We start from the raw sequence: 108,957 nt of genomic DNA, 5'->3' as shown, positions 1-108,957 counted from the left end.
TCCGGCTGCGGGCTCGGCTCCGTGCGGAGAAAAGGGAGGCAGGAGCGGGGTCCGTTCCTCCGCAGGCAGCGGGCGGGGAGTCGGGGCTCGGTGCCGCTGCGGGAAGTTGCCAGCGGGATGCAAACCGGCCCCTGACACGGCAGCGATGTCCCAGCCCGTGCAAACACCAGGAGTGAGAAGCAGCCCCCCTGATGGGTCCTGTGGGAGGTGGGGGTTGGCATTCCCACTGGAGAAGGGGACTCACGCGGTTGCTCAGGTGCTTGGAGATGCAAAGCGTTGCCTCGCTGGGTCGTCAGGACTCCCAGCCTGCCTTGGCTGGGTACCAGCGCCCCGAATTCGGGACCAGCCAGGTCCAGCCCTCTCAGGAAACCTGCCTGGGTGCTTCTTTGCATTCACGGGCAAACAGATACGCTGGGAAAATCACCCTCCCCTGCAGCTCCCAGCGGCCCTTCGCTCCTTTCCCGTGTGAGAATGGGAGAAGCTCCCTCACAGTGCTGGGCTGGGGGATGGAGGATTCCAGAAGATGCAGCAATGGCTCTTGGCAGAGGTGTTTTGGAGCCTCCTGCTCCCCCCTGTGCAGGCTCAGGGCAGCCCCCTGCCCACTGCTGTGCACACCCAGCCGGGAGGGCCGTGGTGTTGGGGCACATCTGGCTTTCCCTGGTGCATGGAGCCTTGGAGGTGCTGGCCTGGGCACTGCAGAGATGCCATTGTGGTGACGTGGTGGTGAGAGAAGGTGTCACAACCCCTGGTGACCTGCAGGGACACCTGAGTCACTGAGCTGCACCCTGGACACCCACAGTGCCTGAGGGGGGAGAGCCAGAGGCTTGTGCAAGCCTGGGGAGCCCCAGGAGCAGCCAAAGGGCTGGGATGAGGGGCTGTGGTTGGGGACACACCGTGGCTCATCCCCACACCTCTGTGCTCTGCCCACAGCTCTTGGTGCTGGGAGGGCACCAGGGACAGGGACAGCAGGGCCATCCCGGACCCTCTGGGAGGCCTAGGGGCAGCAGGACCCCGAGAATTGGGGCAGTGCCTTTGGCCTGGCACTGGATGACACTGGATGTTTCAGTTGATGTTTCAGTTGATGTACACTTGGACCTGCTCAGAGCTGTGAGGGTGACAGGGCTGACACAATCCAGCCATGGTCTGTCTCAGCTGGTTGGTCCCTGGAGTTCAGGAGGTTTGAAGGGAGGGGAGCAGAGGGGCAGCTCCAATCTCTACTCTCTCCAGTGACAGGACCCGAGGGAACGGCTGGAGCTGTGTCAGGGCAGGATCAGGTTGGATCTCAGGACAAGGTTCTTCCCCCAGAGGATGGTTGGGCACTGACCAGGCTCCCCAGGGCAGTGGGCACGGCCCCAAGGCTGCCAGAGCTCCAGGAGGGTTTGGACAACACTCTCAGGGACAGGGTGGGATTGTTGGGGTGTCCTGTGCAGGGCCAGGGGTTGGATGGATGATCCTTGTGTCTTTCCAGCTCAGGACATTCCATGATTTGTGATTCCCTGCTCCTCCTGGGTGGTTCTGGGGTCACAGGGCTCCAGGACACAGTTGGACCCCCCCAGCCCCCCTCGGCTCCTATCGACCCGTGAGTCCCGTCAGCCCTGGGAGAGCCCCTCGATCAATTATTTCTCTAATCTTATCTAACTGTCTTTCTCCTGTTTTCCCTTGTGTGCCTTCCCCTCCCTGCCTTCCCCTCTCTCCCCGGTGCTTTGTAGCCTCCCGACAGCCCCACTTCCCCCCTCCAGCCCTCTGCTTTGATCCTCGGAAGAAGCAATTGATCCTCCTTATCTTTATTGTGGTACAGACATTCCCAGCGCTGCCCTTAATTAAATTCCTCTTCATTTTCCTCCAGAAGCCTTTCTTTGCCCCAACCCCCAGACGAGTATTTATTTTTAAACGTGCAATTAAATTATTAGGGTGGCCACGAGTGTGACAGCGGCCGGATCCACCGGGGCTCTGCTTGGGTTCAGGGGGTGAACTTGGGGTTTCCCTCTCCCCACACAGACCCCCCAAGGGGCTGCAGGGTCCACACCAGCTCGAGGTGCTGCTGGTCACTGGTCACTGTGCACAGTGGTATGGGCACAGGAGCACAGGCACTGGCCATGGTGGAGCTGGCACTGCTCACAGTGCCACTGGCACTGGTCAGAGTAGCACAGGGACTGTCCATGGTGGCATTGGCACTTGCCATAGTGACTCTGGGACCAGCCACGGTGGCACTGGCACTGGTCAGGGTGGCACAGGCATGGCCCACAGCAGCACAGGCACTGGCCATGGGGGCACTGGCACCTGCTACAGTGGCATTGGAACCTACCGTGCTGGCACTGGCCATGGTGGCACTGGTGCTGGTCACGGTGCCATGGAGATGGACCACAGTAGCACAGGCACTGGCCACGGTGGCACTGGCACTTGCCATAGTGTCATTGGCACTTGCCATAGTGTCACTGGCACCTGCCATGGTGGCACTGGCCCTGTCCCCTCCAGGTGAGCGCCGGTGCCCCCCGGCTGTGTCTCAGCACCGCTTTAAGCTTTTCCGCTCGGAAATTTTTCCTCCTCCAGACACTTTGACCTCGGGGGCAGGGAGTATTTTTCATGTGGAGCAGCCGAAATTCCCCCGGAGACAGCGCAGGAATGCGAGGCATGTTATCCTTGGTACCAGCTCTTTCTTTTTACGGCCTAAGCTTGGCCACGCCGGCGGGGGGGAGGGGGCGGCCGGGGTCCTGAGCCGTTCCCATCCATGACTGCCAACATCCCCCCCCCAATCCCCTTCCTCCTCATCCCTCTCCTCCTTGGGAAAACTCCCCCACGCTGCGCCAGGTTCCCGGGTGGGTCTCCGTGCCCGGTTTGGCAGCGGGCCGAGCCGGGGGTGAGGCAATCCTGGCAGCACCCCCAAAATGAGGGGAGCACCTCTGGGTCCCTCCAGGGCTTGGTGCTGCCGTCCTTGGGAGATCCCCGGGGGATATTCTGGGAGCTCTCCCGGCAGAGCAGAGGGCAGTGAGTGCGTTGTTTCATCGTGCCGGGCTCGTGCCGTGGGAGATAAATCACTGCCCGTCCGTCTCCTTGAAGTGCAATTACCCCCGAGATACCGAAGCAATTTATTAGGATTACTCCATCCCGGGCTCACCGCGGTGACAGCAGGTCACACACACACCAGGCAGGGCAAGGGGGGCAGTGCCCCCGCGGGACCTGGGCACCCCGGGGCACCTTTGGGTGGCACTGATGGGACCAGCTCCAAACGGGGAGCAGAGGGAAATCCTGCAGAGGGAAGGGCTGCGCCTGCAGAGAGGTGCCACCCCAGGTGCCCCTCGTCCCCACACCCACCCCTGATGCCCCCAGCGATCTCTGTCCTGCCCTGAGCGCGGTCCCTGCGTGTGCCCAGTCACCCCCTACGATGCCACACCAGGGAAGGGGTGGCTGAGCCCCGGGGGCCACGAGGGTCCCCGTGCCCGGTGGCACCAGCCTGGCGTGTCCCGCAGCCCCCGGCCCTCGGCCTGATCCCGCTCTCAATAGCGGCGCGGGAGCCCAGCTGCAGCTATTACATAAAATGCAATTAGCGCGGGGCGAGGGAGGCCTGAATGGCATTAAGGAATTCCTCCCGGGCTGACGTCAAAGCTTCACCTCTCCTCCCAGCGCCCGCACAAAAGGGGCCCTTTATGAGCCCCCCCGAGCCCGCTGTGCCGGTGCCCGCCGGGAGAATGCGAGTCCTCAGGGAGCCCCGGGCTGCACATGCCACGCGGGAATTGTCCCCGCGGCCGGCACGAATGTCACCGGCGGCTCCCCGGCTCCCAGCGCGGCGTTTGCTGGCTCCCACCTCCCCCTCGCTGGGCATGGGAAGGTGCCAGTGGCCCCGTGTGCCAGCTGCTTGCCCGCCAGAGGGGGGGGGGGGCTCGGCCGGGTGCCCTGCCTGGGGAGTGGGAGGATGCTGGAGGGGCAGTGAGGTGACATTCCTGGCTGGCACAATCCATCCGTGGGGCAGGATGGAGGGGAAGTGAGGAGCAGGGAGAGGGACGGGCAGGTCTGGGAACGGGAGGTGCCGAAATTCCCGCTGGGATGGCATCACCCAGCAGGCTGGAGGAGCTCTGACGCTGCCCCAGCACCGGGGCCTCCTCTGGCTGCTGCCAAGGAGGTCACAGGGACTGGGCAGTGCCAGGACATGACCGTTCTGATGTGAATGTCCCCAAGTGTCACAGGCTGGGGGGGGTGGCAGGGCTCACATGTGTGGGGCTCCTGCCCCAAAATCTCCACACCGATTGTGTGACAGGACAAGGGGTAAAATGGTTTTAAACTAAAAGAGGGTCGGCTTAGATGGGATATAAGGAAGGCATTTTTTTAAATAAGGGTAGTGAGGCCCTGGCACAGGTTGCCCAGAGAAGCTGTGGCTGCCCCATCCCTGGAAGTGTCCCAGGCCAGGTTGGACGGGGCTTGGAGCAACTTGGGCTGGTGGAAGGTGTCCCTGCCCATGGCAGGGGGTGGAAGGAGATGAGCTTTAAGGTTCCTTCCAAGTCAAGCCATTCTGGGATTCTCTGGCTGCTGGTGCTGAGCTGTGGCGCTGGGGCAGCGCTGCGCTGAGGGCAGGAAGGGGTTAAGGCGCTAATTGGGGTTGGGGACTCCACCCTGGGCCCCCACCCTGCCCCTGCCCCAGCCCGGCGGGAAGGGAAGACGCTCCTGGATCTGCGGTGGGGACCGGGGGCCCTCCTGTGGCTGCAGGTCCGCGGTGCCGCGTCCCCCTGCCCGCAGCCCCCCTCTGCCTGCGACGCTGAGAACCACCAGCAAAGAGGGTTTTTCCCCATCCACTTCCCTCCCTCCGGGCGTGGGGCTGGCAGGGTGGGGGCAGCTGCACCCCTGGGGTCCCCCCAACGGGCTCTCAGGGTCTGGGCTCAGCGGATGGAGATGAGTTTAGGGAGCTCTGGCTTTGGAATTTAATTACTCTCTGCTTTGTTCTTACAGGTGTCTCACGGAATAAGGGCTGACCTGGTGCAAGGTGCTCCTGGCTGGGATGTGGCAGGGCAGGGAGCTCTGCTGGACCCCAGGCTGGGGCAGGTCCCCCAGCTCTGGGCAGGCCCACCTTGCTCAGATGAAGTTCACGGGGATAAATGTGACTGTTCTCCCCAGAGAGGGGGTGCCCTGGGTGTCACCTGCAGCAAGGGGCCCCAGGGAGCCTCCACAAAGGTGTGGCCTGTCCATACCTGTGTGTCCCACCTGGGCCCAGCCCTGCTCCTGCACAGGGGCCTGGCTGAAGGTCCTCTCTGATCCCAAACCCGTGTCACCTCCCAGATGCCAGAGGAGCTGTGATGCTCAAGCTGTGCTGGTGTGAGAGGTGATGCTCAAGTGCTGAGGGGATGCAGGGTGGGCTGGCTCGGCCCTGGGAGCACAGAGGAGGTGGGAGAGGACATGCAGCTTCTCCTCCACGTGCATCTGTGAGACCCCCAACAACCCTCCCCAGCTCCCTGTGCTCTGTGCCAGCCCTGGGAAGTGCCATGGAAAAATGTTAAGGGCCAAATTCTCAGCTGAGGCAAAGTGGTTCAGGGCCTCAAAGCCGGTGGTTTTGCACCAGAGGAGGACCTGGCTGTGCACGTACTTATATATATATATTTATATATATATGTGTGTGTATAGATATATTACATAAATATATATGTATGAAATAATTTAAGAAACATCCGAGACAGCATGCTGTGCTCTGGGGTGGGGCTGGGAGGCAGCTGCTCCCCCACCCCCGTGCCCCACCAGCTTTGATTCACAAATGGAAACAGAGTCTGGAATTAAATTAAAAACCGCACACACGCACACACACACGACACGGGGCAGAGGCTGCAGAACTCAGAGGCGTGATGCCAGAAAGTCCAGGTGTCCCTGAAGAGATTGGATCAACTAAAGCCAAAGAACTGGGAAATAAATAAATGAAACCAGCGGAGGGGATCTCGCTCGTGCCGGTGCCGTCGGCAGCACCGGGTCCCCTGTGTCTGCCCAGCCCCTGTGGGGACACCAGGACATTGTCACAGCCCTGCTCTGTCCTGGCTGGGCTGGGCTGGGCTCGGGAGAGGCTGGTGGGATGTGTGTGTCCTGCTGTGTTTGCCTTGGACCCGCTTTCTCCATCACCACGTGCTTTGCTTTCGCTCCATTCCAGAACTGAGCTTTTCCCACCTTGATGGTCAAGGACGAAAGGGAAAACCCAGCCCCAATTAACCCCTCTCCTCTCTCTGCAGGAAGCTCTCCTGGAGCCAGGCTTGGTCCAGCTCAATCCTTCCCACCACCTGAAGAGCCCTGCAGAAGATCTCCTTCCCACGGACTTCGGGGTAAAAAACCATCCAAAACCCCCCTAGAAAAACCCAGCGCCCCATAAACCAAAAATGTCTCCCACATCTCCTCCTCGTTCCCCATCCCACCCTCCCCAAACACCCCAGAGGACTGACTGAGGGATCCCAACTCCAACTCCAGGCGGTCACCGAGGGCCGGGAAAGCAGCCGGACCGAGCGCGTGAAGAAACAACCCCGAAGGCTTTTGGACCCCCGTGCCCTCCTCCCTCTCCTCGGTGGGAAATGGAAAGCCCCCCCCCTCGAGCTGCGGGATCAGCTGGGGAGCAGGACGTGCTCCAGGAAGTAGCTGATGGAGTCCCAGTGCTTCCAGAGGAAGAAGAGGAGGAGGACGAGCAGGGCGGTGCTGAGGATGCGCATGCGGGTCTTCATGAGCGGCGTGATGAAGTTGGCGATGGTGGAGACGAAGACGAGCAGCACGGCCATGAGGGCCAGGATGACGTTGATGAACTTGCCCAGCAGGGCCCGGGCGTTGGCGTTTTCCACCCCTTCCAGCTGCACCACCTGCTGCTGCTGCTGCTGCAGCTCCAGCTTGGTCACCCGCGTCAGGCAGGACTCCACGGCCTCCTGTGAGGGGCGGTGGGTCAGCGGCTCCAGGGATTCCTCCCCCAGGGATTTCGGTGCCTGTCCCACCCTCCCGGACTTTGCTGCGGGGAGGTTTTGCTCTGGCTGGGCTGGAGGGTGTTGGGAGGACCCACCCCAGCAGGGAAAATGAGCTGAACTGGGACAGGGGGACTGTGGTGGCCTGGAGCACCCGGGGACACCAGCACAGCAGGGACTCGCTGGGATTCCTCTTTGCAGGGGTGTGGGAGTGACAGGACAAGGGGGAAAGGCTTCCCACTGCCAGAAGGCTGGGTTAGAAGGGATACTGGGAAGGAATTCTTCCCTGGGAGGAGGGGGAGGCCCTGGCACAGGTTGCCCAGAGAAGCTGTGGCTGCCCCTGGATCCCTGGAAGTGTCCAAGGCCAGGTTGGATGGGGCTTGGAGCAACCTGGGCTGGTGGAAGGTGTCCCTGCCTATGGCAGGGGGTGGAAGGAGATGAGCTTTACTGTCTCTTCCAATCCAACCCATTCTATGGTTTTGGGGACATGGTTTAGTTACCTGCTTCTTGCTGTGACCTGGAGGGTGGCAGGAAAAGGGATCCCCCTTCCCCACCCTCTATCCCAGTCCAGGGTCTCTCCCTCTCCCCGTGGATGGAGGGTGCAGTGAGGGGGCTGAGCCCTCACCCTGCCCTACCTGGATGTCCCGTGCCCTCTCGTAGGACTGGTAGGCCACCTTCTCCTCCATGCTGGCCAGCTCCTGCTTCAGGTTGGTCATTTCGTTCTGGTGCAGCTCCGTGAGGTCGTTCAGCTGCTCCTCCAGGCGCTCGTACCTGTGCAGGAGGGGCACTGAGCTGGGCAGATCTCCCTGAGACCCCCCTGTGCTCCTTCCCCCGTCACTGGGGACTCCACCCAGCCCCTCCAACCCCCCCGGTTGTGGCTGCTGAGGGAAAACACCACAAGATCCTCCATGAGGGTCCAGCAGCGAGGAGGGCAGTGGGGACATTCCACGTCCCTGGAACGCAGCGCTCAGCTGGGCAAGCCCAGGACGGTGGCTTATGGTCCCCAAAGAGCCCCCCTGGGTGACACAGGCCCCCCCTCCACCCCTACCTGTACCGCTCTTCCTGCAGGCACTGCGTCATGTAGGTGTAATCGCGCTGCAGCTGCGCCTTGAGGTCCTCCATGGAGTCCTCCAGGTGGGACTGGCTGTCCTTGATCTCCCGCAGCTCCTCCAGGATGGTGTCGAAGTTGTTGTGGTGGCTGTCCAGCGTGTTGGACTTGGGGCTCCCCAGCCCGCCGGGCCCCGCGCCGGAGTTGCTGCCGCCGGCGGAGCCCGACGTGGCGCTGGAACACTCGTCGTCGCTGCCGTACTTGGGGCTGGACACCAGCGTGGCGCTGCCGCTGAGCGCCCGCGAGGCCTCCTCGGGGTGCCCGTCGTCCAGCGTGTCCTTCAGGTGGGCGATGTTGTCGGCGCTGCCGAACTTGTTGCGGATGAGGCTGGCGAACTCGCGCGGCTTGGACACCACGGCCGTGTGGGTGGCCTGGGAGAGCCCCGAGAGGCCGCCCTTGACGCCCTCCACCACGCCGCCGCTGAAGCCGCTGATGCTGGAGCGCACGTTGGCCCCCACGTCCTTGAGGCCCTGGTGCATGTCCCGGAACACATCCTTGGGCTGGCGGGAGGGGCCGTTCTGCTCGATCTCCTTCAGCTTCTTGTGGTAGTGCTCCAGCTTCTTGTGCAGCTGCGCGATGGTCTGCGCCGACTTCTGGTTCTTCTTCTCGAACACCTGCTTGATGCGCGACGCCTGCTGCTTGTCCGCGTTGTTGGCCAGCTTCAGGTACTCGGCCACGTTGTCATCCCGCGCCTCCTGCTCGATCTTGATCTGCTCCGTGATCTTGAGGATCTTCTGGTGCAGGTGCTCGATGGCGGCTTTGGTCCGGTGCGGGTCGGGGGTGCCATCGGGCACGTCCAGGCACACGGTGCCGTCGGCGTCGCCGTGCCCGGCGCCCGGGGGCAGGTTCAGAGTGGTCACGTCCCCCTTGTCCAGCTGCCAGAGAAGAGAGAGCGGGGTCATGCTCAGGGGAGGGAGAAGACACCCCGGGGAGGGGACAGGGGGCACGGAACAGAGGACAAGCTGGGCAGGAGAATAGTTAACCAGAGCGACAGCGAGGTGTGGGGTTGTTTTCCAAGGTGTTGGGTTGTTTTCCAACTGGTTGAACATTTCCCGGCCACACCACCCCTGCTGGCATCCCGGGAATACACCAGTGAGGGAGCACAGCAGCCAAACAATCAGGGCTTTGGGGCTGGGTTTTCCCAGTGGTTTTCACCAAGGAGCATCTGCTGCCACCGGGAGCTCGCCTTGACTTTCTGCCCTTGTCCTGTGCAGGGACAGGGACCTGCCTTTCTGGGCTGCTGGACTTGCCAGCCAGGGAAAGGAGAGAGGACAACTGGAATCCATCATCAGATCTCCCACCCAAGCAGCGGAGAGCACAGGGATTGAGCAACCCAGAGGTATTTTAGTCTCGCTTTCAGCCTGGCTTTCAGCCTGGATGCCCCCGGGAGTTCAGCCCAAGAGAAGCTCTGCCCTAACCCCGAGCTGTGGGTGACTTGGGATCAGCTCCTGATCCCAGAGCTGCAAGTGCAGGGATTCCTTGGCTTGCTTTTCCAGTCCTCCTCACCTAGCAATGCCAAACTCCTCTCAGAAACACGAGCTGCCACCCGGGAAATTCGGACAAATACCGAATTCCTTTTTACAGACAGAAAAAACTGGAGCTTTGGGAGAGGAAATCACTTGCCCGAGGCCACATTTAAAATCACTGGCAGGGTTTGGACTGCAACCCAGGTCCTGCCTCGTGCTCTCCAACCTGGACTTGCTGCTTGGCCACTTGGGGGAAAAAAAAAACCCATAAATCACTAAATCTTTCCAGTTGCTGGGTTTTATATGCAGATTCTTATGCAAAACCTCCCTGGTTGTATAAATGGCTCCTGGCTTCTAATTAAGAGCTGCTTGAAAGTTAAATACTGTTGGCAGACCTGAATAATTTCTAATTTCCATCACACTTTCCCCGAATGACCCCTTAATAGGGATAATACTGCGAGATCATTGCTTAGGAGTGTGTTATCTCCAGGAAATGCCGGGTGCAGGAGGGAGGAATGTTCTCAAGATGCTGCTTGTGAACATTCCCATCTGCAGCAGGTCCCCAGGGGGCTTGGAAAAGCCAGAGCCAACACTGCCCTCCTGTTATTCACTTGCATCTCCTCCTTCCCTGTTGTCCTGCTGGGAGTCTGGGGGTGTTGGAACTTCATCTGGAGTTCTCAGCTTCCTCAGGAGCAGCCCCAGCCCCCTCCCCAAGGGCTTTTGGTCTCTCTCCACTCTGTAATTTGGGGCATGGGCTGGAGGATGAGAGTAAAAGGCAGAAACCAGCTGGACTCACTGTCTGGAGTGGTGATTTTTAAATAAACATTAATTCCCAACAAATTAACTGCCGAGTTTTCAGCCCCTGCTGCCAGGCTATTCTTAGCCACTCAGCCAGGCTGGGCCCTCCACGAAGGGTTTTGCTTTGGTTTCTTATCGAGAGGCAAAAATTAGAAACAGCAGGAAACAGACTTTTTGTCCAGATGTGCAACTCTGTGCAGAGAGAGAGGGAAAAACTGCCCCTGGCAGAGGAAAAGGCAGGTCCGGAGATACCGAAACGGGAAACCCTGGCTGGGCCAGCCCAGGGGGGAAGTTTCCAAAGAGGGAAAGGTTTGGGAATCACCCCTGCAAAGCCAATCTTTTGGATTGGAAAGAGAGTAGGTTTAGAGGGGATAGTGGGAAGAAACTCTTCCCTGTGAGGGTGGGGAGGCCCTGGCACAGGGTGCCCAGGGAAGCTGTGGATGCTCCATCCCTGGAGATGTCCAAGGCCAGGTTGGAGCAACCTGGGCTAGTGGAAGGTGTCCCTGTCCGTGGCAGGGGGTTGGAATAAGATGATCTTTAAGGTCTCTTCCAACCCAAACCATTCTGGGATTCTGGGATTTATTCAAGGGATTATATTTGGGAGCACAGGGGGGAGGGAGGGGCAGGATGGGTGGTGAACTGCACAGATCCAGTGCTGCCCATCCATGCTGACAGGGCTGGGATGAAATCCTGTGCCCTGCTCTCTCTCAGACACAGGACAGATCATAGGAAAGGCACATCAGGTTATTGCTTTGAAAACAACAACCAAAAAAACCCCACACTACAGATCTCTGCAGCATTAACAGACACTGCCTGCTAAATCCCAGCAAGCCTAAATGACTGTGCAGTGGATTTAACAGGGGGATTATTAAAAGCCACACTTTCCCTACATGCAGAAAGCCCTCTGGTAGGCACATCAAAATGAAAGTGCTGTTTTCCAGCACTTGTTTTCCAGGCAGGCTCGGAGGGGAGAGCCAGGGGTGATGTGGGATGCGGGAGGAATGCAGGACGCAGGGAGGGAAATTATTCTTATCAACAGAACTCGGCCCAGGAGAGCTGAGATATGCAAAAGGCTCGAGCTAATAAGCTGAGCAAACAGTGCTTAGAGGGCCATGGCCTGGCACAATTATGCAATGCTGGGTTCTTTGGTGCTGCAGGTTTGGTGGAGGGAAGCCCAGCAGGCAGGTGAGGAGCTCGGGGCTGGGGCCCTGCAGTGCAGCCCCGGGTCTCCCTCCCTGCACACCCCTGGCTGGATTTAAGCCCCTCCTTAAGAAATTGCACAATTATTGCAAAGTTCAGAGCGAAACTCTCGAGGCACTTACTCATACCCTGAACTATTCTGTTTTCCAAGCCCTCCAGCCCACTGGGAAGCACGGTTGGATGAGTTAATGCCGCGGCTCGTGCTGCATCCCCCCCTGGAGCGAGGACTCTCCCTGCAAAGTGTGGCTGTGATTCCTGGCTGGGATACAAAGGCCGTGGGAAGGACCACGTGCACCTTCAGGCATGGGAAAAACAAGGGCCACTGGGCTGCTGAGGGATGCTGGATGCAGGGCACATGCAGGGAGCTGCTGCGCTAATCCGGCGGCTCCACAGCAAAGGTGTCACCGTGGCTGGGTCCCTTTGTGGCTGTGGAAAGCCACGGGGGAGAGGCCACGGCCAGTAGGGAAATGCAGGTGGGTAGTGCATGTGGGGAGGGTGATTTTGGGGCAGTCATTAAATGTGGCCCCTCTTCCCCAGAGCACTTTATCCGTGTAACTCAGCACGGCATCCTGTGAGCCAGTGACTGCCCAGCGTGACCAGGGACACCCAGAGTGTCCCTGTCCCCATCCCCACGTGCCTTCCCAGCCCTGAGCCTCCCGGAACAGAGCTGTTATTCCCACCAGACCCACCCCAGCTGTTGAAAATAGAAGCAGGAGCCCTGACTCACACTTCCCACCCTGCTTTGGAGCCTGCAGCAGTGCCCGAGGCGGGCAGCCCGTGTCCCCCTCCAGCCCTGCCCGCTCCCTGCTCCCGTGCCATCCCTGGATGGGCACAGCGGGCTGGCAGCAGCTGCCTCCGCTGATTTACCAGCCTGAGAACCATTTTCCTTACATAATGCAGGGAGGCACGTTCGGGGATTCAGCTCCCAGAGGAGTTTCCCACCCGGCACGGCCCTGGTGGGTTCCGTTCGCCGCGCACCAGGAGCGGAGGTACCGAACCCCCCCCGCGGGTCTCTCTGCCCATCACCATCCTCCCCATCGCCTCACTCGGACCCCAGACAGCTGCCAGGACCTACCTCCATGGCGGGCAGCGCTGGGGTGCCCCGGGGCTAGTTGGCGTGGGTGGCTCGGCCGTGTCCCCGCAGCGATGCCCGGGCAGTGCCGGCTGCCATGGCCCGCTGCCCGGCCGGGGAGAGAGCAGCAGCTGATGGCAGCGAAGTTTTGGGGGAGCAGCAGGGAGGGAGGAGGAGGAGGAGAAGGATGAGGATGACCCCCCCCTGCAACCCCGGCAGGGCTGGCCCCAGGCGCTGGGGGAGCGCGGGGACGGAGGCGATGGCTCCGCCGGGATTGCCGACTCAGGAAATCTGCCGGAGCTGTTTACAGCTCCCAGCGACTGGAGCTTTCAGGGCTGTAACGCAAAACCCCCCTCTCGTCCCCGTGCCGGGATATTCACACGCCTCCAGCCCCATACGCTGCCTGGGCCCTGACGCAGGGGGTCGGGACGGGCTCCTGGCATCTGCTGTGTCACAGAGCAGCACGTACAGCCTGGCAGAGGCAGGGGGAGGGCATCCATCAGGGAAAAACCCCGGTGGAACAGGCACACGGGGAAAACACAGTCATTCTGCACGGAGCTGGGCAGCCTGAGGCAGCTAAATGGGAACCAGCCACCCCTGCCAGGACCAGGAGGTTTCTTTGCCCTCGGTGGGCACTGGATGGACCTGGATCTGTCCTCTCCCATGGAGGGAAAGGCACTGACCCGATTCTGTCACGGGAGAAGGTGCAAGGCACAGAAAACACACCCAGCTGGCTGACCAGATATAGGTGTTGGAGATTCATGTGCAATTCAAAAAGATATTAAATGGGATGTCTGAAAAGCAAGCGGGGACGAGCACAGGCTCGGGTACAGCAGAAGCCAGTGGCAGTCTGGAGTCACCCCCTGGGCACTGCATTTATTCCTGGGCCAGCAGAGCTGCTGAGGAGCCAAAGGGTGAGAAGCAGACCTGGAGCTTGAGTGTTTGAGTCACCCCAGACCCGTGGGGCTGCACGGAGCAGGGTTGATGGAACAGGCCTGGATAAGAGCGATTGAAGGAAGCAGAGTTGAAGCCCAGAGCTGTGCCAGACCAAAGCCCTGCTGATGCTGAAACCTCAAACCCACCGTGGCCACAGACACGGGGCTAACTGGGACAGGTTCCTTTGCAGCTCTCTGCTTTAGTTATTCCTCAAAAAAAAAAAAAAGCAACGAGGCAACAAGAGCTTAGGGAGTATTTGCAGCCGGCCGTGGAGCGGAGCAGGCCGGAGCGATGAGCTGACCGTGACCTAGATCCATGTGTAATGGGGAAGCCTGTGCTGCTCCCACAGCTGAGCCGGCCCAGCACTGCTCAGCCTCGTGCCCTGCATCACCTCCCAGGCTGTCCCACAGCCATCTGTGCCCTGCAAGTGCAGCCTGCCACGCTGGAGAGCAATGCTGCACCCCGAGCTGTGCTGCTTGAGACCTGGGCAATGCCAGGCCCTCCTGGACCAGCACTGGTGCCTGTGCTCCAGCTCTCCGGGCACCACTGGGTGCCAGGAGCAGGGAGAAGGCAGAGCTGGAGCAGCCTGGCATGGCCCAATCTGTGATGTGAAGCTGCCAACACACAGCTCAACACCAACAACTAAAATCCTTGCCCGCTTCCAGCCCGGGCTCCCACCGCGGCGGCACCGGCACCGACCATCCCGAAAGGCACAGAGAGAAGAGCAGATTCCCTGGAAAATTAAACCCAGCAGGAGCAGAAACCAGCTGTGCCTACCATGTGGTGCTCAGCCAGGCCGGGGAAGGGTGAGGACGGGGCAGAGCTTCCTCCTGGTGCTGCACGGACGCTGTGGGGCCGTGGGGAAGGGCCGGAGCCCACGGTGACGCCGCGGCGCTGCCCACGGGGACGGCGCTGGCAGCACACGGGGCTCCTCGCCAGCCTGGGTAGGAGCAGTGTGTCTCCCGTGGGCTGGCACTGCTGCTCAGCCGTCCCCCTGAGCCCAGAGGGTGGATTCAGCAGCCTGGCCAAGCCTCGGGCCGTGGATGCCTCGGGCATGACACGGGGCAGATGAGGAGGGACGGTCAGCTCGGGGTTGGTATCTCTCATAGCATCACTTCTCCTTTTAGCACAGGAGTCAAAGGTCACTTCCCATCACTCTTCTGCCGTCTCAGCAGGACAGGAACATTACCCAGCTGCACAGGACACTGTGCAAAGCACCCTTCCTGCTCCGAAATCTGCTTTCCACTTCCCTCCTTTAAGGCTGGCCCCGAAACCCATCTGCTTCCCTCAGCGGTTTTTGGGGCTGCCAGGCACTGCCCTGCCCTGGTGCTGTGACACAGCCCACCCAGCAGTGCCCCCCACAAACCCTGCCTGACCTGCTGGGCTGTCCCTGGCCTGGGGAAGGACAGAGGAACATGGATTTCCCCAGAGGACGCTGATGGAGCGAGGACTTGATAAAGGCTGGGATGTTCAGGATGAGTCTGTGCAGGCAGCGAGACCTGGAGAGTGTTTTGGGGATTTACTGGGGATCTCAGGGGCTGGATTCCTAGGAAACCACCTGCCCTCAGCTTCCCAGCACAAGAGGAAGGTTAACAAACAATTGCAGAAGCAACAGCATCGCTCATTAATGCCCAGCAAAGCCAGGGGGAGCAGTGGTGCAGCATTTCCCCTCCCAGGGGCACAGACTCCCTTCCACACGATTCCAAACCCCTCCTGGCACAGGGAAGGTGGTGGTTTAGCAAGGGAATTACCCAGAACATCCCAAGTCCTGGCCTAGGAGTGGGAATCCCATCCCACAGGGCTCATGGCACCCGGAGAAGGACAGACAGGCAGATCCCAGGAACCTCCCTTGGGAAGTCCCTGAGCCTCTGTGCCCGTCCACCCCACACAGATCCCAGTGTCCCCTAATTCCACACCACATCCTCCAGGCTGGGGACTGTCCCCTGTGGCCTGGGCCTGCAGGTCACACCTCTGCAGGGATGATTCAGTGACCAGCCCTCCTGGGTGAAGCTATTCAGGGCCCTGGAGAGTATTTAGAAAAAAATTCCTGCTGTTGTTTCTGCTGGAGGGAATAACCCTGGGGGCTCCAGCAGTTGTGACCCAGCCCTAAACCCACCAGCAGCTGGGTTCCACACCTCCAACAGGGTGTTTGTGCAGCCAGGAGGGATTTTGGGGAGCTTTTGCACGGAGGATTTGAGGGGGAAGCAGGGAGAGGTGAGGAGTCCCAAGGCAGGACCCTGCTTTGCTCATCCTGACTCAGGAGGGTCAGGATGACGCATCGCACCCCAGCCCAGTGGCAGGGATGGCTGGGAGACATCCCAGCACACGGACATGAACCCTGCTCCCCAAACCCTGCGCCCTGGGCATCCATCCCACACACCAACAGACCCCAAATCCCACGGGATCGTGGCGCTGGCAGCGCTGCCTGACGGGAGCAGGAGCTGCTGGTGGGCTGGAATCAGCAGCCATATGTCAGCCAGGCTGGGGAACGCGGTGTCTTCAGCACGGGGTGAATCAGTACCACAGTCTGATATTCTTCTCCTGAATTAATTAAGCAGCAATCTCGCCTGCCTTTGTCTTCACAGCTATTATCTGCTTGTTGCAAAGCGCTCCTGGAAGCACCATCCCGATGGGAGTGTGGGAACGAGTTCCCACCGCCCCCCCCCCTTGGCTGGCAGACTCATTCCCCTGCCACACGTGGGGAGGTGGAGGTGGGGAGGTGGGAGCTCCCCTGGGCACAAAGGCTCTCACACCTCCAGCTCCGGGATGGCCTGGGGGGAGCTCAGTTTGCAGCCAAGGTCAGTAATTCCCCCTCAAAACCCTGGGCACTTGTAGGGTCTCCGCACCCTGGTGCTTCCCAGCTCACCCCCCTGGGATCCAGGTGCCCAAGGGATGCCCAGCCACGGGGCTGAGGGCTGCAGGGAGGGCAGCTTTACACCACCATTGCCTCTTTTTCCCTTTTGCAGCCACCACTGGCCTGTTTTACCTCCTTCCCTGGGATTTCAACACCAGAACTCGCTGGGAGTTTGGGTGGGAGGGGAGGACGTGCTTTGCCTCTGCCAGCAAATCCTCCCGAAGAGATGCACGAGACTTCACCGACGCATGGATGTGCTGGCTCCGGTTCCCAGCTGGGGAAACTGAGGCAGGGAACGAGGGGAAACCCCCTGCCTGGGAAACTCCTGCCTGGGGTGGATGTGGGGACAACCACAGGTGGGTTGTGCAGAGTCCCCATCCCTGTCCCAGTTGTGGACTGAGACCAGTCCTGGGAAACCGGAGCCGTAGGAGGGAGAAACCCCATCCTCCCCCTGGAACTGAAGGCAGCTGGATGCCAGGAGGGCTGGAGGGAGCCCAGGGCTGAGCTGGACGTGCCAGAGAGCAGATGCCAGGGCAGGGACAGTGAACTTTGCCTGCCATCCCCAAGCTGCCTCGGCGAAGGCTGAGCTGTCCCACAGCCCCTCAGCCACCCCAAATCCCTCTGCCCCCACGGGCCACAGCCATCCCAAGGGGGTGCCCAGGAATTCCAGGTTTCTCCCTGCTGCCTGTAATCCGTCTGGCCCTGATATAGCCACTGACCCGGGGGGAATCTAAATTTAGAGGGATGAATCCCGCCCTGTGTCCAGGGGGTTGGTGCCCTTGAGGCAGCAGGACAGCAGCGTTGGGGGTGTAAGGACAGGTCCCCCCTGCAAGGCAGAGCCCCAGGACACTGCAGACCCTCTCCTGCAGGGCTGGGGCAGGGAGAGGGCCGTGGGGAGAGGAGATGGGAGCAGGGAAACAGCCCGCTTGGGTTGTGATCCCTTAAATAAGTGTGGCTCACGGCCGGTGGGAGCCCGAAGCTGAGACACGGCACAAAGCCCCCCTGCTCCCCCCGTTCCTCCAGCGTCTCACAGGAGAAGCATCTGCTCCGGGAGGCCAAGGCGGCCGCGGGAGGGGCCCGGGGGGGCCACGCGGGCAGCGGTGGCAGCTGGCGCTGTCACTTGCCGAGGGACACCGAGGGCAGCGAGCCCGACCGGGGTCCGGCCCCTCGCACCCCCCGGGGGACGCTCGGCGGGTCCGAGCCGCGCTGAGCACCGGCACTCGCGACACTTGTGATGGACCCCCCCCCGTGGGACGCGGGGAGAAGGCGGACAGACGGACCGACAGACGGACGGACGGACGGACGGAGCGCAGCGCTGCGGTAACGCCGCCCTCTAACGGCCACCGGCCCCGCCGCTGCCCCCGCGCCGCTCCCCCCCCTCCCCGGGGGGACCCCCCGTGCCGAGGCGGGGCTCACCTGCACATGGACCATCCCGCAGTCCCCGCAGGCGTCCGCGCAGCTCCCCGGCAGCACCAGGCACAGAACCCCGCGGCCGCCCCGCTCCAGCTCCGGCGGCCCCGCGGGGGGCGAGGCTCCCCCCGGGATGCTCTGCCCCGCCAGCACCGGCGCTCGGCTGCGAGACCCGCGGGGAGCCTGCGGGGAGACCCCGCCGGCCGCGGGGATGGGGGGCTGCGGGGAGACCCCCCCGGCCCCCCACAACCCCCGGCGCCGGGGCCTCGTCGTCCGTGCCAGGCGGTAATTCCCGTGTGCCCGCCCCTGCCGGCGGCCTGGCGGGTCACCAGCGCGGGGATTAGGGAGATCAGGAGAAAGCTCAGGCTCCCGCACGCTCCCGCAGCCTCCCCCCGGCCCCGCCGCTGTCACCGCCGCTGTCACACGTGCCACCGGCGCGTCCCGGTGTGTCGGGCACATGGACAGCGATGTGCGCCCCGAACGTGCCACCTCGGCCCAACAGGAGAGCCGCGGGAGGCGGGAGGGGAGGGGGGTCTGGGATCCAGGGATGCTCCCGCAGCTCGCGGGTGAGCGGAGACCTCTGAAGCGCAAACCAGAGACACACACGGGCTCCCGGAGCAGCGCCGGCAGCCAAACCCTTGGTGCCGAGCTGCCAGCAGGAGGCAGGGGATGTCCGAGTCATCCCAAACTCATCCGAGCCATCCCAAACTCATCTGAGTGCTCCCAAACTCACCCGAGTCATCCCAAACTCATCTGAGTCATCCCAAACTCACCCGAGGGATCCCAAACTCATCTAAGTGATCCCAAACTCATCTGAGTGATCCCAAACTCACTTGAGGGATCCCAAACTCATCCAAGTGATCCCAAACTCATCCAAGCGATCCCAAACTCACTCGAGGGATCCCAAACTCACCCGAGGGATCCCAAACTCATCCAAGCGATCCCAAACTCATCTGAGTCATCCCAAACTCACTCGAGGGACCCCAAATTCACCCAAGGGATCCCAAACTCATCCGAGTGATCCCAAACTGACCCGAAGGATCCCAAACTCACCCGAGGGATCCCAAACTCACCCGAGGGATCCTAAACTCACCCGAGGGATCCCAAACTGACCCGAGTCATCCCCAACACACCCACGCACATGAGATGGGCACAGGGGGGGTGGAAGGCTGGGGAGGGGGGTGGAGGAGACCACGGAATACACACTCCAGGTGGATATCACAAAGCAAAGCTACGTCTTGTCCCCAGTGTGTGGCACAGGTGACAGTCCTCTGCTGGCCCTGGGAGGGGGTGAGCCCTTGGCACTGCTCCCCAGGGCAGCACAGGGGGGCACACGAGGCACCTCTCGGGGTACACCACGAGCCCTGGTCGGAACTGGCACCCAGCACCGAATTCCCAGACTGTTCCATGGGTCCCTCTCCAGCCACCCCAGCTGCTCCCTGCCACCTGGAGAGAATTAAGGGGTTCAGGGGGGAGGAACTGTGTGTGCCAGGACCTATATGGGTGGAAGGTGGCCTGGTGCCATCAGGGACCAGGGGGTGAGGAGCCATGGCAGGTAAAAGGGAGAACTGCAGGAACTTAATCAAGAAAAAAAAGAAAAGGGAAAAAAAAATCACTAGGCACTTGCTGAGGGATCCCATGAAGGATTCATCCAGTGTGTGCTCCTTATGCAATGGGGGGAAAATCCAGCATGACATTTTTTGGGGGGTAAAATAGCCCTTTCCCAGGAGCCCCTGAGGGTGAGACAGGGAGGAGGTGTCAGATCCCTGAGGACAAGGCAGGAGCGATGCCAAGCAATCCTGGCCCAATGTCACCCCCCCTCCTGGGGGTGCTGGAGCCCAGGGCACGGCCACACCAGCCATCCCTGAGGAAAAGGAGCTGGTTTGCTGTGGGCAGGAGGCTCCTGAGGGCTATGGAAAAATAATCCGGCACGAGAATATCACGTAGCTCTTGTTTCTCTAAATAGGTTATTTTTCCACTGCCTCACAAAGGCCCCAGTATCTCCTCTCTTCTTATTACTCTTTGTGTCATATGCAGTTAATTATTCATCCCCTTTCTGTGCTGCCCTGGGAGTGGACACGGACCTGCTCTGCTCTTGCCTCCCTCTGGGGGCTTCTGTCCCAGAGGGATCAAAGCTTTGGCCATAACCCCAGAGGGCTCACTGGGACTGGGCTCCTTGCAAGGCAATGCCACAGGGAAGAAATTTTGGCTCCAGTTAACAACCTGCTGCTCCTGCCCCTGCGTGGGCACTCGGTCCGTGTGCCACATTCCAGCGGGGAGGAGCAGGGAAGGGTCAGAGTGCCCTGACCTGCACACAGTAAAGCGGGGAGAGGAGGACCTGGAGGGGGCAGAGGAGGACCTGGGCAGTCATTTCTTGCAAGGCTGCTGATATAATGACGTTGTTCATCCTCTGGGCCCAGATTCCCACGTCCTGGTGGTGGCAGGGGAGCAGGGCTGGCACCCGCCGCACACCACGAGCGTCAGCTGCAGCTTGGCACTGCCACTGCCCAGGGAAACAGAAAGAAAAACTATCTGGTTGAGCCTTTTTCCATTAGCTCAGAGGGCAAAAGGAGTGTCCAGGTTCAGATTTCCCTCCAGGAGAGCAAGCAGAGAGGAGTGTCTGGGTGGGGGGCGCGTGGGAAGCATCGCTCCCGTCCCCTGCACCCGCTGGGTGCCACTGCCTGGGGGAGCACGTGGATCTGACACCCCACTGCTGTCCCACCCTGGCAGCTCTGCCCAGCCCCTGCCACCCCATGGCACAGCTATTCCTGACAAAGCCACCCAGCAGGAGCCCCCGTGGGATGCCAGAGCCTGCCTGCCCACCTCCCCATGCCAAGCTTTGCCAACTCACGGCTGGTATTTCCAGGTAAATTATAAAAAAAAAAAAAAAAAAAAGAAGGATACAGAAGTATCCTCTGGCCCTAAGGGCTGCAGAGAGCAGTTTTAGAGTGGGACACCCCCTGAGCTCCAAAGGGCAAGGAGAGAAGCCAACATGGAGAATCCCACTGGCTCCTGGAGCACCTCTCCCTGCCTGCCCTGTGAACTCAATGTGCCTGCTGGGCTAATCTCGGCTGGTTCATAATTAATGGCACTAAACACTAGATGGAAACACCATCCTGTCCATCAGCTGGGCATGGACTGCTTCAAAAATCACTTTGGATGGGACAATTCACAGCTCAACCCTTACAGGTGCCCAGCACTGGGCTGCCAGGATTCCTTCAGACCCCGTGCCAGGGGTCCCATCCCACTGGCACAGAGCTCTTGCCAGGTCCTTTCTTCTTTCCCTCAAATCCCTCTCTGGGAACCAGACCAGTGCATGTCCCTGCCTTCACTTCCCCACAAGAGAAGCATCAACCCCAGCAGCTCCAGACCCGACTGGTTCCCATCTGCTGTCTGGTGCCACCAGCGCTGCCCCGGGGGGACAATCTCATCCCAGCAGCACTTTGGGGTGCTCTGCACCCAGCCCTGCCCCGGCTCCGCAGTGTGTTCTCAGCCCAGCCCGGGGGCAGCCACAGAATCACAGAACCACTGAGGTTGGAAAAGCCCTCCAAGATCATCCAAGTCCAACTTGTGACCCCTCCCCACCTCCTCACCCAGACACAGTGAGTGCCACACCCAGCCTGTCCTTGGACACCTCCAGAGATGGTGACTCCACCACCTCCCTGGGCAGCCCATTCCAACGTCTAATCACCCTTCATGCAAAGAAATTCTTCCCAATGTCCAACCTAAACATCCCCTGGAGCAGCTTAAGACCGTGCCCTCTTGTCCTGTCGCTGAGAGGAGAGCCTGACTCCCCTCTGGCTCCCCACTCCCATCAGAGCGGGAAGGTCCCTCCTAAGCCTCCTTTTGCCCGGGCTGAGCCCCCCCAGCTCCCCCCCAGCTCCCCCCCAGTAGCCCTACCTTATCTGCCAGGCCCTCGGTGTCCTCGGTGAGCAGGTAGACGGCCCCGCTCTCGGCCAGGAGGATGGCAGTGTCCGTGGTGGAGGAGGACCTGGGCCGGCCCTGGTGCTGATGCAGGATGGCCGTGAGGCCGCTGTCCTGGGGGGCCTTGCGCCCGAGGTGGGGGCTGCCCTTCTGGGGCTCCAGGGAGCCGCTCTTGGCGCGGCGGCCGCCGCTGTGCAGGCTCGTGCCGCGCTTGATGGAGGGCCGGGAGCGGATCTGCTGCAGCACGCGGTTGAAGGCGGTGGGCCGGGCGGGCAGGTCGTGCAGGGACACGGCGTAGGACACGCGGTGCATCTCCGGGGAACGCTCCTTCTCGTCGGGGGACTCGTGGTCGGACGCGCCGGGCGGCGGCGGCGGCGGCAGCGAGTCCTGCGGGTTCTGCTGCTGCTGCTGCTCCCGCTCCCGCGAGCGCCGGCGGCTGTGGAACAGGTGCTTCAGGCCGTGGCCGAACATGGAGCCCTCGGACAGCTGCTGGATTTTCTGTGGAACAGGGGAGAGCAACTCCCGCGGCTGCCGTGGCATCGCCCCGCTAGCGGCGCCCGCGGCTCCGAGGGACGGAGCTTTGCGCCGGACCGAAATCGGCTCCCGATTTTGAGGGGGTAAAAAGAGCTCCTGGAGGGTTCTGGGGACCCCCCAGGCCGTCCCCCAAGGGATCCGTCCCCAAGCCCTGCTGCCAGCACCCTGCGGAAAATCCTAAATATCAGTGGCCGTTTGTTGGCGCACAGGGCTGAGCACGGTGGCTCCACCAGCATTCCACGTGACAGGGGGTCTCCAATGAGCCCTGGTTATCCCTAAATTAGCAAGAAGAGCAGAAAGACCCTCAGAGTTTGGAGGCAACACGCTGCACAGAGACCCCAACCCCACAGGCAGAGGGCACTGAGCAGCCTTTTCCTTCAGTAGGAATGCCAAGGTTATTCCCAGCTTTGGAGCCTCACAGGAGCCACCTGCTCCAGGAAGGATTGGAGGGGTGGGGGGCTTTTCCCTGTGGGATTTTCTATGGTCCAGGCTGGCCTTGCCTCACCTATGGGGGTAAAACCACAGCTCATGGCCCTGTGCCACCAAATGCAGCCCCTGAGGTGTCCCTCTCCCAGGGGTGGGAATGCCGTTCCCACGGAGCACGAGGCTGTTCCCAGGAGGGCTCCCGGGAATGGGGGTGGCCAGGGCCACACTGCAGTCATGCAATATGGATGGTGGAACAGATCCTGCTCCCGATTACAGCCCGCACAGGTTTCCCTGCAGCCACTGGATCGCCCAGATTTGCATCCCTGGCAGGTTTTGGCCGGGTGCCCTCTGCACCGTGTGCCCAGTCAGGGGGGGCAGCAGCGCGGGCAGCAACTTCCAGCAGCTCCAAAGGGCTCAGCGGATCCCAGATCCCCCGATCCCTGCTCCATCACGGCTGCCAGGCAGCAAGTAAAGGCTCTTGGGACACCCAAAGCTCCTCTCCCCTCCTCGAGCAGCCCCAGGAACCCGGCGGATCACAGGGCACGGGGCTGCCCCGCTGTTCCCTGCCTCGACTCTGGAGCCAAGCCGAGCATTCCCCGTTCTGAGGACGCCAATCCTGACCCTGCTGACGTCCTGGGCCACTTCACCTCCGATTTACTGTGCCAGGACTGTCCCCAGGGACGCTGGTTCCCGTGACAGCAGCTCCTGCTCGGAAACCAGCGGGAGCTGGGAGCTCTCTGCAGCCCCAGAGGGCACTTGGCAAAGGCTCCGGGAATTTTGGAAAAGCTCTGATGTTCCAGACACGACCTCCAGGAGCTGCAGGCTGAGGAGGATTTCACGGCCATACAGAAAGGACCCTCCTTCTCCTAAAAAATCCCAGATATTAAAGCCACAAGGTCCAAACCCAGCAGGGCCTAATTCTCATCCCACCTGCAACGCTGACAAGGAACCAGCAACGAGATTCCCGTGTCACTAAACTCTGCAGGCAAAGCCTTTAATCCTCCCCTCAGCCATTCACGGTGAGAATATCCATCCTTTTGGGTTTTTCCTGGGAAATATATAATAAATCTACGGTAGCTGAAATGCTACTTCGGGAAATAGTGATTTAAATTTTTATTCTATTTATAGAGTCTCTATGGAAACAGAGGCTGCATTAGGTAGGTAATAACACTAAACCCTCAGATTTCTCCCCTCGAGGGCATGGCAGATCCTCAGGGGCACACTCAGCTCTTTAGAAGGTCCAAGTGAAAAGGAACAACCAACTCCCTTCCTCGAGGGTGATGAAAACAACATAAAAGTGGAGCTGGCAGTGAAGGAGAAGAGGTTTTCCCAGCAGCAAACGCAGAGGTGGGAGCCAGAAGCCCTCAGGTGTTTTTGGTCCAACAGCTCCACCTGACTGAAATGAGCCTTTTAAAACAAACTCTCCTCAGGCCCTTTCCAAGTTTTTCCTGAAAGGACCTTTCAGGGGCTCTGCAGGCATGGAGAAAAAGAAAAAAAAGGAGGAGGGAAGCAAAGAGAGGAATCCCAGCCCTGCTACTCCAGGCTGGAACCCACGGGACCAAGGCTCGCAGAGCTCAAGGTTTGTCTGCATGGAGTTGCTGGGAGTGGTGGCCACAAAGAGGTGATTCTGCAGAGAATCTGCTGATGTAAAAACTCTGTTTTCTCCTGGGAAATTCCTGCACTTCCAAAGCCGAGGTATTTTTCTGGCACCAGACCACTGGTGGCTTGGGACAGATCATCTGCACAGGCTGCTTTTGGAACAGCAAAATAATAACTGGATACAGAGATTAATTTCTCAGTGTGAACAGCTGTAAAACACTGATTTTAATGCCAAAATATCTGTGTTTCTTTGGACTTTTTCATTAATGCAGCCAGGGTCTCCTGCTTGGTGGCGGGGACTTGTTTCTGTGGAGTTCAAAGGAGCAGCCCCTGCTCCACCTGCACTGAGAAGAGCTGGGAAAAAACCCCATTTTAACCCAAAGCAACGTATCTTGCAGGAAAACTGTGACTTGGATGGCTGTTTTGTCTTGGCCTCTGCCCTTTGGCAACATCCCATGGGAGAGCCAGGTGCTGCCCTTGCCCACTGTGGCTCTCCTGCCACTGAAACCTCCCAGTTTCCCACTAAATGGTTTTCCAGCTCTTTCCAGCCCGACATCCAAACCTCTTACTCGGCTTTCAGACAGACACACAAGGAGGGGATCTTGTTGCCATGACCTTCTAGCACGGCCACACGCTGCGAAATCCTGCTCAATTGTTATTATTACTATTAATTATTTACATCCCTGGCCCGCCCAGAGGCTCCAGCCGAGACTCTGGGGCTCTTTGAAGCCCTGCACAGACACAGGGGAAGTCCCATCCCTTCCCACCCCATCCCATCCCTCAGCACTCCTTATTTTAAGGCACAGGGGGTTCATTCCCCCCCCAGACAGAGGAGGTCACAGCTCACAGACCCCAAACAGCAGCAGGAGCCAACAGGTCCTGCTCTTCCCTGTGTGGGGTTTCCAGTCCTCCTGCTGCTTCCTCCAGCTGATCCTCCTCTGGATCCCCACCAAGGGGGTCCTAAAACCCCCCAGCACCCCCCAGCCAGGCTGGGGGACAGGCTCAGAGTTGTCCCCAGGGGGTGACAGCCCCGCTGCCCCTCTCAGCCCCACCTCACAGAGCACCCCAAGCTCCCGTTCTGCCGCTCCTCCCGCTGCCAAAAAAACGCCACGGCAAACGTGGAGCTGTTCTAAAACTGCAAATCAGGCACTCCCCCACAGGCACACTGCTCCTCCCGGGGCCAGCAGGAGGGAACAAGCATGTGACAGCCGTTAGTCATGTTGGTTCAGGCACTACCGACACGCTGGAGAGACAGGCAGCTCCCGGAGCCTCTCCCGAAAAACAGGGAATTCTCTGCCCAGGTGTGGGGGGCTCCAGACCCCTCCCGAGCTCCCCATCCCAGGTGACATTTCCAGGGTGAGATCTCTGCTGCTGGTGCTGAGAGGAGCCAGATGTGCCAGATGTGCTCCTGGGGGACCGGGGCAGCTCACGGCCGCCTCTGCCGCGGCTCTCACCTCCCAACGGACTGGGGGGATGCTGAGGGCTGAAATCCAGTGGGAGGCAAGGATGGGGATCCTGGGGGGACCAGATGTGGGATCAGAGGCAGCTGGGCATGGAGCAGCCCACACCACCACCAGCCTGTTCCTGCTGGGATGCCAGTGCAGCTCCCAGGAGGGCCCTGTGCTCCCTCCCCTCCGCTGTGCCCAGCACAAACTCCAGGGAACACCCTGCCTGGGGGGGAAGCTCTGCCCTCCCTGAGGGGCCAGGGGGTCCTGGGGTGCAGCAGAGACCCCCGGGGGTCCCTGCCAGCAACCCCAGAGCTTTGGGTGGGCGATGCCCCGGGGAGGTGATGGATGTGGCTGCTCCAGGGACTGCGCTGCTCCGCTGCCTGACAACAGCTCCATCCATGCCAGAGCCACAGGGGAGCCAGCTCACCTTGGCCGTGTCCTTTCAGCACCAAAATATGCCTGGAAAATTGTTCGTGCCCAGGATTAAATATAAATGTGCCTCAGGCTTTAGAATAGGGGCTGGTGACCTTTATGGAGAAGAGGAATCCTCCCCATCCTCCCTGAACTGCCATGAATCCCATCAAGGGGTCTCCACCCCCACATCCATCCCCCTGGGATCTCCAAAAAAAATAAACCAGCTGAGTGGGAGGAAATGGGAGGTTTATGCTTCACTCCATCCCCTTCAGCCACCCCTGTCCCAACCCCATTGCTCCCAGTGCTGGGAAGTGAAGTCCTGTGGTAGGGCCTCCCCTTGTCCCTCATCTGCCTCCTTCTCAGCTCCACAAAGCCCAGGGGAAGCATTTTGTTCATGGATGTGGGGTTTGGATCAGGCCCTGAGGAGCGGGAAGAGCTTAGGCCAATGTCTCTGGATTCCTGCTTCTCTTGGCTTTCGGGTTGAAAGGAGGGAAAGGCAGGAGCCACGAAGACCAGGATCGTGAAACTGGAGATGGGAATGATGTCAGGCTTCAACTTTCAGCCCTTGGCCAGATCAGACCACGAGAACAAGAGAGAGACCCAGGGGAAACACTCAGAGGTGCTTGGGGACAGTGGGAGCGGGACCAAGTGGTGCTGGGACACCCTGGCAGCCACGAGAGGCTGGATGTCTCCTTCTGCAGTGCTTTGCATGGATCCAGTCACTCTGCTGCAGAGCACAGCAATCCCTGCCACCTGCTGTATTGTTGAGCAGAACTCTGTGTCACACATCAGCCCTGCTCCTTGCCAGAACTTATTCTTTCCCTCTTTTCCCCTAATGGAGCCCTCGCTGGGGGCAGAGGAGCAGGAGCAGGGCTGGGGAAGGGAGAGCTGCCACGCATCTGCCGGGGTTCAGGGATGGAGATGACACAAGGCAGCCTCTTGTTTCCAGCTTGCCAGCTCAAATCCATCTTCAGCTGGGCAGCAAAGGAAAGTTTACTCTGCTCCACGGGGAGCTGAGGCCGTCGGTTTGGTGGGTGGCACCGTGCCAGCCTGGGCACAGCAGAGGGACCAGCTTGGACCCACCCCACTGTGCAGCTCCAGAGGGGGTTTGGGGCTGGAAAACTCTCAGATTATACTAAAGATGCCCCTAATTGCAGCAGCAGGGGGTGAAGTGGCTGCTCGTGGTGGCTGTGGCAGAGCCCCACGGAAGCTGCGGGCAGCTCCCGGGCACAGCTTCCCATCTGCTCTGCCCAGTGAAGCGAGTCTGAGAATTTATTCCATGCAGGTAATTAATTGCTGAGCTACAGGCGCGTTAGAGGTGAGCACTGGAAGCAAACCTGCAGCAGGGTACCACGCTCAGGTCGATAAAATCAATGGGCATTTGGCCACGGCCGGGGCTGCCGGCGGGGTGAGGCTGCAGGGCCGGCTGAGCTCCAGCTCCAGCTCCAGGCTGGATGTGCCGACCCAGGAATGCTTGGGGTGCTGCTCACAGCCATCTGCCCCACGCTCCCACCCCTTCCTGACCCCCTGTGCAGGTGAGAAGGGCCCTGGGTGGGATGGAGAAAGGACGGGGGGTGATGCTGAGGGATGATGTGCATGGGAAACACCGCCCTGGCTAAGCCAAGCTGAGCCTCCTCAGGGTGAGGGTGTCCCAGCTTTGCACAGCCCTGAGCTCCACATCCCCATGGAGCACAGAATCATGGAGTCACAGAGTCACAGAATGCTTTGGGTTGGAAGGGGCCTTAAAGCTCATCCAGTTCCACAGGCAGGGGCACCTTCTACTAGAGCAGGTTCTCATCCAACCTGGCCTTGGACACTTCCAGGGATCCAGGGGCAGCCACAGCTTCTCTGGGCAACCTGTGCCAGGGCCTGCCCACCCTCACAGCCCATGGAGGTGCCTTGCCCTGGCTCGGGGCTCTCCCTTCCAGCTGTTTTTTGTACCCCACGACAGCAGAGCCCAAACAGCCTCGGGAGCAGGAGCTGCTGCTCGGACAGGGAGGGAAAGGCCTCGTGTGCCACATCCTGCAGCCATGGGGCTTCTTGTGCTTAAAGCAGCCAAGTTTTCTCCTGTAGGAACGGGGGTTTTAATCCCTGGTGCCTGTCTGGAAGGGATGCCTGTAGCCACTGGCAGCCCTGGACCTGCTTTTTGGCTTCCACGTGACCTTGACCACGCTGGGGAGACCTTCTAGGCTGAGCAGCCGGGTGGGGTGTCCACTGCAGGGGACTCCACCCTGCATCCCAGGCTGCCCAGGGGTGCCAAGGGACATCTCCCACTTTTTCCAGGCCTTTTTCAAACCAGGGAATGGAAGCAGCACCTCTGGACCACCACTGTGTGACCACCACGGTGTCACCACAGCGAACCCGCGGCCGCTGCAGCGCCTGGAAACCCCCAAGTTCCAGGGGTTTTTCTTGCAGGGAATTCATCCCTGCAGGATGAAACCCCACCGTGCCCTCGCCGGCGGGACCCTGTTGAACAGCCGGGGGGGGTTGGAGCTCCTCCTGCTTCCAAACCCGCGGGAATTTTCCGCCCGATTTCCCACGGGACCGCCCCATCCTCCTCCTTCCCTCCCTCGGGATCGCCTCCTTCCCTCCCGCAAGCGCTGCGGTGCCGCGGAACTTGTTTTCCTCCCTGACCGGACCCAGCCCGAAGGCCCGGGAGGAGCAGCCTCGGGGCCATTTCTACACCGTCACTTCCCGGTGCCGCAGCCCCGGATCCTCCCGGAGCGTCCCCCCCGCACCGGGCAGGGATGTACCGGGCTCTCTGCGGGGGGACAGCCCTGTCAGCCCTGCCTGGGACCACCCTCATCCCGCCAGCTCCTCATCCCAGGAGCATCCTCATCGCAGGACCATCCCCATCCTGGGTCCGTCTCCATCCCTGGAGCATCCTCATTTAGGAGCATCCTCATCTAGGAGCATCCTCATCTAGGAGCATCCTCATCTAGGAGCATCCTCATCCCAGGAGTATCCTCATCCCAGGACCATCCCAATCCTGCGACCATCTCCATCCCAGGGGCATCCTCATCCTGGACCATCCCCATCCCAGGAGCCTCCCCATTCCAGGACCGTCCCCATCCCTGGAGCAAACCCATCCAGAAGCATCCCCACAACAGGAGCATCCCCATCCCAGAATCATCCTCATCCAGGACCCTCCCCACCCCAGGAGCACCCTATTCCCAGGATCCTCCCCACCCCAGCACCGTCCCCATCCCCGAAGCACCCTCCTCCCGGGATCGCCCCCGTCCCGGAGCCATCCCGTACCCTCCAAGGTCACACCTGTGGCAGGGTCGGCACCGTGGGGTGGGGACGGCGGCACCCCCCGAGCTCCACCGCACAGGTGACCCCGCGGGGCGCTCAGCATCCCATAGGATGCTCCATCGGGATCCTCCCCCCCAGCCCGTGTCCCAGCGGGACGTCCCCGCCGCTCACCTTCAGGTCGGGGGGCTTGGAGCGCTGCGGCGGGACAGCGCCCGCCTCGGGGCTGGCCGCCGCCGCCTCCCCGGCCTTGCCCTCCATGCCGCCGTGCCCGGGCGGCGGCTCCGCCGCGGGATCGTCCTCGGGCTGCTGCAGCTCGTCCGAGCGGCACCGCTTCATAGCGGGGCGCGGGGCGCGGGGGCCGCGGGGGGCGGCGGCGGCTCCGGGCGGCGGCCGGGGGGCCGGTGCGGGGCCCGCGGGCGGTGCGGCCCCGGCCCGCCCGCCCCGCCGAGCCCGAGCCCGGGCCGGGCGGCGGCTCCGCGCCCCGGCGGCTCCGCGCCCGCCGCCGGCACCGGCATCGCCGCCGCCGCTGACTGACAGCGCCGCGGGCCAATGGCGGCGCGTGTGGGGCGGAGAGGGTTGCGGCGATTGGCGGAGGCGGTGCAGGGGGCGGGGCTGGAGGGCGAGCCTCCCACTGAGTGACGGCGAGGTTAGCCAATGGAAATGCGCAGAGGGCGGGGCGGCCTGCGGTGATTGGCGGGAGCCGCCGCGGGGCGTGTCCCGCCTCCTGCCGCGCCGGTGCCGCGCAGCGCTCCGCGACCGGGAGCGACAGCACCGCTTTTCCCTTCCCTTCCCTTTTTCCTTTCCCTTTTCCTTCCCCTTTTCTTTCTCCTTTTTAAACACATTGTTTTGGGGTCGTTCTGTGATCTTTTTTTTTGGTTGTTTTTTCTTTTTCCCCCTCCCGCGGGGGTGGGCGGAGGCCACGGAGATGGGTCGGCGGCGGCGCCTCTTCGCGAGACTACAGTTCTCATGAGGCTTCGCGGCGCGGCGGACTACAACTCCCGGCATGCCCTGCGCGCATAGCACCTTGAACTACACGTAGATGCGGGGCGAACTACATCTCCCGGCGTGCCCCGCGCGCGGCGTCCTCTGTCGGCCTCCTCCCCCTTTGCCCCGCGGCGCGCCGATAAAGGTTCCGCGCACCCGCAGCGCGGCTGGCGGAGGCGCTGCCCCTCGGCAGGAGGAGGAGAAGGAGGAGGCGGGGGTCGGGTCGGCGGGAGGGGCGGGCGGGAGGGGGGGGGGTCGGGTCGGGAGAACCTCCCGGGGAGGTTCCTCCCTGGTTAAAAAAAAAAAAAAAAAGGGGCGGCAGCCCTGGCCGGGGCCGAGCGCGCGGCGCGGCGGGGAGGGGATATCGGGGCGGACCCGGAGGACATGGAGGGCGAGGGGGGCCCGGGCCGGGCCGGGGCCGTGCGGGAGCTCTGCCGCTCCTTCGGACACTACAACCGGCACCTGGCGCGGCTGCAGCACAACCTGCGCGAGACCAGGAGGTTCTTCCGCGACGTCAAGTTCTCCCAGGGACACCCCTTCGCCCCGGAGGCCGCCGGAGACGCTCCCCACGGAGGGGATGGGGATGAGGAGCCCGGGGACGGCCCCGCGCCCGGCGGTGAGAGAGGGGCTGGGGAAGGGCCGGGGACTGGGGGGGAAAGGGGGGCGGTTCTGGGGGTGAACGGAGGGTTCCTGGGGTGAGGGGTCAATGGGGGGGCTTGCGAGGGTTGGGGGGCAGGTGGAAGGCGGTGGAGAGTGAAGGGCTCCATTGATGGGGTTGCTCAGTTTATGGGGTTTAGTGGGCTGGGGGTGCCTGCGGAGAGCTTGGGGCTGTGAGGAGGTTGGTGGGGTGAAGGGAGCAGGGCTGGAGGAGTATTTAGGGGCGTTTCAGTGGATATTACGAAAAGGTTCTTCCCCCAGGGGGTGGTTGGGCACTGCCCAGGCTCCCCAGGGCAGTGGGCACGGCCCCAAGGCTGCCAGAGCTCCAGGAGGGTTTGGACAACGCTCTCAAGAACAGGGTCGGATTTTAGGGTGTCTGTACAGGGCCAGGGGTTGGACTGGATGATCCCTGTGGGTTCTTTCCAGCTTGGGATATTCCATTCTTCCCTCTCCCTGTTTTTCAGCTTCCCTCTGGCCAGGGTGTCAGGAAGAGGCAGCACCTGGGAGCGGGTGGGATGAGGGGCTGCTGTTCCCTGGGCTGTGTTTTTCCCCGGGGGTTCCGTGGGAACAGTGGGTTTCTTCAGCAGCTGCCTGGGCATTTCTGCTGCTGTTGACAAACAGAGCTGCGGGTGGGAGCTCTCCTGCCACGTGCAGAACTTCATCTCTCCATAAGACTGTCTTGTGAGAGGAGACTTTGGCGTGACATGAAACCTTCATAAAGATCTTCTTCATTCATTTCCAAACGGCTCATGAGTCATCTCTGTTGGCTACTTGTCCAGGAAACTTGTCCCTTCTTGTCTCACCCTCACAGTTGTGGTTTGAAGATGGAAGTGTTGGGATCTCCTGTCTGTCTGTGTATTTAAAAAAAAAAAAAAATCAGTGTTGAAACCCCTGGGTTGGGTCTGGCTGGCTGGGAGTTAATTTTCCCCATCTGTGGTGCTGTGGATTTGGAGCTGGGAAGGTGTTGGGAACACAAGCAGGGTTTTGGGAAGTGCCGAGTAGCTTCTCCACGCTCCCCCCTCACACCAGGCTGGGAGGGAGCCAGATTTTTGGGAAGGGGCACAGCCAGGATGGGTGAGCCAAGGGGACTGTGTGGTGGGTGAGTTTGGGATTGTTCAGCCTGGAGAAGAGAAGGATTTGGGGTGACCTAATTGCAGCCTTCCAGTGCCTCCAGGGAGTCGACAGGGAGGATGGAGAGAGACTATTTAAAGGGGTCTGGAGTGACAGGACGAGGGGGAACGGCTTCAAACTGCCAGAGGGCAGGGATAGATGGGATATTGGGAAGGAATTCCTCCCTGGGAGGGTGGGCAGGCCCTGGCACAGGTTGCCCAGAGAAGCTGTGGCTGCCCCATCCCTGGAAGTGTCCAGGGCCTGGTTGGAGCAACCTGGGCTAGTGGGAGGTGTCCCTGCCTTTGGCAGGGGGTGGAACAAGATGATCTTTAAGGTCCCTTCCCACCCAAACCATTCCAAGATTCTAGGATTTTCCATGGTCTCAGAGCTGTTGGAATGGTCCCACTCACTGGAGCTGCTCCTGTGTTTGGTTACTCCTTGGAAAACGTTGCTGGTTCAACAGCAAGTGCATCTTTTAGACGTGGGGGGAACATGAATCCAATATCCCTGACATAGGGATGGATCCCAACAGATTTCCTGCCTGTTGTTTCTAACCCAGAGCACTTATAACCTTCTTTTTTTTATTCAAATCCCTACTTTGACCCAGTTTGACCAGGTTCAGAGCTTCAGGGGAAGTCTGGCTGTTCAGAGCTTGGTTGTGCTGACAGTGTGGGCCCCTGGCTCGGGCTTTTGGGCCCCTGGCTCGGGCTTTTGGGCCCCTGGCTCGGGCTTTTGGGCCCCTGGCTCGGGCTTTTGGGCCCCTGGCTCGGGCTTTTGGGCCCCTGGCTCGGGCTTTTGGGCCCCTGGCTCGGGCTTTTGGGCCCCTGGCTCGGGCTTTTGGGCCCCTGGCTCGGGCTTTTGGGCCCCTGGCTCGGGCTTTTGGGCCCCTGGCTCGGGCTTTTGGGCCCCTGGCTCGGGCTTTTGGGCCCCTGGCTCGGGCTTTTGGGCCCCTGGCTCGGGCTTTTGGGCCCCTGGCTCGGTTTCAGGCTGCAGAGGTTGTCTGGCTCTTACTGCTCTGCAAACTATGGATTTAAGTTTTATTTTCAAACTGGGGACAAGGATCAAGTGAATAAACCTGCTCTGGGTTAGAGGGTGGGAGGTTGTGGTGGGAAGAGGATGAGGAGCAGGACCTGGTAAAATAATGGACACAACTGCAAAATAACTGTGAATTAGTGATTATTAGTTTTTTTTAAGCTCTGGGAAGTCACAAGCCTTTGCCCAAAACCCAGAGCTTTGGCCATTGCTTATTAACTTGGTGCCTGAATAACCCAAGGTGGTTGTTGGAGAATCTTTATTATATTAACAATAGTATTAATTTTCTTTATTATAACAAGAGCTCCTTGTTTCTGTACAGTTTAATGGTGTTGGACATTTCTGGTGTTCTCTGAAGTGTAGTGGCTGGTAATGAAAGTTTTTTTCCCCCTGTGTAACATGGAGAGTTTTTTGAGTGTCAGAGGGTTTAAAGAGCCCAGTTCTCACTGAATTCAGAACCCCTTTTTGCCCTTCAGGTGGTATCAAAGTGAGAGGAATTCTGACCAAATTGTTCTGCAGACTTTTTGTGAAACACAAAGGACCTGGGGATGGAGTGGAGTGGACAGGACACACTGCCCAGGGCTGGAGTGGAAAATAAACTGTGGAAAGTAAATGCAGATGTCCTGGAAACAAAACAAAGTGAAGGGTTTGCTTTTGAGGCACCTGAAAAGCTCGTGGAACAGCCTGGAAAGGGAAGTGGCCTCTGGATCAACAGGTGAAGCCCAGCCTGGGTTACTCTGCCCACAGCCAGGGCTGAGTATCTGCTGAGCTGGGTCAGCCTGGGCTGGACTTCTGGGAGAAAGAAATCCTCTTCCATCCCTCCCCTCTGCTCAGGAGGGTGACAGCAAAACCCATCAAGAAATGACTGTCACTGACCAGACTGTGGTGGCAGCAGCAGGACTTAGACCTCACAGTAAGAGAAGTGAACTCAATCCAAGGGAAAGAATAATTTGCCTTCCAGCTACTGTTTACGAGGGAAAGGCAAGTCCGGTTTGCTCTGTCTGCCTTTCTGAGGGAGTCAACAAAATCCTGTCTGTTCTCTGGGGCTGCCTTGGCATGAATTGGCATCTCAGAGTGATTTGTTCAAGTGCTGGGACAATCCTGCAGCTTCAGGTTTGGCAGCTTTTGGTTCTTGGTGCCGATAACTGGCGTGTTTGCTGGAAAAACAAACCCTGGTTTAGGGGCTCGGCAGCAGGTTTTATTAGAATATGTAAAGATACCAAGGAAAAAGTCCCTCAGCCCTGCTTTCTGCTAATTGGGGTTGTTTTCTTTGTTCTGTGCTTGCAGTAATTGGAGCTCTTTGGTGTAGGAACCTGAGGGGTTTGGTATTTCTTTTATTTTAGGAATTTCTGCAAGTTGAGCTACCCCCAAATCTAGAGCATCCCCAGAGGTTTGGGCAGCAGCTGGAGTGTTACACCAGTGGTGTGTGCTGGGGGAGAGCCCTGGGCTCTGCTGCCTCCATAAATAAGGGGGTTTTATAGGGATGAGATCACATGGAATTCTGAAATGGTTTGGGTTGGAAGGGACCCTAAAGCTCATCCCATTCCACCTCCTGCCACGGGCAGGGACACCTTCCACTGGTCCAGGTTGCTCCAAGCCCTGTCCAACCTGGCCCTGGACACCTCAGTTGGTAGAACTGTGCTAGTCATAAGTCTTGTGGTGGCCAAAACCTCCTGCAGGTCATGAGCAGCAGCACAGCAATGGGAGGGTTTCTCTGCAAACCCTCAGCATTTGCAGTAAGAGGCTCTGGCCATGTTTAGGTTGTCCTCACGTAGCACTGGAGCTGGAACAGAAAAGACAAGTGATGCTGGCAGAGGGTCCCTGGAAAAGGGATGAGTCAATGCTTGGGGCTTCTATAGATTCCATAAATCCAAGCTCAGCCTCTCCTGCCAAGTGTTTGGCTGAGTTTTGAGCTGAGCCTTGGTGAGAGACGTCCTTGTTCTTGGACAGGCCTCCTTTCATGGCGCGGCTCGCGGGATCCACGCGCTCCAGGACTCCCCCGAGCCCTGGGTTTGAAGTGTTCATCACATGTCTCCCAGTGATTACAGTGGATGGGTCCAGGATGTACCACCAGCTCCAGTCCTTGGCAAGAGCCCTGTCACGAACAGGAGCTGCTCCTGGACACGCAGGAGTATCACTGCAGCTCTCCAGGCAGCAGGTTCTGAACCTCCTCTGTGGTGGGAAACACAACCTGAGTTCGTGTTGGGATCTGTGGCACCAGCTGTTGAGTTCTTCAGGAGTGTTTGTACCCTGTGTCTTCAGGAATTCAGGCAGTAATCCTCTCTGCAGTGCAGAGTGTGTCCTCTCTGACACACCAGTACCTCCAAGGGGTGTCAGGATGGTGCCAGATCTGCTCAGTGGTGCCCAGTGGCAGCGTGAGGAGCAACAGCCATAAACTAAAACACGACAAGTTCCAGCTCAACATGAGGCAGAACTTCTTTCCCTGGAGGTGGCAGAGCCCTGGAACAGCTGCCCAGGGAGGGTGTGGAGTCTCCCTCTCTCTCTCTCTGACATTCCAAACCCCCCTGGATGAGCTCCTGTACCACCTGCCTGGGCAGGGGGTTGGACTGGGGGATCTCCAACCCCAACCAGTCCTGTCACTGTGCAATTTGCTTCAGGTTTGGGACCCTGAGGTGGCTGTAAAATGCCCAGTGATGGACAAACACAGGGTTAAAGCCACTGCCATGACCTGGGTGCCCTGATGGTGCTCTGGGTGAGCTGGGACACAACCAAATCCAGGGTCTGGTGCCAGGTCAGTGCTTCACGTGCTTGGGGTATCTCAGGGTGACATAATGGGAAATTTGAGGCTTTGTTACTGGTGCTGCTCCTGGGAGGAACTTGTTGAATAAATGCTGATCACAGGCTGTGGGTGTGAAAAAGGAAGAGGAGGCTCCAGGGAGAACTTACAGCAGTTTTCCAGTGCTCCAAGAGAGCTGGAGAGGGACTTTTCACAAGGGCAAGGGGGAATGGCCTAAAGCTGAAGGAGGGAAGGTTTAGGTGGGATACTGGGAAGGAATTGTTCCCTGGGAGGGTGGGGAGGCCCTGGCACAGGTTGCCCAGAGAAGCTGTGGCTGCCCCATCCCTGGAAACGTCCAAGGCCAGGTTGGAGCAACCTGGGCTAGTGAAAGGTGTCCCTGCCCATGGCAGAGGGGTGGAATATAATCTTTAGAATCCCTTCCCAGCCAAACCAGTCTGCAATTCTATTTATAAATCCATGCTGGGCCTCAATAATTTCGGTTAAGCTGCTGTATTTCAATCATTTTCTCTCATTAAGTGCCCACAAAGCCAGAGCCTGCCTGGGGTGGGGAGAGGCAGCTCTGCCTCCTCTCTGCTCTTCAAAAACCTCTGCAGAGAAGGCTGTGCCTGTGCAACCCTCCCTGAATTGCCTTTTTTTCGTGCTTGGTAGCTGAAGGGTGAGTCTGGGTCGCAGCAGAAGGTTCAAGAAATGTTCCCAGATCAAAGAAATTCTTTTATCTTGTAGATGAAGGCTGAAATGTGCTATTTGTGGGGTTTTGCAGATCCTTATCTTGTGTGAGCTCCTGGCCAGCTTTGGCCCTTTGGTCACTTGATGTGGCTGCTCTGTCAGGCTGTGGATCTTGAAAGGCTTGTTTAAGGAACAGTTAGAAAGAGCCAGTCCCACTTCAGGGAGTGATTTCTCTCTTAGCCTTTCCCAAACTTGGCTTTTGGGGGTCAGCAATCAGGGGTTTGCAGGGCAGAATTGCAAGAGAGGGGTTTGCTGAGCCACCTTAGTGTTGGGGTGGGAAAAACCTCTCCAACAGTCTATTTTCAGATGGAAGGTTTGAAGGAAAAGTAAATTTTATTCAGGATGTTAAAGAAGCCTTAAACTGGTCTAAGACACAAAGAACTACATGTGGTGCTGCTCCAAACTGGCCTGATTTTAATTAAACCAGAGGGATGGAGTGCTGTCAGTGAGGAGCAGAATGTGCTGTATGCTCTCTTTAATTTGGTTTGTAGTGTTGAGGAGTATCTTGGTACATGGGAGTATCTTGTTTTCCTGGGGCTTGGAGATGCTGAAACGATTTTGGCTGCCAGAACATGACTCATTAGAAGAATTTTAATAGCCCTGGTGAAACAGGACCTTCCCTGTCAAACCCCAGTTGCTGTGTTGTAGTTAATTCTCTCTTTAAGCTGCTGCTCTTGCCAGCTTGTCCCCTCTCAGGGCAGTCGTGGTGGTTTGAAATTGGTGTCAAATTGAAAATCTGGCAGGTTTGGGGGCCTGGTGCCTCCATTTGCCATTCCATGCTTGGTGCCTCCAGGTCTGGACCATGACCCAGCCCTGGCTGTGGTGCAGCACCAGCTGTTTTGTGTTCCTGAAGTGCAGCACATGAGGGATTTGTTTGTGTCCCTGTTTTTTGTTCTCCCATTGCTGTGCATCGGGGAACACAGAGCTGCTCAGGCTGAGTGTGGGCAAAGCCCTGTTTGGGACTTGTAAAAGAACAGAGAAGCTGAACCCAGTCCTGAGCCTGAATTAGTGCAGGGAGTTGTTCCATCCCTCTGAGCTTGGAATTCTTAGGCCATGATGTTGCAGTTGGTGCTGGCAGATGAGTAAGGAGGGTGATTACAGGGAGTCCTGCTCTGGAGGAGATACAGATGTTGAGTAACTTCCTTTTGCAGCTTAAAATGACAATCTGTCCAACTGGGCCTGTTTGGCTCTTGGCAGAGTGTCTTCCCTGCCCAGGCTGCTGGGAGTGGGGCACTTTCTGGAGGTGCTGTGACTGTTGGTTGTAGGGAATTGCTGGCAGAGGCTGTTCCTTCTCCTGCTGTGCCTCAGCAACCTTGGTCTTGTCTGCTTGATGTCCAGAGGCAATTTTGCAGGAATGCCTTTCCCCGAGGCCAGGACAGAGGGTTTGCTGCTTTCACATCAATATTCCTAGATTTTGGTCAACAGGCTTGTGCAGTGGCACTCTTGGGATTTGGTAGATGTGAAGGATCTGATGTTTTGAAGTGTGGGTGGAACTGTCACTGATTCAGAGCTGACTGAATTTATTTCTGATATGGGACAGGAATGTTCTGTAGAGCCAAGCCATAAAAATATGGGAAGAGTTGGCCTTAGTGACCCACTGGGTCTCCTGGAGCTCCTGATCAAGGGGAAACACTATTCCAGCCCCAGATGGGGTTAAACCTTTGTTTTGACCTTGACAACTGTTGTATCTTGACTTTTTGGGCCTTCCACGAGTCTCCCACTCACCTGCTGAAGAGCTCTGTGTGGGCTCTTTCCAGTGGAATAGAATCATGGAATATCCTGAGCTGGAAGGGACCCACAAGGATCATCCAGGACCCCCCAAAATCCCACCCTGTGCCGCGTGCTGGGGAGAACAGCGACAAACTGCTCCGGTGGCTCTGTGGGAATGAACCTGCTGGCGGTGCAGCAGGAATGCTGAGTCACTGCAGCAGGAATGCTGAGTCACTGCAGCAGGAATGCTGAGTCACTGCAGCAGGAATGCTGAGTCACTGCAGCAGGAATGCTGAGTCACTGCAGCAGGAATGCTGAGTCACTGCAGCAGGAATGCTGAGTCACTGCAGCAGGAATGCTGAGTCACTGCCACGGATTCCAGGGCGCAGGGGCGGATTCCTGGTGCTCCGTGGGGCAGCAATGCCTGAGCTTTTGCCTTCAGCTGGCTCAGCAGGGGGTTGGAGGGACAAGCCTCACCTCTCTAACTCAACCTGTCCTCGATTCCAGGGCAGAACTTCATCTCCTTCCCCCGGCACGAGGAGGAGCATCTCCAGCGCTCCGTGAGCTGGCACCCCTGCCTGCTCATCCTGGGCCAGAACTGCAGTGCCAAGTGCCAGCTGCTCAACATCCTGCTGGGGGAGAAGCTGCTGCCCACCACCAAGATCAGCAACGAGGAGAACTGCAAGAGGCGGCGGATCCGCTTCACGCACGGCAGCCAGACCCGGGTGAGCCTGGCCCTGCCCCAGCAGTACGAGCTGGTGCACGTGCTGGCAGCACACAGGGGGCACTGGGACACCATCCCTGAGGAGGACCTGGAGATCCAGGGGGACCCCGAGGACCCTGCCCACCGCATCGCCGAGCTGGAGGTCATGCTGCCCTACTCGCTGCTCAAGGTAAGGGTGTCCCTCGGTGTCCCTCGGTGTCCCTCGGTGTCCCTCGGTGTCCCTCGGTGTCCCTCAGTGTCCCTTGGTGTCCCTCGGTGTCCCTGCCCCGTCCCCGGGGGATTTACAATCCCTAATGAAGCAAACAGCCAGGCAGAGAGGGGCCTGGGAGTTTGGATGGACAGGAAGCTGAACATGAGCCAGCAGTGTGCCCAGGTGGCCAAGAAGGCCAATGGATCCTGGCCTGGATCAGGAACAGGGAAGTGATTCTTCCCCTGGACTCAGCGCTGGTGAGGCCACCCCTGGAGTGCTGTGTCCAGTTCTGGGCCCTCAGCTCAGGAAGGACATTGAGGTCCTGGAGCAGGTCCAGAGGAGAGCAACGAGGCTGGAGAAGGGACTGGAACACAAGTCCTCTGAGGAGAGGCTGAGGGAGCTGGGGCTGTTCAGCCTGGAGAAGAGGAGGCTCAGGGGAGACCTCCTCACTCTGCAACTCCCTGACAGGAGGGGGGAACCAGGGGGGGTTGGTCTCTTTTCCCAGGCAACCATCAGCAAGACAAGAGGGCTCGGTCTTCAGCTGTGCCAGGGGAGGTTTAGGTTGGACATTAGAAAGAATTTCTTTCCAGAGAGGGTGATCAGCCTTTGGAATGGGCTGCCCAGGGAAGGGGTGGATTCTCCATCCCTGGAGGTTTTTAAGAAGAGACTGGATGTGGCATCAGTGCCATGGGCTGGGAACCACAGCGGGGTTGGATCAAGGGTTGGGCTTGATGATCTCAGAGGTCCCTTCCAACCCAGCTGATTCTATGATTCTATGAATTGGTGCCACCTCTCAGGCAGAGGGGTTCCCTTAATTAAAGAGAAGCTGGAGTCTGGTGTTAGGGCTTTGACTGGACATCACTGTCTGTGCTGATGTGCTTTTGTTTCAGTGTTGAGTCACAGAATCAATCAGGTTGGAAAAGACCTCTGAGATCGAGACCAGCCTTTGACTCTTGGCATTGTCGTTCCTCTGTCATGCTTCCATCCCTCTCAGGAGCCAAGCTTGGAATTCCAAGTGTCTTGGAGTTCCGGGGTCGTTCAGAGTTGGCTTTGCTGTCCCCTGGCAGCCAGCAGCTGTCATACAAGGGTATGGACTTCATCTCTGTCCTGAAGAGCTCACTGTCAGCACAAAGCTTCTTCATTCCACCCTGGCTCCCTTTGGGAGAGGAGAGGCTTTTTGCATCTCTCTGCTGTCCCTGGAAGCTGCAGGTGTTAAGAGCAGGAAGGTGGGAGTTGATCCCAGTGCTGGTTCTAACACTGGTCGTGTCTTGCTTTGTGACTTTGCTTTTGCTGGTCCATAAAATCTGTTCCTGTTCTGGAGTGTTGTGGTTTGGTGCTTACAAATATCTGTCAGGGTTGTGTTTCACAGCTTCCTCAACCTCTTCATGGCATTTCATAAGATGTGTTGAGCCTTTGTTATTGCAGTATAAATAATTCTGGAGCGCTGTGGTTGGCAGAATCCTAAAGTCATGGAATGGTTTGGGTTGGAAGGGATCTTAAAGCTCATCCAGTGCCACCCCCTGCCATGGGCAGGGACACCTTCCACCAGCCCAGATTGCTCCAAGCCCCATCCAACCTGGCCTTGGACACTTCCAGGGATCCAGGGGCAGCCACATCTTCTCTGGGCAACCTGTGCCAGGGCCTCCCCACCCTCCCAGGGAACAATTCCTTCCCAATATCCCATCTACACCTTCCCTCCTTCAGCTTTAGGCCATTCCCCCCTTGCCCTTGTGAAAAGTCCCTCTCCAGCTCTCTTGGAGCCTCTTGGAGTACTGGAAAAGTGGTGCTGCAAAGGAGCAATGCCTGTTCTGGATCTTCTGCCTCCAAACTCCTGCCTTGCTGGGCAGAAAAGGGTCCTCAGCTGTCCCTTTCTTTGCCCTGCTGAGGTTTTTGCTGAGGGCTCTGCAGGGTGCAGCCCTCCCTCAGCTCCTCCTGGCAGGGACAAAGATCCCTCTGTCTGCCCTCAGTTATATTTAGGACATTTAGATGAAAACAGCGACTCAGATTAAATTGAAAAGGGTTGGTGGAATAAAAAAGCTCTTCCAGTGGAAGGATGAGGGAGGGTGAATCAGCCTCAGATGGATTCAAAGGATTCCTGATGGCAATTCAAGGACAAGCAAATTTTTAAAAGCTAATAGGAGATCTTGATTAATTGTCCAGGTGATGGGCTGGGGAACATCTTCCTGGTAAATTCCTGGTAAATCCCAGAGTTTGGCCTCCTACTCAGACCTGTTTTATCCCACTTTTCTAACTCATGGGAGTTCTCCAGCTCTGCTCAGCACAGACCAAGCCATGAAGTTTGAGTAAATACCTGCCTGTCGTGGCCAGGGCTGCTGGAACCAGTGGAATTTGTATCCAGAGCCATAATGGGGGAGGTTTCTGGACACTCTCCAAAATTTCGTGTCTGCAGAACAGCTCTGAAGGAACTTCTGCTTTTTCTTCACTTGTGGAACAAAACTCTCATTACAGTCACATCCAGGATGTTAACAGGATATTCAGTACTGATCTTAAGGATTTAGGTTTGCTCACATAACTTGGAGGAGCTCAGCACATTTTTGGACAGAGGGAGAGGGAAATCAATCTGAATTTTACACCATTTGTTCCTTGAAATCCCTATATTTTAATGGGGTTTTTTTGTATTTCATAACCTCCAATTTTACATATTCAAACACTTTGTTATTATTTGAACATTAACCAGTCCAGAAAGACTAAATTATTTGGAAGTTAGCAATATCCAAATAAATGAAACTATTTTTTTATTTGGAGGTAAATCAAATAAAGAAGTGTAGAATATTCCTGGTTTTAATATCAAACTGCCACTGGAGCACCCTGAGGGATTTTCTTCTACAGCCTCACATCCAGGATGGCATCATCCTTGATTTTCTGTGCCTTAACCCAAACCTGTCTCACAGAAGAAGGGGTGAGGAAGGAGCCAAAAAATTTCATTTACGTGGAATGGCTGCTGTGAGAACCTTGTGCTCCCGGGTAGGTGAACTTAAAAGTTATTTTTAAACATCAGATATCAGGGCTGGAAAAAAACTTGGTTGGCAAAGCTGCTCTGTTCCTTGGGGATCTCCGTGCACAGGAGTTCATGTGGGTCATGGGGAATAATCCATTTAGCCAGACAAATTATTAGATTTACAGTGGGAGCAAACAGTTGGCTCTTTCTCTAAATCTGAATCTTATCAGTTGTGCTTGGGAGCTGAAATGGGCTCCCCTGAAGGGTTGGTTTTCCTCTGGATGGGCTTAAAATTGCCTTTTCCTGCTGTTCTGTTTGTTTTGTGGGACTTGGAATCTCGGAGCTGCAGGGTTTGTAGGGAAAGAAAACTGTTCATCTGCTCTGCCAGAGCTGGAAAACGAATGGAGGAGAAGAATTGGGTTAATTTGGGTTTCTTGTGTTGCCTCAGGTGCTGCAGGAGTGAGTCAGGGCACAGGAATTAGTGGCAAAGGATGTGCTTAAGTACCTGCTGGGGGATAATTTATGGCCATCCAGCTTAAAACTTGGAGGAATGTGCTCTGATCTCCTTCCTGAGAGTGTTTTTAATCTATATATCCAAATGCATTTAAGCTCATAGGAATATAAAGGAGTATTTTTAAAGGAATAAATGCAGTTTTGTAGTGTAAATACATAAAAGCATCCTGTTGGCTGAGATGTTCTTCATTCCAGGTTATTTTTGGGATGTGCTTCAGGGTGTCCTGCCACAAACCAGCATCCAACACCTGAAGTTGTCTCCATCTCCCCCTTTTTACTGGAATAACTGGGAGTAGGAGATGCTAAAAATGCCAGGAGTGTGAAATTATTCTTCCAGCCACGTGAAACCTGTTCTCTGTTTCTCGTTTTGCTGGCTCAGTGATTTCTGGTTTTCATGGTCAGGGAAGAGAGTTGCTCCTTGAGCTGGTGGCTTTGGGCACCTCAGAGGGTTTTTTTGGGCCCTTCCAGCAAAATTAAAATGGAATTCCCCCCCCCAAACCGGGGTGAAAATCCAAGTTCTGTCCAGGACAGCAGAGTTTGGTGTAGTCACTTCTCTTCCAGGGGATTCTCTCTGTTGCTGGTGCCTCAGATCCCCATGGAAACAGAACAAACTGGCAAGATTTCAGAAGAATTGGGTGGGGGAAGTGTGTGTAAAACAAACAAAAAAAAGATTCTAAGTAAGATCTGGGGGTATAAATGTTCCTCAGATTAATAGGGAGGCATGAAATGAGCTCCCATGTGTAATAAATGCAGTGACTGTCAGACTTCAGTGAGTCACAGGCTGTTCTTGGAAGGCAAAGTATCCAATTGGTGCAGGAAAAGACTGGCCTTCAGTCACAGGAGGAGTTTGGGGGAAAAAAGGGACTAAATTGGGTTGGTTTTCAGCCCCTCAGTTAAGTGAGCAAACAGTGATTAAACTGCCCCCAGCCTGGGAAAAATAGGACAAGGCCCTCTTGGGATGGAGCAAAGAAATGCTTTGGAGTGCCTTGGAAATAAGGAATTATCTGTTGGTTTAGTAAAGTGGCACATTCAGCAGAGACTCCACTTGTCTCATTGTAGGTCAAGATCTCCTTGATCCTTGGTTTTCATTTTTATTCCCTGGGTTGGTGTCTGCAGCCCCTGGGAAGTGGCAGGGCTTTAACTCCAATATTTGCCTTTTCTGATGTCCAGGTGGCCAAGTGGGAAGCTTTGGTGTTTAATAAAGGGCCTTTGAGTGCAGGAAAACAGGGCTGGAGTTCCTTGAGAGCAGCTGGATGCTCCCAGCTCTGTGGAGGAGTGTTTGCAGCAGCCTGACCTGGGGAGAACCAGCTGCAGAATTTTGGGAATCCCCTGTGAGTCAGAGGTTTTCCCCACATTAATGCTCAGCAGGATGGAGCTGCAGAGATGGTGCTTCAACATCTCAAGGACACTGAGGGCAGGGGAAACCAACCAAAGGGTGGGCAAGGAATGTTTCCTCTTTGGAAAAGGTTCTGTGGCAGCAGCAGGACCAGTTGCTTGGGGGGGGGGATGTTGGTTTTCTCCCCCGTCTCCTGGAGACAGCTCTGGCTTCCTCCTTTGTTTACAGTGCCTGCTGTGAGTCAGCTCCTGGGGGATGTTGCAGCCCTGCACATCCCCTTCTCCTCAGCCAGATTTGGGGGCAGGAGGGGCTTCCTGAGAGCTCTAAGGGTTGTCAGGAGAGCTGGTCAAGAAAAATGACTGAAGGATTGTTAATTATCACCCTCTGTTATGAGTCAAAGATGGTACTTTAAATTATCTCTTCAGTTCAAAGCCCTTCTTTCCTTATTTTAGCAGTGATGTGTGGAATTCTAGCACTGATCTTGCACATCCAAAGGGGACTCTCATCTTCCTTGGAAGGGAAGGAAGGAGGTTTCAAACTGGCCCTTCCCAGCAGGGTTGGTAAGAAGTGCTGTCCCAGCAGTGCAACTGTGCAGTAAGAAAATAACCAAACAAAATCCTTCTTTTAGCTTTTGGTTGGATTTAAAGAAAGTCACAACCGAGCCTGTCACAGCCATCTGTTCTCCTGGCTGGGAACTCAGGTTGTTGTGCTGCCTTTTTCTTGGCAGTAGTGGCTCGTGTAGTGCTTCCTGCTCCTGGGAATCTGGCAGCATGGATGTCTGGGGAACATCAGCAGGAGAGGCTGATGCAAAATGGGACAGGTATAAGCTGAAGAATTCCAGTTATTCCGTGATACTGGGACACTTGTTGGAAGTTTTATTCTCAGCTAGGCTAAAACTCCAAGGTTCTTGGTACAGAATAAGAAATTTGGAGTCAGTGGGCACTGCTCCATGTGTGGGTGCATCCCTGCTCCAGCTGCTGTGTGACAGCACTTACCTGGGACGCTTTTTGGAAGTTTTGTTCTGAAGTGGGCTAAACCTCCAAGGTTCTTGGCGCAGAGTAAGAAATTTGGAGTCAGTGGACACAGACCCCTGTGTGGGTGCATCCCTGTGGGATCAGCCTTGCAGGTGATGCTGCGTGGGAGACCCCAGAGCTTCTGCGAGGGGTTTGAGTGGTTCTGGTTTTAGTTCTGGTTTTGGTTCTGCTGTGTTTTGGCACGAGGGGACCTGCCCAGCCGTGTCTGTGTTTGCCCTCAGGAGGTGGACGTGGTGGTGGCTCCGTGCCGGGGCTTCCAGCCGGCCGAGGACACCCTGGGGGAGTTTGTGAACCAGGTGCTGCCCGTGGTGACCTTCGCCATCAGCGAGGCCCAGCTGTCCCCCTCGGACCAGAGCGAGCTGAGAACCATCAAGGAGAAATTCTCCCTGCCCATTTTCTTCTTCCGCGTGCCCGAGGCCGGCGGGGAGCTGATCTCCCCCAGAAAACCAGACAGCGACAAGTCCTCCCTGCACTGCCAGCTGCTGGACCTGCAGTACCTGAGCTCCAACCACTGCAGCTGTGGGGACAGCAGTGCCCAGAGCATGTTGGTGGAGCAGCTGGAGAAGCTGAGGCTGCTGAGCACCTTCTCCAGGCAGGTGCTGCAGAAGCACTTGGTGGAGGCGGCCACGAGCCTGAACGAGCTGCACTGTCGCTGCCTCAACATCTTCATCAACCAGGCCTTCGACATGCAGAGGGACCTGCAGATCACCCCCAAGAGGCTGGAGTACACCAGGAGGAAGGAGAACGAGCTCTACGAGTCCCTCATGGGCATCGCCAACCGCAAGCAGGAGGAGATGAAGGACATGATCGTGGAGACTCTGGGCAACATGAAGGAGGAGCTGCTGGAGGACGCGGCCAGCATGGAGTTCAGAGGTAGCTGGGCTGGGGGAGTGGAGGGGCTGGTGGGAGGGGAGGGGTTGGGGGCCCTAAAGGAGAGGGGCAGAGTGGTATTTGCCTTCTGCAAGGGATGGGAATGGGGGTCTGGGCAAGAGACTCAGCAAGAAATTCAGAGTGGGCCAAACGCGCAAGGATTGGGAATGTTCAGGAGGTACAAAATGCACAAGGTTCAGGTGTTCAGAATATCCAAAATGCACAAGGTTCAGGTGTTCAGAATATCCAAAATGCACAAGGTTCAGGTGTTCAGAATATCCAAAATGCACAAGGATTGAGGTGTTTAGAATATACCAAAATGAACAAAGATTCAGGTGTTCAGAATATACAAAATGCACGAAAATTCACAATGTTCAGGTGTTCACAATATTCAAAATGCACCAAGATTCACAATGTTCAGGTGTTCACAATATTCAAAATGCACCAAGATTCACAATGTTCAGGTGTTCACAATATTCAAAATGCACCAAGATTCACAATGTTCAGGTGTTCACAATATTCAAAATGCACCAAGATTAACAATGTTCAGGTGTTCACAATATTCAAAATGCACCAAGATTCACAAGGTTCAGGCGTTCAGAATATTCAAAATACACAAGATTCACAAGGTTCAGGTGTTCAGAATATTCAAAATACACAAGATTCACAAGGTTCAGGTGTTCAGAATATTCAAAATACACAAGATTCACAAGGTTCAGGTGTTCAGAATATTCAAAATACACAAGATTCACAAGGTTCAGGTGTTCAGAATATCCAAAATGCACCAAGATTCACAAGGTTCAGGTGTTCACAATATTCAAAATGCACCAAGATTCACAAGGTTCAGGTGTTCACAATATCCAAAATGCACCAAGATTCACAAGGTTCAGGTGTTCAGAATATTCAAAATGCACCAAGATTAACAATGTTCAGGTGTTCAGAATATTGGAAATGCACAAAGATTCACAAGGTTCAGGTGTTCAGAATATACCCAAATGCAACAAGATTCACAGTGTTTGGGTTAGGAATGGGCATTTGGGTTAGGAATGGGCATTTGGGTTAGGAATGGGCATTTGGGTTAGAAATGAGCTTTTGGGTTAGAAATGAGCTTTTGGGTTAGAAATTCTGGATTATTACACGGACAGGTCATAATTCCTGTATCCCATGTGTCCCACCCTTCCCAGCCCTGGAGCCCTGTGGTGCCTGAGCTCAGGATTCTTGTGCCAGGGGTGTGTTCAGGGGCAGCACCAGATAAAACACGTGCAGTCAATACTTGTGTGCATTTATTTGCACAACACACATCACTTGGAGTGTCTTGCTGGCTCCCAGCACTTGGAGTGCTCTCCTGAAGGAAGGGGGGTGTTATTTTGAGGAGTTGATGCCATCTGCTGATCCCTGGGTTTGTTTTCAGTAGGCTGGGCTGGTGTTGGCCAAAATCCAGGGACAAGGTTTGCAGCTCCTGGGAGCCACATATTGGTTTGGGGTGGTTACAGAGCAGGGGTTGCTCAGTGCTGGCTTGAAAATACCAAGTGGTGATGGACCTTTGCAAGGCACCAGGAAAAAAACGTCATGGACCTGCTGTGGCTGTTCCATCACTTCCCTCTGGATGTGATTCAACATCCAGCAGTGCCTGGAACAATTTCCTGGTCTGTACTAGACAGAAACACAGCTTTGTGCTTCTGCTCTCTGAGTTTTGGGGTGGCAGTTGTGAATTCTCATCACTGGAAACCTGTAGTAGCTCTTGGGCAGAGTCCATCAGGGTGTTAAGGGTTGAGTGTCCTGGGAATTCCAACACCGGGGAGTGGAAGCAAAGAATATAATGTTTTCCACCTTGAAAATGGGATTTTTAGCTTCCCTGAAGCTGCAATAACCAGCTGCTCTAATTCTTTACTACTTTCTGTCCCAAAATAACCAAATTACTCAAGATCTGTTGAGCTGATTTTGTATAAACCTGGACATGCAAAGATGTTCCCCTTTGCAGGAGTCAGGACATGGGTTATTCTGTTGCTCACGAAGTTTTTCCTGTTGGCTTTAGTTTGTAACATCTGGGTCTAAAGGAAGGAACCTCTGAAGGAAGGGGGGGGAAAGATCAAATGGCTTTTGGAGCAGAAGCTTCTGCTCTGGGTGTTCAGAGCAGCTCTCAGGAGTCGTTGGTGCCACACTGGTGAACCCCAAGGGTGTTTCTTGCTCCTCCTCTGTGCAGATATCATCATTCCTGAGAACGGGGAGCCCGTCAGCTCCAAGGACATCAAGTGTTGCATTAAACAGATCCAGGAACTGATTATTTCTCGGTTAAACCAAGCAGTTGCCAACAAGTTAATCAGCTCAGTGGACTATCTGAGGGAGAGCTTCGTGGGGACTCTGGAGAGGTGCCTCAAGAGCCTGGAAGAGTCCTGGGAGGTGTCAGTACATCCTGCAAGGAGCTTGGAGAAGCCCAAGGATGGTTCTGTGCACATCACAAGCAATTATCTCAAACAGGTACAAGGGGCTGGAGTGGCTCTTTGGAGTGGCTCATTGGCTTTCTCCTGACCCAGGGAGGGTGGTGGGAGATGGAGATGCCCAGAGAAATCAGAGGGACACAGCCCTGGAATGTTTGGGGTCATTAAAGGAGGTGCTAAACCTGGGGAACGTTCACTTGAGGGCCTAACACTTGATTTTCCTAAATCTGTATATAATAACGAGATTGCAGCCTAGAAACACCTCTGAGCTCAGTGCAACAAATGAATTAACCAAGTGATTCGTGGGTTATACCACGGAGCACCATTCTTTTCCACTTTCAGAGGGTCCAGCAAAGTTTATGGCTTGCAAAGTTTCCCAGATTTACATCTTTTCCTGCTTTCCAGATCCTAAATGCAGCTTATCACGTCGAAGTCACTTTTCACTCTGGCTCAACAGTGACCAGGATGCTGTGGGAACAGATCAAACAGGTATGGGCACCTTCAGCAGTTATTCCCGAGGATTTCCATCCCTGCAAGTGTCCAAGGCCAAGTTGGAGAGGGCTTGGAGCAACCTGGGCTAGTGGAAGGTGTCCCTGGGGGTGGTACAAGATGGGCTTGAAGGTCCCTTCCGACCCAAACCATTCTGAGATTCCATGATTTTGATATTTAATGTCAAGCAGAGACCTCCTGGGTGTTTTCTTGAGCAAAGGAATGAAGGGCCCTTTGAAACTCGTGACTGTTTGGAGTAACGTTGTTTATTTGGGTTTGTGGGTTTCTTGCGGGTTTTTGTTTGCTTGTTTTGCAATGTATCTTAATTTAGGTCAATTCACTCTTCTCCCCCCAGAGCAGACCAGATTTGCTCTGGTTTTTATGTTAAATTTCTGTCTGTAAAACCACTGATGGTGATGAAATCCCTGCTCTGAGCTGCTGCTGACCTTTATTGCCTTCTCCCTCTCAAGACTCCTTGGCTGGGTGAGGGGAACACCACTCTGCCCCAAAGAGGTGCAGTGCAGACTGTCACAAACCTTCAGTCCCTCCTTCAGCCTGGCAGAGAGGGATCCAGCCTGGCTGTGCAGCCCCTGGATTTCTGTGGCCTCTAATAAAGGGTGGGGCAGGGCAGTTGAATCACCCAGGAATTACGGGAAGTGGTGCATTCCAGCCCCTGGGATTTCCATACTGGCAAAAAGAAGCTTCACTGTAGATTTTACCACTTTGGGAGCCTCTCTCTCCCTGATTTTCTGGGCTCCTGCTTATGCTGCCAGTTCCCTCAGCCCAGAAGCTGCACCAGAACTGTGTGGTTTTCCAGCTGGTGGCTGTTGGAGCAGTTCCTGGTCACATGGGAAGGGATGGTTGGATTGTAGGAATGAACTGAGCAGCTGCTCAGGCAAATCAGACCTCTTATTTAGTGTGACATGCAACAATATTGGGATCAATGCCTCTGGGTTAGAATCATGGGATCCTGGAATGGTTTGGGTTGAAAGGGACCTTAAAGATCACCCAGTGCCAGCCCTTTCCATGGGCAGGGACACCTTCTACTAGCCCAGGTTGCTCCAAGTTTATCCAACCTGGCCTTGGACACTTCAAGGGATCCAGGGGCAGCCACAGCTTCTCTGGGCAATCTGTGCCAAGGCCTCCCCACCCTCTGAGTCAATAATGAGCAGTTACTCCAAGGTGATTGTTTAGCCCAGCATCTCTGTGCAGGTGACCACGTCATTCCAAGGTGTCTGAGCAAATCCACTGACCCTGCACTTCTCCTGTGCCAGTGCCTGAGTGTTGTATCCCGTTTTCCCAGATAATCCAGCGGATCACATGGGTCAGCCCCCCTGCCATCACCAGTGACTGGAAGAGGAAGGTGGCCCAGGATGCCATCGAGAGCCTCAGCGCTTCCAAGCTGGCCAAGAGCATCTGCAGCCAGTTCAGGACCAGGCTCAACAGCTCCCACGAGGCTTTTGCAGCTTCCCTGCGGCAGGTGAGCGTGGGCAGCTGTTCAGGAGGGTTTGTTTCGGGCCTGTGCCATTGAGGGAAAGGAATTTGGATTGCAGGAATAACTGCAGGAGCAGCTGGTGCAGTTAATGCAGCCGCTCCGTGGGGAGAGGTGGCAGAGCCGAGGCGAGAGCTCTGATACAAGGTTTTATTTTTAAACTAGACATTCAGGGCCTCTCCACCTTGTTGCACTCTGGCTCCAGAGCAGCAGGGTGACAGGGTGTGGGTGGTGTCTCTCTTGCAGTTGGAGGATGGCCACTCTGGCAGGCTGGAGAGGACAGAGGACCTGTGGCTGAAGGTACGGAAGGATCACGCTCCCCGGCTCGCCCGGCTCTCCCTGGAGAGCAGATCCCTGCAGGATGTGCTGCTGCACGGTGAGCACCCTGCCTGCTGTTCCCTGTGTTCCCACCTCCCCTTCCTCCTGAGGCACTGGGAAGGAGTGGGAGGGCTGTTTTTGTTCTTCACTCCATGAGCCTTCTGCTGACACAGCCCCAGTTCCTTGGATGCTGCTGCCATCCCGGGAAGGGCTCTGGGCTGCCAGGCTGGGAATGTGCAGGAGAAATCATAGAATCACAGAATCAGCTGGGTTGGAAGGGACCTCCGAGATCATCAAGTCCAACCCTGGATCCAACCCTGCTGTGGTTCCCAGCCCATGGCACTGATGCCACATCCAGTCTTGTCTTAAAAACCTCCAGGGATGGAGAATCCACCCCTTCCCTGGGCAGCCCATTCCAAAGGCTGATCACCCTCTCTGGAAAGAAATTCTTTCTAATGTCCAACCTAAACCTCCCCTGGCACAGCTGAAGCCTGAGCCCTCTTGTCTTGCTGATGGTTGCCTGGGAAAAGAGACCAACCCCCCCCTGGCTCCCCCCTCCTGTCAGGGACTTGGAGAGAGTGAGGAGGTCTCCCCTGAGCCTCCTCTTCTCCAGGCTGAACAGCCCCAGCTCCCTCAGCCTCTCCTCACAGCACTTGTGCTCCAGTCCCTTCCCCAGCCTCGTTGCCCTTCCCTGGACCTGCTCCAGCCCCTCCATGTCCTTCCTGAACTGGGGGGCCCAGAACTGGACACAGCACTCCAGGGGTGGCCTCACCAGCACTGAGTCCAGGGGTACTGTGGTTTAATGTGTGACCCTGTGTGTTGTAGTGGCTGAGTGTGCCTGGCTGTTGTTGTGCCTTGCAGGCAAACCCAAGCTGGGCCGGGAGCTGGGCCGGGGGCAGTACGGAGTGGTGTACCTGTGTGACAGCTGGGGGGGGCACTTCCCCTGCGCCCTCAAATCCGTCGTTCCTCCAGATGAGAAGCACTGGAATGACCTTGCACTCGAGTTTCACTATATGAGGTGTGTATCCTGAGGGCTCTTCTCCTTAATTTCACAGTCGTTTAGGTTGGAAAAGGCCTCCGAGGTCGAGCCCGGCCTGTGCCCGATCCCCACCTTGTCACCCAGAGCAGAGCCCTGAGTGCCACATCCAGCTCTGCTGCAGCCATTTGAATGGCATAGGCAGGGCCTGATTTCCTCTAGTTTTATTCTGGAGTCAGTGACTTGGCCCCAAGCTGCCATTCCTGACCTCACCAGGGCACCTTGCCAGTGTCACTGCCAAGTGGAACGGGCACAGAGTGGTGGGCAAACATCCTCCTCCCTGCCTCCAGCTGATTCCCTGGTGTCTGTGCTCTTCAAATTCCTGCTGTTTTGCAGGAGTAAATTAGAATTAATAGACCATTAAAGCAAACAGTTCTTCTCCCCTGATTTTTGGTGTTGAATCATCCCCCCTTTCCCAACCTGTCTGAATCCACAAAGGGAAATGATGGCTCTGCAGTGCAGAAAGCAGCTTGTTTTCAGTAAACAGCTGCAGGCAGGTGCTTCAGCACAGACAGCTGAAATAATACAGGATTTTGTTTGGAACTATAACCTTTAATAGGGCTTTTTTGAGTTTAATTGGCTCAGGCAGCTGGGTATTCTTGTGGTGCTCTGAACTGTGAATTTTTCCTGCACAGGACCTTGTTGCTGTGCGTGTTCCCTTTAGGAGGAGAGGCTGGGCCTGGGCTGGAGGGGATAAAAAATGACCAGTTTTCTGTGCTGAACCTTCTCCAGGTCCCTGCAGACACATGAGAGGCTCGTGCACCTCCATGGATCTGTGATAGATTATGGCTATGGAGGAGGCTCCAGCATTGCTGTGCTGCTGATCATGGAGAGGCTGCACAGGGACCTCTACACGGGGCTAAAGGTACCAACAACCTGTGTCTGTGTGTTAAACAGATTTTATACATCCATGTCCCATCCCTGCGAGTGTTCAAGCCCAGGTTGGACAGGGCTTGGAGCAACCTGGGCTCCTGGAAGGTGTCCCTGCCCCTTGGGGGTGGAACTGGATGAGCTTTAAGTTCCCTTTCCACTCAAACCATTCTGGGATTGTCTAATTTAAAAAAATCCACATCTAAATATATATATATATACTGATCTGTAAGACAAAGCTGGAATTGTTTAGTTTTGGTGATAAATAAGAGTAAGGAAAAGTAACTTGCACTTTGAGCAGGAGTGAAATATGTGTGTGTTTGTTCCTCAGGCTGGGCTGGAGTTGGAGACACGGCTGCAGATTGCCCTGGATGTGGTGGAAGGGATCCGGTACCTGCACAGCCAGGGGCTGGTGCACAGGGACATCAAACTCAAAAATGTCTTGGTAAGGAGCACTCTGACATCTCCCAAGACCTTTGTAGTGGGAGGGAGAAGCTGAAGTGAAGGAATAGATCCTCCCTAAGCTGTGGTGGTGTCAGCCACAACTGGCCTGGCAGTGGAGGTTTCCCTCACTCCTCTTCTGGCCCAAGGCCTGGGGCAAAGGGAGCAGTGGAGTGGCTTCTCTGGAGTGTAGGCAGCTTGAGCTCCAAGTGGGATTTCCAGTTCCTGGTCCTCTTAAATGCCAGCCACACCCTTGGTGTAGCAGACAGGTGGAGGCATGTCCTGGTACTGAGCTCAGCAAGGTGAGTGTCCAGGAGCAGCCAGGTAATCAGAGCAGCTCGTTAGGAACAAAGTGCCCAACCCTCCCAGTGTAAACAGTTCAGAGCCCTGGCACTGAAAGGCAGCCCTGGGACTGAGCAGGGTGGTTATCAGCTGCCTCTGTGGGGATTCTTCTGCAGCTTGACAAGAAGAATCGAGCCAAAATCACTGACCTGGGGTTCTGCAAACCAGAGGCCATGATGTCTGGCAGCATTGTGGGCACACCCATCCACATGGCTCCTGAGCTCTTCACAGGTATGTTCCTCCCCTGAGCCTGCTGCTGGCCTGCCCTTGCCTGGAATTTGAAGGCCATGATGAGGGGAAAGTAATAAAAAGACAAACCCCAGATGACCTGCTTCCAGTGTATTTTTTAAGGGTCAGTCTTGAAAGAGAACTGTGGGGCTGATAAGCTTTGCTGAAGTGGTTGATACTTCTGCAGTTGGAAAGGTAAATTGTTAGTTATTAGGAAGCTGGAAGTACTTGGCTTTCATAGGCAGATCCTTCAGGAAGGATCTCCTGTAAGGAATTCCCAAGCTGTTCTGTCCTGTGGAGTGTTTGAATTCACTCTGAGGGTTTTCCTGAGTCTTCCAGTAGCACTTAGAGGTTCATATCTCACTCACCAGAATCCTTGTGGTCTGTCAGAGCTGCCCCTGCTTGGATAAGATTGAAATCAAATTGAGTCAACCCTCTTTGTGTTTAATTTAGAGGATGTTATTCTTATTAACAGTGGAATTCTCCTGGCCACAGGCTGGACCTTGAGCTTAGACCTGAGCACTGGCTTAGCCCTGGGGCACCTGAGGTGCTCAATCTTGGCCAATTTAGAGAGTGAACCTCCTGTGAGTGATTAATTGCCCAATTCCTGGGCTGAGAGGCTGATGTTTGACATCCTGGGCCAGGCAGAGCTGAGTCTGATGTTGGTGTTTAACTCTGAAATCCATCTGAGCACCTGCACTGGTCCACGACCCTCAGTTTGGAGCTGCAGGTACAGATTAAGTGTAAAAACCTGACAACTGGAAAATCTTAACTTTTATCCTTTACCTGATGTGTTCCTTCACACAAGTCTTGCCTTCTGGCCATGAATCTGTGGTTTGAATTTGAAGGAGTTGAACACTAACTGAGCTCTCAGCCTGCTCAGTGTCCAGTGGTGAGGGTGATGCTTGTCCTGCTGACCAGATGTGCTTTTGTCCCAGGGAAATACGATAACTCCGTGGATGTTTATGCCTTTGGAATTCTCTTCTGGTACATCTGCTCGGGCCACGTGAAGTTACCAGAGGCTTTTGAGAGATGTGCAAGCAAAGATCACCTGTGGAACAACGTTAGGAGAGGTAACAGAGGCTTGGTTGGACTCGGGTGCTCTGTTGGAATAAAATTTGGGGGGATGAGGAAATGCATTTTTATTTTCTCATAACTTGAAGGCAGAAGTACAAGTTCACAGGGTCACTGAGGTTGGAAAAGATTCCTCCAGGACTGAGTCCACCCTGTGCCCCATCCCCACCTTGTCCCCCAGCCCAGAGCACTGAGGGCCACGTCCAGGCCTGCCTTGGACACCTCCAGGGGTGGGGACTCCAAACCTCCCTGGGCAGCCCCTTCCAATGCCTGACCGCCCTTTCCAGGGAGAAATTCCTCCCGATGTCCATCCTGACCCTCCCCTGGCACAGCTGAAGGCCGTTCCCTCTCCTCCTGTCCCTTGTTCCCTGGGAGCAGAGCCCGACCCCCCCGGCTCCCCCCTCCTGTCAGGGGGTTGCAGAGCCAGAAGGTCCCCCCTGAGCCTCCTTTGCTCCAGGCTGAGCCCCCTCAGCTCCCTCAGTTCTCCTGCTGCTCCAGCCCCTTCCCCAGCTCCGTTCCCTTCCCTGGACACGCTCCAGCCCCTCCATGTCCCTCCTGAACTGAGTGACCAGAACTGGACACAGGATTTGAGGTTCCAGCAGCGCCAGCACAGGGGGACAATCCCTGTCCTGCTCCTGCTGGACACTTCCTGATCCGGGCCAGGGGGTTTTTCCATTGCTTTGGGACACTCTAAAGAGTAACATTTACTAGTTCACCTTAGACAGATTCTACTGAAAGTTGAACTAAAATGAGCAGGATAAAAAGGGACTTTTGGCTGAGCAGCTCTTCTCCAGCCCCACAAGAGCTGTGCCTGCACACCCTGAAACCACGGAGCAGCACAAACCTTGTGATGTAACCCAGCCCCCAGAGCCAGCCAGGCCTGATCCCCTGAGGAATGTTTAATCCCATGCAGTTCCTGGAGGTTTCTGTGCATCCAAATGCTCCGTGTGCAGCATTGCTGAGGGAGCTGGGTGTGGAGAGAAACACAAAATATTTCCCAAAATATAAACTCACTCCTGTGCCTGGGTGGGTTCAGTGAGTGCTGGGTTTTGTTGGCAGCTCAATCCTTTGTGCTGTGTCCTGGGATCAGGATGTTTTATCCCTCATCCCTTAGTTCCTGTCCATGTAAACTCTCCCCTTCTCATGTGAAAAAGATTAACTCAGATGAGTGAGTCTCACATTGGGCCAGGAGGCTGCACTTGCTGCTCATTCCCACGTTTAGCTGGCTCCCAAAGGCACTGGAATGTGCAGGTGGGTGGGGGGGACCTGTTTCCTTAGAATTCATTTTGCTCCCAAAGAGTTGCAGAGAGGAGACTCCAGTGAAAGTAAATGTGTTGGCAGGCTGGGAGAGCTGGGGGAGCTCAGCCTGCAGGAGAGAAGGCTCCAGGGAGACCTTAAAGCCTAAAAGGGGCTTAAAAAGGAGGGAGAGGGACTTTTTGTGTGGGCAGAGAGTGACAAGACAAGAGGTGATGGTTTTAAACTGCCAGAGGGCAGGTTAGGTGGGATATTGGGGAGAAATTCCTCCCTGGTAGGGTGGGGAGGCCCTGGCACAGGTTGCCCAGAGAAACTGCAGCTGCCCCATCCCTGGAAGTGTCCAAAGCCAGGTTGGAGCAACCTGGGCTAGTGGAAGGTGTCCCTGCCCGTGGCAGGAGGTGGAATGGGATGAGCTTTAAGGTCCCTTCCCACCCAAACCCTTCTGGGATTCCATGATTCCCCAGTGATCTCCATCCTTGGAGACTCCACTGTTGTGTGTTGAAATCCTTTATTAAATCCCGAAGGGTCTTTAAGGTCCCTTCCAACCCGAGCCAGACTGTGATTCCATGCTTCCCTGTGCTGCCCATCCTCTGGACGTGCCCACGATCTGAGAAGCCTCGGTGATGTCTCCGTGTGACCTTTTCCTCCTCCTCCGTTTTCCAGGAGTGCGCCCGGAGCGTCTCCCGGTGTTCGATGAGGAATGCTGGCAGCTGATGGAAGCCTGCTGGGATGGGGACTCCTCCCAGCGCCCTCTCCTGGGGATTGTCCAGCCGATGCTGCAGGGGATCATGGACAGGCTCTGCAAGTCCAGCTCTGAGCACCCAAATAAAGGCTTGGATGACTCGACTTGAGGAGGAGGCGCAGCGGGATTTTGGAATTGCGGGGGAATTCCGCTTCCCCCCTCCCCAAACTCTGCGGGAGGCTTCTCCGGGTGGAGCTCCGTGCCCAGCCTGGCTGGGACAGGGACCAGCAGCCAGGAGATTGCTCAGAGAGGTGAGACCTCGGGGCTGTTCCACGCTGAGGAGCAGCCAGAGCAATCCCAGCCCACCCCACCGGTGCCAGTTATCCCACTGCAGCTTTTCCCGTGGAATTGTGCGAACAAGGCAGAGAGAAAAAAACCCCACGCCCTTGAACTAAAAGGGATTTGTTTTTTTCCTTTTTTTTTTTTTTTTTTTTTTGGTTTTGCCAATCCCACACCACCAACCCAGCCAAGCAAAGCATTGTGTGTGTGTTTGTCTGTGTGCCCACGCCAGGCTTTACTCAGTGAAGGAAAAGCTCTTCCCAGGAACTGCGGGGGCCGCACGGATCCATCCCGGTCTCTCATCGATGGCACTAATTCCAGAGTGGTTGGAGAGGAAGGAGAAAGCAAAAAAACAAAACAAAACAAAAAAACCTCTAGGCTAGAAGTGTTTAGAAGCATCTGTAGGAGTTTCTGCAACACTTGAGATGTTTACATTGACAGGAGCAAAGCTTCCATGTTTTACTGGGGGAGGATTTGCAACCTCCTTCCCCACACCTTATAAGCTATTTATCCTTTATGTGCCCTTCACCTCTTACTCCTGTTAAAAGACAAAAAAACAAACAAACAACAACAACAAAAAAGCTCTTTTTTTCCTGGTCATTTTGCTTCCTAATAGTTCTTTGAATGCCTGAAGGAACCTGCCCTTTCCTTCCCAGTCTTGTGGTAAAATGTTGAGACTGCTCAGAGGTTCCACCTGGTAGTGCTGCACCAAAGTCATTCCATGCCCATGGGGAAAGTGCCAAGTCATTTTAATTAAAAACTTAGGGGGGGGGGGAGGTTTAATTAGCAGTAAAAGTAATGACAGTTTTAAACTGTGCCAACTCTGCCAGGCACCTTTTTAAAAACTGAGGTTTCTTCAGCTTTATTTTTAAACCCTGGGTGTGGTTGGAGTGAAAAAAAAAAACAAACCAAAAAAAAAACAGGTCCTTCCTTCTCCAGGAGCTGGGCTTTCCCTCTGGGGCTCCAGTTTGGCTGGGAAGACTAAAAAAACTGAGGGATGGGGGGCCCTTTGCCTTTCCCAAGAGGCTGCTCCCCAAAAAAATCCCCCATCCTTGGGTGTTTCTGGGGCAGAGTGGGAGCTGGAGCAGAGGATGCACCTCGGTCACTACGGGAGCAAAGGGCAACTTCTCCCTGGGGCTGCTGGTCCTGCAGTGCCTCCCTTTTCCCAGGAAAGCCTGGGAATGTGGAACTGCTGCACCTTGCTGCTGGAATTTCTTGGCTCAAACGCAGCGAAATTCCAGCTTCTCCCCTGCCTGTGGGACAGCCTGGAAAAAGGGAAGGGATCTGGAGCCTGCAGCGCTGCTTTAGGTCGACCCTTCCTTTCTCTGTGCAATAAATGGATTAATTTGCTTTTTATAGAGAAAAAAAAAAGACTTTTTTTCCCCCTTTTTTTTTTCTGGTTTTTTTTTTTTTTTACTTATCTGCACCTTGTGGGCATTTTGTGGGCCGGGCTGGCTTTCCCAGGTTGGTTTTGTGTGGAGACAAGCTGGGTGCTGGAATTCCAGGGAGGGTCTGTGCCAGATCCATGGTCTGTGCTGGAATTCCAGGCTGGTTCTGTGCCAGATCCATGGTCTATGCTGGAATTCCAGGGTGGTTTTGTAAGGATCCAACCTCTGCTGGCATTCCCAGGGTGGTTCTTAATGGATCCAATGTCTGTGCTGGAATTCCAGGGTGGTTCTCTGCCAGATCCATGGTCTGTACTCGATTCCCAGAGGGGAGTTCTATGGATCCAACCTCTCTGCTGGAATTCCAGGGTGGTTCTGTGCAGATCCATGGTCTGTGCTGGAATTCCAGGGTGGTTTTGTATAGATCCAACCTCTGTGCTGGAATTCCAGGCTGGTTCTGTGCAGATCCATGGTCTGTGCTGGAATTCCAGGCTGGTTCTGTGCCAGATCCACAGTCTGTGCTCCATTCCTAGAGTGGTTTTGTGTGGATCCAACCTCTGTGCTGGAATTCCAGGCTGGTTCTGTGCAGCATCATGGTCTATGCTGGAATTCCAGGGTGGTTTTGTAAGGATCCAACCTCTGTGCTGGAATTCCAGGCTGGTTCTGTGCAGCTCCAGCCTCTCCAGCTGGCAGTGCCAAGCACTACACTACTTTTCCAAAGGAGAATCCCTGTTTCCCAGGGCACTCCCAGGCCCCCACTAACAGTATTAACCCTGGGCCTGGGGCTCTTCAACCTGATTTAAACCCGGGAGGGTCGAGCTCAGTCCTTGCAAGGACTGGGGGTGTTTGTGTAAATAATAAAAGTATGAATAAAACTGAAATCTCTGTATCTGCAATTCCAGAAATGTCTTGTAGAGCTTTTCCTGACACTTCCCTGATGCCTTTTCACGGTTGGTTGTAGCTTCCTTGATCTCTTTTTTCCATTTTGGGGGGTTTTGGGGTGTGGGATGTTTTACCTTAAAGGAGAGACACAAAGAACTGGGGTTTATTTTAATTTATTTTATTTATTATTTTCCTATTTCAACTTTTTATTTTATAATTTTTACTTTGTCGTTTTTTTAAAAAAGAATTATATTTTTTTAATTTTCAATTTAATCTTCGTTAATTTTTAAAATTGTACTTTTTACATTTTTATTTTATTATATTTTTGTTTTATTTTATTTTGTTTTATATTTTTTATTTTAGTTTATTTTGGTTTTATATTTTTATTTTAGTTTATTTCGGTTTAGTTTGTTTCAGGTATTTTTATTTTAGTTTATTTTGATTTTATATTTTTATTTTAGTTTATTTCGGTTTAGTTTGTTTCAGATATTTTTATTTTAGTTTATTTTGGTTTTATATTTTTATTTTAGTTTATTTTGCTTTAGTTTGTTTCAGGTATTTTTATTTTAGTTTATTTTGGTTTTATTTTTTATTTTAGTTTATTTCGGTTTAGTTTGTTTCAGGTATTTTTATTTTAGTTTATTTTGGTTTTATATTTTTATTTTAGTTTATTTCGGCTTAGCTTGTTTCAGGTATTTTTATTTTAGTTTATTTTGGGTTTGTATTTTTATTTTAGTTTATTTTGGTTTAGTTTGTTTCATATATTTTTATTTTAGTTTATTTTGATTTAGTTTGTTTCATATATTTTTATTTTAGTTTATTTTGTTGGTTTTTTTTTTTAGTTTATTTCGGTTTAGTTTGTTTCATGCATTTTTATTTTAGTTTATTTTGGTTTTATTTTTTATTTTAGTTTATTTTTGTTTAATTTGTTTTATATATTTTTATTTGATTTTGTTTTAGTTTAGTTTATATATTTTAGTTTAGTTTATATTATTTTATTTTGCATATTTTTAGCTTAGTTTAGTTTAGATATCTTTATTTTAATTTAATTTAGTTTATATATTTTTCTTTTATATATTGTGATAGTATTTTATTTTATAGTATTTTATTTTACAGTATTTTATTTTATAGTATTTTATTTTACATTCCTTGTCCCCCGTTAAAGCCGCTCCGGCGCTGCCGCGGTTCCTCCCGCCCGCCCCGGAACCTTCGTGCGCGGGCGCGGCGCCCGCCCGGCCCCTCCTGGCGGCGCTCCGGGCTGCCCGCGGCGCTGCCTGATCCCGGCGCCATTCCCGGAGCCGCCGCCGCGCCCGGAGCGAGCGGGGCCGGGCCGGGAGCGCGCGGGGCCGCCGGGCTGGGAGCGGGGAGCTGGACCGGGCGGCACCGGCAGCGCGGCGGGGCCGGGGAGGGCAGCGGGCCCTGGTCAGGCGGGAGGAGCGGAGCGGGACAGGCCCCCGGAGGGGTCCTTCGGCGACGGGAGCGGAGGGAGCGGGACGGCGGCGACATGAACCTGGAACTGCTCGGTGGGGACGGGGACGGGCCGGGAACGGGAATGAGAATGGGAATGGGGACGGGAACGGGGGCGGGAATGGGGCTGGGAGTGGGACCGGGGACGGGAACGGGAAAAGGGGCGGGAATGCGATCGGGAGCGGCAGGACTGGGGCTGGGGGTGGGAATGGGAATGGGGCTGGGAATGGGAGTCGGCGGGACCGGGAGCAGCGGGGTTGGACCGGGGGATAATAGGACCGGGGAGAGGCCGGATACGGGCTGGGGATCTGCGGGACCGGGTCAGGACTGGAGCTGACAGGGCCGGGAGCGGGGCCGGGGGTGCGGGAGCAGCGGGGCTGGGCAGGACCGGGGGGTGGGACCGGGCGGTCCCTGTTCCGTCCGCAGGAGGGTTTGGAGCCGGGGCTCGGCGGCACCGGGAGCTGGGAGCGGGGCTGGGGGTCGGCGGGAACGGGCTGAGCTCGGGGGGCTCCGGGGCTGGGTCTGGGGAGCGGCTCCACCCGCGGGCGGGTTCGGAGCCGCCGGCGCTGAGCGGGGCGTGCCGGGGGCTGCAGAACCGCCTCCCTCGCTCCCTCCCTCCCTCCCTCCCTCACCGGCTGCGTTTTCGCTTCCCCCCAGAGTCCTTCGGCCAGAACTACCCCGAGGTAACGCGACCCCCCCGCCCCCGGGGCCGCCCCCGGCCCGGCGCTCGCTGCGAGCGGCCCGTGGGGGCGGTGGAGCGGCCTGACCCGCCCCCGGCCCTGCTCTGCCCCCCCGCAGGAGGCGGACGGGACCCTGGACTGCATCAGCATGGCCCTGACCTGCACCTTCAACCGCTGGGGCACCCTGCTCGCCGTGGGCTGCAACGACGGCAGGATCGTCATCTGGGACTTCCTCACCAGGGGCATCGCCAAGATCATCAGCGCCCACATCCACCCCGTGTGCTCCCTCTGGTCAGGGAATCCCCTCAAACATCCACCCCCTGTGCTCCCTCTGGTCAGGGAATCCCCTCAAACATCCACCCCCTGTGCTCCCTCTGGTCAGGGAATCAGGGAATCCCCTCCCACATCCATCCCCTGTGCTCCCTCTGGTCAGGGAATCAGGGAATCCCCTCCCACATCCACCCCTTGTGCTCCCTCTGGTCAGGGAATCCCCTCCCACATCCACATCCACCCCTGTGCTCCCTCTGGTCAGGGAATCCCCTCCCACATCTACCCCCTGTGCTCCCTCTGGTCAGGGAATCAGGGAATCCCCTCCCACATCCACCCCCTGTGCTCCCTCTGGTCGGAAATCCCACCTTCCCGGGAATTCCAGCCTTGCCTGCTGCTCCAGGGGAGGGAGGAGAGCTGGGGTGGGGAGGTCAGGCTGAGTCAGGGAAGGCTCCAGGATGTCCTGAGAGGGGAGGGATTTCTTGCAGAGGAAAAGTGTGATGTTCCCAAGTGGGTTGTCTGTGTCGACATGTGCAGTGTGGGATGCAAACAACGTTAAAATTGGGCTTTTCCAGGGCCTAAAGGGGCTCCAGGAGAGCTGGAGAGGGGCTGGGACAAGGGGTGGGGGGACAGGGCAAGGGGGAATGGTTGACAGAGGGCAGGGTTAGATGGGATATTGGGAAGGAATTTTTCCCTGGAGGGTGGTTGGGGGCTGGAATGGATTTCCCAGAGAAGCTGTGGCTGCCCCATCCCTGGAAGTGCCCAAGGCCAGGTTGGGGCAACCTGGGCTAGTGGAAGGTGTCCCTGCCCATGGCAGGGGGTGGGACTTTAAGATGATCTTTCAAGTCCCTTCCCACCCAAACCATTGTGTGATTCCCTGATTTTTGTTAGATTTTGCCTGTGTTTGCTGAGCACCAGCTGCTCTGGAGCCCCCTGACCCCCTGGGTGTGCTGGGGGCTGCAATCCCAACCCCTGTGGGACTCCCTGGGGCGCTTCAGGACATTTCCCTTTTGGGAGCATTCGGAATTGCATTTATATTTATATTTACCCGCCAGGTTCTTTTCTCGGCTCCCAGGTTTACCCGTGAAGCTGCTACATTTAAACTGTGGGTGTGTTTTAAGCTCTGAGGAGTGACTTTAACTGGCCCTGCCTCTCTCCCTGCTGCAGCTGGAGCCGGGATGGGCACAAACTGGTCAGTGCCTCCACCGACAACATCGTGTCCCAGTGGGATGTGCTGTCAGGGGACTGTGACCAGAGGTTCCGCTTCCCCTCGCCCATCCTCAAGGTCCAGTACCACCCCCGGGACCAGTAAGTGCTCTGGGACAAGGGCTGGAATCCAGAATTGCTTAAATTCTGTGCAAATCCACGATTTTGGTGTGTTGGTTTGGGATTAGGAACTGCCTGGGGTTGTTTGTGGCTCTGTTTGTTGTGGAATATCAGCTCTGTTTGTTATGAAAATATCAGCTCTGGTTGTTATGGAAATATCAGTTCTGTTTACTATGGAAGTATCAACTGTATTTATTATGGAAGTATCAGTGTGTTCATTATGGAAGTATGAATGGGAATGATTCTTGGCAATGTGTAGAAATGTCTCACTGAGTTTAGAAGTCACGGCACAGACTTGGAGGAACTTGCAGAGAAAGAAAGGAAATGAAAGTAGGCACAAGCTTAATGTCATTTTGCCTGTTGAAGTAACAAAGACAAGATAATAAAAATGCAGGGATATTCTGTAATAAAAATGCAGGGATATTCTGTAATAAAAATGCAGGGATATTCTGTAATAAAAATAGAGGGATATTCTGTAATAAAAATGCAGGGATACTTTGTATTTCTTGGTATAGATTGGGATTTTCTTTTTTACTTCTAAATGTGGAAATCCCTTTCCAGAGGAGGAACTACCAACTCTTCCTGCTCTGCTTTGCAGGAACAGGGTGCTGGTGTGCCCCATGAAGTCAGCCCCAGTGATGCTCACACTGTCAGACTCCAAACACGTGGTCCTGCCCGTGGATGATGACTCTGATCTCAACGTGGTGGCCTCCTTTGACAGGAGAGGGGAATACATTTACACTGGGAATGCCAAGGGCAAGGTGAGGCTCCAGCAGGGAACACATTTACACTGGGAATGCCAAGGGCAAGGTGAGGCTCCAGCAGGGAACACATTTACACTGGGAATGCCAAGGGCAAGGGGAGGCTCCAACAGGGAGCTTCCAATCCTTCCTGGCTTCGTCAGGATGCTGAATGTTTCTGGGTTGTTTTCTTTGTTTTAATGTCCAAGCAAAGCTCCCTGAATGTCTCTGGAATTATTGATGTGATCTGAAAGAAGCACCACAGTTATCTTTGAAGATCTCTAGGCTATAAACTCCCTGACAGGAGGGGGGAGCCGGGGGGGGGTCGGGCTCTGCTCCCAGGGAACAAGGGACAGGAGGAGAGGGAACGGCCTCAAGCTGTGCCAGGGGAGGGTCAGGTGGGACACCAGGAGGGATTTCTTGCTGGAAAGGGTGGTCAGGCCTTGGAAGGGGCAGCCCAGGGAGGTGGTGGAGTCCCCATCCCTGGAGGTGTCCAAGGAAGGTTTGGATGTGGCCCTCAGTGCTCTGGGCCGGGGGACAAGGTGAGGATTGGGCAGAGATTGGACTCAGAGATCCTTGAGGGATTTTCCAGCCTCAGTTATTCCGAGATCCTCTCTGAGTTAGGCCTTTGTGCTGCTGTTGGATCCTTTTCCAGTGTAAATAAAGCAGTGTTTTGTCCCAGAACTGTCCCAGGAGGTTCTGCAGTGGCAGAACCCGCAGGACCCAGCTGTGGGTTGCTGAGGGTTCTGTTGGCAGCGTCAGGGACTGATGGGAAAGGCACCAGGAGGGAAGTGAGCTCCAATGAAGACACTGATTGCTCTCTGTCTGCTTGATCTTCAGATCTTGGTCTTAAAAACAGACACTCAGGATCTTGTTGCTTCCTTCAGAGTGACCACTGGGACCAGCAACACCACAGCGATCAAATCCATCGAGTTCGCTCGGAAGGGCAGGTGAGTCACTGCACTGTCCTGCAGGGCTGGAATGCTCTAGGTGGGGTTGGCAGAGCACATGAGGTCTTCAGAACCCCCCCCCAGAATTCTTTGTGTTCCCTTAGTCTTTTAATGCCCTGTGCCCTCCTCCCTCTCCAGCTGCTTCCTGATCAACACGGCCGACCGGATCATCCGGGTGTACGACGGCCGGGAGATCCTGACGTGTGGCAGGGACGGGGAGCCCGAGCCCATGCAGAAACTGCAGGATCTGGTGAACAGGTGGGAGGCTCTGGGATGACTCCTCAGCCCCTCTGGGTGGTTGGGCACTGAACAGGCTCCCCAGGGCAGTGGTCACGGCCCCAAACCTGCCAGAGCTTGAGTTGCGCCTGGACAACACTCTCAGGGACGGGGTGGGGTTTTGAGATTTTGTGGGTCCCTTCCCACTCAGGATATTCCATGAATCTGTGAGCAGGTGACTGTGTGCTCAGAGCCCACCAGTCTCTGCCTGAAGGGTGGTTCAGTCTCTCACTCTGTGCAAGGACAGGTGTTCTCATTTCAAACCCGCCTGGCACAACTTGAAGCCTAAATATTATCTGAGGATGGGAGTGCGTAAGATCTCAGCCAGGAGGTCAAACCCTCTTCACCATCCCTCTGCCCTGGGCTGTGGTTGAACCTCTGCTGCTCCCTGTGCTCCCAGGACACCCTGGAAGAAGTGCTGTTTCTCTGGGGATGGGGAATACATCGTGGCAGGATCAGCACGGCAGCACGCCCTGTACATCTGGGAGAAGAGCATTGGGAACCTGGTGAAGATCCTCCACGGCACCAGAGGAGAGCTGCTCCTGGATGTAGCAGTAAGGAAACTGCTGTTAAATGTTTCTGGTTGTTTTGCAAACTGAGCTCTTCTAAAATGAAGACTTAATGAAGTTTCTCCTCTCCTCTCTTCCCAATAAACCCAGTGGCATCCCGTGCGACCCATCATCGCTTCCATTTCCAGCGGGGTGGTGTCAATATGGGCTCAGAACCAAGTGGTGAGTGTTTGGATCCTTCCCTTGGCATCAGGCCCTGGCACAGGGTGCCCAGAGAAGCTGTGGCTGCCCCATCCCTGGGAGTGTCCAAGGCCAGGTTGGACGGGGTTTGGAGCAACCTGGGACAGTGGAAGGTGTCCCTGCCCGTGGCAGGGGGTGGGATGGGATGAGCTTTAAGGTCCCTTCCAGCCCAAACCAATCCCTGGTTCCCCAGTGCTCTCCATCCTTGTAGTCTCAGTTGTTGTGGTGTTGAAATCCTTCATTAAATCCCATTTCCAGAGGTTTTTGGGGCTCAGCTGCCTCACTTGACATGTTTGCAACCTTGTTGAGCGTGAGGAGGGTCCTCAAACTTCAGCTGAGCTTTGCATTAAGCCTTAAATATCATCCCAGGGACATTTTCCTTGGGAATGGTCTCCTCCTGGGTGTGGTCTTTAAGTGCAGGAGGTCTGAGTGAGTGATCCAGGAGGCTCAGTGGGAACATTCAGCTTTGGTTTGGGATGTACATTGCAACGTTTAAGGAATGTTACAATGTGAGATTTTCAGCAGGATCTAATTTGTGCAGTTCCTGGTTTGTTATGGGACTATGGACCTAAAGGAGCCTTGATTTTGGGTTGTCTGGTGTGATTTTAATGTATAGAACGAAATTGTAGGATCATGGAATCATTTAGGTTGGAAAAGACCTCAGTGTTGGAGTCCAGCACTGCCAAGGCCACCACTGACCCACGTCCCCAAGAGCCACATCCACATCCTTTAAATCCCTCCAGGGTATTTGGTTGGGATTGCAGGAATCCTCCCTGCAGCTGCTCTTCCTCTGGGTGAGTAAAACCCACTCTGGCTTTGTGCCTTAGGAAAACTGGAGTGCCTTTGCCCCTGACTTCAAAGAGCTGGATGAGAACGTGGAATACGAGGAGAGGGAGTCAGAGTTTGACATTGAGGATGAAGATAAGAGTGAACCAGAGCAGACAGGTACTGCTCCAACTCTTCCTGGGGAGAAAATACTCCTTATCCTGCCTGGGTGGCCCATGGAATCAGTGTCAGCACAGCCACCACTTGGTGGTGCCCAAAAGTCGTGGAAGAGATCATGGAATCTGAAAGGAATGGAAATAAGGATTATTCCCAGCACACCACCCAGCTCTCCTCACCCCCAGCCTTTGCAGCACTTCTCATATTTAAATGAATTGTTGTTTAGCAGTTTCTAAATGTTCACTCTAAAATTGGCCCGTGGGAATTAAGCATCAGTTTAATTTAATCAGATTTAAGAACCACTTTAGTGAGAACAATTTGAAGCTTTTTAAGTTCTCTCTCTGCTGCTGGTGGGTTACAGCAGTAGGTCTGTGTCAGAACACAGGAAAATAAAATAAAAACCTGATGGTTTTAAGAGGAAACACTTTAGGGTTGTTTTGTGCTTTAATTAAAGTTAAGAGGAAATACTTCAGGTTTGTTTTCTGCTTGAATTTCAGAGGAAGTACTTTAGATTTGTTTTCTGTTTCAATTCCCACTTTTCCATGCTCAGACATTTAAGCACAGCCAGTCCAGTTCTTTCTGAGTAATTTGCTCTTTTCTTTCCTCTCTTTAATTTGTGTGTTTTTTTCCCCTGGTTCTCAGGTGCTGATGCTGCAGAGGATGAAGAGGTGGATGTGACAAGTGTGGACCCCATTGCTGCCTTCTGTAGCAGGTGACAGAGTATCTTGCTTAAAGCCTGGGTACAAAACACACCCCTGACATTCCCTTGTGTAATAACACAATAATGACATTTTTAACTGACAGCAGCTGTTTTCCCTCCCCAGTGATGAGGAGCTGGAGGACTCCAAGGCCTTGCTGTACTTACCCATTGCTCCTGAGGTGGAAGATCCAGAGGAGAACCCCTATGGACCCCCCCCAGATGCTGTGCAGAGCTCCCTGACCGACGAGGGGCTGGGCTCTGAGAAGAAGAGACAATCCTCCTCTGATGGCCCCCAGGCACCAAAGAAGAAGCCCAAAACCACCAACATTGAACTCCAAGGAGTCCCTAACGATGGTGTGTGGGGGCTGCCCTGCTTTTAGGGCCTGTTCTGCATCTTGAGGGGGTTTAGCTTGGTCTGGAGAGCAGAAGTTTCACAGGTCTTGCCTTAAATTTCCTTTGAAGTGTTTTCTTACGACAGTTATTAACAGCCAGGAACTCTGCAAGTTTGGGATGAGTTAGGAATCCTGAAACTGCAGGTTTTCATAGAATCCCAGGATGGTTTGGGTGGGAAAGGACCATGAAGATCCCTCCACAACTGGCCCCATGTTCAGTTCCCCTGTCTCAGGTCTGGCTCAGGAGTTCCTGGGCCTGACTCATTGATTATGGAATCCCAGAGTGGTTTGGGTTGGAAAGGACCTTAAAGCCCATCCCATCCCACTCCCTGCCATGGGCAGGGACGCCTTCCACTGTCCCAGGTTGCTCCAAGCCCCGTCCAGGCTGGCCTTGGCCACTCCCAGGGATGGGGCATCCTTTGGGAAATCCCAAAGCCCCTCCCCACCCTCCAGGGGAGAAATTCCTTCCCAACCTCCCATCTCACCCTGCCCTCAGTGGGAAGCCATTCCCCCTTGTCTTTCCCTCCATGCCCTCATCCAAAGCCCCTCTCCAGCTCTCCTGGAGCCCCTTTAGAACCCACCCCCCCCCCAAATTTTCCCTCTCTTTGCGCGCTGACCCATCTTGAGGGATAACTCACCCCAGAATCCCGGTTTTTTTCCCCCTCCCAGAAGTCCACCCGCTGCTGGGCGTGAAGGGAGATGGTAAATCCAAGAAGAAGCAAGCAGGCAGGCCTAAAGGATCAAAAGGTAAAGACAAAGATTCTCCATTTAAACCGAAACTCTACAAAGGGGACAGAGGTGCTTTACCTCTGGAAGGAGCAGCGAAGGGTAAAGTGCAGGCGGAGCTGGGACAGCCCTTGACAGGTAAGGAACCAACCTCAGCACCCCTGGCTTGCTTGGTGGCCTTGCTTTGTGCAGCCCCCTCAGTCCTTAGAGGTGTTTTTAGCTCCCCCCCCAAACGGCACTTTGCTCACTCAATGTTTGGCTGCTGTCAAGGAGAGGCAAAATTGGAGCTTTGGGTGAAGTGGAACTGGTGTCAGGATTCGGGGGGAAAAGGATACCTCACGTAGGAAGAGCTTTAGGAGGGGCTTCAGGGGAGGTTGGGTGTTATTTCCAAAGGAGAAAAAAATCATTTAGTCTCTTCAATAACTTCCATCAGCTCTTGCATAAATGGGAGTAACGTGATTTGGGGGAGAAATGTAACTGGTGAAGGGTTCTGAAGCTGCAGTTGGCACTTTGTGCCATCAGTGGCAGGCAGAGGGACAGGGAACAGAGAAATCCCACAAGGATGGAGGGAAAGGAGCATCACTGATGGTCTGTTTGATAAATGGACCCCGAGACAAAGCCCAGGAGCTGAATTTTCTAATCCAAGCTGTACAGCAGCCTCATTTAAACTGCAGAAGGCACAGCTGCTGTAGATCAGGACAGGTTTGGGGGGGATTTTTCCCCCTTTTTTTTGCTTTTTGGTTCTATTTTGTGGGTTTTGTGCTAAAGCAGGGCAGTTGCAGTCGCCTTTGTTGGGGCCCAGACTGAGTCTGAGAGACACTCAAGTGTTTCCCCTGGTCTCATTTGCCTCTTTTCTGGGAAAAGCTCATCCAAGCCCAGCACAGAAGGCACAAGTTTGGCTCCAGCAATGTGGAATCCATTTATTTTTAGATTTTAATGAAGAGCTCAGGGTTGAAATACGAGCAGCTTCAAAGGCACAGTGGAACTGATACATCAAATTTTGCATTTCCTTGAACTCAGCAGCTGCTGCTGTGGATTTTTAGAGTGTCCAGAAGTGATTGATTCCCCCCCTTCCTTCCCTCACTGCTGGTCCTATGCTGCCCACCCTGCTCCTTGTCCTTCCTGCTCAGCTCCTCACTGTTGCTTGTACTGGTTCTGATGATGATGTGCTGTAACAGGGAATGGGATAAAAGGGATGAAAAGGGGATAAAAGAAACCTGGAAAAACGTGGGGGATGTTTCCTGGGCTTCCATTTGATCCCTTTTCACTGCCCCCTGCAAAATGCAGGAGTTAAACAGCCCAGGGCAGCCTTGGGAGGGGCTGAGGAGCTGCTGGTGGCAGATCCACTGGCAGGGGGTGACTCCTCTGAATTCCCAGCTCAGGAAGGGACATCCAGCAGTGTCAGAGGACGACAGGGGTCATTCAGAAAAGAGTTGCTTTATCTAGAAAACCTCGTTCTCCTTCATTATTTTTTTCTGGAAAAGCTGCCATGTTTGGTGCTCTCTGCTTTCTGGTAACTCCTGTGTGGGGCTGGTCACTTATTTTCCCCCTGTCTCTGATCTCTTTAGCAGGTGGTGCAATCTCAGAATTGTTGTGAAGACCCTCCTTTACCCTCCTGTACTCTTTCCTCTGTTGGCACCCTCACGTGGAAATGGCTGGAGTGCTCAGTCAGAGGGACTGACAGAGCCAGCAGACTGACTGCTCATGGATTCAGGGAGTGACTCTTGGCAGGAATGGCTCTGGAAGAGGCTGCTCTCCGTGGATCAGTGGGGGATGTTGGCTCAGGGACTCGTTGGACTGTCCTGGTGGTGACAAACCCTGCTGTCCCCCCCTGCCACTCCAGAGCTCCCCAGCCTCTGTCTGAATCCTTCTCTTCATTCCTGGACTGAAGAACACCCCCAGTGTGTGTTTTTACTCCTGATGTGACTGTGTATCCTGCAAACTGCCCTTTCCCTGCCGGGAATTCTCCTTTGGAGTCCCGTTATTCCTGCCCAGCATTCCCAGGAGCTCAGTGCTCCCTGCTGACCTTAGTGCTGCTGCTGCTGCTCCTGGGCCAGGCTTTGGGGCATCTCCAGTGGAGGGACAAGGATGAGAAGAGCCAGGAGACACCTCTGGAGTCTGCAAAGGCTGAGCCTTCACTGGGTGGATATTTTTGAGACTCTGCTGGTGGGAGAAGGAGCAAGTGAAAGGAGCTCTCCATGAAATATTCAGTTGATGTGTTTCCTCCCAGCCTGTGATACCAAAAGCTGTGTTGGCAGGTTCTGTCTGTCCTTGCAGGTGTTTTTATTCCCTTCCCTGGGAGGTGCCCTTCCAGAAATAACTGGGTTCCTCCTTCACTGCTGGGGACTGGGAGAGGGTTAAAAACAGAACCAGGATTTCTCTCAGCTGAAACGGGGCTTTTTCAAAGGGGGTTTCTTTTTTTTTTTCCCCACTTCTGGGTTAAAAATGGAAGAAAGGTGGATGCTGACAGCTCATTCCAGCCATGCTCTAACCTTTTATTCCTTAAGGACACTTGGAATATTTTCCTTGTAGGGATGGGAAGAGGCACTTTCTCTGTCAACACCCACAGCCTGAACCTCTTGTACTCCACCAACATCCTGGTAAAAAGGAAGTTTTCATTCCTAAGGACCCTCGTTTCACAGACTTTTATAGCTCCTATGCAACACTTTCAGTTTTTCCCCAGTGTAATTATTGGGATTATCATGATTATTTAAAGTATCAGAGTGTCCTGCAGACATTAAAACCAGGGAGTCACAAAGAGATTTATTCATTTGCAGCCAGAAATGTGCAGTGGCTGCCTGGGGAAGAGGGGGAGACATTTTGATTCAGAAGCTTTTTAAAAACTGTCATTTTCATTTCCAGCTTTGGTACATTCTGCTTCATTTCATGGAATTTGTTACCAGCAAGTACAATATTAGTTTTCCTTGTTCTTTTCTGCTTGTGGGATGACTCTGATGTGTCAAATCCACCAGTGTTTGGTTGCCTGACCCCCCTCCCCAAGCTTTAAAAATGCACAGCTCGTGGTTTGAAGCATTTGATTTGCCCCCAGACTGAGCTTTCCACGGCTGGTAAAGCTTCTCTGTACAGTGTAAATGTCCTGGGTTTATTTTTTTTCCCCTCTCAGCTCTATAATTTTATTTTCTGGTCTCTGGAGTTTTGTACAGTATTTGTCAGGTGCTGGCTTGGTGGTAGAACACGGTGTCAGGTTGGTGTTTGTAAATAAAGAGGTACCTTTTCATTTCCTAAAATCTTGAGGGTCATGGTGATATTTGGGAATCCCACAGCCCAGAGGGGAGCTGGGTGGGCAGGGCACCTCCAGGGACATGGGGTGTGGAAAATGCAGCTCCCCAGAATTCCTCATTTTAAGTTAAAGGGCGTCAGGAAGAGAAATGTGGGGATTTTTGTGGAAGGGGTTGGCAATCCCAACGTGGGCAGCCCGTGGGTGGGTTGGTGAGGATGGGGATGATCCTTGGTCAAGGTTCTGTGGCCCAGAAAACTGGGAATGACCCCATCAAAGCCAGGAACTGTGGGTTTTGTGATGAAGAGCAGCAGTGCATTGTTCCTTTGGGATGGCCGAGCTCCAGGTGAATCCCACTGGGATCTCTCCTCTCCAAGCAGGGTGGGAGTGGCCTCTGCTTTAGAGGGACATGGAGATTTTGGGCTCAGATCCCTTTGGAGTGGTGGCTGTGACAGAGCAGGGGACATCCCTCTGATGGGGGCTTTCCAGAGCCTCACGTGGTGCTTTTGGATCCTCATCCCAGAGGATTTGCTTTGCCTTCCCTTTGTTCCTCCTCGGAATGTTTGGGGCTGTGACATCAGCTCTGCTCCCCTGGGAGTGGATCTGGGTGTCAGCAGGGGCAAACCCCTGCCCAGACTGCCTTGGATTTCAGTGGATCAGAGTGTCTGGAGGTTGGAATGTTGGGTTTGAACTGGGGGAGTGCTTTAGGCTGGGGGATGTGTGGGTAGGTCAGAACTGGACAGGTCCTGCACAAGGAATTGGGATTTCCTTGTGCTCCACAGCATTAGTTTAAGGATTCCTGTAGTGATCACCTCTGTCATTTTGTAGCTTGGTGGGAAAGTTAAAGTGGAGCTTCTTTACAGTGAAAATTTGCCTGAAAAGGCACAGAAAGTCTTGCAGAGAAGGGAGAACATCATCTCTAAGCTATCAAATACACCCAAATTGCTGGAATGTGCTGGAGGGGAACATTCCCCTGCCCTGCTGAAGGAACTGGGATTCCTGACTCACGTTCTGGGGGACACAGGAACGGGTTGCTGGGTCTCTTTTGGCAGTGCTGTGCTTCCAGCCTGGCAGGATCTCTCCTGGTGGAGGGATCTCTATTAGTGGAAGGATCTCCCCTAGGGGAAGGATCTTTCTTTCCTAGTGGAAGGATCTTCCCTAGGGGAAGGATTTTTCCTAAAGGAAGGATCTCCCCTAGTGGAAGGATCTCCCCTAGTGGAAGGATCTTTCCTAGGGGAAGGATCTCTCTCAGTGGAAGGATCTCTCCTAGTAGAAGGATCTTCCTTAGTGGGAGGATCTTCCCTAGTGGAAGAATCTCTCCTGGTGGAAGGATCTCTATTAGTGGAAGGATCTCTATTAGTGGAAGGATCTCCCCTGGTGGAAGGATCTCCCCTAGGGGAAGGATCTCTCCTAGGGGAAGGATCTCTCCTAGGGGAAGGATCTCTCCTAGTGGAAGGATCTCTCCTAGTGGAAGGATTTTCCCTAGGGGAAGGAGCTCTCCTAGGGGAAGGATCTCTATTAGTGGAAGGATGTCCCCAAGGATCTCCCCTGGTGGAAGGATTGAAGATGGTGCTGGTGGGATTTCGGAAACACCGACTGTGAAGGTTTACAGAGGATGATTCTGGGGGGTGTTTTGGCTGCTGAATTCAGGTTGAGGAGCTGCCATGAAGCCCTTGGAGCAGAGCCACGTCCCCAGGCTGGTGCTGAGTGCCCTGTGTGTCCTGGCCGTGGTGTCCCCGGGCGAGGTGCCCGTCCCGGGCGAGGTGCCCATCTCGGAGGAGATCAAGGAGAAGCTCAGGGCATCGGTGGCCAGGATTGCTGTGAACTCCACGCCCTGCAGCGTCACCTGCGGGCCAGGCCTGAAGGTGGAGGAGCTCTGTGAGGTGACCCCGGCCGGGGAGAGGAGGAACTGCTCCCTGGTCAGCTCCTACTGCCTGGGCAGCTCCCTGTGCGGGCTCCAGCACCTCACCGTGCCCACGGGGCAGCCCCTCCAGCTGCCCTGCCTGGCCCCTGATGCCCCCAGGCCGGGCAACCACAGCTACAGCTACACCTGGCAGCTGGCCCGGGGCCTCATCACCACCATCGACCTCCTGTTCGAGCCCCTGAGGAACTCCAGCCCTGCCCTGAGCTTCAACCCCGCGCGGGAGGCGCACGCCGGGACCTACCGGTGCGACGTGCACCTCCAGGGCACCTCCAAGCTCGTCAAGAGGGTCTACTTTGGCCTCAGGGTCATCCCTGGGGACCTGGTGGGGCTCGACTTCCAGCAGGCCCTGACCTGGGAGCAGAAGCTGGAGGGGAACCTGAAGGAGGGGAGCGCCGGGAACGGCAGCCGGGAAGGGCGGGAGCGCTTCTGGGAGCAGGAGGAGTTCCACGAAGCTGTGCTGGGAATTGGGAGCGGAGTGCTGGGGGCCATCCTGCTCAGCCTCCTGCTCTGCTGCTGCCAGAGGCTTTGGAGGAGGAGAGGAGCAGAGAAATGAAGTGTGAGATCCGTGCAATTGTTTGCATTTGTCTCTTTATTGGTGTTAAGGAGGAATTCGGGGTGTGGTTCTTGGGGTTGTCTGTGTAGGGCTGGACTTTGGTGATCCTCGTGGGTCCCTTCCAGCTCAGGAGACTCCAGTGATTCCATGGGTGTTTTATGTGATATTTGTGCTTTATTTTCTGGCTGACACAAATTTATTCTGGAATTTTTCCTTAGTGAATTAGTGCAGGGTTTTAGAGCAGAGCCTGAGTCTCACTGGAGCACTGCAGACGGGTGGGACGAGGCAGTTTGCCTCCAGTGGAGTTCTGGAATGATCCAGGCAGGATTTGGAGGACACTGAGCCACAGCAAACAGCTGCCAGCTCACAACTGTGCTCCTCTGATGGGTCTTTGTTTTACCTCGAGGTGTTTGGGGGTTTTATTTAACCTGCCACCCTTATTCCTGTCATCTCCCCAAATTTCTCCTGCCTTGCTGAGAGCTCTGTGGGGCTGGAGCTGCCACAGCTCAGGGGTTGGTGGGGGATGTTCCTCCAGCAAGAGCAGATTTCCTGGCTGGTTGAGTCCTTTCCCCAGCTCCAAGGCTTTGGTCACAGTGGCTGTGGGGACGAGGGATGGACCAGCACTGCCTCCTGCCCTGGAGACACATCTCCTCCCACTGGAGCCTGGAAAACTCCAGGTGTCCTCAGGGCTGGTTGGAGTGTGCCCTGTTCCCTCTGAGAGCTGAGCAGCAGAGCAGGAGCACAGACAGACCTTCAGCTCAGGAACAAACAGACCTTGGGTGTGTTTTTAGTCCTGATTCAGAGCTGAGCTCATCCCTGAAATGCTCCAAGGGGGAGGAAGGGAAGAGTTCAGTGGGTCTGTGGATCTTTCCTGGTGGTGAACAGCAGGAAGCAGCAGCTCTGCAGGGGTGTTGCCTCCCCCTTGGAAGCAAAATCAGGGTCCTATGAAGTTCCTTCCCTTCTTACTTTCTTATTTTCCAGTAAACAACTCTATTTACTCTCAGTTTCCTTTTTTCCCCTGTGAATTACAGGAATTCAAAGCACACCCAAGTCCAGGGAAAATAACCATACAGCCCTGATATTAAAGATGGAAACATTACAATTAGTTTTTCTTCTTAGCAGAACGACACAAAAATGCTTTAAATGGAGGGAAACACTTTTATTTGCCAGTGAAAACTGAAATAGGCACTTCCCACCCCTGGTTTCCAGAGCTCTTTTTGCCTTCTGAACACGAAGAAAATGGGCAAATTGGGAGTGACCCACCACGGGGGAGAGGGCTGGGAGCTGATGCTTAAAATCAACCAGGAGCTGCCCCATCTGGGGACCTTCTCTGCTCTTTGTGATGGAAATTCGGGGCTCTGCATCCTGGGGGCAGCTGTGATTTTAAAAAACCTGGCCAGAACGACATGAAAGCTCCAGCAGAGCCCATTTCCCCCTGCTCAGCTGAGGAGGTCAGAGTGGGAGCCAAAAGGCTCCTTTTTCATCTTTTTATTATGTCTTTTTTTTTTTTTTTCTTCCTGAGGGGACCCAGATGCCCCGAGCAGGGAAGATTAATATATATAATTTTAATGCTTAATTTGAGATGGAAGGCTGGGATGGACAGTGTGGCTCCAGCTGTCAGCAAGGAGGGGACTGGGCCTCTTAATGGCACTTTCCTGGGGTGCTTTTTGATTAAGTGTGTTGGGGGGTGTTTAACTAAACAGGTCTGTGGGGGCTGGAGGGGAGGGAGGGAAAAAGGGACCAGGAGAGGTTGGAGGTGCAGGAAGGTCAGTGCAAGCAGCTGAAGCAGGAACCTTTCCAACAGCATCTCCCCATCCCTGCTTCTCTTCCCAGCTCTTCCTGAGAGATGGGGGTTTCCTCAGGCACCACAAGCGGAGGAATCGCAGGAAGAAAGAAAAAAAAAAAGGTGTCTCTTTGTGCCCTGAGTTGGGAACTCAGCTCTTCACCCTCCCCTGGAGGAGGGGGCTCCGTGCAGACCTTTGGTGCTGCCGGTTCCCAGCTGGAGGAGTTTGTGTGGAACAGATTCACCGGGAAGCAATTAGTGCTGAGCTGCTCCAGCCAGATTGGGAGAGGGAGGGAGCGCAGCCGCTGATGGCTTTGGCACCTGGGGAGGGGGAGCTGATAACAGGAGGGGGAGCTGTTAACAGGAGGCCTTGGCAGCGCCGGGAATCGCTGGGAGCTCCTGGAATAGCTGAGTGACTCTGCAGCAAAGGAAACAACCCCCCTGAGCTGCTTTTGGGCCAGGCTGGGGCTGGGGGACTCCTCCATTGATTAATGGGACTCCTCCATTGATTAATGGGGCTCCCCCATTCATTGTGACCCTTGTTCCTGCAGCAGCTCCACAATCTCCTGGGATAAAGCTCTGGGATAAGTATTCTTGTCCCCCCTTTCCCCTCTCCTTTCTGCTCCTCCCCAGGTTCTCTCCACCCCACAGCCCAAGCCAGCAGGCTGGGAAGGTTCCCCTGCAGGGCAGGACGTGCTGTGTTCTCTCCACGGGCTGTTCCCAGCAGCTCCTGCCTGTTTGGCAGCCCGGATCCATTTGTTTCCTTGATTTCTGCCGTGTGCAGCCCGTTTAATGAGGGTCCTTGGGCAGGGATTCACCCCAATCCTGGCTGCTCCTGCTGGGATCTGTAATGATGCTGCCCCTGCCCTGGCAGAGCCCTGGGCAGCAGAAATCCCTGAGCTCATAACACGAGTGATGAGTGGAGTCTCTGCAGCTCCTTTTCCCTTTTCCCTTTCCCTTTTTCCCTTTTTTTCTTTTCCTTTTTCCTTTTTCCTTTTTCTTTTTCCTTTTCCTTTTCCCTTTTCCCCTTTTTTCTTTTCCCTTTTCCTTTTCCCCCTTTTTTTCCTTTTCCCTTTTCCCCTTTTCTTTTCCTTTCTCCTTTTCCTTTCCCTCTTTTCTCTTCCTTTTCCCTTTTCCTTTCCCCTTTTCCTTTCCCCTTTTCCCTTTTCTTTTTTCCTTTCCCCTTTTCCTTTTTCACTTTTTTTTTTTTTTTTTTTTTTTTTTTTTTTTTTTTTTTTTTTTTTTTTTTTTTTCCTTTTTTTTTTTTTTTTTTTTTTTTTTTTTTTCCTTTTTTTTTTTTTTCCCTTTCCTTTTTCCTTTTCCCCTTTTCCTTTTCCCTTTCCTTTTTCCTTTCCCCTTTTCCTTTCTCCTTTTCCCTTTTTCTCTTTTTCCCTTTCCTGTTTCCTTTTCCCTTTCCCTTTTTTCCCTTTCCCCTTTTCCTTTCTCCTTTTTCCTTTTCCCCTTTTTCCTTTTCCCTTTCCTTTTTTCCCTTTCCCCTTTTCCTTTCTCCTCTTTCCTTTTCCCTTTTTCTATTTTTCTCTTTTTCTTTATCTTTTTCTCTTTTTTCCTTTTCCCCTTTCCTTCTTCCCTCCTTTTCCATGCCTCACTTACCCCTCTTATAAATCACCAGCACCAGAACTGCCCCAAACAAGCCACTCTTGGTCTTAATTTGACTTGTACCTGTACAAACCCCGAGCCGTGGGGTCTGCAGAGGGATTTCCCTGCCACCACCCGGCCCTGAACGTGGCTTTTCTCATCCTCCAGTGGGAACCCTGTGCTGTCCCTCCCTCCTGTCCTTCCCTCGGGGGTTTCCCGGGGTTTTCCCTGCAGTTCCATAACCTGCCACTGCCTTTTCTGGCTCCACAGCTTTGGAGGATCAGCGAATTCCCCCAGACTGGAGGTGGGTAATTCCTGGAGAGCTGCAGAGGGACCTGGGAATGACAGTTCCTCCCTCATCCTGCCCTGTGCCAGGAGGAGCCTTTGGCTGCTGTTCCCACTTTATCCCAGCTATTGTTTTTCATGGGAAAAAGGAGGTTTCCTTGCTTCGTGCAGGTGAGCTCGAGGTGTTAACACATTTCCATTACGTTTATTTTTCTTTGCCTGGTTGTTAAAACATTGCTGTTGTTTGCTAAACACAGGGAGCCTCCTCCCCTCATCCCAGAGCTGCTCATCCCACCCTGGGAACCCACCTGGGCTTTTCCCTCTTTGCTTCCAGGGCTGGGGAATAACTGTGATGGGTTACTCTGGATACACACAACAGGCATCACCCTCTGGGAGACCAGGGGCTTTATGGAATCATGGAATCATTAAGGTTGGAAAAGACCTTTTAAGATCCTCGAGTCCATTAGTGATCAGCACTAAACTACATTCCCGAGTGCCACATCCACAGGTTTTTTGGACGTTTCCAGGGATTCTGACTCCAGGGCAGTCCCTGGGCAGCCTGTAATCTCTCAAATGCTCCCCAAGACTTAGGACACAGCAGTTTAAAATGGTTAAAAAGGGCAAGGAATTGGCATTTAGTGTGGAAACTGTGCCAGGGCCTTGGCAGGGCTCAGTGCTGCAGCTGCAGCCCTTGGCCAGGTAATTCTGGGGGCTGGGAGTGTTGTCCTTTGGGAAGGAGGGAGGGAAAGGCCCCTAAAAGCACCCTTGGGATCAACCCAGCAGCAACAGGAATCAACCCTCATTAACTTTGGTCACTGCTTTACTGGGAGGCAGAGATTTGAACAGGAACATTATTCCCAGGCAGTTCAGGGAGTGGTGCATCCCATCTTTTCCCAGCTAAAGGTGCCCCTCAGCATCCCTGTGCTTTGGGCTGTTGAGCCTCAAAGCCAGACCAACCTCTGGGCTGGATCTCAGTCCTGCAGCCCCAGGCTGAGCCTGACATTTGGGCTGGATGAATTCTGTGTGCAGGGAGAGGAATCTGAGCCCAGATTCTCCTCATTGTCCCAGTGGTGGCTTCCTCAAGTCTCCAGTTCTTGTTTCAATTATGTATATATATGGAATATACTTTTCCCTCCTCCTTTAAGCCCCTCTGCTGAACTGGGATTTATTGACACCTCCATTTTTAGGCAGAGCTACTTTTTTTTTTTTCCCCCTAGAAAACTATCTCCTTTTCCCTTTTCCCCCCAGACAGGAAGGAAAGAAGCAAACAGGGTCACGACACCACCCCAAAAGCACGTGGGATATGGGGAAACATTGAAGTTGCACCTCAGAGCAGCTGAGACAAACCCCAGGCTGGGGCAGAGATCAGTCCTCCCCTGGCTTTAGCTCCTGGGGCTGGTTGCTGCAAAATTTGTCTCATGTTATGGGGAAGAAAGACTAAATCCTGTCCCATAACTCCTCAGAGATGGGAACTCTCAGTCCCCGTCCTCCCTGTGTCCCCCCCCCCCAAAAAAAAAAAAAATTCACTATACAGAGTTAAAAAAAAAAAAAAGTCCAATTTAGCAGTCTGGTTATCTCATACATGGCTTCATAAGGCAGAAAACCTACTGGGTGCTGTGAGGGGAGGGGGCAGTTGGCTGCAGAATTCCCGGGGAATTCTTCCTTTCCTCGTCCCTTTAAAAAAGTTTCATCGGTCAAAGGGACGCGTCTCTCGTAGGAAACCTCACGTTCCTCCAAACCAAAAAAAAAAAGCTGTTTCTTTCCTCCTCCTCCTCCTCCTCCTCCTCTGTCAAATCCTCTCCCTGTGGTGCTGCTCTGGTAGAAAGTGGGAGTTGCAGCAGCCGAGTGTTGTGGTTTTTCCCGCCTGGATCGGGGGGAATCACATCCCGAGTCCCGCGTCCGGCCTCGGTCAGAGCTCCAGGGAGCTGATCAGGGCCACCATGAGCAGGGAGTTGGTGGTGATCACCACAGCCTGGGGCCTCGTCCCCGAGTCTTCCACCATCATACTGGTCCCTGGAAAAGAGAGGGACAGGGAAGCAGCAGCTGCCTGGTGGCACAGACAGCGGGGGACTCGAGGTGTTGGTTGTGGGGCTCCCGTGTGCTCCTGTTTGTCACTGAGGAACCTCCCAGGAACGCTGGTGTTGGAGCAAGAATTTGGAGATGGGGTCTGAGGACTCACCCCCTGGAGCAAGGGAACCTGCTGGGGGGGCCCAGAGTGAGGGTGGGTCACAAACAGTCAGGATTTCACTCGTAGCAAAGAACTTACTCTTAGTTTTGAACTCTGGGTGAGTTGGGGGACTGGGGGGATCTCGGGGGCTTTAGCTGCAAATATATAAGGTGGGTTCAGGCTGGACTGAAAGGTTGTCAGAGCTTGGGAGGATGGAGAGCGATGTGTCAGGAGTTCTTCTGAGTGAACAGCACAAGGGAACCAAGGGCCATTAGCAGAAAAGCCCGATTTCAGAATCTCAACCTAAAATCCTGGGGTAGGATGTTCTCCCGTGTCCCTGGAAGGGGGAGTGGGATTTAAAAACACCCTGGCATTGATTGTTACGCCCTGGCATTGATGGTTACGCCCTGGCATTGATGGTTACACTCTGGCATTGATGGTTACACTCTGGCATTGATGGTTACACTCTGGCATTGATGGTTACACCGTGCTGTGGGGTCAGGTGGGGGAGGAGGTGGGACTGGGTCACCCTTTGTCCGGGCACAGCGGTGGGAAGGACGGGCAGGGGAGCTGCAGGTGACTCCTGTCTCTCTGAGCTCCTGGGAAGCACCTCGTGAAGGGCTGTTTGTGCCCGGGGTGGGTGTGGGCAGAGGAATGAACCTACCACTGTTCCGGAGGATGTGAACTTCTGCAGGGGTCCCGTCCCCCCCCGGCCCCGTGACCCGGATCTGCACGAAGGCGTGGGTGAAATCCTCGGGGATGGGGATGTCGATCCGGCTCTTGCTGGCCAGGTACAGGGTGGGGGCAGAGTGGGAATCCTGCCTGTAGAGCATCTGTTGGGAGAGGGAATTGTGGGTTTTGTGTTTTCCTGGGGGTCACTCCCCCCTGAGGGCAGCCCAGCCCCGTCCTGCCTGTACCTTGTACCCCGTCACCGCCGACTCGTCCGCCCTCGCCACCACCGGGTCCCACTTGATGGTGACTGTGGAGCCAGAGAAAGTCCAGGAGATGTTGCCAGGTGGCCTTTTTGGTGCTAAGGGATGCAAAGCAAGACAGGGGTTCAGTGATTCGGGTTGTGCTGGTTACAGGCATCTCCTGAGGCTCCCTGAGCAGGGCTGATGTCACCCCCGGGGAGGGTTTAAAGGGCCACCAAAGGTGACCCTGAGCACAGAGCTCAGGGGAGGGATACACAGAGCTCAGGTGAGGGAAAAACAGCTCCAGGTTGAGGGATACACAGAGCTCAGGTGAGGGGTACACAGATCCCAAAGTGAGGGATACACAGCTCCAGGGTGAGGGATACAAAGAGCTCAGGGGAGGGATCCGCACAGTTCAGGTGAGGGATACACAGAGATCAGGTGAGGGATACACAGAGATCAGGTGAGGGATACACAGAGATCAGGTGAGGGATACACAGAGATCAGGTGAGGGAAAAACAGCTCCAGGGTGAGGGATACACAGAGCTCAGGTGAGGGATACACAGCTCTAGGGTGAGGGATACACAGATCCCAAGGTGAGGGATACACAGATCCCAAGGTGAGGGATGCACAGCTCTCAGGTGAGGGATACATAGATCCCAAGGTGAGGGATACACACACCTCAGGTGAGGAATACACAGAGCTCAGGTGAGGGAAAAACAGCTCTAGGGTGAGGGATACACAGAGCTCAATTCTGATCTCAGAAAATTCAGGGAAACCGTTTCATGGATGACGTGAAACGGCCTCAGAGCAGCAGGATAAAGAGTGACTCAGGTTTTTGGGGGTCCCGAGGAGGAAGCAGCAGCCCCGGGGAGGAGGGGGATGTGCAGCTGGGGGGGTCACTCACGTGGCCTGGTGGTGGTGACGTTGGTGGAGGCGCTGGGGGGGCCGGTCCCAGCCCGGTTGTAGGCTCGGACTGACACGTGGTAGTTGGTGTTGGGGTTCAGCCCTGTCACGTGGGCAGATGTGACCAGCCCTGCTGTCCTCACCCTGTCAGCTGCCTCCTCCTTGTCCCCGTCCTTCCAGTACCGGATCTGGGCAGAGAAGGACACGGGGGGTTTTAGTAAGGACAGAGGGATCTGCAAATCCACAGCCAGGGCTGGAGACCCCTCGCTGTTATTTATTATTTTGCTTTGTGTGTGCCTGGGGTTGAGGTGGAAAGGCAACCAGGACAAAGGGGATGTTTCTCTCTCAGTCTCTCCTGTGAGCAGCAGCCCCAGCCCCATCAGAGCCACTTGGCTCTTCATTATCCTCCCCCTTTGGCAACAAAATGCTGTTTCCTTCCACCTCACTTGACCTGGGGGAGTTTTCTGTGCTGGGCTCTCCCACCTCAGCCTCAGTGTCTCCCATCCCAGACCTGTACCTCGTAGCCCAAGAGCACTCCCGTGACATCCCCCTGCTCCACGGGCTCCCAGGACACATCCATCTCCGAGGACAGAACAGACTTGGCCACAACCCTGTAAGGAGCCACTTTGGGTTCTGAAAAAGACAAGGAAAGGGAATAAACTCCTTTTTCCTGGCTCTGGGCAGCAGCACTTGGGCACCAGACAAAGGGCTGTCCTGCAGCCCCATCCCCCTGCGGGCAGACAGCTGGTGCTGTGGGACAGAGCAGAGCCAGGGGAAGGGATTTAGGGACTTAGGAGGACAAGCAGGGCCACAGCTGGGTGTCCTGGGGGTCTGTGTCTGCTCTCAGGCTCTGGGGCAGTCGTGGCTGGGCTGGGGGAACATCTCTGGGTGTTTGAAGGAGCAGATGAATGTTACAGTGTTCTGGGAGCCAAAGGAAGCTCTCCTATTGCTGAGCTCCCAGACAGACCCAGCAGGGACCTGGCTGAGGGCAGAATAGGGTGGATTCTGGGTCCCTGCAGGCATAGAATGGTTTGGGTTGGAAGGGACATTGAGGTTCATCTCGTTCCACCTTCCACTAGCCCAGGTTGCTCTGGACACTTGGACCCTTCCAGGGATGGGGCAGCCACAGCTTCTCTGGGCAACCCGTGCCAGGGCCTCACCACCCTTATAGTAAACAATTTCTCCTTAAAATATCTAATCTAAGCCTGCCCTCCTTCATCTTAAAGCCATTCCCCCATCCTGTCCCTCCATCCCTTGTCCCCAGTCCCTCTCCAGCTCTCCCAGTGCCCCTTTAGGCACCGGGAGGGGCTCTAAGGACCTCCAGGCTGACCCCCCCCAGCAACCCCCCCCCCCCCCGGTGCAGCCCCTTTACCTTCCTCAGCCGAGTACACGATGGCAGTGAGGCTCTCAGGGCCCTCTCCCTTCCTGTTGTAGGCCTTGATCTTCACCTCGAAGGGGGTGTAGGGCGCGATGCTCTCGTTGCGATACACGTAGTGCAGGGACTCGGCGTGGGGCACCCGCGCCGTCAGCCAGCCCTGGGAGCCCTTCCTCCGGAAGGACACGATGTACCCAAACCCATCCCCGTTCTGGTAGTCCCTCAGAGTGGGCTGGGAGGGGAGAGAGTGCCTTCAAACTCGCTAAAAATCGTCAGCAACAAGTGAAACCCCCCCACCCCGAGCCCACCTTTGAAGGGTTGGTGGGACAGGCACTGCTTCATCCTGGCCAGGGATAGGGAGTCAATCATTCCAGCTGCCTGTGCCCCTTCCAAGGATTGTCGTATATTTCTATTCTACTCCTAGTTTAGTTCTATTCTATTCCTATTCTATTCTATTCCTAGTTTAGTTCTATTCTATTCCTATTCTATTCTATTCCTATTCTATTCTATTCCTATTCTATTCTATTCCTATTCTATTCTATTCTATTCCTATTCTATTCTATTCTATTCCTAGTTTAATTCTATTCTATTCTATTCCTATTCTATTCTATTCCTATTCTATTCTATTCCTATTCTATTCTATTCCTATTCTATTCTATTCCTATTCTATTCTATTCCTATTCTATTCTATTCTATTCTATTCTACTCTATTCCTAATTTAATTCTATTCTATTCCTAGTTTAGTTCTATTCTATTTACTTCTATTCTATTCCTAATTTACTTCTATTCCATTCTATTCCTAGTTTAGTTCTATTCTATTCCATTCTATTCCTAGTTTAGTTCTATTCTATTCCATTCTATTCCTAGTTTACTTCTATTCTATTCTATTCTGTTCTGTTCTATTCCACTCCACTCCATTCCATTCTATTCTATCCTGTTCTGTTCCATTCTCTTCTATCAAACAAAGAAATCAACGTTCACTGGTTCTAAGTTACACAATTCCCCTCATTAATTAGTGCTCTGTCCTTCACTGCCTAATTTGCTCTGTATTCTTTGCTCCCCTTATCCTCAGACAGTCTCCGACTCTCGGGCTCTGATGTCTTTGCTAATCCCCTCTGTGTCTCCTGATTACTCCACCCTGTCTCTGAATGGCCACGAATTTAAGATCCCAGATGTCCAATCTTCAGCTCCCTCAAGCCTTGTCTCCTAAAGCCCATCAGAGCCACTCCAGAGGAACTCAAAGGTTTGGTGGTTTAAAGATCAAACCGGCAGGAGCCTGCAGAACCAAACCCGGCACTTGCTGCCATCAATTAAAATCTAGGGAACTTCTATCATTTCCAACAAAGCCAGCAGGATTTTTGACCAAGTTTGGCTCAACAGAATCCTGACTGGAGCAGGGATTTCCCAAAGGGAGTGGCCCGGGCTCCCCCCCTTGGCCCCCAGCCAGCACTCACCGTCCAGTTGATGATGAGCTCGTTGGGAGCCCCTCCACCGCCGCCGAGCCCAGATGGTGCCACAGTGGGTGCTGTCAGGTCCCCAAACAAAAGCAGACAGCACAGGTTGGGTTAAGGGGGTGGCAGTGATGGAGACAGGCACAGACACGGCACGTCACAGGCAGTGACAGCTCCCGGGGAGGGGCTGGTCTCTTTTTTTTTACCCGTGGAAATCAGGTCTGGAACACCGGCTTGTGCCTGCCCAACTCGTCTCCGAGGGGACAGGGATGAAGCCCAAAGGCAGGGATGTGGAGGGGAGCTTTTATTGGAAAGGAGTTGCTTTGCATTTGGCACACTGAGAACTGAGTTCTGCTGCTCTTCCAGCCCTTGTACTGGCACGTTCGGGCAGCCAGGGATGGGATGAAAATTCCCAGCTCTTTGCTGGGAAATCTGCCTTGTTCTTGCAGAACTGTGCTCTGTGATACAACAGCTCTTTCCCCTTCCTTGCCTTGCTGCCCAGAAGGTTTGAAGACAGGGTTTATAATGCTTTCATATGCTGGCTCTGACGCCGGGGAAGTCACTGCCAGCTCTGCCACTGCTTCGTGTTTGCCATGGAAATGGGCAGAGAGGCAGAAAATCCTGTGATGGCCTCACCTCCAGGAGCACTCGAGGGGATGATTAATCCTTTGGGACCAAGCCAGCCTTCCCCCTCCAGCAGGCAGGGACAGATCCCTCGGGTTCCCAGGGGTGTCCCCACACCTACCTGCTTCCTTGGTGCGGATTTTGCTGGAGGGTAAACTCGGCTCCCCCACTCCCAGGATGTTACTGGCCAGGACCCGGAACTCGTAATCCATCCAAGGGATGAGGTTCACCACCTGGGCTGTCTCTGCGTTGCCTTCAATGTTTACAGGATCTATATAATCCAATAACACCAGAGGAGGGCGAATAGAGCGAGTGGCAGCACAGAGCAGGGGCTCACCAGTGCCTGGTGGCCCTCGAGGGCCGTGTCCCCAGTGCTGCCATCGAGACACTTACTGGTCCTCATCTGCTTCCACTTGCTGGAGAGGAGGGTCCTGGCCTCGATGAGGTACCTGGCGATGGGGCTGTGGTTGTCAAAGCCACGGCTCCAGCTCAGCTGGACGCTGGTGTCACTGATGTCTCTCACCACCACACCCCCGGGGGGGCCTGGAGGCCCTGGGAGACAAAGGGACGTGTTACTCAGATCAAAGATTTGGAGCTTCATCGCTCTTTGCGTTGTGCAGGTCGTAAATTGACATCAGGCCTTTCTTTTCTGGAGGCTGGGAGGCCTCACCTCCAGTTTTTACCCTCCAGAAAAAGCTCCTTTCAGATCTCACAGAACCATCAAGGCTGGGAAAAGACCCCCAAGGTCATCAAGCCCAACCTTTGGCCGAAAACCACCACGCCCATTAAGCTGCGTCACGAAGTTCAGACATCAGACGGTGGGGTGGCTGCAAGGGGAGGGCAAACTGATCCCTTGCAAGGGCCATGCCACGACTTAGGGGCCTGTGAGGAGCAGGGAGGCTCCTGGCAGGGCAGTTACCCCGGACGGTGAGCGTGGCTGACTCCGAGGCGCTGTCCACCACGGTCTGGGCCGTGCACGTGTAACGCCCCGAGTGCCTCAGCTGCGCGTTGGAGATGCTCAGGTCCCCGATGGCTTCCTTCTGCAGGGGGGAGAGAGAACAGGCAGTGGGGAGGGTGTTTGAACCCGATCGCAGGTCAGAGTTTGTGGTTTGGGTTTGCAAAGCTGGGTTTTGGTAGCGGGGGGGGGGTGTGGAAGTGGGATCTGTGAGGAGCTGCTGGAGGATTCCCCCGTGTGTGATGGAGCCCCAGGGCCAGCTGGCCCCAAGAGGGACCCACTGCTGGCCAAGGCTGAGCCCATCAGGTGGCCTGTGCTGAGTCTGTTTTGCGCATGGTGGTGATCACTGAGTGACCTGAGTGATCTGAGTGACCTCTGAGTGATCCCTGAGTGACCTCTGAGTGATCTGAGTGATCCCTGAGTGATCCTTGAGTGATCTGAGTGATCCCTGAGTGACCTCTGAGTGATCTGAGTGACCTCTGAGTGATCCCTGAGTGATCCCTGAGTGATCTCTGAGTGATCTGAGTGATCCCTGAGTGACCTCTGAGTGATCTGAGTGATCCCTGAGTGACCTCTGAGTGATCTGAGTGACCTCTGAGTGACCTCTGAGTGATCCCTGAGTGATCTCTGAGTGATCTGAGTGATCCCTGAGTGACCTCTGAGTGATCTGAGTGATCCCTGAGTGACCTCTGAATGATCCCTGGGTGATCCCTGGGTGATCCCTGCCTGCCCTCATCTCTACCCATGAGCCTTCCCCTCTCCCTCGTCCAGCTGAGGAGAGGAGTGATCACAGAATCACGGAATGGTTCGGGTTGGAAGGGACCTTAAGATCATCTCATCCCACCCCCTGCCACGGGCAGGGACACCTCCCACTGTCCCAGGTCGCTCCATCCAACCTGGCCTTGGACACTTGCAGAGATTTGGAGTTCAGCCCCCCCCAGACACACAAACAACGAGGCTGGCACTAATTCCCCATCCCCTTTTGGTGGCACAGGAGTGCCCTGTGCCCTCACCACGCTGGCTCGCCAGTAGTGCCCCTCAGACTTGTCAAAGTCGATGGGGAAATCGTCCAGGGCCCAGGTGAAGGTGAGGTCCATGGTGGGGTCATGGGACGCGTGGCACTGCAGGGTGAGGTTCTCACCCACGTTGATGTCAGCGCTGGACGGTGCCAGGGTGATCTTGGTGGCATCTGCAGAGAAAGAGCAGAGAGGGGCTGTGAGCTGAGAACATCCACGTGCCAGTATCCCAACCAACCAACACCTTTCCAGCTCGTCCTCCCTCTGGACTTTGACAGGAGGAAGAGGAGGGACTGTGGTCGTTAGAGAAGGGAAGTGCTTTTCTCCAGGTTGGTGGGGGATGTGGTGGGTCAGCAGAAGGTTTTGCTGCCCCACAGGCTGAGATTACTTTGATTCCCCGAGTACTGCATTGGTTTTGGGGGTATAAGGAGAGGAGAAATATCCCATCAGTCATTCTTAGACGTTTCTTGCTCGATTGACCCCAAATCAAGGCAAACAGCTCTACCTCGAACAGAGAGGATCCCAGTGCTGTTGGCTTTGCCCATGAAATTCTCAGCAAAGCAGGTGTATTTTCCCTCATCAGATTTGCTGATGTTCTGGAGGATCAAGGTGCCATCTGCAGTAATAGTCACCCTGGAGAGGGAGAGGAACCACACAAGAGGAAGGTTAAAAATGGCTGTTCACTCTCTACCCCGGTAATTTCCAGCACTTGCTGCTTTTAGAGAAATCAGGGATAAAAAAGACAGACAGAAAAATATCATGTAGGAGTTTTCTAAAGAAGAAATTAGAGGAACAACAAAGCTCAGGGACGGAGCAGCACATTTGGGTCATCAAGTCCAGTCTTCTGGCAAGAAAAAAAGAAAGTGATTTTAGCTACAGTTTCTAGGCAGAAGCTGAGTCTGTGCTGCTACCTGCTGCTGTTGACCAGAAGCTCAGTCCCCTTGGTCCAGAGCACAGTGGCTTTGGGTGCTGCTCGTGGCTGGCAGGGGATGATGACCTTCCCACTCCGGGCTGCCGGGATCAGCCGCTTCACTGGGCTTAGTCTAAAATCTGGTGCTAAGGCTACAGGGGGGAAAAGACAGGGTTAAGGAATGGTCAGAACCCCCTGCTCGGGGGGCGTTTGAAGGGCCGTGTGACTGGGTGTTGATCTGTTGTTGGATGGCTTGGTAAGAGAAGCGAGGCAATATCTGGAGAGCGGGATGAAAGGAGTGGTTCCTCTGCTGCTGGGTGGGTTCTAACACCTGCCAGGGCAGGTGTTGGGTGACACACCTGTTCACACAGCAATGGGAATGGCCCTAACAAGTGCAAGGTCTTGGAGAGACACAAGAACAGCTGCTTTGGAACATGTCGAGGATATTCTCTTCAATATCCTGCCCAAAGTCCCCAGCACAGACATCCAGCTTGCCTAAAACTCCTCCTGGGATCTCAGAGAGAATTGGGATTTACCTGTCGCCCTCAGTGTCTTAATGTTGAGCTCAGGGCCTTTAATTTATCTCTGGAATCTCCTGACCACAAGGAGATAAACTTTTAGACCAGTGTGGAACAGGTTTGGCATCAGTTCAGCTCCATTCACCATCCACCAAAACAGGCTGAATGGATGCTGAACTCTTGGGGTTTTGACCTTTTCCCTCCAAAAAAGAGGAGCTGGTAGTGGAAGAGAATTTGTAGTGCTGCTGCTGGGTGTCCTGTACACTCTCTGTGGCTAAACAGATGTCCTTGTTCTCTTTCAGAGTTACTGAATTTACACAGGATTTAGATTTTAAAGGGTCGTAGAGTGTCTTATTGGACCAGCAGCTACATTTCAATGGTGAGTGAAGCAGTTTTTGTCTGCTCCCATCTTTAATCTGGGATCGCGAGCATCGGGACGAGTCTAAAATGCTTCAGTGTCCCATTGAAACCCAGAGCTCTGGGAAGGGAGGAATTACCTTGCACTGTTAATTCAGCACTTGCATAAACTGTGCCATGCTTGTTCTCAGCCACACACTGATACATGCCAGAGTCCTCCAGGACTAGCTTGGAAAATCTCAGCTCTCCACCGCTCACTTCGATGCGGTTCTGTGCAAACAAGAGGATGAACCCATTAGATGAGAAAAAAAACAAAAGTGGAACTCAATCCTCGGGTGGCCAGGGTTGAGTTTCATTGCAGGCTCTTCGGAGCCAGCCTGGTTTTCCACGGGGGAAAACTCAGGGTGTGTTTTTAGGGCCGTCCAGTCTCTCCCCCACGTCGCCGTGCTCTGCTCGCTGAGACTGCCGAGCGCCCGGGCAGCACCGTGCAGGTCACACCAAGGCAGGTATTCACCTGCCCTGATAACTGGCTGTGAGTCCCTGCAGTTGCACGAAGCAATGGCTGGGATGGCAGTGCCAGCAGAGGGAACTTGGGATCGTGGCAGTTGCTTTGCAGCCTCATGGGGGCACATGGAAGGGGGATGCGGGGTGAGGAACGGGCTGGAGATGCGTTTGCAGCGAGGCGGGAGAAGGGGCTGAGTCTGGAGGAGCGGGGTCGGTGCTGAGGGGTGCTGGGGGGGTTGGGGGGGTTGTCAGGGGTACCTGGGAGCTCAGGGGCTGCCCGTCCCGGAGCCACCTGACCGTGGGCCGGGGTTTGCCGGCGGCCGCGCAGCTCCAGCGCAGGTCGGACCCGATGTCGGCCTCCGTGTCCGCGATGACCTTCAGCCACTCGGGCTGGGCTGTGAGAGAGGGGCAGAGCAGGAGCTCAGCTCGGGGGGCAGTGCTGCCAGGCAGGCAGCAGGATGCCCGTGGCACCATGGTTGGCACAGCAGGAGCAGCCTCGTCCTCCTGTGCGTGAGGCAGAGCCGGGTCCTGCAGGGCTGCGGCTGCTGCTCTGCACTGAATGGATCCACAGCCAAGGAGGAACTTGGGGGGTTCTCTCCCTAAGAGTTGATGCAGCCACTCCTGAACTATGGAGTCATGGAATCCCAGACTGGTTTGGGTTGGAAGGGACCGTAAAGCTCACCCAGTGCCACCCCCTGCCATGGGCAGAGACACCTTCCACCAGCCCAGGTTGGTCCAAATTATCCAACCTGGCCTTGGGCACTTCCAGGGATGGGGCAGCCACAGCTTCTCTGGGCAACCTGTGCCAGGGCCTCCCCACCCTCACAGGGAAGAATCCCTTCCCAATATCCGACCTAAACCTGCCCTCCTTCAGCTTTAGGCCATTCCTGAACTTCAGGATAAGAGGTGGTGGTTTTGCTCCCAAAGCCTCACTTTGTGCCCGGGGCACCTTGCTGTGCTCTGCAAAGGCACATATTTTAGTCAAAGATCCATGTTTGAGGGTGTTCCCTTGGGTGAACACACATCCAGGGGTTACCTTGGATGATGATCCGGCCCTGGTGGGTGTCTCTGCCTTTGATGTTCTCAGCCTCACACTCGTAGGTGCCCTCGTCCTCAAAGCCAACATCCTGGATCTGCAGGAGGGGCTCGCTGCCGATCCACTTGGAGGACTGGGAGCCATCCAGCTTCCTCCACTTTATCCGGGGGACAGGGCTGTGGAAAAGCCAGGCTGGTGAACCTGGGTGACACCACAGCTCAGAGCAACCCCGTCCCCACGTCCCCTGGGTGCCCTCCCAGCTGGGCCTTGGCCAGCAGGACAGATGGCTGCAGCCACTTCCCCTTTCCCACTCTCCCTCCCTCTCTGGCCTCCACCAGGGCCGTTGGAGAGAGGAGGTGTGAGGCTGCAGGTTCTGCCATTCCCTCCCCATCCCGAGCCCGAGTGACACGGACACTGCACTCACTTCCCAAAGGCAAAGCACTCCAGAGTCACCACCTGCCCTGCCAGGGCGTAGGTGTCTGCAGGGAACCTGGCCTTGATGCTGGGGGCGAACTGCCGGGCATCTGTCGGGGGGAAAACGTGGTGAGGAGCCCTGGAGGACTGCAAAATGTCCTGGAGGGCTCCAAAATGTCCTGGAGGGCTCCAAAATATCCTGGAGGACTCCAAAATATCCTGGAGGACTCCAAAATGCCACCTAGGAGGGGAGGTCTCAAAGGGCAGAGGGACCCGCGGGGTGACACGACTTTCCCAGACCTTTGTGTGGGCAGAGGTTTCATTTGCTTCTCATAGCAGTCTCTAAAAATCTCTTTACGACATCTGAGGGCTATTTCTCCTTGATTTCCTAGAGCCACAGAATCCTACAATGGTTTGAGTTGGAAGGGACCTTAAAGCTCATCCAGTTCCACCTGCCCTGGGCAGGGAATCTCCCACTAGCCCAGGCTGCTCCAAGCCCCGTCCATCCAGGCCTTCCTACCTGTTTAACTCTCTTTCCCCCGCCCCAGAAGCATTTTTTAAAGACAGAGAATCCCCCACAGCTGAGGTTTGGGAGGGCTGCCTGCCCCCCATTCCAGCCAATCCATATTTTTATGAGCTCTGAAGCTCCCCTGAGAGGCTGGTGGGTGACTTGGGCGCTGCTGGTGTCCTGTGGAGTGGCTTAATTTTGCATTTCCCCCCCAATAACTGGCATTATCCCGCTGATCCAAGGGCACTGATCCAAGGGCACTGATCCAAGGGCACTGATCCAAGGGCACTGACCCTCTGCCGTGAGGCTGAGCCGGGAGAACTTGCTGAAGACGCTCTTGGTGATGAAGTCGATGTGGCTGGTGGCAAAGCAGGAGTAGTTGCCCAGGTCAGAGGCCTCTGTCTTGGCAATGTAGAGGTTTCCCGTGGTCTGGGAGACAAAACGTCTCCCGTCGGCCGGGATGAAATTGGGGAACTCGTTCAGGAGCCACCGATAGGACAAACCTGGGGAAGAGGGGAGAGGAATGATCTGCAGGGCCTGTCTGGGTCCTCCTGGGAGGGGTGAACCCAGACTGGTCCTTGGAGTTGGTCCTTGTGTGGACACGCCAAGTCCTGCCTCTGCTTGGCTGCTGAATAAACCCCAGATTTCCTTCCCTAAAATTCCCCAAGGAAAGGCAGGAAGGTTGTGTCTCCCCTGCCTGTGGAGATGTGGAGGTGGCAGAGCCTTACCTGGGTAGTGGGGGGGAGGGCTGCAGGCAAACATCACCCCCCAGCCCTCGGTGATCCTCACGGGGTCCCGCTCCTCCGCCGAGAATTCCTGCAAAACTGAAGGGGCAAAGTGAAACCCGGACAGAGGAAAGCTGGGGGCATCACTGTGCTTTATCTCTGGGTCTTCTCAGTGCTTGTACAGAGGGAGATCCCAAAGGATTATTGGGTTTCTCTGTAGCACAATAAATTTCCATGGCACGCCCGTGGAAGTGCCAGGGGGTTTCTCCATGGGGTGGGGTTGGGTGCCATGGGCAGAGCTGCTCTCCCACATTTCTCCAGGTGAGCAGGGGGGCTCAGTTGGCCCCCCAGCTGCATTTCCTTTACCCTGGGGAGGCAAACTTACAGCCAAAGCGGAGGGAGGCCTCCCTGCTGACCACGGTGCCCCTGGAGTTGGATGCCAGGCACTGGTAGGATCCAGCATCCTTGGCTTTCACAGGGTTGCTGATCACCAGGTCCCCTGCAACCAGCCTGTAACGGGAGTCTGGCTCCACCTCAATGTCTGTGCCGTTCATCTTCCACCTGCAGAGAGCCAGAGGGGGGAGTGAGGGGGTGAATCCTCGTGGCCACACCCTGGGGCCTTACAGGGGGCTGTGCTGGTTGGTGTTCCAGCTCTGCTGGGATTGGAGTTAGATTCCTATCCTGGCTGTGCCCTGGGAGAGATGGCACAGCACAGAGTCACTGAGGTTGGAAAATCCCTCCAGGGTTGAGTCCAACCTGATCCTGGTTCCCACCTTGTCCCCCAGCCCAGGGCACTGAGTGCCACATCCAGTCCTTCCTTGGGCACCTCCAGGAGTGGGGACTCCAAACCTCCCTGGGCAGCCCCTTCCAGTGCCTGACCACCCTTTCCAGGGAGAAATTTTTCCCTAATATCCAACCTGACCCTCCCCTGGCACAGCTGGAGGCCGTTCCCTCTCCTCCTGTCCCTTGTTCCCTGGGAGCAGAGCCCGACCCCCCCCAGCTCCCCGCTCCTGTCAGGGGGTTGCAGAGCCAGAAGGTCCCCCCTGAGCCTCCTTTTCTCCAGGCTGAGCCCCCCCAGCTCCCTCAGTTCTCCTGCTGCTCCAGCCCCTTCCCAGCTCCCTCAGCTGGTCCTCCTGGGACTCACACCCCGTGTGGACGAGGAGGCTCATTCCCACCTTAATAATATAAAAGTGGAGAAGAGGAAGCAAATCCCAGTTGGTTTTCTCCTGGTGCTGGAGCAGAGGGGGCAGCTGAGCTCACCTGTAGGTCTGAGCTCACCTGTGGGGCTGAGCTCACCTGTGGGGCTGAGCTCACCTGTGGGGCTGAGCTCACCTGTAGGTCGCAGGGGGGTTGGCTCGTGCCCGGCAGGTCAGAGTGACCTTCTCCTCTGCTGAGCCTTCAGGGAAGAGGGTGTGGGAGGGCTGCTCCTCAAACACTGGCCCGTAGCTCCTGGTGCTGCTCTGGGCCTGGCACCAAACTGCAAGAGAGGGAAAACCCACTTGGCTTTTCCTAAAAAACGCTCCTTTCCAGCTCCATAGGGTGTCCCTGGCAGCAGGAGGAGCAGCGTGAGAGTCACAACCCATCTGTCAGCACAGCCCAGCCCTGGCTTGGGGCTCCCAGCCTGAGCTTCCCGTGGAGCATCCCACCCATCCCACCCTGCCAGAGGAGCATCCCACCCATCCCACCCTGCCAGGGGCACTGATGGCCCTGGAGATGCAAGGATGGAGGATATGCACATGCACCCCTTGGAAAACCACCTGCACACAGGCCTGGGGCTGGGAAGCCCTGGGTGCCCTCCCTGGGCTGGTTCCTCCTCTCTCTGCACAGGCTGGTTGGTTCCTCCTCATCCTCTCCAGGATGAGGGAGCAGGAGGAGACCCGGGATCATCCCAGCTCTGTTGGTCCCTCAGCCCCTGCATCTGCAGCACCCCCAGCTCTGACACTCAGACCAGTTGGTTGCTGGGGTGCAAACCAGTGCAGACCATTCTGTTCCAGGACTGGGATGAGCCTTGAGCTGCTTTTGGAGCCTTCAGACACGGGTTGGACTCTGATCTTGCTGTTGTGGGCACGGCTCAGGCTGAGGCACAAGAGGAACAGAAGGACCCTCCTGCTCCTCCCACGCTGTGTCTGGGTCCCCCTTTGGAGCCAGCACCCTTTGGTGACCCTTTGTCACTGGGAAGTGCCATCTGTCCTCGCTGAGGGACTCGTGTCTCAGATAAAGAACAAATTCTAGCAGGCCCCCTTCCACACAGGCTGGGTGGAAACCAGAATCCCAGGATGGTTTGGGATGGGAGGAACCTTAAAACCCATCCAGTTCCACCCTCCTGACCACCTTCCACCAGACCAGGTGGCTCCAAGCCCTGTCCAAAACCTGGCCTGGCAGCAACACTGTAAATAAGACCAAAGCAGAAGCTGCCTGGAAATCTCTTTATTGCAGGAGCAGCTGGTGGGATAATTGCCAGCAGGTCTGTCCTCTCCCTGGCACCTTGGAAATGCCTGTCTCTTATCAGGGAAGGAGCCACCAGCACAGTCCTCTGCTCACTGATAAGCTCCAAGATGCTTCTGTAGCTCCAGGATCCTTCCATGCTTCCTAATTGAATTAATAACTGTCTCAAACCCACAATCTGTCTCCTTCCCTCCACTCCCCAGCATGGGCACTCCTCAAATTAAGCGGCTCCAGCGAGTTTGATGTTTTATGCAAGAGTAACTTCCAGCAGGGAATGGCCAGCTCAGCTCTCTGGGATCAGGGGGAGCAGCCCCTCTACCTGCAGCTCCCGGGGTTTGGCTCCTGCTCCGTGCAGGGCCGAGGGTGGGATGGGAAAAGGGGGCTCTGCTAATTGGCTCAGTGGGTTTGGAGCAGCTGTCCCAGTACCAGGCAATTATCCCAGAGCTCGGGATGTGCTGCAGCAGGAGCCTGCTGATCCCTGGTGTCACACAGGGAGGGGGCTGAGCCCGGGGCTGACTCTTTGGAAGGAAAGAAAAGCAGCATTTTGAGGGCTGTGTCCCCTCCAAACCAGCGCCATTTCCTCCTTGAAACCTTCTGTTCCTGAAGGAAAAGCTCGTGGAAGCTGGAAATCTCCTCCCAGTGGGGTCAGCAGTGGCTGTGCTGAACAAGTCCCAGCTGGAAAGAACTCTGCTGACCAGCAGGAAAAACAATCTGGAGTTAATGGGGAATTAATAAGAAAGTACTAATTGTGTTCTGACAGGTGTGTTAATTGTGTTCTCACAGATGGCAGTGACTGGACTGAGGTTTAACAGCTTTACATTTTGAGATTAACGGGGAGCACGTGGTAAATAATTCCTATTTATTTAACAAATAAAATACATATTGTTACCACTCCCATCCACGCCCTTTCTCGTGGGATGCTCTTTTCCAGTCGAGCCAAATTAGGCTCATCCTCCCCTCGGCTTCCACCCAGACTCTGTGTCCCGTTGCTCTCCTCTGCTGTCCCTTTTTCCCTGCCAAGGTTATGGACTGCAACTGTGAGGGATTGATTTTCCCCAAGGAAATCAATGCCAGGAGTTCAGGTGAGTTTTTATCTCCAGTTCCAAGGTGTCTGGTCGGTGCTGGGGGTGAAATGCCTGCACCTCACTCATTAAACAAACACATTAAAGCCATAATTAAACAGTTCCAAGATGGGGATAAGGGTAAATTAAGAACTGAGGGTAAATCAGGGTGGTAAATTGAGGGTAGATCAGAACCTCTGAGACTGATTGTCTGGGACATTTCTGTCCCCTCAGAACTCTCATTTTTGATGTTACCAAGACATTCTGTCCTTGGGCCCTGCGGTTTGGGCAACAGGGAGAACAGACACGAAATCAAGGTCTCCTCCAATTCTGCAAGGAGCAAAGTGACCCGCTCGGAATTGTCTGTGCTGCTGCCAGCCAGGAGAGCAGGAACGATGGCAAACCCACCCCTGCACCTCCACAGCGACCTTCAGGAGCAGTGCAAATCAATACCAGCACCAAAATAAACAGAAACAGGTGCGAGTGGAGCATCTGAAAATGAAGATTTGGCAAAGCAGCTGCGGGGAGGTGACTCCAGAGCCTCCCTGGGCACCGGCCCCTTCCTGGCATTATTTGTGGGGTATTTTTAGGAATATGCTGAGAGCCAGACCTGGAAAGCCCAGGTGTGCAGGAGGCTGAACCTTTTCCCCTTTGTGCTGAGCCCTGAGCCAGCTCTGGAGGGCAGGGAATGATCCAGGGCTCAGCTGAGTGTTTTCCAAGCCGTATTCCAGCTCTGAGGACACATCCGTGGCTCCGGAGCGCTGCCCACAGCCTGGAGCCTCAGCACACGAGGGAGCTGGGCAATTAATTGGTGTTTGGGGCAGCCTGAACACACATGTGCCCAGAACCTGAGTGGTTATTTTTGAAGGGGCAGCTCCCAGAGGAGCAGAGGGGTTTGTTTTTAACGAGAAGCTTTGTGAGGAACAAAGGGTCAGGGCTTTAACCAGCCTTAGATCTCAAGATTTTCCAGAGCTTTTCCCAAATGAACAAAGGCCAGGGAGGTTTTTAGATTTTAGAGAGCTGTCCCTGTGCACTTGAGAAGCTTTAAAGCTCTACAGATTGCTCCAGACCTTTACACTTTGCTCCAGACCTAGAGGCTTTGGCATCTCTCACTGCTGCCATCATCGTGTCCCCAGACTCTCCCTCATGTCCCCAGGGAGGATTTCCCAGCTGGCTCCTGAGATCCATTGCACCATCAGCCAGAGGTCAGAGAAAATCACCCTCCCAGGCTTCCCAGAAGGGCAGTTTTGGGGGGGCTCAGCTTGGGCTGGGAGCGAGTTGCCTGAACTCAGGTGGTTAATGGGAGAACCCAAGTCCATCTCCATGCCCAGATTTGGGTCAGACCAATTTCCAAACAGGATAATTGCCTCCCAATCTAGGGCAGCCACCCCTCCTTCTGCCTCCTCGGGGATCCAGAGAACATTAAAAGGTAATTAGATATTTATAAGGACAGGCGAGCAGCCTCTGCCCGGGATGATGAATTAGCTTGAAGACATTATCTAATTCTCAGTTGGCTGAAATGAAATGTCTCCCTGCTGAAAAGGGACCTGCAGAGAGCAGCCTGAGCCTCCCTGAGATCCAGCAGTGGTCCCTGAGATCCAGCAGTGGTCCCTGATGAACAGGAATCTTTTTGCACTCAGGGTGTGGCCAACAAGGCATTCCCTAGAAAATCCAGGATGGTGAAGTGGCTTCACCACGGGTGACTCCCACTGGCAGAAGGAAATTCCTCCTGCATCTCCTGATTTCACCCAAACCTGGATTTAGAAAGGGGGGGAGGGGGAGATGTGTGTCAACCATTCCTGTCCTCTTTGAGCAGCACAAAGGGAAATTGGGAATAACACGGACACAGCCCCAGGTGGCACAACCCCCCCGAGGATTGGGCTGATCCCAACTGTTGTGTGTTGTCCCCCCGGACACCTCCCGCCTCTCCCAAGGGAAACTCTTACCCAGGAAGGTGCTGACAGCCAGGGACGTGTGGACAAACCCTCTGGTGCCTCCCATCCTGTGCCAGGTCATGGGGTGGAGCATCTACGGGGACGGTGGCCCTGCGAGGGATGGAGAGCGGGGTGAGCTGCCAGGAGCTGCAATCCGAGTCCCTTCCCGGGGATATTCCATGGTTCCGTGATTCCAGAGGCTCTGCCCCAGGGCACAGCGTCCAGCTGTGCCATCCTGCTGGCCACAGGCCCAGGGCAGAGTCACCCCAGGGCGAACATCCAGCTGTCCCAAGGGCAGGGCAGCAGTTGAAGGAGCTCTTTTTTTCTCCCTGGCACCACAAATCTGGTCGGGGAGTTGTTGTTGTTCCTCCTCCCTCGTTATCTGCTCTCCTTCCCCCCCCCACCTCCAAAAATAACACTCCCTCCTGAGCATTTCTGATTAAAAACCACAAAGGCAGAAGCATACACAGGATGTTGGTGGGGGGTGAGGAGGAAGAAATGATCTGGTACTTTGTGAAAATAACAGATATTGGGAAGGAATTCTTCCCTGAGAGGGTGGGGAGGCACCGGAACGGGTTTTTCGGAGGAGTTGTGGACTCTCCATCCCTGGAAGTGTCCAAGGCCAGGTTGGAGCAACCTGGGCCAGTGGAAGGTGCCCCTGCCCGTGGCAGGGGGTGGCACTGGGTGATCTTTAAGGTCCCTTCCAACCCAAACCAGGCAGGGATTCTGTGATTCTATAAAAAAAGGCGTCTTTGATTGAACCTCCTCGGGCACTGCCTGATTTTGGGGGCTGTGCCAGCCCCGAGTCCCCTGTTCTGGACAGGCTGGGGGGCTCAGCCTCTCACCATGTGCTGCTCTCCAGCTTTTAGAGCCTCAGGCAGGGAGCTCAGGCTTCAGGGGGATGTGCAAAGGGGCAACACAGGGCTGGGTCCTTTCCTGCTTTTCTCTTAAGTGTAATGCATTTGAACAGTTAATGAAGGGCTGAGGGAGTGCCCAGGCATCTCCCGGTGCCCTGGAACGAATTAGCAGGGGCAGCAGAGCTGTCCAGTCCCCTCCACAGCCCCCTGCCTGCCAAGATCTCCCAAAAAATTAAAAAACCCAACCAAACCCTGTGCCCTCTGTGCTGCCCCTCGTCCCTGAGTTCTCCCGGCGCGGGAGCAGCTCCAGCACGGGCACCTCTTCCCCCGGCACTCCAGGAGGGATATCGGGCTGGATTTTTCCCCCCCGTCTTTGTTAACGGACCCGGCAGGAGGAGGAGGAGCCCGGGCTGCCCTCCCGAGCGCACAGCCCGCTGAGCCGCCGCTCAAGATGCTGCCAAGAGCTCCCGGGGCCGCCCGTGCTGCTCATCCCCCCTGCTCCAGCTGGTGCTGCTCCGCTCCTCTCCCGGCCCATCTGTCCGCCCGAGCTGCTCCCGAGCTCCCCCGAGCCGGGATTAGCCCCCGTCCCGCGGGATGCAGCCCCAGCTCGGCCGGTTTGTGACCGGCAGCCCCGGAGCTGCACCTGAGCAAACAGGAGAGCCCGGCTTTGCCCCCCCGCACCCCCCTCGGGGGACCCTGCCCGCTGCAAAAGCCGCCTTTCCCCTTTGTGTCCTCACCCAAATCCTTGATTTTTATCTCGTTTGGGTCAGGGGGCTGGAGCCCCTCTGCCCCCAGCGAGCTCTGGTTGGGGTTTGTTATCTGCCAGGTCCCAAAATAAGGCTGGAGCTTAATTATGGTGTGTGTGGCTGGGGGAGGAGGGACCCCTGCCTCCTTTTCCCCCTATTCCCAATCAGGCCGTGGCAGCTCCTGGTGGGAGCAGCGTTCTGGGCAGGGAATCTGGGGACGGAGCAGGGAAGGGCGTGGGGCACATTTCGCACATGGAAGCTGCTCCATTTGTTCCAGCAGCCCCGGAGTGAGTCAGTCACATGGAGTCACTTGATGTCAACGACAATCACGCCCCAAACGGCGTCCCGAGCCCACGGCCCTGCAGCAAACACTGTCCCTTTGTTCCCTGCCCCGGCCCTCAGCCGGGGGTGCTGAGCAGGCAGAGCTGCCACGGGGGGTCTGCGGGCGGTGCCAGCTCGGCACTAATTAACGGGTTGACTTTTTCCAGGTCTCCCCAGTTTGCTTCCTTAAGGGTCTGTGGAAGGCAGGGAGCAGTGGATCTGCAGCCCAGGAGCTGCCCCGGGAAGCTCTGACTGGCTGCAGCTTTGCTTCCCTTATTCCTTTTCCCTCTTGCTTTTAAAACAAACAGGAAAGAGGGTGGGAAAGTTCAGTTTGGTTATTTTTTGTAGAAACACAAATGGTTTGGGTCGGGAGGGACCTTAAAGCCCATCCCACCCCATCCCATCCCATCCCATCCCATCCCATCCCATCCCATCCCATCCCATCCCATCCCATCCCATCCCATCCCATCCCTTCCACTAGACCAGGGCACTCCTGGCCTTGAGATGGGATTCATCCCATCCAGGGATGGGGCAGCCACAGCTTCTCTGGGCAACCTGTGCCAGGGCCTGCCCACCCTCACAGGGGGGAATTCCTTCCTAAAATCCAATCTAAACCCACTCTCTGTCAGTTTAAATCCATGTAATAAGGAGGAGGAGGTCAGTGTGGGCCGCTGTCCCTCCTGGGGGGCTGGAGGCTCCTCTGGGCAGCTCCTGCCACCTCCCTGCTTTTATCAGCACTTCCCACTTGCTGCTGGATGTGCTGTATCTGAACAAGTTTCCTCCTGCCTGTCCCCTGTGCTTCCACCTCAACAGGAGGTGTTCCCGAGGGCTGGGCTGGGATCCGGGCAGGACGAGGGAAGGAAGAGCTGTGATGCCTTTCCATGGGACTACAGCCCCCAGCACCCCCCCTCGGCTTCACTCCCTGCAGCCAAGCAGAGCTGGTATCCTGTGGAAATCGAGCTGATTTGAGTTGTTGGATTATTTGTCGGTTCATTATTTGTGATGTAAAACCACAGCTCTGTGCTGGCTCCGGCTCTGCCTCTTCCCACCCCGCTCTCCCCATCTGTTCTCATCCCTTTTATTCACCACGTTCCCTCTTCCCACTCCCCTGTGCTCATCCCTCCACCTCCCCAGAGCCCCCCTCCAGGGTTGGCTGTTCCTGGAACGCTCGGGGTGGCTCGGGGTGGCTCTGGAGGTGGGATGTGCTGAGCTGCTCCTGGGAGGCTCCTGCTGAGGGAAGTGCTGCTGCTCTGCTGCTTTAAATCCAGCCTGTGCTTTAACTCGGTAAAAAAAAATCGGGAATGTGACAGCCAGGAGGAGCTCCAGGTACCGTCCCCACCAAATGGAGATGGAAGAGAGAAACGGAGGAGTTTCTCCGAGTGCTGACACTGAATTTATGTGCAACCAGAGACTGGATGAACTAATCCTCATGGATGCTGCTTTCCCTGGTCCTGGCTGCCTTGTCACCTAAAAGCCACGATCAAATTGTGCCTGAGGGGCTGCTGCTCTTGAGGTCACCCCTGGGGCTGGGCTGGGGTCTCAGAGGCCTCTCCAAAGCCACGACCCCGAGCACCCGACCCTCAGCTCCTCCCAAGCGTGCCCAGGCACTCTGCATCTCACATTCAGACCTCCCTCCATCCCTAATTAGAGGAGGGCCACAGGGACATGTTCTTTCCCCTCGTCCTGGGGTATTTTGACAGTCACTCGAGAGCCTTCTGCTGCACTGAAAGGGGATCTGCCCTCCCTGCTAATGGATGTGTCATTAATACCTCCTGCAGCAGGGCAGGCATGGGCACAGTGGGAAAACCACGAGCATTAGCCCTTTCCTCTGGAACCCCTGGGATCTGGGAGCGATCCATTATCGTGGAGACAGAGCTAAGGAGCTACAGAGAGACTGTGAGGAGTCCTGAGCCTCTGGGAGAGGAGACACTGCCTGGTCCTGGTCCAGCTCTGGCTGTGGAGCAGCATCCTCTGCAGGGGGGGGACTCCAGCTGGATTTTGGGTGTGGGGAGGCCAAGGGTGGCTTCTGGGGGGAGATGGGCTTTGACAGGAGGTGACAAGGCCAGCACAGCACTATCCATTACCAGGAGAAATCAGTGCAATTCCATCTCCTGTGCTCGCTGACCACAGGAGCACTTTTAAGTGGGGCAGCTCCTTGTGCTGCAGCTTTCCCTGGGGAAGGATTTTGCTCCTGAGGGTGGGTGATGCTGCAGCTCCTCCTGTGCTGAGTGTCTCTTTTATTCAGGAGCATGGCAAAGGCTGGGAAGGGCAGGCTTTTGATGTTCCCTGGGTTTTGACTTGCCCAAGGTTGGGAACAGTCTGTCCATCCCAGCACAGCGTGTTTCGGTGAAGTACAAATGGGTTTGTTGTAATGGATCTGTCCTCCTGTAAAACTGCCTGTGCTCAGGAGATTGATTTAAGAGGCAAACTCTGAATTCAGCCTCTCCTGAGCTTTTCTGAGTTCTGATCTCTTGGTGGCTCCAGGACCTGCAGCAGCAGCTGTTGCAGAAATCCTGCAAACCACCCCAAACCCACCCCAAGCAGCAAAGTGTCCAAGCCCCAAATGGGGACCAAAAGCAGCCTCAGAGGGTTCAAAGCCTTGTGGTGGAGCTCAGCCCTCCCCAGGCTCATCACACCCCAAAAACAGACCCCAAACCCCACTGCAGTTACTGGGGGACCCAGTGGGGTCAGAACACAAGGCAGAGGAGTGCTGTGGGCACTGCTGGTTTTGATATCTGTCCCCGGCCAAAGGACCTTAAATTGATCATAATCAATTAATTGTAGCAGCCCTGGCTGGATAAGGATCAGTGTTTGATCAGTGGCTCCTGCTCTTTCCTCCCCAGGTGGATGAACAGCTCAGAGCAGGGTGAGAGGAAGAGCCCAGGTTATCCAACATGATGGAAAAGACAGAGAAATCCCTGTGGGGGGAGAGAAAACCCCTCTGGGAGCTCAGTTCCAGGGGGGGCATCACTGGGAGAGTTTGGAGCTGCTGAGGGGCCGAGGCTGCAACGTTCCCACCCCCCCATCCCTGATTTTGTGTTGGATGGGACCGGATTGGAGCCAAGTGCTGGGAGAAGACCTGCTGCTCCGGGGCTTTGCTTCCCTGAGCGGATTTTATGGATGCTGGTGGATCAATGTGTGGTTGTGCCACGGGGGAGGCAGCCCTGGCACCCAGGAGCAGCTCCTGCTCGAAGCAGGGAGAGGTTTGGCTTCACCTGGGGGTAAAAAGAAGCCCTTCTGGTCCCGGGGTGAGGGGCAGGCGGGCTCTGGGGTGATCCCAGCAGGAAAGCTGCATCCAGGCACGGGCTCCCAGCACTCCCTGTTTTCCCTGTGCCTTTTAAGTGCCTTTCCCTAATAATTGGCTGGTGCATGCAGGGACATCGTGGGTCACAGCCCCTCATTGTCACAGGGGCTCAGTGGGAGTTTTCTTTTGGTTCAGCCCCATCCAGGCAAACCCTCCCTTTTGTGAGGAGACAAAGCCGGGATCTGCCTTCGCTCCGGGGACATGGGATGGGGTGTGGGAGGCACGGGATGGGCTGGGATCCCTGAGGGGATCCCTGGGGGGGTAAAATCTAATTCTGATAAAAAGGGTGATGTTATGAGGGGGCCTTTCCTGCTCTTCTGTTATGTTGGGAAGTCTGAATTTTCGATCTGAGCTTTGCAGTCAGCTGGTTTGCCTTTTTTTTGTAATTATCGTTATTATTCTTTTTTCTACCCCCCCTCGACCAAACCAGTTCCCATCTCTGGTTGCCACCACCTTGGTGCCTTGGGGTGCCTGATCCTCTGCTCTGCTGCAATAAACCCTTGGAAAGTCCCCAGGGTTTTGGGGCTGAAGCTCTTGGGGTGTCCCCACAGCCGGACCAGGCTCGTGCCACCCCCAGGAGGGACCTCGGGGCAGCTGCAGCAGCTCAGCCCTGAGGAGATGCCTTGGGGCATGAGAAAAGACAAAGCAGACCCACAGGAACAGCCAGGAAATCTTTCTGTGCATCCCCAGGCCCCAGGGCAGAGGGGATGAGGGAAGTTTGGCTCGGGAGGTGAATTCCCCACGAGCTGCAGCTCCGAGCTCTCCCTCCAGACTCGTGTTTCAATCGATAGCTCAGTCCACAGCAGCTGGGAAGACGCTCAGAGTCTTTGAGAACAAGGCCACGAGTGACTCCAGGTGAGCACGGGGGTGGCTGGGAGGGGATGTCTGCCCAAAACCCTCATTAATGCTGATTTTGGTGGGTAAAGTACCAAACATTGGGCCCTTCTCACAGACTCTCCCCTGCACGTTCACTGGGGTGCAAAGCACCCTCCAAGCATCTCTGGGCACAGCCTGCACCCCCTTTCCCTGGGAAATGCTGGTTATTCCTCAGGGATTGCACGGGAGGGGATGCTCACACAGGCTGGGAGTCGAGGTCACCTCCTCCGCAAAATAAAACTCCAAAATAAAGCTGCCCACTGCAGGTCTCCCCTTTCCTCTCCACGCTTGGAGCAGGTAGAGCTGAGCTGTGGGGAGCTCTGCCCAAACCCTGGGCCATCCCCAGCTCTGCCCAAACCCTGGGCCATCCCCAGCTCTGCCCAAACCCTGGGCCATCCCCAGCTCTGCCCAAACCCTGGGCCATCCCCAGCTCTGCCCAAACCCTGGGCCATCCCCAGCTCTGCCAGCCTTGCCAACCCACCCCCTCTGTGCTATTAGAGCTCCGTGGCGTCAGCAGCAGAGATTCTTTGATGTGGCACAGGTATAAATAGCTCCCTACCTGCACCAGAGCCTGCTCCATCCCCTCCCCGCTGCTGCCTTGGCAGGAACTGGTGCTGGGAGGGAGGAAAACCAAGTGGAGGGCTTTGGGAAACCTCGTGGCTGAGGCAGCCCCGGGGAGGTGTTGGGATCCCTGATCCCCCAGCCTGCTGCTGCTGTGACCTCACCCAGAGCCTTCCCGGTGTCTTGGGGGTCCCTCCATGGCACTGGGCATCTTCCCCAGCCCCACAGAGCTCCTCAGCCCTCACTTTGGCCCCACTGGGTTCTCATACTGGTGGTGCTGGGGAGGTGCAGAATCCCCAGGGGGACCTTGGTGTTCAATCCCCTCCCTCCTGGGATGAGGGGAAGGGATCCCCTGCAGTGGTGTCGTTTATTCTGCTCCTGGGAAGGCACCACCCCGGTGTCCAACCCTCTCTCCTGCCTTTGTTAAAGTGGTTTTAGGATTCAGCCTCCAAACGGTGTCAAGCTGCTCCTGCCCTTATGGAAACAAGCAGGAATCAGCACTGAACACTTATCCCTCTTCCTTCCTGGTTTATGGCTCTCTGGTGCAGGACTGACAGCTCCACAGGCTGTACAATAAATAATACATGTAATAATTTAGCATCCAGGCTGCTGGGGGGGGGGCTGGGTTTGGCTCTGGGTGGGAATTCCTCGTGTGCTCCCCGGAATTTTGGGACACCTCCCCTGGGTCGTGCTCAACACCCCCGGACCCCACATGGTGGCAATGGGGCCAGGAGTGTTTGTCATGGAATAAAAAACATTTTGGGTTCAAGGAGAGGGGTTTTGTGTAGCTTGAGAGCAGACTCTGTTTCCTTGTCTGCCCAGAGCTGTTCCTGCTCTCCAGCTCCAGGAGAACCCGAAGGCACCGAGTGTAGGAAAAGGCAGAAAGTGTCTAGAAAGAGCCTGATCCATCCTGTCACAGCACATTTGAATCGTGTTTCTTCTCTTCCATCCCTGTTTTTTGGCTCTTAAAGGACTCTCCAAGGAAGCCTCTCCCCTCTTTCCGTGTTATCTGTGTTTTAACATCTCCAAAAGTCCCTGCTGGGGGTTCCTGCCTGTGCTGTTTGTTTGTGCTGCAAGTTCCCCTGGTGGGAGGGGGCTGTGTGAGTGCAGCAGGGGGGTCCCACCGCCACCAGCCCACCTCAAAACCTTCCTGGGAATGTGCAGCTCCTCGTGCCTGGAAAGCCGTGCTGGTGCTGATTTAGGAAGGAGAGGGATGTGCTGAGCAAACCCCCACGAGACAGAGCCAAGCCCATCCCTGTTCTGAGCAGGGAGAGCTCCGGGATGGCCATCCCAGAGCCAGGAGCCACCCCAGAGCCAGGAGCCATCCCAGAGCCATCCCAGAGCCAGGAGTCATCTCAGAGCCATCCCAGAGCCAGGAGCCATCTCAGAGCCATCCCAGAGCCAGGAGCCATTGCAAAGCCATCCCAGAGCCAGGAGCCATTGCAAAGCCATCCCAGAGCCATCCCAGAGCCAGGAGCCATTGCAAAGCCATCCCAGAGCCATCCCAGAGCCAGGAGCCATCTCAGAGCCATCCCAGAGCCAGGAGCCATCTCAGAGCCATCCCAGAGCCAGGAGCCATTGCAAAGCCATCCCAGAGCCATCCCAGAGCCAGGAGCCATCCCAGAGCCATCCCAGAGCCAGGAGCCACCCCAGAGCATTCCCAGAGCCAGGAGCCACCCCAGAGCATTCCCAGAGCCATCCCAGAGCCAGGAGCCATCCCAGAGCCATCCCAGAGCCAGGAGCCATCTCAGAGCCATCCCAGAGCCAGAAGCCACCCCAGAGCCATCCCAGAGCCATCCCAGAGCCAGGAGCCACCCCAGAGCATTCCCAGAGCCATCCCAGAGCCAGAAGCCACCCCAGAGCCATCCCAGAGCCATCCCAGAGCCAGGAGCCACCCCAGAGCCCACGGATCCCTCCCTGCCTCCCCCAGCTCTGCTCGGCTGAGCAGGGAGCCCTGTGCTGCTGTGTGGGAGCTGTCGGGAGATCCCTGCAGGTGAGATGTTTTCCAGGTGGCTGCGTGGGTTTGTGTCATCCCAGCACCTTCACACCTTCACGGATTGGGGGGGTTGGCACGGCCAGTGCCAGGGACAAAGTGCTGTGGGAGACCTTGGAGCTCTCAGGGGTTGCTGAGAAACGTGTGGAGGTCTCTGCTTCTCGTCAGAATCCATGAGTTTTCATGGATAATTTGGATTTGGGGTGTATACAAAGCATTCAGTGTGGCTGAACAGCCGGGCTGGGCTTCACTGTGAGCTCAGCTCCACGTGGATTCCCAGCTCCAGGGAGCCTCCCTGTGCAGGTGGAGCTGCTGGGAGTGTGGGAAATGCCTCCCTAATGACCCCCTTGGGTTCTGCCTTTTCTGATCTGTTTGTGGTAAATCTGCAGAGAAAACTGTCACCCAGGTCATGAAACCCCCTGCAAAGATTGTGGGTGACAGAAGTGGTTGCTCTGTTTGGTGGGAGTCGATCAGGGGATGGAGAAGAGCGTTGGCATCCCTTTGCCTCCATCTGCCTGTGCCCCAGGAGCAGCTGGGCTGGCCATGACCCTTTTCCTTTGTTTCCTTTGCTTTTAGGTAATTCTGATCCACCCCTGGGAAGCACAGCTATTCCTACAAAGTTTGGGACCCACTGCTTCCCTGTGTGAGCAAAGCAAGTGGCTTCTGGGGCTGTTTTAGCTGTTGGGTGTGCTCAGGACCTCAAGAGGCTCATTTTTGGATGCAAACCTGTTCCTAAATCTCATGCAAGAGCCTGTGCTTGAGCTTTGTGCCCTCAGAGCTTCTGGTGGGCTGGGAGGAGTTGAGCTGTGCTCGGGGTCTGGGGAAAGCCAGAGGCTGCAGAGGCTGCTGCCTCCCATCCTCAAAGCAACCAGTGTTTCCTTGGAGAGATGACAGTGTCCCGTGGATAGTCCCCAGTGCAGCCAGAGGAATGATGCTGGGACTGCTGGGAGTGGAGCAGGGCTGGAGCAGCCAGTGGGGCAGCGTGGGTGGGATGAGAAGGGAAGTTTCAAGGCGTGGGAAGGGGGAGCCCCACGAATCACCTCCAGCCTCCCCTCCCACCGGCTGCTTCCCCATCCCAACATCCACCCCGTGTGAGCAGGGAGAGAGCACAGGGATGCCCTGACTGCCGGGTGCCCCCCACGGGGTGGGCAATTCATCCATGACTTTGCAGCTTCCCCACAGCCCTGAGCCCCCCTGACCCAAACCTCAGCCTCACAAATCCCCCCCCTGTGCCCGGAGCATCCCCCCTCTCCCTCCTCTCCCCCGGGATCTGGCCCCCCCTCCCCCCCCCGGAGGGTGAATTTGGACACCACGGTGTCCCTGCTCCCTCCTCCCTGGGGAGGGAACTCTCAGGTGCTCAGCGCTCAGATGGAGACGCTGAAATAGTTTTGTGGCAGCAGAAGCCCCGCGGACCCCAAAACCCCTCCCCGACCCCGCGAGCCGGAACGCGCCGACAGGGAAAAGCAGGACAGCGGTAAAGAACAACAAAAATATTCCCGGGCTCATCCCACAGGAGACATTCCTGCTGTGACAGCCGCGGCCGCCTCGGCCGCTCGGCCCCTGCCACAAGTGCCACCGCCGCGGCCCCCCCTTCTCCCACCTCCGCCCCCGGCTCCGCTCCGGCGCTGGCATCGCCCGCCCGGGGATGCCCGAAGGATGCCCGCCCGAGACCCGCGGGCTCCGGCACGTTCCCCCCGGCCGAAGCAAACCCAACCACGAGTTGTCTCCGGTGGGGAAGGGGTGCCCCGGCACGCGGAGCCCCTCCCGCAGCCCTCCAGGGCCGGCGCGGGGCGGGGGGGAAAGGCGCTTACCTTGTGCGGGGCGGCCGTGCGGGCATGAGCCGGGGGGCTGCGGGGCCTCGGCGCTGCCGGGGGGCTCGGCTGCGAGGCAGCGCTCGGCTGGTGGCTGCCCGAGCGGGGATGTGTGTGCCCAGAGCCACTGCAGCATCTCTGCATTAGGATGTGCTCCTCCCTCCCCTCCCTCCTTTGCGTGCGCGCTCCCTCGCTCGCTGCCAACCACCGCGCCGCTCCCCGGAGAGCGCAGGGGGGTGGTTTTTTTTTTTTCCCTCCTCCTCCTCCTGCCTTTACCTCACTTGCCACAGTCCAAGGACCAGTCAGGGAGGCAGAGAGACTCGCAGCATCATGCATAATTCATCCCCCGGCCTCCTGCCTGCTGCGCCCACCAGCCCCCGGCAGAGCCCCCTCGTCTGCTCCGCTCGCCGCCGGCTCGGCCCGTCCCTGGGGCCGGAGCAGGTGTAGGGCCTGGGGGGGGCTGGAGGGGTCCCAGCCCCTCTCTGTGGGGTGGAAGCAGGGAAGGGATCAGCCCCGGGTGGGGGGTGACAGACAGGGACGCCCATCTCTGTGAGGTATTTCTGTCCATACGCACCCCCTGTGCCCAAATATATACATATATTATACAATAGATCCATATATATTACACAATATCTCCAGATATGTGGGTTTTTATATGTATATATATATATGGATATCTGTATATATATGCACCCAGCCGGGCCGATGTTCCCGCTGAGGAAATTGCTGTACGGCCAAATTTTGGGATGCTCCGATGCTGAACTCGGGAGGACGCGGTTTCCTCGGAGGGGGCGGCGCGGGGGTGGCACCGCGGCCGCCTTTGGGGTTTTTGGGTGAGCCGGAGCCACCTCTGGC

At 55.4% G+C, this 108,957-nt stretch overlaps 5 protein-coding genes across 9 annotated transcripts; 3 read left to right on the top strand and 2 right to left on the bottom strand.

Annotated features, from left to right (window-relative positions):
- Positions 1–5,662: 5,662 nt before the first annotated feature.
- Positions 5,663–29,647, bottom strand: TMCC2 (transmembrane and coiled-coil domain family 2). The gene is made up of 5 exons (XM_032710725.1): positions 29,521–29,647; positions 21,650–22,171; positions 7,954–8,888; positions 7,541–7,676; positions 5,663–6,872 (listed from the first exon to the last, which is right to left on the bottom strand). Exons 1-5 carry the CDS (start codon positions 29,605–29,607, stop codon positions 6,561–6,563), a joined length of 1,992 nt encoding a protein of 663 aa, XP_032566616.1. The 5' UTR covers positions 29,608–29,647; the 3' UTR covers positions 5,663–6,560.
- A 958-nt stretch (positions 29,648–30,605) lies between these two features.
- On the top strand, positions 30,606–57,846 carry DSTYK (dual serine/threonine and tyrosine protein kinase). 2 transcript variants are annotated; one of them, XM_032710461.1, is made up of 14 exons: positions 30,606–30,949; positions 38,834–39,219; positions 42,091–42,225; positions 45,304–45,955; positions 48,156–48,430; positions 48,796–48,879; positions 50,183–50,359; positions 50,618–50,747; positions 51,551–51,707; positions 52,458–52,590; positions 52,927–53,040; positions 53,495–53,609; positions 54,545–54,679; positions 56,598–57,846. In XM_032710461.1, the coding sequence occupies exons 1-14, from the start codon at positions 30,718–30,720 to the stop codon at positions 56,783–56,785; spliced, it is 2,913 nt and encodes a 970-aa protein (XP_032566352.1). In that variant the 5' UTR covers positions 30,606–30,717; the 3' UTR covers positions 56,786–57,846. The 2 variants fall into 2 exon arrangements, with proteins under 2 accessions (XP_032566352.1, XP_032566353.1); XM_032710462.1 differs by lacking the exon at positions 42,091–42,225 and having other exon boundaries at positions 30,609–30,949.
- A 2,795-nt stretch (positions 57,847–60,641) lies between these two features.
- Positions 60,642–71,685, top strand: RBBP5 (RB binding protein 5, histone lysine methyltransferase complex subunit). Of its 4 annotated transcripts, none has more exons than XM_032710466.1 (14): positions 60,642–60,745; positions 61,347–61,372; positions 61,488–61,660; positions 62,804–62,944; positions 63,561–63,723; positions 64,543–64,652; positions 64,791–64,910; positions 65,329–65,482; positions 65,588–65,659; positions 66,505–66,622; positions 67,262–67,331; positions 67,444–67,673; positions 68,381–68,458; positions 70,009–71,685. In XM_032710466.1, exons 1-14 carry the CDS (start codon positions 60,727–60,729, stop codon positions 70,032–70,034), a joined length of 1,500 nt encoding a protein of 499 aa, XP_032566357.1. In that variant the 5' UTR covers positions 60,642–60,726; the 3' UTR covers positions 70,035–71,685. The 4 variants fall into 4 exon arrangements, with proteins under 4 accessions (XP_032566357.1, XP_032566355.1, XP_032566354.1 ...); XM_032710464.1 differs by having other exon boundaries at positions 68,381–68,575; XM_032710463.1 differs by having other exon boundaries at positions 68,381–68,575; positions 70,006–71,685.
- Positions 71,686–72,217: 532 nt separating this feature from the next.
- On the top strand, positions 72,218–74,170 carry TMEM81 (transmembrane protein 81). Its single transcript, XM_032710468.1, has 2 exons — positions 72,218–72,346; positions 73,326–74,170. Exon 2 carries the CDS (start codon positions 73,340–73,342, stop codon positions 74,150–74,152), a length of 813 nt encoding a protein of 270 aa, XP_032566359.1. The 5' UTR covers positions 72,218–72,346; positions 73,326–73,339; the 3' UTR covers positions 74,153–74,170.
- Positions 74,171–78,005: 3,835 nt separating this feature from the next.
- Positions 78,006–108,256, bottom strand: CNTN2 (contactin 2). Its single transcript, XM_032710802.1, has 23 exons — positions 108,103–108,256; positions 97,646–97,744; positions 93,526–93,670; positions 92,579–92,754; positions 92,197–92,292; positions 91,762–91,971; positions 90,971–91,070; positions 90,547–90,722; positions 89,769–89,905; positions 89,147–89,276; positions 88,133–88,283; positions 87,727–87,854; positions 87,219–87,394; positions 86,170–86,290; positions 85,644–85,802; positions 85,372–85,521; positions 84,630–84,700; positions 83,173–83,407; positions 82,318–82,433; positions 81,802–81,988; positions 80,901–81,013; positions 80,648–80,816; positions 78,006–79,829 (listed from the first exon to the last, which is right to left on the bottom strand). The coding sequence occupies exons 2-23, from the start codon at positions 97,725–97,727 to the stop codon at positions 79,726–79,728; spliced, it is 3,132 nt and encodes a 1,043-aa protein (XP_032566693.1). The 5' UTR covers positions 97,728–97,744; positions 108,103–108,256; the 3' UTR covers positions 78,006–79,725.
- Positions 108,257–108,957: the final 701 nt, after the last annotated feature.

The sequence above is a fragment of the Chiroxiphia lanceolata genome, chromosome 25 (assembly GCF_009829145.1).
Source record: "Chiroxiphia lanceolata isolate bChiLan1 chromosome 25, bChiLan1.pri, whole genome shotgun sequence".
Lineage (NCBI taxonomy): Eukaryota > Metazoa > Chordata > Aves > Passeriformes > Pipridae > Chiroxiphia > Chiroxiphia lanceolata.
This window is presented reverse-complemented; position numbering and strand designations above follow the sequence as displayed.

What these genes read in the sequence shown, in the direction of transcription:
- TMEM81 (XM_032710468.1), top strand. Translation starts at nt 73,340, where the DNA reads ATGAAGCCCTTGGAGCAGAGCCACGTCCCCAGGCTGGTGCTGAGTGCC.
- TMCC2 (XM_032710725.1), bottom strand. Translation starts at nt 29,607, where the DNA reads ATGGAGGGCAAGGCCGGGGAGGCGGCGGCGGCCAGCCCCGAGGCGGGC. An exon ending in CTGCAGGAAGAGCGGTACAG is followed by an intron (nt 7,677 to 7,953) that starts GTAGGGGTGGAG and finishes CCTCCTGCACAG; the next exon opens with GTACGAGCGCCTGGAGGAGC. An exon ending in AGAGGGCACGGGACATCCAG is followed by an intron (nt 6,873 to 7,540) that starts GTAGGGCAGGGT and finishes CGCCCCTCACAG; the next exon opens with GAGGCCGTGGAGTCCTGCCT.
- RBBP5 (XM_032710463.1), top strand. An exon ending in CAGTACCACCCCCGGGACCA is followed by an intron (nt 62,945 to 63,560) that starts GTAAGTGCTCTG and finishes TCTGCTTTGCAG; the next exon opens with GAACAGGGTGCTGGTGTGCC. An exon ending in CTGGGAATGCCAAGGGCAAG is followed by an intron (nt 63,724 to 64,542) that starts GTGAGGCTCCAG and finishes CTTGATCTTCAG; the next exon opens with ATCTTGGTCTTAAAAACAGA.
- DSTYK (XM_032710461.1), top strand. Translation starts at nt 30,718, where the DNA reads ATGGAGGGCGAGGGGGGCCCGGGCCGGGCCGGGGCCGTGCGGGAGCTC. An exon ending in TCAAACTCAAAAATGTCTTG is followed by an intron (nt 53,041 to 53,494) that starts GTAAGGAGCACT and finishes ATTCTTCTGCAG; the next exon opens with CTTGACAAGAAGAATCGAGC. An exon ending in GGCTCCTGAGCTCTTCACAG is followed by an intron (nt 53,610 to 54,544) that starts GTATGTTCCTCC and finishes CTTTTGTCCCAG; the next exon opens with GGAAATACGATAACTCCGTG.
- CNTN2 (XM_032710802.1), bottom strand. Translation starts at nt 97,727, where the DNA reads ATGCTCCACCCCATGACCTGGCACAGGATGGGAGGCACCAGAGGGTTT. An exon ending in GTGGAAGCAGATGAGGACCA is followed by an intron (nt 85,522 to 85,643) that starts GTAAGTGTCTCG and finishes TGGATTATATAG; the next exon opens with ATCCTGTAAACATTGAAGGC. An exon ending in AGCTCATCATCAACTGGACG is followed by an intron (nt 83,408 to 84,629) that starts GTGAGTGCTGGC and finishes CTCCCCTCCCAG; the next exon opens with CCCACTCTGAGGGACTACCA.